Raw genomic sequence first — 119,453 nt, 5'->3', positions numbered from 1 at the left:
CTTGGATATTTTGTGCCATATAAAAGGTAGTGTAAAACATTACATATTTACTTGCAAAAGCTTAGTGATGCATCTTTGAAAAGAACTATATCACCTGTAAGTCAGAATGTTTATTCATATTTATAGAAAAACTTTTAAGCTTTTTTTGTGTGTCTGTGTGTGGTGCTTGGGATCAAACCCAGGACCTCACACATGCTAGACAAACACTGTACCACTGAGCTATAACTCTAGTTCTAAACCACACTTTGTCCCTAGTCTCTAATAAACAAGGTAGTGGGAGTATCATGTAACATAGGTATTTCAGTAAGACATTTTCTCCAATTAACACAATGATTTTTATATGTCATATCTGCTTAATAGAGTAAACAGATTATTAGTGAGCTAACATTTTTATCTCCTTTCCCTGGGTAACCAGGGCCCCACAAGACCAAACCTTCAATAGCAGTTACTACTTGTCTTTAATACCACAGGTGTCAACTGCAGACATCCCATCTTTTTGACATCCCTAGAAAAACATAAGAGTGTACCAGTTCTTTGTCCAAAATAACCAAAAGTACCAATTCTTTTGTCCAAAATACAGTTACTGTCAGTCTTTGTACTATCAATTCTCCATCCAAAATAATCTTGACATTTTTACCAATTCCTTGTCCGGTATAACCGAAAGTTTCCGCAATGAGTATAAAATTCAAAGCCAGAAGTCCCAGCAATCGTGAGTTGTTACTGAAGACAGTGATCTTCTGTTGTTCCCAAACAGCTGGATGAAGTATGGGATGATCTGAAACATAAGCCCATGTTTCAGTCATCAGCATTAATCCGAGAGTCTTCTATTTTTCTGTGATCCATCTGTCTCACCAGCCGCTCAGGTATCCACCGTGCATTATCTTCATCCTGTGAAAAAACACAAACATGCCCTCTTCCCCATATTAGTACGGGGTCAGGACCTTTCCAAATTCCTATACAAGGATCTTTCCATTTTACTAGAGCAAAATTGCTTTTGGAGGATGGATGCCAATATCTATCTGCTGCTCTGTGACCAGTTTTTTCAGCATTCAAGAAATTAAGAATAAAAAGAGCATGATTTAGGGCCGGGCGTGGTGGCACACGCTTGTAATCCCCGCGCTTGGGAGGCGGAGACAGGAGATCACGCAGGTTCAAAGCCAGCCACGCTGGCTTAAGAGACCCTGTTTCCAAAAATAAAATAGGTCTGGGAGTGTAGCCTGGAGGTAGAAGGGCTTCCAGGAACCCCAGTACCACCAAAAAAAAAAAAAAAAAAAAAAAAGCATGATTTAAAGAGTTCTGTGGTGAATGGGGATATAACTCCCCCTTTTTTATTTTCAAAAGGGTTATTTTCAGAGAATTATGGGCTCATTCTACAATGCCCTGTCCTTGAGGATTATAGGGTATGCCTGTAATATGTTGAATACTATATGTATTGCAAAATCGTTTAAAAGCCATACTAGTATATCCTGAATTATTATCAGTTTTAATGCAGGCAGGAAGACCTGAGAAAGAAAAACATTTCAAACAATGGGAAATCACGTTTAGCAGCCTCCCCAGTTTGGGCTGTAGCCATAATAAAACCTGAAAAAGTGTCAACAGACACATGAACATACTTTTGCTTACCAAAGGCAGAAATGTGCGTAACATCCATTTGCCATAGATTACTGGGAACCAATCCCCGTGGATTTATACCTAAATGAGAAACAGGTAAATACTCTGGACATATAGGACATTGTTTAACAATTTGTTGTGCTGCTTCTGGAGTAATTTGAAACTGTTTACGCAGACCAGCACTATTTTGATGATGTAAAGAATGTGATCATTGAGCTTATTCTGAGAGGGGCAGACAAATTTTGTAGCATTGTCAGCCATTTGATTACCTTCTGCCAAAGGCCCAGGTAAAGCAGAATGTGCTCTTACGTGTCCAATAAAACAAGGATGTTGGCGTGTTAAGATCTGAGTTTGAATTTGAAAAAATAAATTACCTATCAATTTATTATGTGTATCAATATATGGTACAGTTTCCAATGCTTGAAGGGCATTAGCTACATATAAACTATCATTATATAAATTAAAAAGCATATCAGATAGATGTTGAAAAACAGGCGCTACTGCATGCACTTCTACAACCTGAGCAGACGTAAAAGATGTTTGAATTATAGTACTATGTTTATTCAAATAAAGGTTTTAATTCCCCGGTAGTAATATTTAAAGATGGTCTTAGCCAATTAATATCTACTAAAAGTTTTTGAAAATCATTTAAGGTTTTTAAATTATCTTTACATAATTGAATTTTTTGTGGCTTACTAGTCTTGGGATAAAGAATGTTTTCCAAGTAAGTATACGGTGGTTCTCTTTGTACTTTTTCTGGAGCTATAATCAAGCCATTATTTTGTAATGCAATTTGTAAGCTAGCATAAGCTGACAACAAAATTCCTTCGTCTGTATGTGCTAATAAAATATCATCCATATAATGTATCATATATACAGATTTACAGGATCTTCTGACAGTAGCTATAGCCTTTGCAACAAATTTTTGACAGAGTTGGACTATTGGCCATTCCCTGAGGTAGCACTTTCCACTGATACCTTTGCATAGGAGCTCTATAATTTGTAGATGGAACACTAAAGGCAAATCTCTTACAACCTTGTTGTGCTAAAGGTATCGTATAAAAGCAGTCTTTTAAATCTAAAAATATTTTATAAGTCTTTGGGGATAGCTGATGGATTGGGTAGTCCAGGCTGTAAAGCTCCCATTAATTCCATAGTTTTATTAACTTGCCTTAAATCCTGTAACAGTCTCCACTTACCAGATTTTTTCTTAATGACAAATATGGGTGAATTCCAATGGGAGTTAGAACTTTCTATATGGCCGTAGTCAAGCTGTTCCTGTACTAACTGCTCTGCGGCTTTTTTTTTTTTTTTTTTTTTCTTCTAAGGTTAGGGCCCATTGATCAATCCAAACTGGTTCCTCGTTTTTCCAAGTAATAGGATCGGCATGGAGTACAGGCTGATCAACATCCTCTTCTAAAAATACCCTAGACCTGCTCGAGGGCGTTGTAAATGAAGCTTTTAAGGCTCTATAATACCCTGATTTTTATCCCTAGACCTTCCTCCGGTAAAAGTCCTTGATCTAACATTTGCGGTGTCACTATAGGGCTGGGGCTATAAAGATATACACCCACGTTCTGCATAACATCTCAGCCCCATAAGTTGACAGGAAGTCTGGTATGGCCTTCCTCATCTCTCCAAGTAAGCCAATCACTGCTTTGTTCAGGGTTTCGCATCTGTCCTATGTCTTTAAGGTGAGTGAGGGAAGAATGCTTAGGCCATTTGTTAGGCCATACATCAGCTGTTATGACAGAAACATCTGCTCCCATGTCTAATAACCCTGAAAATTCTTTCCCATTAATAAACAATTTTAATTCTGGTCTTTGAGTTCCAATCGCTTGGACCCAAAAAGCATCTGATGAGCCAAATTCCCTTTTACCCCGCTTAGGTCTCTGAGCAATATTATTTGTTTGCACCTGAGGTAGCAATACTAATTGTGCCAGTCGTTGACCTGCATTAATAACAGCTATCCCTTGAGGAGAATGTATCATGATTTTTATTTCTCCTTCATAGTCGGAATCAACTACTCCAGGGGCTACTATAATTCCCTTCATGGTGACACTACTTCGTCCTAACAACAAGCCTACTGTCCCTTTAGGTAACAGACCATAAACGCCAGTAGGAAGGGCTTGCATTCCCATTTCGGGAGTTAATACTGTGTAGGTGGAGGTACAGAGGTCCAATCCTGCGCTGCCTGGGATGCTCTGAATAAATCCTGAATAGACTGTTTTGTTGAGAGTTGTCCTGCTGTGGTACAAATGTCTGAAGTGCCCCATAACATTGTTGCTGCAGGGCCTGAGGCGGGCCCCTCCATCCGTTTCCTGACAGAACTGATTCCCTTGCTCATCAGTCCTTGATTTACATTCCTTAGCCCAATGCTTCCCTCTTCAACATCGAGGGCATAAGCCTGGCTCTTGTTTATTACTAGCACTCTGCCTCTGTGGACAGTTCTTAACTAAATGACCATTTTGTCCACACCCATAGCTTTAACCATATTATTCTTAGGTCCCAATTTTTTATGTTGTTGGAAAAGGATTTCTTGTACAGTTTTCCTTTGTAATGCCGCAGTCATAGCTAGTCCCTGTGTATATGCAGGTCCTATATCGGAACATAGCCGAATATAATCAGACAGGTCTCCTTTCTTTCTAAAAGGGCGTAAGGCAGCTTGACAAACAGCATTAGCATTCTCAAAGGCTAATTGCTTCACGAGCAACAGTCCTGCTTCACTGTCGCCTATCAATCGACTAGCAGTTTGTAATAACCTGGCTACAAACTCCTGATATGGCTCATCTGGTCCTTGTCTTATTTTTGAAAGATCTTCAGTTTGTTTTCCTGAAGAAGGCAGCTTGTTCCATGCTCGACGCGCAGCAGCATTGGTCTGAGCATAAGAAGCTAGACTGAATTTTAATCGCTGAGCAGTCTCCCTAAATTGTCCGTCTCCTGCTAACATGTCAAAATTTATGGGTATTCCCTGAGCTACATTTAAATCTGCTGTGGATTGGCACTGTTCTGCAAATTCAGACTTCTATAATAAAAAATCACCCCTGATAAACAAGCTCTGGCTATCTGTTTCCAATCAGGACACAAAGCCTCCATGGAGAGAGATTCTAACATGGCTTGAGTAAAAGGTGCCATTGGCCCATATTGAGCACAAGCCGTTTTTAATTCTTTTGTTTGAAAGGAAAGGGACTATGTCCTCTAATAACACCTCCGTGACCATCAGAATCTTCAGTAACTGGAAAAACTCTGAATCCTCTAGTATCTTCTCCGTTTTCTGCAGCCCGATTTATTGCTGCTTGAAGCGGTGATATTAAAGAAACAGGTCTGTGTTTTTCATTGCTTTGTTTAGCAAATGCTACAGTGGGAGAATTTGGAAGGCTCGCATTGCTGATAATAGGAGAATATTGTTGAGATCCTTCTTTTTCACTATTTGAAGGAGCTATCTGATCTACTCGTTTAATTAAAGTCTCTACGGCTACTTGTAATTGCTTTATACAAAAATCGGGCTCCGGTGATCCCGTTTTTGGAATGTCTGGATAAGCCCCTAACTCATTTCTATGGTACCAGCAGCAGTTTCCTCAAGCTGCTCCTCTTCTTCAGTATCTAAAGTATCATCTTCTTCAGGAAGTGAAGGCAAAGCGCCCTCATGTTCCCTCCTAGTTTCTCTAACAAAAAGCCTATGTAACAAAAACAAAAACTAACCTTCTGACCCATTGCATATTACTATTTACACATTAGGAACTAACCTTCTGACCCATTGTATGTTACTATTTACACTTTAGGAACTAATCTTCTGACCTATTGTATATTACTATTTACACGTTAGGCGCCTTCATTTTCTATCTTAGTTTCTTTCTTCATTTCTTTCTTAGTTTCTTTTGCACAAAGCTTCTTGTTTAATGACCTATTATATATTATACTTCCCACGTTTCACCACCACTACAAATCTTTGAGCGTGTTCCTTTTTTATTCAGCGGTGTCAGTGGTGTCCTCAGTTTCAGAGTTTCCCCATACGGGCCACCACCTGCTGGAGCCAGCTGGCAAAAGTACGGGTTCTGAAGAGAGGCGTGAGGATGAAGAATTTATCTCTAAGAATTTCATTCTCAGAATATTTAATTTATTTTAAGGTGGGGGAGCCACCAGCCTACTATCTCTACTGGTCGACCCCTGTTCTTGGGTCAATATTTCCTACTGGTTGATGACTACGCCTGGGTCCGCATTCTCTATTGCTGATGCTGGGTTTGGCTTTCCAGAGGTATTTATACAGTCACAGGTCAATCAACATCCTTGTGCTACCACCACCAGAATACAATAAAGACCAACACAAAACACATATTACAGATGGGTTAATCAGCACCCTCGTGCCATCACCATCTGATCTTCTCCCCAAACCTTGTTGACTCTGGGCAAAGGACAGTCAGCTGAGTCAGAGATATTAATTTAGGGGAAAGCCTTAATGGCTCCCCACAGTGGAGAGCCTCACTAAGTAGCTGAGGCTGTTCGCAAACCATGATCCTCCTGTCTCAGCCTCCCAAATTCTGGGATTACAAGTGTGCGCCACCATGCCCTGCTCTTTTGCCCATTTTTTTTTTTTTTTTTTGGTGGTACTGAGGGTGGAACCCAGGGGCTCCCAGACCTAGTTTATACTTCATTTGGAAACAGGGTCTCACTAAGTACTGAGAGCCTCACTAAGTAGCTGAGGCTGGCTTCAAACCTGTGTGATCCTCCTGTCTCAGCCTCCTAAGCGCTGAGATTACAAGCCACGCCCAGCTTACTTTCTTCTTTCTAATTCAAATGTCTTTCATTTCCCTCATTGTGGTTACTTTCATACACATTTAGGATTGTAATGTCTTCTTAGTGAATCAACCTTTATTACTACATAATTTCTGTCTTTATCCTTATAATTTTGCTTGCCTTGAGTTTACTTTGCCTCCTTCCTTCCTTCCTTTCCTTCTTTCCTGTGTGTGTTACTAGGGATTGAATCCAGGGGCATCCACCTCTGAGGTACACCCTCAGCCCTATTTTTATTTTTATTTTTATTTTTTTGGAACAGAATCTCACTAAGTTGCAGAGGAACTCACTAAGAAGCTGAGGCTGGCCTCAAACTGCGATCATCCTGTCTCAGCCTCCCAAGTACTGGAATTACAGGCGTGGCCCACCACGCCTGGCTTCCTTCCTTTTATTTACTTATTTATTTAATATGGTACTGAGGCTTGAACCCAGGGGCATTCTACCTTCAAGCCACACCACCAGCCCTTTTTATTTTTTTATTTTGAAGCAGAGTCTCACTAAATTGCAGAGGGCCTCACAAAGTTGCTGAACCTCGCTCTGAACCTGCAATCCAGGTGTCTCAGACACCCAAGTACTGGGATTATAGGCTTGAGCATCCCCAGCTTGGCAATTCTTTTAGAGCAGGGCACAGGCTATGAATTTTCTTTTCCTTCCTAGAGAATCTCTTTCTTTCATCTTCATCACCCAAAGACATTTTCACTGGATACAAAATTCTGTCTTGATACTTCTTTCTTCCAATACCTGAAAAATGTTGTGCCATCACCTTCTGGCTTTCGTTGTTTCTCTTGAATTCAACATTCACTTAAAATTATTGGTCTTAACTGGGAATACTGATGCACACCTGTCATCACAGCACTTGAGAGGCTGAACAAGAAGCTTGCAGGTTGGAACACAGCCGCAGCAACTTGGCAAGAGTCTTGGCAACCCAGTGAGACCGTGTTTCAACGAAAAAGGGCTGGGGAGTGCACAGATGGGAGACAGAATTCCCCTGGATCCAGCCCCCAGTACCAACACACACACACACACACACACACACACACACACACACACACACACACACACTTTTCTTCTGTCGGTGGTATGTTTTTATTTTTTTTTTAAGTTGCTTTGAAGATTTTCTTCTTTTCTATAGTTTTCTGGTTAGTGTGGGGGGGGAGAGGTAGATAAGTTAGCGTGGGGGGGGAGAGGTAGATAATGGGGACTGAATCTTGAGACATTCTATCTCTGAGTTATATCTCCAGCCCTATTTTTTTTTCTTTTTCTTTTTTTGGTGGTACTGGGGTTCCTGGAAACCCTTCTACCTCCAAGCTACACTCCCAGACCTATTTTATATTTTTGTTTGGAAACAGGGTCTCTTAAACCAGAGAGGCTGGCTTCAAACCTGCATGATCCTCCTGTCTCTGCCTCCCAAGCGCTGGGATTATAAGCATGTACCACCACACCCAGCTATTTCTTATTTTGGTGGTACTGGGGTTTCTGGAAACCCTTCTACCTCCGGGCTACACTCCCAGACCTATTTTTTATACATTTTTTTTATTATTTGGAAACATGGTCTCTTAAGCCAGTGCGGCTGGCTTCGAACCTGCGCAATCCTCCTGTCCCCACCTCCCAAGCACGGGGATTACAAGCGTGCGGCACCACGCTCGGCTTATTTTGAAATGGAGTCTCACTAAGTTGATGAGGCTGGCCACAAATCTGTGATCCTCCTATCCAAGCCTCTCAAGTGGTTTTCTGCAGATTTATTTATTTATTTTGTGGTACTAGGATGGGACCTAGGGGCATTCTACCTCCAAGCTATACCCCCAGCCCTATTTTTTATTTTTTCTTATTTTGAAACAGGGTCTCAGTGAGTTGCAGAGGGCCTCACCAAATAGCTGAGGCTGTCCATGAACCACGATTCTTCTGTCTCAGCCTCCCAAATGCTGGGATTACAAACATGAACCACCATGCCCAGCCATTTGTTTATTTATTTTTGGGGTGTGTGTGTGTGTGTGTGTGTGTGTGTGTGTGTAACCCAGGGGCTATTCTACCTCTGGGTTACATTCACAGACCTATTTTATATTTTACTTGGAAACAGGGTCTCACTAGGTTGCTGAGAACCTCACTAATTAGCTGAGGCTGAAGCCAGGCGTGGTGGCACACGCTTATAATCCCAGCATTTGGGAGGCGGAGACAGGAGGATAGCCTCAGCTACTACTTAGTGAGGCCCTTTGCAACTCAATGAGACCCTGTTTCAAAATAAAGAATAAAAAAATGAGCTGGGGGTGTAGCTCGGGAGTAGAAAACCTCTGGATTATATCCCCAGTACCGCAAAAAGAAAAGAAAAAAGTAGCTGAGGCTGGCTTCAAACCTGCAGGATCCTCCTGTCTCAGCCTCCCAAGTACTGGAATTACAAGTGCGAGCCACCACGCCCAGCTTAGTTTTATTTTTTAATTACAAATATATTTTATCTGGTACTAGCAATTGAACTCAGGGGCATTCTACCTCCGACTACACCCCCAGCCCTTTTTATTTTTCATTTTGAAACAGGGTCCTGCTAAGTTACCAAGACTGGCCTGGAACCTGTGACCTTTCCCCTCAGCCTTCCAAGTATTGAGATTACAGGTGTGCTTCGACAAGCATGGCTTCAGCAATTTTATTAATGATGTGTTTGGATGGAAATTTCTTTGTCTTATCCTGTTTGGCATTTACCGAGCTTTTTGAATCTGTAGGTTCATGTGAACGTTCTCAGCTGTCATGACTCCAAACGTTTTCAGTTCTCATCGTTCCCTGTTCTCAGGTCTACAGCTCCCTGGGTTCTTTTCACTTTTTTTTCCAATCTTTTTTCCTCGTTGTTGTTCAGACCAACTTCCACTGCTCTACCTTAAGGCTCTTTGATTCTGTTGACCACATTCTTTTATGTCTGTCCATGAACTCCGTGACTGTGGGTGGGGATGCTGGAGACTGAACCCAGAGGCACTCTACCTCTGAGATACACCTCCAGCCCTATTTTACTTTTCATATGGAAAAGGGGTCTTGTGAAGTTACTGAGGCTGACTTTGAACCTACAATCCTCCGTTTCAGCCTCCCATGTAGTGGGGCAATCCACGACTTTGAAAAAGGGTGTTTTTTGTTTTGTTTTGTTTTTAGTTCTAACATTTCCATTTTCTTTTTTTCCACTTTGTGTGTGTGTGGGGGGGTGGGGTGCAGAGGATTGGACCCAGTGTGCTCTAACTCTGAGCTATCTCCCCAGGCCTTCTTAAAATTTTATTTTGAGCCACGGTTGCCCAGGCTGGCCTTGAACTGGCAATCGTGCTGCCCCACGCCTCCCAAGTAACTGGGATTACAGACATGTACCTCCATACCTGGCCATTTTGTAATTCTTCATATTTTTCATTTCTTTAGTGAAACTTTCTGGTTTCCGTTTCAAGCGTGCTTGCCACTGTTTGTTAGCGTGTTTTATAATAGCTGCTTTAAAGTCTGCCGGATAACTCTGGCATCTGAGTCACCGCAGCAGTGATAGCACTCATTGTCTCACTTGTGAGCTGCAAGTTCCCTGGTCTCCATGTGCCAAGTAATTGTAGATTTGATCTTGGATACTTGTGTTATGAGGCTCTTGGTATTGTTTAAATTCTATGAAGAATGTAACTGTTTTCATATTGGTATGCAATTGACCTAGTGAGGTTTAGGCTGCAAGATTCCACCCCCCTTTTGTGGGCTGTCTTTAGAGTTACATTCAGGTTTAAACTTTGCAATAGAATAGTACCTGTTCCACGTGTGCGCCACCCAGTGGCCATTCTGGGACCTGGATGACCTTACATTCAGTTCTTTTTAATTTCAGAACTGGGGATAGAACTCAGGGGCATTCTACCTCCCAGCTATGCCCCAGACTTATTTATTATTCTTTGTTTTGAAACAGGATTTCACTAAGTGAAATCGGAGGCCTCACTAAGTAGCTGAGGCTGGCCTTGAACTTGCAATCCTCCTGTCTCAGCCTTCCAAAACCTGGGATTATAAGTGTGCACCACCACACCTGACTCAATTCTTTAGTTCGTTTGTTTTTGTTTTTATTTTTTGTGGTGCTGGGGATTGAAGGCAGAGGCATTCTACCTCTGAGCTATACCCCCAGCCCTATTTTCTATTCTTTATTTTGAAACAGGGTCTCACTGAGTTGCAAAGGGCCTCACTAAGTAGCTGAGGTTGTCCGTGAACTGTGATCCTCCTGTCTCAGCCTCTCAAATGCTGGGAATACAAGCGCGCACCACCACGTCCGGCTTAAATTCAGTTCTTAAAAGGCGTGTGTGTGTGTGTGTGTGTGCGCGCGCGCCTAAGGACTGAATCCAGGGACATTCTACCTCCAAGCTACCCTTTTTGTTTAGAAACAGGGTCTCGCTAAATTGTTCAGGCTGGCTTTGAACCTGCAATTCTGTCTCAGCCTTCCAAATACTGGGATTACAAGCATGCACCACCATGCCAGTTCCTTCAGGTATTTTTTTATAGGAGCACAATCATATAACTACAGGTTGGGATTGAGCCTAGGAGTTTGTGAAGTTTATGGGTCACTTTCCCTAACTTCCTCCCTCTCTACCATCTCTCTTGTACTGTTCAGTTCCCTGAAGTTCCTATTTTTGGTTCTCCAGCTAGAAGCAAGAGCTTCCCTCAAGCCACTGGGCCATAAACTTCCACGACCATGGGTGTGGCCATGTGGCAGGCTAGTGGATAGAAACACAGCAAACTCGCTGCTGGTTCAGAGCGTCAAAGTTTAGTCTTCTTCAATTTCCTCCCCACCGTTTTCTTTTCAGTCCTCAAATCTCTCTCCTTCGTTCATTCTGTGTAGGTTGTGTAGCTGAATTCAGTGAGAGACACCAGAGGAGTGTGCTTATGCTATCTGACCCCCTCAGGGTTTTTCCAACAATATCATGAGTCCGTACTTTTCCTTTTCTCTGGTCTTTGTTTTCTTTCATGATTATGCTAATCCTATAAAATGAACTAAGACAGGAGGATCGTGGTTCGAGGACAGCCTCAGCTACTTAGTGAGGCCCTCTGCAACTCAGTGAGACCCTGTTTCAAAATAAAGAATAAAAATCAGGGCTGGGGGTGTAGCTTGGAGAATGCCCAAGGGTTCCATCCCCAGTACTGCAATAAACCAAACCAAACCAAAACAAAACAAAAATAAATAAATAAAAATTAAAAAAACTGTCTGAAGAATTTGTTGAGGCTGGAATTCTCACTAATAAAGCCAAATGACATTTTCTTTGTGGGAAGGTTGTTAATTTATTAAATTGCTTCTATTGGTTATAGGAATATTCAATTCTATTTTTTCATGTGTATGTACATATATGTATTTGGCACTGGGGATTAAACCCACTGGCATCCTACCTCCAAGCTGCATCCAAGCAGCTTTTAAAAGTCCCTTTTAAAAAATTATTTATTTATTTATTTATTTGAGGTACTGGGGATGGAACCCAGGGGCTTTCTACCTCCAAGCTCCACCCTCAGCCCTATTTTTTTTTTCTTTATTTTGAAACAGGGTCTTACTGAGTTGTAAAGGGCCTAACTAAGTAGTAGCTGAGGCTATCTGTGAACCATGATCCTCCTGTCTCAGCCTCCTGAATGCTGGGATTACAAGTGTACGCCACCACACCCGGCTTTTATTCTCTATTTTGAAGCAGGATCATACTAAGTTGTGAAGGGCCTAAGTAGCTGAGGCTGACTACGAACCTGTGATCCTCCCGTATCAGCCTCCCAAGTACTGAAATTACATATGTGTGCCACCATGCCTGGCTAGAAAAGCAAATATATATGGTGTGGGTGTGGGTATGGGTGTGCGGCGCGCTACTGGGGGTAAAACCCAGGGGCTTTTCTATCTCCAGGTTATACTCCCAGACTTATTTTTTATACTTTATTTGGAAACAGGGTCTCACTAAGTTGCTGAGAGCCTCATTCAGTAGCTGAGGCTGACTTCAAATCTGTGTGATCCTCCTGTCTCAGCCTCCCAAGTGCTGGGATTACAAGTGTGTGCCACAACGCCTGGCTAGAAAAGCATATTTCTGACAAACACTTTTATTAGAATACATAAGATAGATTTATTTATTTACTTACTTACTTATTATACTTGGGATTGAACCCAGGGCCATTCTACTACCCTCTCTAGCCATTTTTAAACTTTTTTTTTTTTTTTTGTAGCTGGGCGTGGTGGTGCACACTTGTAATCCCAGCATTCAAGAGGCTGAGACCAGAGGATTGCAGTTCGCAGACAGCCTCAGTTACTTACTGAGGCCCTCCACAACTTAGTGAGACCCTTTTTCAAAATAAAGAATAAAAACAGGGCAGGGGATGTAGCTTGGAGGTCAAATGCCCCTGGGTTCCATCTTCTGACCAACTAAAAAAATTTTGGAAACAGGGTCTTGCTAGACTACTGAGAGACTCGCTACTTTCTGAGGCTGTCCTCAAACCTGTGACCTCCAGAGTGTCTCAGCCTCCCAAGTACTGGGATTACAGGCACGTGCCACCATCTCCAGCTAGAATATATAAAGAATTCTTACAATTCGTTTCTCCAAAAATATGCAAATGGTCAAGAAGCACAGGAAAAGATGCTCCACATCATTAGTCCTCAGGGAAATGCAAATCGGAATCATCCCCGCCACTTCACACGCGCTAAGCAGCTATAATAGGAAAGACAGGCGTTGGTGAGAAGGCAGGAAAACGAGCCTGCGTGCAGCGTTGGTGGGAACGTAAGATGGTGCAGCCACTTTGAAGAAACGGTCGGAAGATCCCCCCAGTGGCTAAACAGAAGACCCAGTAATTCTATATACAAAGAAACAACAACATGAGTCCGCACAAAACTTTGTACAAAAAATGTTGATAACAAGTCGGGCATGGTGGCACACGCTTGTAATCCCAGTACTTGGGAGGCTGAGACAGGAGGATCACACAGGTTCGAAGCCAGCCTCAGCTACTCAGTGAGGCTCTCAGCAACTTAGTGAGACCCTGTTTCCAAATAAAGGATAAAATAGGTCTAGGAATATAACCTGGAGGTAGAAAGCTCCTGGGTTCCATCTCCATTACCCCCGCCCACACACACACGTTGATAACAGCATTATCCCTAGCAGCCAAAAATGTAAGCAACACAAATATCCAGCATCTGATAAAGAGTATAAAGCATGGCAGATCTATATAAAATGAAATACCGATACTTGCTATAACATGGACGAGACTTGAAAACATTATGCTAAGTGAAAGAAGCCAGTCACAAAGGTCTACATATTATATAATTCCATTTATATGAAATGTCCACACAGGCACATCTATACAGAGAAAGTAGAACTGTGGCTTTAGAGCGCTGAGGGGTTTGAGGAGGTAATCACCAATGGGCATAGCCTTCTTTGGGGGTGATGATGTTTTATTTCTTTTTTCTTTTTTTTTTTTTGCAGGTCTGGGAATGGAACCCAGGGGCATTTGACCTCCGAGCTACACCCCCTGCCCTATTTTTATTCTTTATTTTGAAATCGGGTCTCACTGAGTTGTAGAGGACCTCACTAAGTAGCAGAGGCTGTCCATGAACCGCGATCCTCCAGGTCTTAGCCTCCCAAATGCTGGGATTACAAGCGTGCACCACCACGCCTGGCGGTGATGATGGTTTTTTTTGTTTTGTTTTTGTTTTGTTTTGTTTTGTTTTGTTTTGTTTGTGGTACTGGGGTTCCTGGAAGCCCTTCTACCTCCGGGCTACACTCCCAGACCTATTTTATATTTTTATTTGGAAACAGGGTCTCCTAAGCCAGCACACCGGCTGGCTTCGAACCTGTGCGATTCTCCTGTCTCTGCCTCCCAAGCGCGGGGATTACAAGCGTGCACCACCACGCCCGGCAGTGATGATGTTTTAAAACTGATTATGGTTGAACATAGCTGATGGAGACCCAACTCCATGAATATACTTGAATATGTAAACAGCAGGCTATGTGAATTATGCCTCAATAAAGTTGTTAAAAAGATACCATGGCTTCTGTGTCGGTCATTCTATTTTTTTTTTTTTTTTTTTTTGGATTGCCAAATTCTTTTTGGAGAGGGTCTGTAGCAAAGTACTGAGTCTGCCAGCTGCCGTGAGTGAGGGGGCAGCATACTGCCTGCCTCAGTCAGGCTTCCCATGGCTGGAGCTCTGACCACAACTGGACTGCAACCTCTGGAGAGATCACAGCCCCACCTGGCTAGGCAGCCCCAGACCCTGACCCTGAGAAACCACCTGAAATAACAAGTGGTTTGTTATTTTAAGGTGCTAAGCCCCTCACCCCATGGTACTAGGGATTGAACCCAGGGGCATTCTACCTCTGACCTACATTCCCAACCCTTTTCTATTTTTTGTTTTGAAATGGGCTCTCACTAGGTTGCTAAGAGTCTTTGAGGCTAGCCTTGAACTTGGGATCCGCCTGCCTCAGCCTCCCAAGTACTAGGATTACAAGCATGCACCACCATGCTCAGCTTGGTGCTAAGTTTTAAGATTATTTAACAGTAATAAGTAATATAAATCCACTTGTCTGTTTAAGTTGGGAATTTCTATTAAAATTTTATATTTAATATTTCTCATATTCTGGTATAAATAAATTCCTATTATAAATAAGTATAAGGGACATCAACCCAGAATTTTTTTTTTTTTTTTTTTTTTTTTTGCTGTGCTGGGGATCAAATCCAGGGCTTCATACATACTATGTAAGGGCTCTACCACTGAGCTGCATCCCTGGCCTCAAGAATAAAATTTTTAATATTAAGAGTCTTATGAATATGACAGTTTAAAAATTATTTTATTTTGTTTTTGTGGTACTGGGGATGAAAACAGGGTCTTGCTAAATTGGTAAGGGCCTCACCAACTTGCTCAGGCTGGCTTTGAGCCCCCAATTATCCTGTCTCAGCCTCCTAAATATTGGGATTACAGGACTGGACTACCGTGCCCAGCTGGAATACTCTTTTGTGTGTGTATGGTACTAAGGATTGATCCCAGGGGCATTCTACCTCCAGGTTACACCCCCAGCCCTATTTTTTCATTCTTTAGTTTGAAACAGGGTCTCACTGAGTTGCAAAGGACCTCACAAAGTAGCCGAGGCTGGCTGCAAACCTGTGATCCTCCTGTCTCAGCCTCCCAAGGATTGGGATTACAAAAATTCTCCACCACACCCAGCTCCCTGAAATATTTTTAAAAGTCCATTATCATACATAGTTTTGTTATAAAGAAGTATCAGTAAAAGTCTAACATACAAATATTCCAATAGGATAGACTTTAGAGGGCAAGTGTAAAGTAGCATGTATATCTACAACACAACTAAGACTCTGAAATGTGTATCGGTAAGCCTTGATGTGTGTGGTTCTGGAGATTGAACCCAGGGGCATTCCAACTCCTAGCTTCATCCCAGCCCTCTTTCCTTCTTTCTTTCTTTTTCTTTTCCTTCTTTCTTTTTTTTTTATTTGGGAACAGTGTTTTACTAAATTGCTGAGGCTGGCTTCAAACCTATGATCCTCCTGTCTCAGCCTCCCAAGTGCTGAGATTACAGGTCCACCACCTGGCTTCATGTCTTTGTTCAATGGATGATGGCATGTATCCATTGCTGTGTATTGAGATTTCATAGGGCACATACAAACAAGTGCTCTGACAACTGTGTGTGTGTGTGTGTGTGTGTGTGTGTGTGTGTGTGTGGTACTGGGGGTGGAACCCAGAGGCTTTCTACCTCCGGGCTACACTCCCAGACCTATTTTCCATTTTATTTGGAAACAGGGTCTTACTAAGTTGCTGAGAGCCTAAGTAGCTGAGGCTGGCTTGGAACCTGTGCAATCCTCCTGTCTCAGCCTCCCAAGCGCAGGGATTACAAGTGTGCGCCACCACGCCCGGTGTGACAACTTTAAATGGAGATTCTGAATACTTCATTTTGTGTGTGTGTGGTACTAGGGACTGAAGCCAGAGGCATTCTACCTCCAAGTTACACCCCCAGGCTGATTTTATTTCTTATTTGGAAACAGTATATTACTACACTGCCACCTCAAACTTGCGATCCTCCTATCTCAGCCTCCCAAATACTGGGATTACAAGTATGTGCCACTGTTCAGTTTGTTTGTTTGTTTATTGGTACTGGGGATCGAATCCAGGGGTATTCTACCTTTAAGCTACACCCCCAGTCCTATTTTTTATTCTTTTATTTTGAAACAGGGTCTCACTGAGTCGCAAAGAACCTAAGTAGCTGAGGCTGTTGGCAAACTGTGATCCCCCTGCCTCAGCCTCCTAAATGCTGGGATTACAAACATACGCCACCACCCAGCTTTTAATTATAGTTATTTTTAAAGTCCAGGTCTGATAAATCCACTACCTGAATCTCCTAAGACCTGTTCTGTCTTTGTACATTCAGTTATTTTTGTGCAAAAATTTTCTATCAATCAGAGAGTTTACTTTTCCTTTTGGCAGGCAGCTAGAAAGCCTGGGTCATGGTCGGGCGTGGTGGCACACGCTTGGGAGGTGGAGACGGGAGGATCGCACAGGTTCGAAGCCAGCCTCTCTGGCTTAAGAGACCCTGTTTCCAAATAAAATATAAAATAGGTCTGGGAGTGTAGCCTGGAGGTAGAAGGGTTCCATCTCCAGTACCACCAAAAAAAAAAAAAAAAAAAAAAAAAAGCCTGGGTCACTTTATTCTGTCAAGGATGTTTATGATCAGAAGCTCGGCCTTAGTCTATTTTCACCTTTACTCCTAGTGTGTAGCCCTTCGTAGTCCCAACACAGGGCTGAGCACTTCCTCAACAGGCCCCTTTCCTGGGAAGCCCTCAAATACTCCTCTTGTTGAAAGCTCCACTCAGCTTCGGAGACCTCACTTTTAGAACTGTCTCCTTGAGAGGAAAGGGGCTCCGAGAGTTAGCCTTTTTTGTTTGTTTCTCTCCTCTCCTAGAACTTGGGCTCATAATTCCTCACTGTCTTGGTGGTCCTCTGGTGCCTTCAAACATATTCAAAACCTTTGCCCTAAGCCAGGCATGATGGCACATGCTTAGAATCCCAGTACTTGGGAGGCTGAGACAGGAGGATTGCAGGTTCGCGGTCAGCCTCAACAATTTAGCTTTCAGCAACTTAGCTAGACCCTGATTGCAAGTAAAAAAAAAAAAAAAAAAAAAAAAAATTAGGGCTAGGGGGTGTAGCTACAGGATAGAAGGATCCTGGGTTTTACCTCTAGTACCACCAAAACAAAAAACAAAAAAACCTCTGCCCAGAAGTTAGTCCTGAAATCTTTCCCACTGTTCCTGTCATTGGAAGGAGATCTCCTGTCCCCTAGACTTAGATCTCCAGCATACTGTTGAACAGCTCCTGATGATCCACAGGTTCCTCGAGCTCCATGTGTTCAACTGAACTCTTTTTGTGGTACTGGGGATTGAACCCAGGGACATTCTACCTCTGAGCTACACCCTCAGCCCTACTTTGTATTCTTTATTCTAAATAGCTGAGGCTGGCTGTGAACCTGCAGTCCTCCTATCTCAGCCTCCCAAGTTCAGAGATTACAAGTGTGCGCCACCACACCCGGCTCTCAGTTGAACTCTTTATCCACTTCATCCTCTGCCCCAAATTACGTGACCTGCTTTTCCAGTTGTGGTTACTTTTGGCAATAGTGTTTCAAGCTATAAATCTTGGCTGTGAATATCTGATCTCTGCCTTCTACATGCTAACACTTTACCTCCATTTCTTTCCTACCACATGAGCCTACTCTGTCCCCCAAAATATCACCCTTGAGCACCCTCACCCTTGCAGCGCCATTTCCTAACCGTCCTCTCTGTCTCAGACCCCACCCCAAGGCTTATGCTACATGAGCTGCAGCTCAGGGCTCGAAGTCACTGCAGCTCAAAGGCCTGTGAAGGCTCCTCCCAGCTTCTGCAGGTGAAGGACAGCTCTTACCTGGGTACGCAGGCCCACGGGATTTGGCCAACACACTTTCTTCAGCTGCTCTCGTGATCCAGTCAAATTACTCCCAAGCACAGCAGCCTCTGCCTAGAGTGCCTCTGGAGCAGAATACTTGACACTGGGTAATGTATAAAGGAGATTTCTTTGGCTTATAAATCTGGTGGCTAGAAAGTCCAAACAGCACTGTTGTTAAGTGTCTGGTGAGGGCCTCCTGGCCGCCACAACATGGCAAATGACCTCGCACAGTGGGAGCAAATGCAGAGGTCACAGGGTGCAGGAGGAAACCAGGCAGCTGGGCGTGCGGCACACGCTTGTAATCCCAGCATTGGGGAGGCTGAGACAAGGAGGATCGTGGTTTGCAGACAGCCTCAGCTACTTAGTGAGGCCCTTTGCAACTCAGTGAGATCCTGTTTCAAAATAAGAAATAAAAAATAGGGCTAGGGGTGTAAGGTCTAAAAAATAAAAATAAAAGAGGACAACAGGCAGCAAGGAAAACAAGCTGCTCTCAAGGGTAACGGGTCCTGCAAGGCTTAACCCATTCATCAAGGCCAGCACTAATACTATCACATGGGTGGTCGTGACCCAGTCATTTCCCACCAAGCCCGTTGTGGTGGCCCACACCTGTAATCCCAGCACTGGGGAGGCTGAGACGGGAGGATCACAAGTTCAGGGCCAGCCTCAGCAACTTAGTGAAACTCTGTTTTAAAATAAAAAGTGTTGGGAGTGTAGCTCAGAGGTAGAATGCCCCTGGGTGCCCTTCAGTACCAACCCCTACACAAAACGTTCACTTACCTTTCAATCCCATCCGGAGCATGGGCCTCTGGGTCGTGAACTCTCTAAACGGCAGCACCCTCCGTCCCACCTTCCATACTCCTGCTCTGCGGAGATGTGCCTTGAATGCTACTCCATTCATTCCACCAGTAAATACCTACTGAGCACCTGCTATGTGCTGGGCATAATGCCAGAGCCTGAGAAAACGATGGCGACCGGGACAAATATGACTCCTGTCCCAGCCTAAAAGTCTAGTGGGAGCAGCAGACACTGAGAACACACTTGTCTCCTTTATGAAACCTTTTCTGGGCTTTTCACCAGAATAGGATTAGCCTTCCGTCCATCTTCTCAGTGCTCGTCTCCCTGCCCTCGGCACTCCTCCCTATTTCCCAACAGCACTATCATGTGACAGTGATTTATAATCATTTCTTACTACCTTACTCTTGGCTCAGATGCCTTTTTTTTTTGGGGGGGGGAGGCTTTAAGATAAAGGAACTGACACTCTCCCATTCAGATTCCTTCAGAAATAACTGTGTGCCCTTGCTCTGGCCCTGGGCAACTGCCGAGGAGGAGATGGAGCCTAGCGAGGTCTAACCTCTGCCTCCCCTCAGAATCCCAGGCTCTTCCCTGATAGGCCTCCCGGCACCTCCCTCTCCCTATGCCCCTGCGGGCCAAAGGCTCCCCTCACCATTATTCTCCCTCTCTCTTCTACGGTCCCAGAAGCCCTGGCTAGGCCTCTTTCCAGTCCTCAGTCCCAGACCTTTAGCCCTGTACTTTTTCTGTTCTCAGTCTTAGGACTGCTGGCTGGGCTCGTTTTGCATCCAGAAGGTCTAAAATGGATTATTTGTAATGGTTAACTTTATGTGTCAACCTGGCTAGGCCATATGGTTGATCAAACATTATTTTAGAAGGTATATTTTTAAGATAAGATTGACATCTAAACCAATACCAGGAGTAAAGCAGATTACCCTCCATAATGTGGGTGGGCTTCATCCAGTGAACCAAAAGCATTAACAGAAAACAGACTGACCTCTCCTGTGAAAGGAGTTCTGCCAGCAGACTGCCTTTGAACCTCAACGTCACCTCTTCCCTGGGTCTTTGCATTGCCAGCCCACACAGCATGTGTCAATCCTTAAAATACACTTTTCTGTCTGCTCCCCTCCGTCTGTAGACACATATGTATACACTGCCGTGGACAGAATACTTGTGTTCCCCATACATTTCCTATGCTGAATTCCACTGTGACTGCATTTGGAGATAAGACCCCCACTAACTGTTCCTACTAGCATTATCAAGCATTTTCCCACCTCTGAACTTTTATGCAATAACAACAATAGGATCTTATTACTGACTCTTCTCTCTCAAATGTTAGCTATATTTCAAAACTGAGCTGCAAGCTGGGTGCTATATAGTACATGCCTGTAATCCCAGCTATTCGCAACGCTGAGGCAGAAGGATGGCAAGTTTGAGGCCAGTCTGGGCAACTTAATAAGAACTTGCCTCAAAAAATAAAAAGGGGAGAAAATGGTGGAATTAGAGGCAAGGTGGCAGCATGGTGCCCGCCGCCGCAAGAAAAGTGATTTTTAGAAGAACATCCCAGAAGAGATCAGAAAGTAGACTGCTCCTGCTGCACATGCTCAGGAATTCTTGATACTCTGTAAGAAAAATGTTCAGGGCGCATCGAAGGGAGCCCAGCATGGCCGGCCGGGCTCCCCTTGCGGCGCGTCCTGGGGCCCTCGGCTTTCCTGGCTGCCAAGCTCCTCTACAATGTGCTAGGGGCCATGGTGCGCTCGGAGCAGCAGATCCTGCTCTCCGTGGTGAAGCTGTGGGCCTCCGCTCTCAGTAGGGAGATAAAATCCATTGCTGCTAAGTACTCAGGCTCCCAGCTTCTGCAAAAGACACGTACTGTTTTCTTTTATTTAAAAATATTGAAGAAAAAATGGGAACCTCTGTAGACATCCTGCTCACGATGTCGGGACCCACTGGGGCCTGCTCCACAGCGAGGCCAGGGAATGGAGCCTGCTCCGCAGCAAAGGGCCCGTGGGTCCTGCAACCGCAGTCAGGAAGCACCTGAAGCTGCTGCTGCTTCACCTCACCTCTCAGCAGATTCCCAGATCCAAGTGGCTTCTATTAAAAAAATTGGTGAGTGGTTCATCCAACCAAATTTACTCGCCTTCTGGCTTCCAGGATTACAGTAAATGGGAATCAGTGCTGAAAATAAAAGGAGGACTTCTAAGGCAGAAAGAAATTGTAAGTGATTGGATGTGGAGAAGTAGAAACTCGACTACATTGTTGGTGGGATTGCAAATTAGTGCAACCACTTTGGAAAACAGTATGGAGGATCCTCAGAAGAATGGAAATGAACTACCATATGATCCAGCAGTACCACTTCTGGGTATCTACCCAAAAGAATGAAAACCAAGCTACCAAACGAATGCATGAATATCTATATTCATAGCTGCACAATTCACCATTACAACACTATAGAACCAGCCAAGATGTCCATCAACAGATGAGTGGATTACAAAACTATGGGATAAATACACAATAGAATTTTACTCAGCCATAAAGTAGAACAAAATTTAAATGTCATTTATAGGGAAATGTATGGAACTGGAAAACATTATGCTAAGTGAGATTAGTTGGTCACAAAAGGAAAGAAATCGGATGCTCTTCCTATTACACGGAAGCAAGGGAGAAAATAGGTCATCGGAGAGACTCTAGATGAAGAAGGAGAAACTATAGATGAGCAAATAAGGCGACCTAACTGAGGGGGGGGGGGAATTCCCTAATGTACATGGTGTACATTAACAGGCATATCGAAGCTAATCACTAAGCCAAACTTGGAAGGAGGGCAGAGGGAGGGAGTAGGGTGGGAGGTGGGGAAGGGCTAAATGAGTGATGTGTGCATGTGTGCCTCTACCATTCATACTACATTAAGATGTATGACTACAATACACCAATAAAAATTTTAAAAAATACAGCTGAGGAGGTTAAAAAAAAAGTTAGGGATAGAGTTCAGGAGTAGAACACCTCTGGGATTCAGTCCTCAGTCCTCCAAGTCACCTCTGTGAAGTTGTCCCTAAACATATCAGTTAATTTCTACAGTTTGGTTTGTTTGTTCTGTGGTACTGGGCATTCTACCTCCGAGCTATACCCCAGCCCTGTTTTTTATTCTTTATTTTGAAACAGGGTCTCACTAAGTTGCAGAGGACTTCACTAAGTAGAGGAGGCTGTCTGTGAACGGAGATTCTTCTGTCTCAGCCTCCCAAATGCTGGGATTACAAGCGTGCACCACCACACCCAGCTTTTTCTTTATTTTGAAACAGGGTCTCACTGAGTTGCAAAGGGCCTCACTAAGTAGCTGAGGCTGTCTGTGAACCATGATCCTTCTGTCTCAGCCTCCCAAATGCTGTGATCACAAGCGTGCGCCACTATGCCTGGCTAGTTTTATTATGTAAGTATTTACTGATTGCAAGATGAGATGAATGAGAAAATTGCTTCATATATTGTTGCTAATTTATGTTAACAATGAGTCTAAAGAGATGAAACAAATGAATCAATGAAAACCCTATTTTTGTGTGTGTGGTACTGGGTATGGAACCCAGGGACCTTTTACCTCCCAGCTACACTCCAGACCTATTTTATTTTTTATTTGGAACCAGGGTCTCACTAAGTTGCCAAGAGCATCACTAAATTGCTAAGGCTGGTTCCAATCTGGGATCCTCTTGTCTCAGCCTCCCGAGTGCTGGGATTACAAATGTGTGCCACTGTGCCCAGTTCAAACTCAAAAATTAACTTAAATGTTTTTCTTCAAAAACTTCCTATATCTCATATATCTCATACTTAAAATGACTTAAATGTAAACAAATAATTACTATTTTTTGTCACCAAGATACATGTCTAACTGGGCATGTAAAATGCCCCGGGTTTATGTATGCGCGCTCTCTCTCTCTCTCTCTCTCTCTCTCACACACACACACACACACACACACACACACACACACACACACATTTTCATTCATGACCCTTGCTATCTCTAAATATATATTTGACCTTTGGTTTTATTTTATTATTATTATTATTATTATTATTATTATTTTGGTGGTACTGGGGTTCCTGGAAGCCCTTCTACCTCCGGGCTCCACTCCCAGACCTATTTTTACATTTTTATTTGGAAACAGGGTCTCCTAAGCCAGCATGTGCGGCTGGCTTCGAACCTGCGCGATCCTCCTGTCTCTGCCTCCCAAGCACAGAGATTACAAGCGTGCGCCACCATGCCCAGCGACCTTTGATTTTATTTTTGAGATAGGGATCAGACTATGTTGCCCAAGCTGGCCTGAAACTCCTGGGCTCAATAGATTCTCTCATCACAGCCGGGCATGGTGGTGCACGCTTGCAATCCCAGCATTCGGGAGGCTGAGACAGGAGGATTGCGGTTTGTAGACAGCCTCAGCTACTACTTAGTGAGGCCCTTTGCAACTCAGCGAGACCCTGTTTCAAAATAAAAGAATAAAAAATAGGGCTGGGGGTGTAGCTCAGAGGTAGAATGCCCCTGGGTTCAATCCCCAGTACCGCAAAAAAAAAAAAAAAAAAAAAAAAAGATTCTCTCATCTCAGCCTCCAAGTAAGTGGAACTACCAGTGTGAGTTACCATAATAGATGTTTTACTTTGGAAGTTGGTGGCCTTGAAGGAGAAATATCATTCTGTTATTCACTGCCTAAGTACCCTTCTTCAACATGAGCATGATTGCTGGGTGTGGTAGTGCACGCTTGTAATTACAAGCATTTGGGAGGCTGAGAAAGGAAGACCTTGGTTCCTGCACAGCCTTGGCTACTTAGTGAGGCCGTTTGCAACTCAGTGAGACCGTTTCAAAATAAAGAATAAAAAAATCGGGCTAGGGGTGTCACTCGGAGGTAGAATGCCCCTGGTTTCCATCCTCAGTACTGCGAAACAAAAACAAAAACAAAAGCAAACCCAAAACAAAACATGAGCATGATTAAGTGGGATTGCTCTATTCTAAGGTATACACTTTTAAAAGATGTCATTAATATGTCCCTTATTTAGTTATTTTTGTGATACTGGGGATTAAACTCGGGGCATTTCACCTCTGAGCTACAACCCCAGACCTTTAAATATATATATATATAGATAGATAGATAGATAGATAGATAGATAGATAGTTTGAGCTAGGGGTCTTGCTAAATTACCCCTGGCTGGCCTGAATGTGTGATCCTCCTGTCTGCCTTCCAAGTACTGGGATTATAGTGCCTGTCTAATTTGTCCCTGGCCTAAAAGAAATACTGAAGGAACTTTATATGTAAATAAAGTAGCCAGGTGCACACTTGTAATCCCAGTACTTGGGAGACTGAGACAGAAGGATCACAGGTTCGCAGCCAGCCTCAGCTACTTCTTGAGGCCCTTCATAACTTAGTGACTCTGTTTTAAAATACGGTTGGGGGTGTAGCTCAGAGGTAGAAAGCCTCTGGGTTCAATCCTTACTACCAACAAAATATAAAAATAAAAATAAAGTTCCTGCTGTCCTTAGCTGGGAAAGGAGTGTACAAATAAGATCCTGTAGCTAGAACCATCGTGGAAGTTCCTTGAAAGCTGTTTCTCCTCTTGGCCACTGACCCCGGTGTGACTGGCCTCCTGGAACGTCAGCCCAGTTTCCCTGGGAAGCAGGTGATCTCTATGGAGGTTTTCAGTTCTAGAAACTGATGTCTAGCTCTGAAAGGGCGTACTGACTGCAAAAGTGTTTTGTAAAACATATAGTCGCCCTCTTGTTAAAAGCACTTATAGGGGAGAAAAATGGGAGTGGTTTCTGCATCAATTACAACTAAGTCTGTTAGTTTAACGTGGGGAGCAAATAGTTCAGGCTGCTGAGTGAAATACTGTTTAAAAAAATGTCGAAAGGCAGTCAAAACACATTCATAAAAGAATCAGTCGTCCAATCATCTCAGGAGGGTGGCAGCACAGGTGCAAGGCTTTTGCCCCATTTTACAAATGAGGAAACTGACGATGAGGAAGCCCGAGTCCCTTGACTCCCTTCCGTAGTCGGCCAATTGTGGCCGCTCTAACTTCACCTGCACAACAGAGTCCCCCAGAGGTGGCCGTCCCGGGCCAGACCCGCTCCCGAAGGCGGGTGCTACCGCAGGTCTCCATCCGGCGCCACTTCCGCCTCCCGACCCGGCGGCTCGCCTCCAGCCTCTAGGAGTCACGAGTTGGCGTCGGGGACCCGCCCCTCCGCCCGCTGATTGGGCAGCGTCTGACCTCTGATTGGTTGTTCGCTCCCGGCTCTCCAGCACGGCGGAGACCAACCGGATATAGGGGCTGGGCTTCCGCTTCCACCTTCTCCCTCCTCCCGCTTGTCCTCGGATCGCATCGCCAGCACAGCGGCCGCTGCCCAGTGCGGTGTCGGTTGGTTTGCCTCTCGTCGTTGGTGTCTGTGCCGTGGAATTGCCCACCATGGCTGAGCTAGATCCGTTCGGCGCCCCCGCCGGCGGCCCGGCGCTGGGGAACGGGGTGGCCGGCGCCGGCGAGGAAGACCCGGCCGCGGCCTTTTTGGCGCAGCAGGAGAGCGAGATTGCGGGCATCGAGAACGACGAGGCCTTCGCCATCCTGGACGGCGGCGCCCCCGGGCCTCAGGCGCACGGCGAGCCGCCGGGGGGTCCGGGTGAGAGTGCCGACGCGTTTGCGGCGGGAGGACTTGGGCAACTCGGCCCCGAGTGGGTCCCAGAGCTTCCGTGTGACTCGCGCTCCTGGCCGAACCAGGAGGTTAGAGAAGAGTGCAAAGAGGAAGCGAGACCCCGGCCCAGTCATGCAGAAGCCTGTGCTCGAGAAGCCCGACGTTCTGAGTGTGTCTGAGTGCTGCTGGGCGCGGGCGAAGCGAGAAAGCAAAGAAAATAGGGTGACAGGCTCAGGAGCCCCAAGAAGTCCGTTCATTTCAACTTTTCATTGCATTAAGCCTGGTTTCTGAAGTGCCGCATTAGCGTAGTTGAGCCAGACTTGGAACTCTGAGCCCAGAAAGAACCAGTTTTTAGGAAAGGGGGACAGAAAAAAAAAAATAAGAATAGTATGGCTTTTGAGACATACAAGCAAAAATGGCAATGCCGTTCAGCAGTTAAGTACTTAAGATGTGTACAGAGTGTTGGGTTACTGGGAAGAACGAAAGAATGACTAAGAAGTAAGCACCAGAGAAAGAAACTGGTCAAGAGGGTTGGAGTTTACCGTTGTCGGGTGTATCACAGCTAGGACTTCTGGAGCTCTTTTCCCCTGGGAACAGTTTCAGTAGGCAAAATTACTAAGGTTAGCCTGGACCAAAGGGGAGGAAAGAAGAGGTGACTAGAGAATAGCCAAGCCTAGTAAAAGGGTGCTGGGTAGGAGGGCAATTGACACTTTTGAATTTGTGGTGTGGGAGGTAAGGTTGAGTGGGAAAAACCTGTTTGATAGTATAAGGAAGTAGGAAATTAGCTATAAGAAATGAGACGTGGCTTTTCATTTGCTTAAAAAAATTCCACTTAAAGAAGAATAGGGCATCTTTAGGGTAGATAGGAGTGTCTATTCTACCTTAAACTTGTTTGTTTTGGTTCTAGGGATTGAACCCAGGGGAATCCTACCACTGAGCTACACCCCCAGCCCTTTATACTTTTTTTTATTTTGAAACAAGGTCTCACTAAGTTGCTGAGGCTGGTCTCCAACCTGTGATCCTTCTCCTCTCAGCCTCCCAAGTACTGGGATTACAGGCCTGTGCTGCCACACTCGGCTCTACTCTAACCTTAATGAGAAAAACAGGATAGACATGAGACAGTAAGAATGTTGGAGACTTAGGCTTTAGTTCACTAGAGTAGTGTTCTGTGTATATTTGAGACTCAGAAATCTAAAATTACTATGCCAGCCAGGTAGAACCCTTTTTTTGGTGATGGGCTACTAGTTTGCTACCCTCTAAACAAATCAGTCCTCCAAACTTACATGAGAATATGTAGTAGGCCTGAATATGCAGCTCACAGCAATCAAGCTAGGCTGTGACTGGAAGATGAAGCTGGCTTTAAGTGATTGGGCACTACTGTTGTTGAGTGGTCTTTAACATTTGCCTCAGGAATTAAAAGTTGTCCTTTTTAGATCCTTAGCTTCCCTCCTTTTAATAGAAAACTTGAATCCTAGAGAAAGGTGATTTATAAGCAGAAAGGACAAGCTACTAGCTGAGCCCTCAGTCTCCCCGTCTCGAGACTGTACCACATTCGTTTGCAGTGTTAGCCTAGATGTGAGGAAATGAAAGAAAGACATGGCTGTTCTGGGTAGGACAGCACTGGGAGAAGCAGGACGGTGGCTAGAAGACTGTCATGACTCAAGGGCAGCGTTTTTCTTGCTCACTGTTTATCCGCATTACCTAGCAGGGTGCCTGGCGTCTAGTAGACGTTCACGTGTTTGACAAAGAAACAAGCAAAAATAATCCTGTATAGAACATGCAGATCCTTAGCCAGGCATGGTGGTGCATGCTTGTAATCCCAGCATTTGGGAGGCTGAGACGGAAGGATCACGGTTCACGGACAGCCTCAGCTATTTCAGCTACTTAGTGAGGCCCTTTGCAACTCAGTGAGACTCTGTTTCAAAATAAAGAATAAAAAATAGGGCTGGGGGTGTTGTAGCTCAGAGGTAGAACACCCCTGGGTTCCTCCTCAGTATGGTAAAAAAAAAAAAAAAAAAAAAAGATAAAGAAAAGAAGAACATGTTGCAGAACTTGATGGTAGGCAGTCTGGGAAGGTAAAAGGAAGAGTGACTGTTTGGGCCCTTTGTGCATTAAGCCTTCAGCAAAGGGAAGGAAAGGGATGATTGCTGACTTAGTTCCTGGGAAAGACATTCTTAGTGAAGTAAGCATTTAGTGACTTAACGCCAGATCCCTGACAGTGTAGTTGAGGTTGGCAGTAGTGCAGTGGTCAGCACTTCCTTTGGGGATTAGAGAACCCTAACCCTCTCTCTGAGACACTCTAATGGTTAGGATTCTGTGCTATCCTCTGCTGCTTGGGTGTGATTTTAGCTTTTTGGTCTTAGGCAATTTATATAGCTGTTACCACTGCCCAGCCTCAGTTTCTTCCCCATAAAAGATGCATAATATATACCACACAGTACATTTAGGATTACATTAGATTATCAGTTTGGTATTGGTAAGCATCCAGTGCGTTCTAGCTGTTGTTGTTTTAGGGGGGCAAAGGTAAAAAGGATTAAAGGCTGGTAGGCCTTGGGGCATACTGAGTGAACGGACAGATTTTAAGTAGTAGCTCTTTTCTGGTGTGTTATATGTAGTAGGCTACAACAATTGAGGACAGAGGAAACATTTAAACTCTAATGTCCATGGAGAAAATTCCCGTGGAGGATGGGCACTGGCAAAAACAGGGGCAAGCCTTGGTTTCCTCAGTTGTTAGGAGAGAGATCCATAGAGGCAGGAGGTAACCAGCTGGGTGAAGGTCTTGGAGGGCTGAGGAGGAATGAATGGTAAGAAGAAGGCAGTGCAGCTGAAAGTTGTTGAAATCCCTTCATCCCGAGGTGGGGGCAGCACAGAAGAAGCAAGTAAGGAGCTGAGGAGAAAGTTCAGCAACAAGGCACTGTTAGAAAAGAAGTAGATGAATTAAAGGAAAGTTTTCTGGAAAAAGAGTAACTTTATTGGTAACAGTGGTAGAGAGGAATTTAGGGAAATCTCACAGGTAATATTTAGGTATACTGAACATTTATGTATGCCAGGTACTCTGTATACTTTCAGATCCATGCAATAAGCCTGTAAGCTAAGTGGTAGTGCCATCATGTTCCAATGAGAGTTGATCACCATGTAAGTTAAGCAGTGTTCCTTAGGTAGCAGTGGTTCATTTGGGATTCACACCTAGGTCTACTTGACTTCAAACGTTCAGGGAACATGGCAAGCTGAAGGTGGATTTGGAACAGAATTTTCCTCCCCTGGAAATTTACTCTGGAATTTCAGGAATTCCTAAAATGCCCTTGAAAGTTTCCTTCTGGATCACTGGGTTGCTTGGCTTAGCTGTCCTAATAAGCCAAGGACCCTGGATGTCTATTTCTGCATGTTTCTTAGAGTGGGTTATCCTTTGACTTGGGTCAATTGTTGATTTATATAAAACCGCCAATACAGTACTACGATAACCAATGAAGAGACACGCATTCAGTGTGTCTGGCTGAATTCTCAGACCTAAAGGACAGAAAGCATGTGATTTAGGAGGCATGAGATGAGGGTTACTTCTAGCTTTGTGTATGGAGTAGTGATCAAAGTCTCCTTTTGGAAGCAGCCTTGGGCTGGAATATATTAACTGGATGTTTGGTATGTTCACTTTAATATGTTAACCATCATGTAGGCCTGGCTAGACTAACCATTGTAGTCTTTAGGATTTAAAACTATCTCATTCTTTTCTATCTCACGAAAAATAAATCCCAGATAGATTAAAGAGAGGCACTTAAAAAACTACAGGAAGAGAGTATTTATCTCAGAGTAGGGAAGGTTTTCAGCATAAAAGCAGATGTAGAAATCAAAAAGGAAAAAATAATAATGCCTACATTCAAATTAAGTAGTAGTTCTAGGCATTAAATATCAAAAACCAAATTAAAAAATAAAATGGGGGAAGCATTTGCAATATGAGAGGACTACTAATAGGGAAATGCTTAGATAATAAAAGATAGGCAAAACTTAGTTCAGTAAAGAAGAAAGTTAAATGTCAGATGTTATTATATTACCTCATAGGAAATAAGACTGGTACAACAAAGCCTCCAGCATGAGTTTTTCCCCCCTTTATCAATTTAGCAAAAATTTAAAAACATGATACAGCTCAGTTTCTAGTATCTGAAAGTTTGAGAAATGAGATGCTCGTGTGCTGCTGTTAGTAATATAAACTAGTAGGCTAACAGGAGCAAGGGGTTGGCATTTCGGGAAGTCTTCATACGCCCCGTGACTAAACAAATCTTCATCAGGAAATTTATTATAGAGGAACAACTGATGTGCCACCAAAATACTTTGTTCGCTTTTTGGTAAACTTTGTATTTCTAAAACTTGGTAGAATGATTTACAAATTACCTGGGTATAAATAGCAAAGTCTTTTGTAAAAGGCCACTGACCAGATCTATAAGATACCATATTTGTCTGTCACAAAGCACAGAAGTGCCTGGAGGTATAGCTCAGCATGTGATGAGCTTGCCCTGGGTTCCACCCCCAGCACCAGGAAAAGCAAAAGTAAAAATATAAAGCAGAGGAGTAAAACAACTAGAGAAATTAAGCTAAGAAAATATAAGAAGTATGGTGAAATCAAGATATGTGCAAACCAGCAGTTGAATAGACCAAAGCCTGAGGTGGGTTGCCACTTGCTTAAATCTCATGGTTTGTATTCATGTATCCAATTAGCTTGCTCACACTCGTGTGCAGTGTGTGTGTGTGTGTGTGTGTTTTGCTGGGGATCAAACGCAGGGCTTCACTTATAATAGGCAAAGCAAGTGTTCTGCCATTGAGCTATACCCCGGTCCTAGCTCTACATTTTAAAGGCTGGTTATCTCATGAATTTAGTGTTTTTCTTATCTTAAACATAAAAGTATCCTTAATTATCTGCTCTTTCATGATTACCTTTTTAGGGTCTCTGTGTGTCTTACTGGGGATGGAATCCAGGGTTATTCTATCTCTGAGCTATGTCCCCAGACCCCCCACCTTATTTCATTTGGAAACAGGGTCTCACTAAGTTGCTTTGTCCTAAGTTCCTGAGACTGGTTGCAAACCTGATCCTTCTGTCTCGGCCTCCCAACTACTGGGATTACAAGCATACGCCACCATGCCGGCTAGTTTAGGGTCTCTTAAGGAATCCTACACACACACACAGTTTGTAGTACTGGGATTGAACCTAGGGGTATTCTCCCTCTGGGCTACACCCCCAGCCCTATTTTGTTTTTTATTTTGAAATAGGGTCTAAGTTGCAGAAGGCCTCACTAAGTTCCTGAGGCTGGTCACCATCCTGCAAACCCTGTTTTAGCCACTCAGATACTGGGATTATAAGCATGCACCATCATGTCCAGCTTCTTGTATCTTTTGTGTTCATTTTTCTCTCATTTCCCTCTTCTTACGTATGCAATAAGACAGTCACTGAGGTTTGAAAATACTGGGACAGCTGGGCTCAGTGGTGCATACTTATAATCCCAGTACTTAGGAGACTAAGGTAGGAGGATCGCAGGTTCCAGGCCAGTGCACAGCAACTTAGTGAGACCCTGTTTCAAAATTAAAAAGTAAAAGCAAAAAAGGGCTGGAGAGTGTAGTTTAGGTAGAACACCTTGAGTTTAAAAACAACGGGACAAAGTAATATAGAAGTCCTACATGGTAGGTAGTAAGTTGACCAACCAGTAGATAAAATAGAGTAGGTTGGTGGTAGCTATAGTTTTATGGTGGCTACACTGAGGCTTTCAGAAGAAAGCAGGGCAGCTCCCCAGAGGGACAGTGCAGCCGTGTCCAGACTTGTCTAGAGTGATGTGTTGGCAGGGCTTAGAACTCATGCTCACTGGAACTAAATGGGTAATAGTTAGGGAGACACCAAAGGGTTTAAAATCAGATTAGGTCAGGTGGGTGGCATACACCTGTAATCCCAGTACTTGGAAGGTTAAAACAGGAGGATCATAGGTTTTTCAAATAAAAAAAAAATAAACTAGGCCCCAGCATTTGGGAGGCTGTAACAGGAGGATTGCGGTTTGCAGACAGCCTCAGCTGAGGCCCTTTGCAACTCAGTGAGACCCTGTTTAAAAAATAGAGAATAAAAAATAGGCCTGTAGGTATAGTTCAGAAGTAGAATGCCCCTGGGTTCCATCCCCAGTACTGCAAAATAAATAAATAAATAAATAAAAATAATAATAATAACAACATAGGGCTGCGGATACAGCTCAGTGGTAGAATATCTCTGGGTTCAGTCCGTAGCACCACAAGAAAAACAAATAAATAAAAACTAAAAACTAGTCAGTGGAACCAGGATGGGGGCTGCAGGCCTATAATCTCAGCTATTCAGGAAGCTGAGGCAGGAGGATTGCAAGTTTGAGGTCAGCTTGGGTAACTTGGCGAGATCCTGTCTCAAAATAAAAAATTAAAAAAGACTGGGGATGTATCTCACTGGCAGAGACCCTGGGGTTCAATCTCCAGTACTGCAAAACAAAACAAAAAAATCAGTGGGGCTAGTGAGACTGGCAGATTAACAGAGGGCGCTACCCTAAAAGGCTGCCTCAGTTCCAGAGTGCATGTCCAGTATTGCTGGATCTTCTGTCTGCTTGCCTCTCCCTTTACTCCTCTTTCCCATCCCCCAGTCCTGGAAATTTTTATTTAAAAATGTGTTTTAAATAAAATATGTCTGGCCTGTGGAACTCTTTTGTGCTAAATGGGTAAAAGGTTTATAGGTCTTACTTTTTAGATATTTTTTATGCTTTGAGTCACATTTAACTCACGAATTAGCTAACTGCTCCAAAAAGACTGGATTGCACATCATTCTTTCAATTTTTATAATTTACATCTTGAGGTCACTGATTTAATTTGGCATGCCCAGATCTTAATTGTTTAAGACTGATTCTGAGTAGGCTAGAGGAATTAACAAGAAAGGTCAGCTGTAGACCATTAAGTACCAAACCTATTCCATTCCTGAGCCTGGAGAAAGCACCTTGGTTTGAAGTGAAGCTGCACGTCTCTGCTCACCACTGAACCAGGCCCCAGACTTTCCCTTTGCCCTTCTCTAGATTTTTCACAGAGAAACACTTGCTTTATGTAGCTCTTCTGGGCTTCCATTAGTCATGTCTGTAAGCCAGAAAATAGAATCATAAAAGGTTTTAGACTTGGGAGTTGGAGATAGATGTGATTTTTGATGAAGTTGTTTATATATAAGTACATTAAAAATTGTTATGACTAGTACTTACCTCAGGGATAGCTTACAGTACCTACAGTATATAGCGTACAGTGCTGTATTCCACCATATAATCCTTTGGCCCAGCATTTGACCAGCCTTGATTGACAGACTGAAATCTCATGTCTTACAGATGCCGTTGATGGAGTGATGAATGGTGAATACTACCAGGTACAAAGTACTCTATGTCAGATGATAATGGCCAAGAGTCTTCCTTTCCTTCTGATTTGAATCCACTCACCTGGAGAGAGACCCTAGTCTTTTAGCTTTCCTGGATATAATTAGTATCTGGTATATTATCTACCAAAGAGAAAGGACCTAGAAAGTGGTGGCATTGTAGAAAGAACGTCCTTTGAAGATGTATTCACCTGGCCCTAGCATATCACCTGTACTCTCAGGAGGTGACCCCTCATGGTGACCAAGAGGGCCAGTTTAAATACAGTGCCAAGCACTGTGATAAGTGAGTTACTATACCTTAAATAACTCTCTCTCTCTCTCTCTTTTCTTCTCACTGGGAATGGAACCCAGGGGCATTCTACTTCCGAGCTACACCCCCAGCCCTATTTTTTATTCTTTATATTGAAATAGGGTCTCACTGAGTTGCAAAGGGCCTCACTAAGTAGCTGAGGCTGTCTACAAACCTGGGATCCTCCTGTCTCAGCCTCCCAAATATTAGGATTACAAGTGTGCATCACCACGCCCAGCTCTTTTTGTATTTTTTATTTATTTTTTGTGGTACTGGGGATGGAACCCAGGGGCATTCTGCCTCTAAGCTACACCCCCAGCCCTATTTATTCTTGATTTTGAAATGGTCTCACTAAGTTGCAGAGGGCCTCACTAAGTAGATGAGGCTGCCTGCAAACCCAGGATCCTCCTGTATCAGCCTCCCGAATTCTGGGATTACAAGTAAATAATTCTCTTTTCATCTTTGTTTATAATCTGGTAAGGTTAAGCTGGTAAAATCCCCTAGTTGAACAAGTGGAATAAGTCTCTAAAGATTAACCTATTTGAGTGTATCAATTTATTTATCAGCTCTCAGATCTTGCCCCCTGTAAAGGAGAGCTGCCATGCCCCTCCACCCTCTGTGACTCACATTTGCCTGCCTTTTTATTCATTTCTCTAGTGTTACTGTGGTAACTCACACTTTCTTTTAGACTTTCTTTTCTAAGATTTACTACATTTGATTATATGGTATTAAATAACCCTTTTCTGTGTGTTAAGTAGCATTAGACTTCTTAGGTTTTAGCCCTTGCTTTGCTATGTACTTACCTTTGTTACTTTGAAGATATCACATAAGCTGTGTCAAGTGAATAATAAACGGATAACATGGTTTATCAATACTTCCATTATCCACCACCCCCAACTTTACTATTACCCATTCGTGTTTCTCTTATTAGCAGGTAAATAATGATTACTCTGCTTCCTTGAGATAAGGATTCATTGTAGTAAAACTGAAAGCTCCTTATTGGCATGTAAGGTTTAAGGTAATTCTTTAACATTTTAAAACAGCCACCAATGCTGTACGTAACCAGAGCTTCTAATTTTAATGAAGCACATTTTAGGGAGTTCTTTGTACTGACAGAGCACGATTATGTTTCATACTAGGAGAGTAATGGCCCGACAGACAGTTATGCAGCGATTTCACAAGTGGATCGATTACAGTCAGAGCCTGAAAGTATCCGCAAATGGAGAGAAGAACAAATGGAGCGCTTGGAAGCCCTTGGTAAGGAACCCCTGGCTATCTCTGAGTTGACCTGGACTCTACTTTTATCTCTTTTTTACTAGAATTAGTCAGTGGCCTTGTCTGGTCTTTTTTATTGGTGGTGCTGAGAATCAAACCCACTTACTTGGTCTTTAGAAAGATATTTTTCTCAGCCCAAAGGTCACAGGACCACTCACATGGAGATGCTTAATTATAGACTGTTTATGAGGGTTACCGTAACCCAGAGAGCCACTTCTCCCAGCAAGAGTGGAGTAATGCTGTGGATAAAGCCCTGGACTTATTGACTCTCAGCTTAGCTTACTAGTTGAGGGTACTTATAGGATCTGCTTTAAGATACTGCTCAAACCCTTCAGGGTCTCTGTCATCATTGATGAAGGAAGATCAGTGTTACTGACCTCAGGGTATTCTTGAGCTGGTATTTATGAGCATAATTGGTAAACTTCAGGGTGTTATATTCACATGAATGACATTCACAGTCCATTTATCATTTGAGGGCTCAACTTAAGGTAATGCTTACAAGGAAAATGTGAGATGTGTTAAGAAACATGTACAATTTTTTTTACCTTAGTCTCCCTATAAGAAAAATTCATATTTTTATGGGTGAAAAAAGTAGATATCATTGGTACAGTTAAGTATTTCAAGCATACAATTAAGTAACAAAGCCAGGCATGGTGGCACATGCCTATAATCCCAGTACTTAGGAGGCTGAGGCAAGAGGATCGTAGGTTCTCAGCCTCAGCAATTGTGAGACTCAGCAACCTAGCAAGACCCTGTTTCAAAACAAAAAATGAAAATGTCTGGGGGTATAGCTCAAAGTAAAAATGCCCCTAGGTTCAGTCACCAGTACTACATACACATACAAAAAAAGAACTGGCAGAGCATAATTTTAAGTCTGCCTTGCTTCCAGGGCCTTACTCCCTTCAGCCATGTTGCTTTCAAAGTGAATTTTGTGTATATGATTTCTAGCCCAAGATCAACACAACCAGCCTCCAGTAAAGATGTCTTTACCAGCCTTTGGGTAAAGACGTGTATGGAGATTCAGGTACCAGTTGGTTCAAGAACAGGAGACACCTGGTGGCTATACTTGGTGGGTTGGAGAGCTTTGGCAGGATGCAAGGATGTAATCTATGGTGTATTCTTAACTTTTCATGAAATTTTTAAATACAAGCCAGGTGTGGTGGTGCATGGTTATAATCCCCATGTTTGGGAGGCGGAGACAGGAGAATCACATGGGTTCGAAGCAAGCTGTGCTGGTTTAAGAGACCCTGTTTCCAATAAAAATATACAAAATAGGTCTGGGAGTATAGCCCGGAGGTAGAAGGGTTTCCAGGAACCCCAGTACCACAAAAAAAAAAAAAAAAAAAAAAGAAAGAAAGATTGATTTAGATACAGAGCCAGGCATGGTGGTTCACAGTTGTAATCCCAGCTTTTGGGAGGCTGAGACTAGAGGATCGGAGTTCGCGGACAGCCTCAGCTAGTTAGTGAGGCCCTCTGCAACTCAGTGAGACTTGTTTCAAAACAAAGAATAAAAAATAGAGCAGGGGGTGTAGCTTGGAGGTTGAATGCCCCTGGCTTCCATCCCTAGACCCGCAAAAAAAAATTTAAATACAATTTTAACAGTTGAAAGAAGAGAAAAATGAACATGTGTATACCTTATAGATTCAGTAGTTTTCATTTTGTCCTCTTTATTATAAATGAGGCATGTGCATGTTTATGTTTCATACATACATACATACATACATTCTTTTTATGGTTGACCTGCTCTAAGATACAGATATACTTCATGTCTGAATATTCCATTGTACATTTCCTAGAAGCAGCTGCATTCTCCTAAGTAACCACAATGTCCACATTATCATTCCTTCTTGACAACCATTGACCTAGTGAAAACATGACTCCTGGCTTTCCACATGGGGTAACTGGCACCTGGAAATAGGAAAGGACTTGACCCAGATAGCAGCCAAGTAGTGCCAAATCATTTAGTAAAATTTATGTGGCTTTCAGAACAAAGATGCACTTAGGTTTGAACCTGTACACCAGCACTATCTAATAATAATTCTTCGGTGAAAATATTTGCTATCCTTTCCAAGAGGGAAGCCACTGACCACATGTGGCTGTTGCATACTTGAAATGCGACTGAGAAACTGAATTCTAAACTTTCGTGTGTGTGTGTGTGTTTATGTTACTTGGGATTGAACCCCAGGGGCATTCATTCTACTTCTGAGCTACACCTCCAGCCCTATTTTTTATTATTTATTTTGAAACAGGGTCTCACTAACTTATGGAGGGCCTAAGTACCTGAAGCTGGCTGCGAATCTGCAATCCTCCTGTCTCAGCTTTCCAAGTACTGGGATTACAAGCATGCACCACCATGCCCGGCCCTAGCCCTTTTTATGTTTTTGTTTTGAAACAGTCAAGCTGAGAGTCTTGCTACATTGCTGAGGCTGTCCTCAAACCTGCGATCCTTCTGTCTCAGCTCCCCAAGTACTTGGATTAAAGTTCAGCCCCACTATGCTGAACTTTAAACTCTCTCAAGACTTTGATAACTTAAATGAAAGAAAGTATTCCTGCGTGGCAAGTAGCTGGCGTGTTGGATAGTGCAGTTTGATGAATATAGATCTTGGTCCTTGCTTGTTCTTTGGGGATCTTTTGGTTAGGTTAGAGACAAGATTTAGCTTTTAGTACTGCTGAAGTATTTTGCATGTTGTAGAACCTAACTTTATCTTTCCTTAAAGCTTAGCCAAGTAGTTTGTCTTCTCCACAGAGAGTATACATTGGTTGTGGAAATTTTACATTTTCATTTATTCCTTTTTTTGTATATGTGGTACTGGGGATTGAATCCAGGGACAGGCATTATTTTTATTTTTAAACAAGGCCTTGCCAAGTCACCATTTGCTGGCCTCAAACCTGTGACTCTTCCATCTTAGTCTCCCAAATACAGGGGTCACAGGCATGTGTCACTGCACCCAGCTTCAAAAGTTTTTATTTTCCTTTTCATTTATCTATATGGGTACCTTGAGAATTCTCCATGAAGAGTTTTCTTCATTTGCCTTCTTGAGGGCAGTCAGAATTTGGCCTTGCCTTCCAGTTGAACTGAATTTATCCGCAAATAAAGTGTTTCTTCAGTTTCACCTTTTTCCCTGTGAGAACTGTGAGGAAGCAGAGGATGCTAAAAATAGAGCTGGTGTCAGTGGTTTTCAGCTTAGCTGCCAGCTGCAATCTCAGATCATTTTTTTTCTTTTGTTCCAGGGATTGAACCCAGGGGCCTTCTACCTCTACATTCCCAGCCCTCTTTAATTTTTATTTTGAAAGAGGGTCTAAGTTGCTGAATCTGGCCTCTAACCTGTCTTAGCCTCCCAAATGCATCCAGCTTCAAATAATTTTTCTTTCTGTGGACAATAATGAGGGTGGCCAGAGAATAAGATGCCTGTTAGTGTGCTTTGCTCTAAAAGGACTCGTCTTCCTTTCTTCCTCCTCCCTCCCTCCCTCCCTCCCTCCCAGTCTCAGATGAATTCAGACGTGGCTTTCCTTGTCCCACAAAGCTGAGCATTGAAGAATTCTAATTCTTACTGCCAGTTGTACTTCCTGGATCTGTAAATGCCAGAAGACAATTTATTATTATTATTGAGTTTTGGTATGTGTGGTGATGAGTATAGAACCCAGAGGCATTCAACCTCCAAGCTACACCCCCAGACCAATTTCATTTTTTATTTAGAAGCAGGGTCTAAGTTGCTGAGAGCCTCGCTAAGTTACTGAGGCTGGCTTCGAACCTGCTATCTTGCCTTCCAAGTACTGGGATTATAGGTATGTGCCACTATACCTAGCTCAGAGAGACAGTTATTATTTTTTCATTTTGCAGTACTGGGGATGGAACCCAGGGACATTCTACCTCCGAGCTGTACCTCCAAGCCCTGTTTTTTATTCTTTATTTTGAAATAGGGTCTCACTAAGTTGCAGAGGGCCTCACGAAGTAGCTGAGGCTGTCCACGAACTGCAGTCTTCCTGTCTCAGCCTACCGAATGCTGGGATTACAAGTGTCTGCCACTAGGCCTGGCCAATTTATTATTTTTTTTGTGTGTAGCAGTATGGATTGAACCCAGAGGCATTCTGCCTCTGAGCTACACCCCCAGCCCTATTTTATTATTTTGTTTTGAAACAGGGTCTCACCAGGTTAATGAGAATCTCAGAATTTGCCATGGCTGCTTTAAAACCTATAATCGTCCTATCTCAGCCTCCCAAGTACTGGGATTACAAGCAGACATCACCACTCCTGGCTTCAGAAAGACAATTTAAGTGTACTGTGTTTTGGTGATTACCATCTGTTATAGGTGGTCACAGTTTTTATTTAGATTAGTTTTTATCAGATAAATTTTCATGGTCTTTGGCCTTGATATATAATAAAAAATAATGATCATTAGAATATATTAAAAAGAAATACTTTCCCCAAAGTACTTTTTAGAAGTATTTTTCAGTACTGTAAAGGGAGACTTTACCCCCCACACACACACATCCTGGGCTGTGTGCATGCATGCTAGGCAAGCGCTCTACCACTGAGACAGGGTCCCACTAAATTTTCCAGGCGGGCCTCACACTACCATCCTCCTGCTTGATCTCCTGAGTAGCTGGGGTTAGGAGTGTGTGCCGTCGCACCTGGCTGAGACCTTACATTTAAATTTGTTCTTTTCAGTTCCTTGCTCACATGGCAGTGTCAGTCCGCAGCATCTGTAATTGTAGCAAAGCCCCCTCCATTGCACACATAATAGGCAACGTCACAGACATATCAGAAGTTTCCTGGATATTACTGGATATACTTTATCAGTGGAAAGTCTGAGTAAAACGATTCTCCTATTGAATGATAGATCACTTCTGATACATTAGAAAACAAGGTGAAAAGATCTTTGTGTTTTGAAACTAGGGGATGTCAAGCAACTATTTCTTGCAGTTACACAGTCTGCTCCAGTTTGTTACTATAAGACATTTCTGACAAAGGCCCTAGAATGGTTCATTTCCTCTTTTCCTCACTGCTTTCTACTCTTCTTTTCAAAGATACTAGTTAAAGTTTTGCTCTCCTTCTTCACGTTGAAAACTGGGTCACAGGTGGCCATGATGGTCAGTCAAATCAAGTGATTATTTCAAGGTTCCTTCTTTTCCTTCCCTTCCTTGGAAGTAGTGTAATTAAGTAAGTAAAGTGTTGAGTTTTAGAATCAGATGTAGGTTTGTATTGTAGCTTTCCACTTAATATAACCCTAGGGAATTCACTGAAATTTTCTCAGCTTTGGTTTTTCTCACTGCTAAAAATGGACTGAGAATTTTTTTTTAAGTTACTGTAAAGAAGTGAGATCTCTATAAAATACCCGGCAGAGAGAATGTCCTTAAGAATGTACTTATAAGTGTATGAAGAGCCACATGTGGTGGTGTACACCTGTAATCCCAGTACTTGAGAGGCTGAGACAGGATGATTGTAGGTTCGAGGACAGCCTCAGCAAGTAGTGAGACTCTCATCAGCCTAGTGAGATTTCCAAATAAGAAATAAAATTGGGCTGGGGATGTAGCCTGAAGATAGAATGCTCCTAGTTTAATCCTTAGTACCACAAACAAAAAAGTGTTTGAGGTTTGAGTAACTTTAAATGTCAACTACACAGGTGACTGTGACAGCTATCTCTTTTTTCCACTGTTCTAACATATGTCTCTTCAGCTAAATGTCTTAGGGGACATCATGTTTAGTTTTAGGAACTTGTGTGTTTGAGAATTCAGTCTCACCAGCCTCGGTGTGCATTTTCTTCCCTTGTCTCTAGAACCTTTCCCTGTTAATAATGACCCCACACCTGAGCCTCTGCCATCCTCGCCGTCGGAGTATGTGCAGTAGCTCTGCCCTGGCTCTGCCACGAGCGCACACTGCGGTCTGAATAGGCATAGACACTGTGTGGTTGTCTCTAGCTTTAACATTCATAGTCAGCCCTTCTCCGGCAATTTCCCCTCTAGCTCTCCACCTACTTTATAGAAGTGCTTCCGTCACATTTAGCTATGAAGAAGCCACCCTGCGTTTTACAGTAACTGGCAGATGTGGGAGGTGGACTGTAGTTTGTGAGAAGAGTGAAAGGAATCTAGTGTCACCGCTCCACCCTGGGCTTATACTGACAGCATTATTAAAGACTCATCTATACTTGCTCTTTCCTGCTGGTGCACCACCAGGCATTCATTCATTTTTACTTACTTATTGTGGTACTGGGGGTTGAACCCAGAAACATTCTACCTCAGAGTCACACCCCCAGCCCTATTTCTTATTCTTAACTTTGAAACAGTGTGTCACTAAGTTGCAGAGGGCCTCACTAAGTAGCTGAGGCTGGCCAGAACTTGGATCCTCCTGTCTCTTCCTCTGCCTCTCAACTGGGATTACAAGTGTGCACCACCACACGCGGTTCAGGCTTTTTCTTTTTTTCTTTTGTAATACTGGAGATTGAACCCAGGGACATTCTGTCTCTGAGCTACAATCCTAGCCGTGTGTGTGTGTGTGTGCGCGTGCGTGTGCGCGCGTGTGTGTAGGTAGCAGGACTGGGAATTGAACCTAGGGGCATTCTACCTCTGATCTACACCCCAGCCTGATTTTATTTTTTGTTTGGAAACAGTGTCTTATTAAGTTGCAGAGGGCCTTGCTAAGTGTCCTAGGCTGGACTTAAACCTGCCATCCTCCTGTCTCAGCCTCCCAAGTACTGGGATTAAAAGCATGTGACACCACTACTGACTTATGTTTTTATTTGAAATAGGGTCTCACTAAATTAATGAGAGTCTCATTACTACTTGTGGAGGATGGTCTCAAACCTGTGGTCTTCCTGTCTCAGCCTCCCAAGTACTAAGATTACAGGCGTGCACCACTGTGCCTGGCTGGCTTCTTTTTTTTTTTTTTGTGGTACTGGGGTTCTTGGAAACCCTTCTACCTCCAGGCTACACTCCCAGACACCTATTTTTTATATTTTTATTTGGAAACAGGGTCTCTTAAGCCAGCAAGGCTGGCTTCGAACCTGAGCCATCCTCCTGTCTCCGCCTCCCAAGCACGGGGATTACAAGCGTGCGCCACCACGCCCAGCCTGGCTGGCTTCTTTTTAAAGTCAGTGTCTCCATGCTCTTTATCTCTCCTGGCCCTGAATTTAAATCAAGTCCAGTTAGTGACCCACCAGCTTGTCAATGGACTGGGATAAGATGCAGAATAGGATTGCTGAGATCCAGAGTAAGCTGTTATGTGCTCACTTGAGGAGCACATATATTAAAATTGGAACAGTACAGAGAGATTCGCATGGCCCCTGCATAAGGATGATATTCATTAAGTGCTCCGTCTTTTTTCCAGTTTAGAGATGGATTTGGTTATGAACATGGTCAGTTACCACAGTAAAGTTGGAGAGGATTATTTTGTTGAATGAACTTGTAATAAGAAAAGCTTTTAAATAAAAAAAAGTTGGCTGAGCCAGGCATGGTGGCGCACTCTTGTAATCCCAGTACTTGGGAGGCTGTGACAGGAAAATTGCAGGTTTACAGCCACCCTTAGCTACTTAGTGAGGCCCTTGGCAACTCAGTGAGACCTTGTTTCAAAATAAAGAATAAAAAATAGGGTTGGGGCATAGCTGGGAGGTAGAATGCCCCTGGGTTCCATCCCCAGTGCTGAAGGAAAAAAAAGAGTTGGCTGTACAGATTTATCCCCCCCCCCCAGCATTCTCCCCACTACACACACACACACCTGCCCACACACACCATAAATGCAGTGGAAACTGAATGAAAAGTAAACTCATATTTTCACAGTAAACTGATGAAAAGAACTTAAATTTTTGCGTTGCCTCATTTCTGTTGTCTCTTTTTCCCTTCTTTCAAAGATGCCAATTCTCGGAAGCAAGAAGCAGAGTGGAAAGAAAAGGCGATAAAGGAGCTAGAAGAGTGGTATGCCCGGCAGGATGAGCAGCTACAGAAAACAAAAGCCAACAACAGGTGAGTGCACGGTGCCCATCGTGGCCTGTGCTCCGAGACGGAGCCGTTCACGTTCCAGCATCCAGTCTAGGTTCTTGGCTGCTGCCTCCTTAGTGCTAAATGTCTGCAGGTTTTCAAGAAAGTGCTTGAAACATAAGAGTTGCAAGTCTGGGTCTTGTGCACATAATTCAGCCTGTCCTTCAGCCATCCCAACTGTTGTGAATTTAGCCCATTAAGAGCTTGGTTTGCTTTGGCTGTAATGGTTTAATTCAGGAAAGGGAAGGATATTCCACGTAGAAAAGGTAGAACTCTGAAATGAAAGGTCGGTCTCATTACTTAGGAAATGATTATAGGCGCGTGTATGTTGCAGCCCCTAAATACAGCCCTGCTCTCTGAAAGGTGCTTAGCAAAGAGGTTCGTGCAAATGTGCTCTCTAATTAGGGAGCCAAGGATGTTTCAACACTGACTTCAGATTTAGGATTCCTGGGGTACTCAGCCTGTGCCTAAGAAAATCTTGACTTCTTAAACATGCTTTTTTTCCCCTGAAGGTTAAGTAGTAATGGGGAGAAAACACATTCATTCTCATATCACTAGCGAGCGGCAGCTGTGGTCTTAACGTCCTTCGCTTCTTGGAAGTTCTTCCTTCCTGGAAGTAGCTCAGAGTTCTATGCAGCCTGGCTTCCCTCAGGGTAGGTTGACTTCTTTTTCAGCTGGATTCAGTCCCTCCATTCACTTCGGTGTAAAAACAGGCCAGACTGGGCCTGCGATATTTTAATTTCAAGATAGAGCTTTAAGAGCCAGCATTCAGGCAGGAAGCAGGCTGGGGTAAGTGCCCTGCTGCTGGGGAGGGGAGCCATCCACCTCGCCGCCTGCTGATGTGATCATGGGACCGCATTTTTGGGGGCGTCTTCCATCGTAGATGGCCACTATCATGTAGCAGCCCTTCCTTTCTCCTTGAGTCCCTCTGATCATCCTGGTTCTCAGCTGCACCTCAGATGCCAGTTCTCAGACCTCCATCCTGCTCACTCTTGGAGTGCCTGTCAGATTCCATGTGAAATTTGAGGGCCACCCCCCGTGGGCTGTTTAACTGCTGGAGGTGGTAGCTGCCATCCAGCCACTTAGGGCTCCTCTTGAGTCTGTAGTCAGCGTGAAGTGCTGATATCTCTGGGCCCCTACACCCTGTGCTTACCCAAGATGGCTTCCCCAGGTGCAAGTCCAGGTCAGTAAAAGGTGAGTGGGCGCAGCGATGGTCCCAGCAGGTCGCTGCAGCACTCAGATCTGCCCGGGAGTACTGGGCAGAACGTGCCAACCCTCCTTGTACAGGGTCTCTTGAGGCTTCACCAGCACCCACGTAGATGGAAATTTTCAGACTTGAATAATGAATGATAATGAAGGATTCCTGTTGTAGAAATTTCCTCACGCCAGTTTTGCTGAACTCCTGTCAAGAAAGGTCCCTTTCGGTGTACAGAATCAGGTGTCCTTGAAGAAAATAAGCACACCTGTTGTGGGCGCTCAAGTCTCTCCAGTGAGGAGTTAGGGCTGTGGTGCCTTCTTTACTTGGAATTATAGAATGTTAGGTTGGCTGGTCTCAGGCGAGCCTCTCAAGTTCCAGAGAGAGGGCCTTACCCACTGAGAGCGTACCACTGTTTAGAAACCAGGTCATCAGCCTTGTGGAAACTGCAGCACATGTCTGAACCTGCATATGTAAAGCTGTGGTATGTTAGCCACTGTCACCAGAGCCCTAGGACAGAAGGAATTGTTTCACACTTTATTCCAATGATTTGTCAGAGGAACTTTATTCCAGTGATTCGTCAGCAACTTAAAAACATCTTGGAGAGCCAGGCGTGGTGGCACACACTTGTAATCCCTGCGCTTGGGAGGCAGAGACAGGAGGATCGCGCAGGTTCGAAGGCTGGCTTAAGAGATCCTGTTTCCAAATAAAAAAATATATATATATAAATAGGTCTGGGAGTGTAGCCTGGAGGTAGAAGGGTTCCATCCCCAGTACCACCAAAAAACAAAAACAAAAAAACATCTTGGAGCAAGGTGTGGTGGTGCATTCTTATAATCCCAGTACTTGGGCGGCTGAGACAAGAGGTTGACGGGTTCGCAGCCAGCCTCAGCTACTTAGTGAGACCCTCAGCAACTTAATGAGACCCTGTTTCAAAATAAAAGAATTAAAAAATAGAGCTGAGGGCATAGCTCAGAGGTAAAATGCCCCTGGGTTCAATCCCCAGTACTGCAAAAACAAAAAACCATTTTGGAGGACTTCTTTGATCAGTAGATGACCCTGAAGATACCAAGATTGCTCACTACTCCTCTCCCACGGTGGAGTCTGAAGGACTGGGTCTCAATAATGTACACACAGTGCCCCATCTTCCCTGTTGTCTGTCTCTAGGCAAAGTGAATATTTTTAGAAAAGAAAATGGGATGTTTTTAGATACTGAGGTAATTCCACATATAAGGTAGGGAAGCAGAGAAGCTGGAAAGAGGAGCCCCAGGGATGGAAAGGACACCCAGTGAATCGTGACCTGCCCTCAGGTCTCCTGCCGTTGGTGCCCTCTCCCAGTCAGTCCCCAAGGCGCCGGAGCACATCAGGGCCGAGCCATGCTGGGTGTACACTGTCAGCAGGGGTCCTTGCCCCGCACGCACAGTCTGGAATCTTTGTCAGTGCCCAGACTGCACCTGCCTTCTTTTATACCAAGTCAGGGCCTAAGTGTCACTGCTCATGAGCTTGAATTATTCAGTGAAAGCCCATGGAAAATCCTGTCCGGAGGAGTCAAAGCAGTGCCTGGCTCCTGCAGCACGCTCACAGAGGACAGCCGGGACATGCTCCTTCCCAAGCTGGCAGAGAAACTCCCCCTGTGGCAGGTGGCTTTTGCACTCAGGCTTTTCAGCTCTTCCAAGGTTTGACAAAGTTTGGGGAATCCGTAGTTCTCAGTAATGGGTTTCCATCGACATTTTTTTCCAAGCCCATTTTGGGGCTATTTATAGAATGAAGTTCTGCGTTGAATCTGGGCCTCAAGAGCTTGTCCTGTGGTCAGGCATTCCTCCCCTCCCCCTCTCCCAGGCCTCCCTGTGCCCCATCCTGCTGAGGCTGACAATTGCCGCTTTCAGGTCCCTTTCTGCTGGGTGAAGAGCAAGCAGGTGGGGCTGCCTGCATTTGGTTTGGATAATTTTCTGTTTGTTCTTCAAGGCTGTGCTTGTCACTGGCTGGCTCTTTAAGTCTAGGGGGGATAGCTGCAAAGAAGCAGGGCCTGACACAGCGTCTTTGTTGTTGGGAAAGATGCCTGACAGGAGTCATTAAACCTTTATTCTCCTCTACTAGCAGCAAGTTCCAGTTGAAATTGATTAGGCCTACCCCTTTGTGTGAACTAAAAGGATTACGGGTTTACAAGCTGGCCTGCCTTTCCTCTCCCTCCCACTCACCCTGCCCACAAATAACTCTGTTTCCCTGCTGAGTCACTTGAGTTACAATCAGGCTGCTCTTTTGCTTTCTCTAAATTTCCACAAAACACCTCCTGTGTATAAACCAAAATGGGAAAGAAAGAAGGGTACTCTGTGTTTAAAAATAAACTGAAATTTAAATTACTAGAATTTGTCTTCAAATACACATGTATGCTTAAGTTAATGACTAGGTATAATTATCCTTAAAAAGTGCCCCTTCTGCTTGCCCACCTGAGACTCCTTAGGTTCCATGCCCTCACAATGGATGAGGTAGCTGGGCCCAGGGTTCAGCTGGGGCCGCAGACTTAAAGCCAGCTAGTCCCTTGCAGTATAAATTTCTCTACCCAGTAAGCCTCCTCCCTCTTGTCCCAGAGTTCTGCCATGTTGGCCCACTCCCCCCTCGGAATGGGAGTTAAGGAGGGTTGGTGAGGTTCTAGATTCTGGTCAAGTCTGGCGTAAAGATGTTCAGAAGCTGCCCCAGCTTCCTGAGCAGACAGCCTTCCTCGGGGACAGCTTAGCTAGGGCCAGAGCTCCTCCCACCAGACTGCCTGCCTCTAGCTGTTGTTTCCTCTAAGGTGGAGATTTTGAAATGACACTGTGTCTTATCAGGATACTGAACATTTATCCCACTCAGCCAGTGTGACAAAGCAGTGGTTGGAGACTCCAACATTTGGGATTAAATCTTTGGGACCAGGTACGTCTTGTCCTTGGTCTTGTTCATGCAGCAAAAAGAACCCTGCGCTCGAGGTGGGCTTCTTTGGTTGTGAGTTCTGAACACTACCACTGTGCTCTAGCCAAGCAAGTTGCTTCTTTTCTAAACATAAGTCCTCCGTAACCCAGCGGCATAGGTTATGGCATAGGTTAAGAATTGAATCAACATGATTATAAGAAAGGGCTTAGCCCATACCTGGGTGTGTAATGAATGTCGCTGAGTAAACCCCAGAGCTGAAGCTGCCGAGGCCACTCTCGAGCCTCACGACCAGGCCAGGCCAGCGGGAGGCCTGAGCCTGCTGCAGTGTCCAGCGTGGGAAGCCGCCTGGGGGTTAAGATGGAGCTGGGGAGCAACCTTGAGCCCAGTTGCACCTCTGCTGTGGATTTTAGATGTTTCTGCTTCTCAATGTTCTCTTCTTTTTTCCTGCCTGCTTGCCTGCCTTTTGGACTTCTTGCTGTCTAGGGTGGCAGATGAAGCTTTCTACAAACAACCCTTCGCTGACGTGATTGGTTATGTGTATGTTGCAAAACTAATTCCTTTTCTTTTGATCCTTTTTACTTTTTAAGAGTTAATACTCCTTTTATGTCACAAGTTGCTTTGTTTTTAAAAATATTTCAAATTGGCACTGTGGGGGCTGCCTAAGAATTGATAAACCAGGGTATGACCCATTAGATATTCTTGCAGTTGCGACTCCCTGCACCCTCTAGTGGTCATTTTTTACATTTGGAGTTTGGAAGGGAAGCAAGTGAATTCCCTTTGAAAATGTGGGTCCTTTGTAATCTTGTCTGGGGAGGGTTTGGGACTTGGGTGGACTTGGACCTCTCACTGCTGCTGTAGCTGCTACCATGCTGCTTCCAGACCCCTACTGCCTACCTGTCCCCAGGTGGAAAGACAAATGTCCCCACCTGGGAGCAGGCTCAAGTCTGAGGAGGTTAGGAGCCAGTGAGCAGCAGCACTTTGCATTGTTAGCCAGAGCCCCTCCTTCAGAGAACACGGGGCTAGTCATCTCTCCCTTGGCAGAGGGGTTCAGAACAGAGGGGGTTGTCCACGACGCTGTCTGTCATTGTTTCTCTATGGTCTTATCTGTCAGAAATTGCCATTTAGTGGCCAGCTTCTGGTGCCCTGTCCCCACCCTGGCACAAGAGGCCCCGCTGTGAAGTCAAGATAGCCGAAGCTATGTGATATGGGCTACCTCAGCCTTCCCCCCAAGACTGGGTCTTCTCTGGAAAAGTGTTTTTGTTTTAAATTATTCCTGTTGTCAAAGCAGTATTGCTGAAGACTTGGAAACAGTCCTTTGTTTCCTCCTCAAAAATTAGGGCCAGCTTTTAATATAAGGGAGCTGAGCGTGGAGGGGAGGAGATCCTGTGGAGGCCAGGCGGGCAGGCTGAGGTCTGGAACTGCTTAGAGCCCGTGACCTGAGATGTTCACCTGTTAGAAGAACAACTAGGTTTCCTGGGCCCCTGGATGCATTTGCAATGATACTTGTGAAATGCTGGACTTACAGGTGGTGTTTGATTTGACTTGCACATTCTCTCTGGAGTAGAAATGGAGACTGGAAAGGTCGAGTCTGGTTTTGCTGGGCAGCAGGGTGGCCCAGCAAAGCCAGCTGCACGTTCCCAAGCATAGATAGAGTGGCAAGGGCATGTCTAGCTTACTGACCATCTGCATTGAGCTCATTCTCATTTTCTATATCTGACCTAAAGTTTCTCTCCTTGTTTCTTCTCTTCACCTTTAAGCACAAACATAAACCATCCTTGCTACAGCCTAGAACAGTTAAGTAAACCTTTCTCACTGCCCCTAACTGTGTGTGCCATGAAGTCGCAGTGTTGTAGTGGCTCTGGGCTTCAGCGGTGTCTGCCACGGCCATCCCTGTGATAGTGCCACCCTCTGTCCCCACAGGCCAGTCATCTCCATTGCTTTCGCTTTGCCCGTGATGCTTGTTGGAGTAGATGAATATATTGTGTCTTCCTGCCTCTTCCCACTGTCCTTTTGGGCTGTAGCTCTCACCAGTTAGTTCCCAACTGGGGATGGGCTGACCTTGACGTGAAAGAACGTTGGAACGGCATCTTGCCAAAAAGCTAATGCGGGCTCTCCTGCCAGAGTGGACCCTGAACAGCCCCAGGCGCCTGGCTGGAGAGAAAATGGCAACATTTTGGCTGAACTGGAGAGTGTCCTAACAAACCCCCTTCCAGAATGGCTTTAGTCTCTAGTGCCTGCCAGCATGGGAGCTTTGTCTTGAATTCCTTTTATCTGCCTTGTTTCTCTCCAGCCTTAGGATTAACTCTAGAGGCTATTGTGCAATGACCTGTGGGCTTTTAAGAAGTCTCAAAATTTCCTTGAAAGTCAGTATTGCCCAGCATAAGCTACTCTTAAGTTCTTGACCAGCCTACTGCTTGCTCATTTATTAATGAAAGCAGTGCTTAGCTGGCCAAAGACTTGCTTTTATAATGCTCTTGATGAGCATAGACAGAGAGAGACAGTGAGCCCTGAACCAAACACCTGTATTCCACCATTTTACACAGCAGCCCAGGCACCCTGTGCCTAGGAGTGCTCACCATGTTTCTGCCCCTCAGTTTAACCTGGTCCAGGGCAGATACCCTTGGGAAAATCAAAATGCCATCGAGTCAGGGATGAAGAGGCAGCCACTTTTCTGTATCCAGACAGCCAATAGGTTGCCCACGGGAGTTCTACATTAAACCAACATATTTTGTTGTTGATTCCAGGGCAGCAGAAGAAGCCTTTGTAAATGACATTGATGAGTCGTCCCCAGGCACTGAGTGGGAACGGGTGGCCCGGCTGTGTGACTTTAATCCCAAGTCCAGCAAGCAGGCCAAAGATGTCTCCCGCATGCGCTCAGTCCTCATCTCTCTCAAGCAGGCTCCCCTGGTGCACTGAAGAGCCACGTGTGAAAACACTACATCTGCAATATCTTAATCCTACTCAGTGAAGCTGTTCACAGTAATTGGATTAATTATGTTGAGTTTTTTTGGACCAAACCTCTTTGTCTTTAGCGTTGATCATTGTTTGTGATTGCATGTTTCCTTCAACTGTGTTCTCCCTGGCATTCAGAGAGGAGGGGGAGGAGGAAGAGGACGGGAGGAAGCTCCCAACAGTAGCCTCAACCCATGCTTTTGTGCATTATTCTGAGAATAAATTTCTGTTCAAACAATACACATGAAGCTTCTTTATTGATCTCAAGATGTGCTGCAGCTTGGAGTGAAGCCTTAAGGGACGAGGAATTCCCTTTTCCATTTCTAGGGCCGAGGCGGCACAGTCACTAGACACCCACCCCTGTGTTAAACTAAAATAGCCCCAAGGTTTTTTCCTGTAGAATTCTGTGGAAATTTTCATTTAAAAGGGAGCTTCATGGGTAAGTGTTAACTCCGTTGCCTAAGACACAGCTGTGAATCCTCTCACAGCGTAGACATTTTATCCCACATGGGCTCTTGTCACCGTCCCATAGTTTAGAATCTTGCGTAGCATTATTTTGCAGTCTTTACTAATCCTTTGGATCAGCTAGTAAACACCTACATCAAGATGGTGTCAGTCCTGTAGTACATGTTAGGGTCTGGCCACCCTATGCACTTAGTTCATATTTCTATTATCAAATCCTTTGTCTGAACCTGGGCTGTACAGTACAGTACTCACTAGGCACATGTAGCTGTTAAACTAAAAAATGCATTTCTAGCCTTACACGTCTTTCGTATGTTCATGAGTCACATGTAGATAGGTGGTATCTGACCAGGAGAGTGCAGATTATGGAACATTTCCATCATCCCACAATGCTCTGTTGAATTGAGCCAATCTGTATACAACAGGTGCTTCCAGGAGATGGTGCTCCAACACATCCATTGTCTGCTCTCAGAGCCTGATGTCACATGAGGCACTGTTTTGCTGATGTACCAAGCAATCAGTAGAGCCACCTTTCAGTAACCTTTTCCTTAATAGTCACCTGAAGTTATTTCCAAATGGAAGTTGAGGGAAAGTCCTATTAATATCACACTCGAGCAGGAGATAAGTCTTGCCATTGCCAAGAAAGTCCACCATCTCCAACGCTGATTACATATAGATGAGAAAAGAGCACTCATTTCTTCCCTCCTTCCTCCTTTTCCAATTTCTCAGGCTTTCCTTGGTCTGGCACCATTTCAAGATGTCAGAATCCAATTTAAGCAGCAGCTCAAAGGCCATCTCCATGGTGCCGCCTTCGCTCCCTACCCTGTCTCCATGGCCCCTTCCCTGTACAGCTTACTTTCCACTATTGTCCAGATGCCATCACTGGACCAATCTTCCCATACCAGATGGGCTTAAGAGATGTGGCAGTTGTAAAATGTAAACAATCCATTACAGTGTCCAGATCAAGAGGTAATTGGATGACAAAAATGATCCTGTGTCTTTTCCAAGGCTAGGTCTAAACGCCTATGTAGCTTGTGGCTCATTTGGAACATTCTATCAGGTAGTCCTGGGCCGCCAAAGACCAGTTGAGAGACACTACAGCTATTTGCAGAGAGGAATGCCTGGCTAGTCTTCAGTATCCCAACCACCTGCCATTCCAGCTCCAGCCACTGTCTGACTACAGGACAAGGCACTGAGTCTACTTGCCAAGTGCAGCCTTCCCCAAATTCCTGACCCACAGAAACTGAGAAAGGGAGAAAGGGAAAACAAGTACTGTTGTTTTAAGATTTTTTTTTAATGTGGTTACACAGCAGCCATAATTTGAGATTGTTTCTGATGACTGTTTTACCCACATGGGGCTTTATTAGAGGAAGGAACTTCATTGGTCCAGGAATTCAGTGGGTGCTCAATATTAGTTTCAAACTTCTTGGTGCAGCATTGCTTTTCTATGTCAACTTTTAAATTTTATGTATCAATAGGCTTTTTCTTTGGGGAGTGTTAAGAAAGCAATGACATTAGATGCCTTGATGGTATATAACCTTCAAAAAGAAAATAATCTGAGTCTCACAGCAGTATGAGTCTCTCCTGGGAAGGGAAATGCTTTTTAGTAAGTTAAAAACAAAACAATACAACGGTGTTAACGTTTCAACAAGGAAATGTATTTTTCTTTAGCTTTTGGCTCAGAACAGTAACATAAAATATTTACATTAAAATAAATTAAGATGTGATTATTTAAACATGTAATAATTTATGTCAGAATATATTAGTTTTTCCATGAATTTAATAAAAGCTAAGATTTGGTTTTCGATTCAGTACCATCCTTTCAAATATTTGGCATGAAACCTGGTAACAACGTACTTTAGTCTGTATGTACTGTGGGTTTAACCTAGGAGCGACTGATGCCCTCTTCCCGGTGCACCATCTCGCCCTGGACACTGACGCCAGGCCACTATGGGATGCCTGAACAGCCCTCCAGACTTAAGAGCTGGTCGAGGTCCAGGAATTAGCCAACCTTTCCCATTAACCCACCAGTAAGGAAGTCATTCAAATGTGATACTGATTTTTTCAGTTTAATTTATGCCAACACGGAAGCAATACACCATTGAACCTTTTAGGTTCTCCTAAAATAAAAACAATCTGAAAAATATATGCATATGCTTTTTTTTGTAGATCACCTACAAGTACTCATAAAAACCTGTCACTAGACCAAATAATATACTGGCAACATTTCCTATTCAGAAAGGAATATTTGATTAAGTTCACAGCTAAGAGATAAGGTAAAAAATAATAAGGTAAAAAAAACTGCAAATCAGTTTTTTGGGGGACTAGGGATTGAACCCAGGGGCATACTACCTCTGAGCTATGCCCCAGCCCTATTTTACTTTTTACTTTGAAACATGGTCTCACTAAGTTGAGAGCCTTGCTAAATTGCTGAGGCTGGCCTTGAACCTATGAGCCTCCTATCTCAGCCTCCCAAGTACTGGGATTACAGGCATGGGCCACCATGCCCAGCACAAATCAGATACTGATGCTTTTGGTAGCTGGGAGTAAATTAAAATATATTAGCATTTTGAAAGTAGTTTTCAAATGAGAGGTTGTATGGCTTAGCAGAAAAAAACAGAGGGACCTGGTATCAAATCCTCTCCTAAGAGTAGCTTTGGGTAAGTTTTGAGTTCTACAAAATGGGGATTCAAATACTTACTGGTTGTGAGAATTCAGGATAATGTGTATGATGCACCTAGTTCAAAGCCCTGCAGAGAAGGCACTTGGTAAGTGGTGACTGTCAGAATTTCTTCCAGGTTGCAATGAACAGACAAAAACTTTGACTTCTAAAAGTATAGATTCTTACTGAATCACAGATCTGGGCTCCAGGATAACACATGCAAACACGGCCTTCACGGAAACTCAGGGGTCATGTGCAACACAGCTACCAACAAAGTCTGCAGCAAAGACCCTGCTGGGACAGTCAGTCCCCTTTCAGAAGCTCTAAGTGTTAATGGCTTCCAAGAAGATAAGGACATGGTCACTAAGGCCACTGCAGTTCAGATTTCTGGTCAAAAGTCTTACAAAGTCAGCTAGCATAACAATTATACACACACACACACACACACACACACACTGTGTGTGTGTGTGTGTGTGTTTTACTGGGGATCGAATCCAGGGACATTCTACCCAGAGCCACACCCCTATTTTGAAAAAGAAATGCTCACTAAGTTGCTAAGTCTATCCTTAAACCTATGATCCTCCTGTCTTAACCTCCCAAGTACTGGAATTACAGGGGTGCACCACTTTGCCCAGCTAACGTCTTTTAACAAAGACATTAAGGAGTGACAGATGTGTCCAATGTTTTTTTTTTAATGATGGGGCTTGAACACAGGGCCTCCTGCATGCTAGGCAAGCACTCTTTACCACTGAGCTACATTCCCAGCCCTTTTTAGTCTGGGTCTGGAATAGATGGGATTACAGGTGTGTGCAACCACACTGGTTATGTCCACTGTCTTGACTGCAGTGACGGTTTCGCAGGACTATACATTAGTCAAAGCTTAACAAATTGTACACTTTACCAAACATGTTCATAAAGCTGCTTAAAAAAAGTTATCACAAGCCTTTTCTGGTAAGATTTTTCTATTCCCTGACTGGACCTCCTGTGCTTTGGATAGAGGAGGAAGGTTTATTTATTTTTTGGTACTGGAGGTTGAACCCAGGGGTGTTCTACCTCTGAGCTACACCCCCCCCCCCGCCCTAATTTTATTTTTTCTTTTGAAACAGAGTCTCACTAGGTTGCTGAGAGTCTCACTACTTGCTGAGACTGTCCTCCAACCTGTGATCCTCCCAAGTACTAGGTTACAGGTATATGCAACCATACCTGGCTAGAGGAAGAAGGTTATTAACCCAAACTCCTTAATGAAGCTCACCTCCCACAGCAGGCCTGCAGGTCTGAGTGGTAAGTTAGTGAACAGAGTTCTACCATTTCCTGTTCTATCTTTATGGCTCCTCTTGGCACAGGAAGTTGTGACTGGAACTTACAGGATTTTGTGCTAAAATGGTCCTTATTAGGAAAACATTAGAAAGAGCAGCATCTACAGAAATGGGCAAGGGGAAAGGTGAATTTAGAAGAGGAGACAAAAAGCAAAAACACTCTGCCAACATTGCCTGTAGTAAAATACTAAATCTGCTTTTTAAGAAATGCTCATCTAAAAGAGACCTTGATTCTACGAGGCGCGCTCACATCATGGTCCATCCACTCCTGGAGGCCTAGTGGATCCTGCGAGTTGTGTAGTCCAGAACCATGCTGGCAGCACCAAGCAGGGCAGGGTCAACCAAATCTGAAACCACCACATCCACATCCTGCACAGAGGACAGGGCTTGCTGGCGGATGACGTCTTTGATGATGTGGATATAGTGACTGGCCAGCACTCCAGAGAGGATCACCAGGGAAGGGTTCATGGTGTGGAGGATGTTCACAACCCCAAGGCCCAGAGCCGTTCCAGCTACCAGAAAACAAAAGTTGCCAGGAGAGAATGAATCAAATACACCAAGCAAGAAGGGAGAAAAGAGCTAGTAGCTAGTAATGGTAAATATGTTCAGATGATGGAGTGGAAGGCACTATTTTTTTTTTTATTTTTTATTTTTGGTGGTACTGGGGTTCCTGGAAACCCTTCTACCTTCGGGCTACACTCCCAAACCTATTTTTATACTGTTTTTATTTGGAAACAGGGTCTCCTAAGCCAGCGCACACGGCTGGCTTCGAACCTGCATGATCCTCCTGTCTCTGCCTCCCAAGCGCGGGGATTACAAGCATGTGCCACCATGCCCGGCGGGAGGCAGTATTTAAAAGCTATTTGTGAGTTCTTTTCCTTTTCAAGAAACAAGGTCTAGCCAGGTGTAGTGGCACACACCTATAATCCCAGAACTTAGGAGGCTGAGACTGGAGGATCACAGGTCATGGCCAGCCTCAGCAACCTAGTGAGGCCTCCGAAACTTAGTGAGACTGTTCAAAAATAATAAGACTAGGGCTTAGACACACACATGCGTGCGCAGTGCTACCAAATACCTGAGTGCATTTCCCTTTGCACTCTCAGTAGGTAGAAGAACCACCTCAGAACAGACCATGCAGAGGGAAACAGGGCTCTCTGCAGGAGCACTGGGCTGTTGGAGGCTGCTCCTGTGCCTGCAGCAGGGCTGCTCAGAACCATATACTCACCTGTTCTTAAGATACTCTGGGCCTTTGCATTGCCCAGCTTTGCAGCTTGGATGAGATGAAGCGCACCCACAGCTTCGTCTTTTGGCACTGACATCCCTTCAACCAAGAGCAGGTCCTCTGAGAGGAGAGACAGACATTACTGAGCTGCTTGCAGCCCCAGGGGAAGAGAAGCTGAGACTGGTGTCTATGGGTGGCATGCCCCCAAGTGAGAAGATGTGTTCTGTTCACACTGCAAAGCCATCATTCACAAATGTCCCTAAAGCTTCTGTTGCCCTCTTGCTACCTGTTTAGATTGTACATAACCCAGAACTTCCCTAGCTGGAAGATTAAGTGTGACCAGAGCCTTCTGCCCTCCTGGCTCCTGCGCATCTTACTTCCAGTATTAGGCAGTCTTTGGCCCCCAAAGTTATCAGATGACTCCTGCATTCGGTGCCTTTCTCATCCACCCTAACGCAATGCTACACCGCTTGCCAGGGTCCTCGGGGTTCTACGGCAGTAAGCCACAGTGGCTGAGGAACAGACAGGCCGGGATGCGGGTCCAGCGCTGCCACTATTAGCTGCACGGACCTGTCCATGTCACTTTACCTCTATCCCACAGGTTCATGGCCAGCCCCAGCAATTTGTGAGGCCCTTGCAACTTAGTGAGAACCTGTTTCAAAATATACCCAAAGACTGGGGCATTAACACCAAAGATTATTTTAGGGATTAAACAAGATAATAGACAAAGTACGTATAGTGGGGCTGGAGTAAGTGCTAAGTAACAATAGGTATTTCTACTATTTCTAGTCCTTGTCTTTCTGCCCATCACCAATCCAAACCAAGCTATAGCCTGACCCATTGCTCCTCTAGTGCTGTGAAGGAAGAAAATCTCCTACCGTGTGGACTGCTACCCACACACCAAATGATGTCCCCCCAACTATCCCGGGCCTGGCAGCTACCAGATCCTGTTTTGCCCCTACCTATAAATCCATCAGTATTTGCCTGCCTTTGTTCTTGCCCACCTGGCTTTGCTGCTCTTCTCCCCACCTCTTCAGGTCCCTTACTGCAAGGCCTGCTCCTTCTTTCCTGTATTTTCATTCCAACCAGTAGTCCCACCACTATCTCCTCATAAATTTGTGTTGGAAAAAAAACTCATTTTTACATGTAAAACACACACACACACACACACACACACACACACACACACACACACGACAAAATATACCTGTGGTGTGAAAGTTCTGTGGGGGAGAAACAATTAGGAAAAAAGACATCTAACAGGTTCCTTAGGGGAGTGATAGTGAAACCAAGGTTCAAAAAGGAACTGTTTTAAGGGCACCAGATGATGTATTTGTATTTCCTGATGCACAAAAAAGCATGGCTTAAGCTGGGTGTGGTGATGCACCGCTGTAATCCCCAGTACTTGGGAGGCTGATACAGAAGGATCACAGGTTCAAGGCCAGTCTCAGCAGCTTAGTGAGATTCTGATTTGAAATAAAAAGGCCAGCCACACATAGTGGTGCAATGCTTGTAATCCCAGTACTTGGGAGGCTGAGACAAGAGGATCTCAGGTCCACGCCAGCCTCAGCAACTTGTGAGGTCCCCCACAACTTACTGAGACCCTGTTTCAAAATAAAGAATAAAAAATAGGATGGGGGGTATAACTCAGAGGTAGAATGCCCCTGGGTTCCATCCCCAGTACCACAAAAAATAAAAAATAAATAAAAGTAAAAAGGGCCAAGGCAGAGGTAGAACGTACCTGGGCTCAATCCCCACTACACTCACAAGAAAGGCAGCACTTGCCAGTACGCACTACTCTCTCTTGGAAGCACCCTCCCTGCTTTGGTGGTGTGAAGCTCCCCTTTTCTGGCTTTCCTGCCATCTTGCTCCCTGCCCTCACATACTGATGCCTCTCAGGATTCCATCCTGAGTCTACCTTTTGCCTCACTCCTGGTCTCGCTCACAGGCTTAACCACCACCTCCATGCCAGTGATGCCCTCCTTCTCTCTAGCTCAGTCATTCTCTTGAGCCTTGGGCCTGTGTCTAGCTGCCTCCCAGTCATTTCCAAGGGATGCCCCACAATCACCCAACAATCATCTTCCACTTGTTGTTCCTCCTACAGGCTGCATTCTCAGCCTTGAGTTGTCCAACTAAAAAATGAAGTCACTCTAGAACTGTCTAACTTACAGCCACTCTCCATTCAGCTGCCATTTCCCTGCCACAAAACAAAGTTACACTTTACAGAAGTATCTAAAATTCAGATCTAGCCAGGCTTGGTGGTGCATGTTCATAATCCCAGTACTTGGGAGGCTGAGGATCTCAGGTTCATGGCCAGCCCCAGCAATTTGTGAGGCCCTCTGCAACTTAGTGAGAACCTGTTTCAAAATAAAGAATAAGCTGGGCATGGTGGCGCACACTTGTAATATCCACGCTTCAGAGGCTGACACAGGAGGATCACATAGGTTTGAAGCCAGCCTCAGCTACTTAGTGAGGCTCTCAGCAACTTAGTGAGACCCTGTTTCCAAATAAAGTATAAAATAGGTCTGGGAGTATAGCCCGGAGGTAGAAAAGTCCCTGGGTTCCACCCCCAGTACCACCAAAAAATAATAATAATAATAATAAAAAAATTGAGCCGGGTTTGGTGGCACGCATTTGTAATCCCAGTATTTGGGAGGCTAAGACAGGAGGATCCAGGTCCTTGGTCAGCCTCAGCTACTTAGTAAGGCCCTCCACAACTTAGTGAGACCCTGTTTCCAAATAAAGAATAAAAATAGGGCCAGGGGTGTAGCTCGAAGGTAGAATGCCCCTGGGTTCCATCCCCAATACTGCAAAAACAACAAAAAAATTTTTTTAAAGAATAAAAAATTGGGCCGGGCGTGGTGGCGCACGCTTGTAATCCCCGCGCTTGGGAGGCGGAGACAGGAGGATCGCGCAGGTTCGAAGCCAGCCACGCTGGCGTAAGAGACCCTGTTTCAAAAATATAAAATAGGTCTGGGAGTGTAGCCCGGAGGTAGAAGGGCTTCCAGGAACCCCAGTACCACAAAAAAAAAAAAAAAAAAAAAAAAAAAAGAATAAAAAATTGTACTGGCAGTAGAGCTCAGAGGTAGAATGAGCCTGGGTTCAATCCCCAGTGCCAACAACAATAATAAATTCAGATCTAGGTCTTTTCCCTAATTTTCTTTTTTTTGTGTGTGGTGGTGGTGGTGATGGTGGTAGGGATGGAACCTAATAGGCCTTCTACCCAGGCTACATCCCTATTTTACTTTTTATTTGCAAACATGGACTTGATAAATTGCTGAGAGCCTCACTAAGTTGCTGAGGCTGGTTTCAAAACTGCGCTCTTCCTGCCTCAGCCTCCTACATACTGGAGTTACAAGTGTGTGCCCTAGTACTTTTACACTTGGCTTCCCTAATATATTTAATGGCTTCTCTGACCTCTTGGTCCTGGCAATCCCTCTGCTATACTATGCCATATCTTGTCCTTTATGCACCACTCCACTGTTTCTGTGCCTGCAAGAGCTCTTGGTTATCCAAACCTGCTTAATTCCCTGGATCTGATGACCCTCAGCTACCAGGAAGGCATGGCGGCATTCCCTCCCCATGCTGGAGGGCGAGGAAGGAAACTCCGTGTGCTGCGTACGTAAACCTGTGCTCCTTGCCCATCATTCTCGATGCATCTGGCATGCTACCTAGTCATGAGAGTAAGCCAATCTGTCTTGCATTAGATTAGAAACCATCCTGACTTTCAAACATGCCTTTAATTCAAATGGCTTTAATTCAAATGGCTGTCTTAAGAGTTAAAAAACTGTAGCATGTTCATCTATTTATTTCTTCATTACAGTGTGTAGTAAGCACCCATCCTGTACTGATGGCTGAGAAAACAAAAGTGGAAAAACCTTCCCGGCTGGCCTGGAGCTCTAGACTCTGTCTCTACCCCTGTGGAAAAAGGGTGTTAATCTGGGCCAGGGCCAAGGGCACTATGGACAGCAACTGGAGGAAGCCTGCTCTTTCTCTGGAAGTGGAAAGGTTGAGTTCTGACCTCAGTGTTCAGTTTTCTCTGTGTCTTTATTTGTGTGTGTGTGGTACTGGGGATTGAATCCAGGGGCATTCTACCTCTGAGCCACGTCCCAAGCCTATTTTATTCTTTATTCTGAAACAGGGTCTCAATAAGTTGCTGAGAGTCTTGCTAAGCTGCTGAAGCTGGCCACAAACCTATGATCCTCCCGTCTCTGCCTCCAAAGTACTGGGATTACAAACCTGCGCCACCATGCCTGGATCTCAGATCTCTTCAGACACTTGTCTACTCTTTGGTCACTTAACTCTTAAAAAAAAAAAGCACCAACCATCATGCAGCTTTTTTGCCTCCCTCTGCAAGGCCATCCCAGAGGCATATGCCTCAATACACCCATGGCTCCCACAGGAACAGTCAGGCCCGTCCAGAGACACAACCAGGTGGCCGAGTTCTGCAGCACAGAAGGAGCTTCCATGGATCAGCTCATGCTGATGAATGATTCCACCACCAATTCCTGCAGGGAGAGAAAAAAACAGAAAGCTATGGTATGGCACTGCCTCATCTGCGGGGGGTGGGGGGGGGAGCGAAAGTGTGTGTGTGTGTGTGTGTGTGTGTGCATGTGTGTGTATTGAAACACCCAGGGGCATTCTACCTCTGAGCTACACACCTGACCCTATTTTTTAATTTTTTATTTTGAAACAAGGCCTCCCTAAGTTGCTGAGGCTAGCCATGAACCTGTGAGCCTCCCATCTCGGCCTTTCAAGTACTGGAGTTAAATGCATGCACCACCATGCTCAGCTGGAAGAAAATATTTTTAGCAGATTTTTTGTGTGTGTGTGGTACTGGGGTTCCTGGAAGCCCTTCTACCTCCAGGCTACACTCCCAGACCTATTTTATATATTTTATTTGGAAACGGGGTCTCTTAAGCCAGCGCAGCTGGCTTCGAACCTGCGCGATCCTCCTGTCTCCGCCTCCTAAGCGCGGGGATTACAAGCGTGCGCCACCACGCCCGGCGCTTAGTAGATCTTTTTATCCCTGTTCACATTTGCTTAGCTTACTATGATTTCAAATATAGCTGCTGCAGACAGTTCAGGGCATCTGACTCAGACGATACACCCACTTGATGTGTCTGTCTGTCCACCACGGCCTCTACACCACAGTGAGGGCACGCAGGTAGTGCTGACAGGCAACCCTAACCAGGTGAGGCAGGAGCCAGCAGATCTGAGTGGATGACTGTGGACAGTGCTATGTCAGCTTCTTGAGGTCCTGGGAGATTTCAGCCCCACTGCCTTTGAGGAGGATTGATAAAGCCAGCGTTTAATGGCTTCCCCAGTTTCACTCTCCCTCCCCAGGATCACCTCCAGCTGGGTACAGTGGTGCACACCTGGAATCCCAACTACTGGGGAGACTGAGGCAGGAGGACTGCAAGTCCAAGGCTAGCTTTGGCAATTTAACAAGACTATCTCAAAAAAAAAAAGGCTGGGAATATAACTCAGTTGTAAAGTTACCCTGGGCTCAATCCCTAGTACCAGGGGAGAAAAAAATCACTTCCTAAAAAAAATTCCTACCCGGGCATGGTGGCACATGCTTGTAATCCCAGGATTTGGGAGGCTGAAATGGGAGGATCATGGTTCGAGGACAGCCTCAGCTACTACTTAGTGAGGCCCTTTGGAACTCAGTGAGACCCTATTTCAAAATAAAGAATTAAAAACCGGGCTGGGAGTGTACAAAAAAAAAAAAAAAAAAAAAAAGTCTTTCTTGTGCTTCCTGAAGCAGAGAATATAAAAATTATATTGCCTCTTCTTGGTGCTACCATAACGAAAAATCTATGATTCAATTCAAATGTTACAAATATAAATGGCTGTCTCTTATAATGCAGTTTAGGAGTTACTAAGGAGTAAAAGGCATCTTGCTTTAGAAGGCTCTTTAAGAGCTGTCCTGTCTGCTGGGCGTGGTGGCACACACGTGTAATCCCTGCGCTTGGGCGGCTAAGACAGGAGGAATGTACAGGTTCAAAGCCAGCCTCAGCTACTTCATGAGGCTCTCAGCAACTTAGTGAGACCCTGTTTCCAAATAAAGTATAAGGTCTGGGAGTGTAGCCCGGAGGGTTCCACCCTCAACACACACACACACACACACACACGCACACACGCTGTCCTGTCTTTCATACCCACCCCTAAGATGTGCAGCTTTTAACAGCCCTCAGCTAGGAAATGGTATCAAAGCTGGCTAAAACCATGTCCAGCTGCAACAAGGAGAGGAAGAAGTACATGGGCTAAAGGACGTGAGCTTAAAGCAGAGGTTATATTGTGGAGAGCTCAAGCACACGCAAGTTGTAAGGTTAGGCACAGATAAGACCAAATGTTGCCACATTTAAAATGTTGCCTCATTTAAAAAATAAATTCTAAGCCGGGCGTGGTGGCGCATGCCTGTAATCCCCATGCTTGGGAGGCTGAGACAGGAGGATCGCACAGGTTCAAAGCCAGCCACAGCTACTTAGTGAGGCTCTCGGCAACTTAGTGAGACTCTGTTTCTAATAAAAGATAAATGGGTCTGGGAGTATAGCCCGGAGGTAGAAAGCCCCTGGGTTCCACCCCCAGTACCACCAAAAAAATAAAAAATTAAAAAATAAATAAAAAATAAAAAATAAATTCTAGGCACAGGCAGGGTGGGGGAGGAGCACAAGCGTATGCCTCTCCTTTGTCCTCTGCTGTTGCCTCCTGCTGCTGCTCTTTTGTGAATCAGTAGCTGAGAAAAGCCCAAGGAAAGTCAAGACTGAAAACAACTATCATATTAATTTGAAGGTGGTCAGGTAGGATGGTTCTGTGGTGCAGTTTAAGATATTTTTTTTTGGGTACTGGGGTTCCTGGAAGCCCTTCTACCTCCGGGCTACACTCCCAGACCTATTTTTTTATATTTTTATTTTGAAACAGGGTCTCCTAAGCCAGCACAGCTGGCTTCGAACCTGTGTGCGAGATCCTCCTGTCTCCACCTCCCAAGCACGGGGATTTCAAGAGTGTACCACCACGCCCGGCCAGTTTAAGATTTTAAAGAGGCATACACCAAGCTGGCTGTGGTGGTGCACACTTGTAATCCCAGTACTTGGAAGGCTGAGACAGGAGGATCAGAGTTTGCAGACAGCTTTGGACACTTAGTGAGGCCCTTTGCAACTTAAGTGAGATCTTGTTTCAAAATAAAGAATAAAAAATAGGGCTAGGGGTATAGCTCTAAGGTAGACTGCCCCTCGGTTCTGTTCCAAGTACCAAAAGGAAAAAAAAAAGAGGCATTCACTACTCAGTAAACTAATGAAAGCCTATTATAAATGATACAGTTTGTCAAAGAGGCAGATCAGATTCTGATTTGGTGGGCAGCCAATCAATGAAACAGGCACACCTCGTTCCATTACCCACACCCAGGCTAGCAGTGACCTTGAACATGGCCACATTCCCAGTACTGGTGTAGAGATAATAGTACCTGTACTCAAAAATTGTGTCTGTCAGTTGATAGCTCCCTGGAAGGCCAGTTCAAAGGGCTTGATTTATCTCATCTAACTGGGAACCATCGCAGTGAGGAGGGGAGTTACATAGGGGATATTTGTAAAAAACAAAGGTAAAACTTATTAGTCTCTGCTGACTAGAATGCAGTTGGGACATGTAAAAGAGAACCAAGAAGACTGGGAGGAAAATCGGAGGATTGAGAAGCTGTGAGGAATAGAAACTGAATAGCTCTGACAAGCTCCCAGAATTTAGAAGGCCACATGCATACCAAGAAGAAACTTGAGAAGGCCCTAGGCGCCCACCGGTGGCTCACCTACAGAACCTACAAGCTGAAAATGCAGGTCAAGACAGGTGTCCCAACATGCAACCCAGCTCCTGAGGCAGCCTTCCTCCCTCTTACCTGTGCCTGTGATGAGAGTAACAAAGTTTTCCAGCCCCTTTCCTTGGCCAAATTTCCTTTCTGCCATGGCAGCACAGTTGCCATCATTGTCTACCCACACAGGGAGATGCAGAGTGTCAGAGAGTGGGGTCCTGAGATCCACAGAGTTCCATTCTTGTATTAGTTTGGTTGAATGCAGCACAATTCCTTCCTGAGGATTTACACGACCACCTGTGGAAATGCCTGAGCTCCACCACAAACACAGGAAAATAATTCCAATTAGCAGTCCTGGAAACCACACCAACTTACTTAGCTCTAACACAAGTTAGGGCTGGGGGTGTTAGCTCAGTGGTACAGCTGTTTGATGAGCACATGGAAGGCCTGGGTTCAATCCTCAATACTGCAAACATACACAAATAATTAATTCACCCAAGATCTCAACACAAACATCATCAATATCACAAGGAAGTATCAGGCAGTTGAGCTAAATATATAGCCCCCACAGATCTGTAGATCCTTCAGTGCTTCTCCCATAATGCTTATTGGTATACCAGGAAATCCCTCTGCCTGGGGTCTAGACAGGACCCAGAGCTCTCTGTACCATGATGTGATGTTCAGTCAAGCATCAGAACTTAGTAGATTATATACATTTAATATACATTTTTTTTTTTTTTGGGCGGGTCTGGGGATGGAACCCAGAGGCATTCGACCTCCGAGCTACACCCCCTGCCCTATTTTTTATTCTTTATTTTGAAACTGGGTTTCACTGAGTTGCAGAGGGCCTCACTACATAGCTGAGGCTGTCTGCGAACCTTGATCCTCTGGTCTCAGCCTCCCAAATGCTGGGATTACAAGCGTGCCCCCCCCCCTGGCTTAATAGACATTTAAATGAATGTTTCTTGGATTTGTAATTTACATTCTTACCTACTCCCAAAATTCTGCAGTTCAGTTTTACAGCTTCTGCTGCAGCTTCCACACACATCTGTAGGATTAAATTAATCCTCTCTTCATAGGTTTTAGGATTGAACTGAGTATACTTCTTAACTATTTCACCCTACACGAGAAAAAAAAAAATAAACAGTAAGATCTATGCTTGATAAGCTGTGACTCTTTTAAGCTTTTTCTCGGTCAATCAGACATGGCTATGGTGCAGGCACTGCAGATTGAGGTGACTGCCTGGGGAGGGAGCCACGCGTCCTGTTACAAGCCAAGCAATTTCCTGGGAATCCACCTTGACACAGGGCTGTTGTTGCAATGACAACTACACAGCCAAGAAGATGAGTCTCTCTCAAGGCTTAAGTGAATGCTGGCAAATCTCAATCTAGGGCATTATAAGGCATATTTTACTTTCAAAATTTTACAAAATTTTGTTTAAATACTGAGGAAACTAAGTAGTTATCCTAACTAGTTGAGTTTTAATCTCCTATAACTGAAGCCAAAAATGGTAAGAATACTCAATTTACTAAGGATAAATTTCCATGCTGGCTGGCACTAATGCCACACTGTTTAAATCACTGTGCTTAGCCAGGCATGGTAGCTCATGCTTGTAATCTCAGTACCTGGGAGGCTGAGACAGGAAAATCACAAGTTCAAGGACAGCCTCAGCAAGTAGAGAGACTCTTATCAATCTAACAAGATTCTATTTCAAAATAAAATAAAATAGGGCTATAGCTCAGAGGTAGAACACCCCTGGATTGAATCCCCAGTACTGCATAAACACAAAAAACAAATAGATCACTATGCTTGATGATGTTTTAATACCAAACAGGGGTAATTCTTCCTAATTCTTCTTGTTTTTACATTTTTCTTTGCTCATCTCACTTGTATATTATAATAAAATAATTATAATTATTATTATTATTTTCTTTCTGATATTGGAGACAAACTCAGCGTCTCTCTCATGCTAGATAAGCACTCTGCCACTGAGCTACATCCTCAGACCTTTTTATTTTATTCTGGGATAGAGACTTACTCAGTTGCCCAAGTTGGCCTTAATAAAGCTGCAGTCTTCCTGCTCCAGCCTACAGAGTAGCTAGGATTACTTGTGTGACACCACTCCAAGATCATTTAAGTATTAAGTATGTTTCAGAAGAAAGTTAAACTTTTAAAATTACCACTATTTTAAATGCTGACTAAAATTTAATTTATTTTATTTATTTATTTTTTGGTGGTACTGGAGATGGAACCCTTCTACCTACAAGCTACACTCCCAGACCTATTTTTTATATTTTTTAAATTTGGAAACAGGGTCTCTTAAGCCAACGCAGCTGGCTTCGAACCTGTGTAATCCTACTGTCTCCGCCTCCCAAGCGTGGGGATTACAAGCGTGCCCCACCACACCCGGCCTAATATTTTATTTAAATATTGACTAAAATTATGTTAAATTTGTGATCTATTTTGAGAAATGCTGACATTTTAAAAATATTTAGTACTTTCACCAAGAATACTTTTTCAAGCCTTTATATTTTATAGTAAAGTTTTATAATTTTCTTTGTAGCTGGGTGTGGTGGCAAAGAACTCCAAATACTAGTACTTGAGAGTCTGAGACAGGAGGATAAGAGGTTCCAGGTCAGCCTGAGCAAAAGCCAGTGGTGATTCCTCACACTTGGAATCTTAGTACTTGGGAGGGTGAGACAGGAGAACCACAGGTTCATGGCCAGCCTTAGCAACTTAGACCATCCACAACTTAGTGAGTGAAAATAAAATAGAGCTGGGGGTGTAGCACAGAGGTAGAATGCCACTGGGTTCAATTCCTAACACTATTAAAAAATATGGCAACACCCCCACCACCCTCCTTTTTATTCTTTTTTTTTTTTTTTCAGCACTGAGGATGGAACCCAGGGGCATTCTACCTCCAAGCTACACCCCCAGCCCTATTTTTTATTCTTTATTTTGAAACAGAGTCTCACGGAGTTGCAAAGGGCCTAAGTAGCTGAGGCTGTCTGCGAACCGCGTTCCTCCTATCTCAGCCTCCCAAATGCTGGGATTACAAGGGTGCGCCACCATGGCCGGCTTCGATTATTCTTGAAAGTTACTGTACTGAACAAGATATTATCCCAGCAGATGGGAGGCTGAAACAGGAAGTTTGAGGCCAGTCTCAGAAAACTCATGAGGCTCTGTCTCAAAATAAAAATGAAAGGGCTGGGATATAGCTTGGCAGTTCAATGACCCTGGGTTCAATCCCCAGTGCCAAAAAAAAGAAAAATGAACTAGGGGAGCACTTCTCAACCTCCATTGTGGGTCAGAATCGGCTCTTAACAATTATTTTTATGTACTTCTATTGGTGCATTGTAGTCTCACATCATCTTAACAAATACTGATGCCTACTGCTCATCTCCAGAGATTCCCACTGATTGGCTGGGGTAGGATCCAGGTATCTATATTTTCTAAAAGCTTCCAGGTAATACTAATACACAAGCAGAGTTGAAAAACATTCACCTAAAGGAAAACTCAAATCTTTGTCTACAAGTTCACATACAGAAAATTACTAGCTGGAGCCGGACGTGGTGGCGCAAGCTTATAATTCCAGTGCTTGGGAGGCTGAGACAGGAGGATCACACAGGTTCGAAGCCAGCCTCAGCTACTTAGTGAGGCTCTCAGCAACTTAGTGAGACCCTGTTTCCAAATAAAGGATAAAAAATAGGTCTGGGAGTATAGCCCAGAGGTAGAAAGCCTCTGGGTTCCACCCCAGTACCACAAAAAAAAAAAAAAAGAAAAAAAGAAAAGAAAAGAAAAGAAAATTACTAGCTGGGCATGGTGGCACACACCTGTAATCCCAGTACTTTGAAGGCAGAGACAGGAAGATTGTAGGTTCAAGGACAGCTTCAGCAAGTAGTGAGACTCATCAGCCTAGCAAGACCTTGTTTCAAAATAAAAATAAAAATAAAATAGGCGCCGGGCATGGTGGCGCACGCTTGTAATCCCTGCACTAGGGAGGCGGAAGCAGGAGGATCCACACACTCCACTTGCTGTTACCACATACTGACTTTCAGGTTTCCCAGGTGGCAAAAGGCCTCTGATGCCTAAAGGGGTTTCCCCATTGTCAACTCACATCTACTACTATGGAGACTCCGAGAATTTACAGAAATGTTAATAGTTGATAACATAAAGAGACAAACATTATAATAAATCAAAAAGTCAATACTATGGGTAAATGGTTACAAGCATTCTACCTCCAGGCTACAGCCAGGGTGTTGCTAGGTTTCTAAGAGCCTCACTACAATGTTGAGGCTGTCCTCAAACCTGCGATTCTCCTGTCTTAGCCTCCCAAGTACTGGGATCACAGGCATGTGCCACCACACTGGGCTCCAAGTACATATTTTAAAAATCAAGCACTCATATCCAACACACAGTTCAGTGCTGTACTGTGACGTACCTTCATGCTGACTATTGCAACTCGAAGGTTTGTTCCTCCAAGATCGACAGCCAAGGCACTTAGAGTTTCAAGAATATGGTCAATATCTTGAGAGATATTCTCCTTCACAGGAGGAAAGCAGAATTTCTTTTGCAGTGGCTCCTGAAGATCAATAGATTTGAGAAACTTCAAAATCCTTGGGACAGCATTTCCATCTCCATATATCTTTGAACTGCGATAGCAAAATAGATAATTAAATTACATACTTCTCCTATACATTTAAGTGATTTTGTGAAGCATGGCTTAATTAAACCTTATACGTCAAGTAAAAATAGTTTATACTTTTTAAAATAAATAGGGCTTGCCAAGCCTCATGGCACACACTTGTAATTCCAGTACTTGGGTGGCTAAAACAGGTGGATCGCAGGTTCACAGCCAGCTTCAGCTATTTAGTGAACCCTCTGCAAACTTCATGAGACCCTGTTTCAAAGAAAAAGCAGAAAAAATAGGGCTGGGGGTATAGCTCAGAGGCAGAATGCCCCTGGGTTCAATTCCGAGTACCGCCAAAAAAAAAGGTAAAATAAAAAAAGGTGGAGTGCTTGCTTAGCATGTGCAAAGCCCTAGGTTCAATCCTTAGCAGTGCCAAAAAAAAAAAAAAAAAAATCCTGATAAAATAGTATCTTCACAACATACATTTCAAAATATCACGTACATGATAAGTCATGATGCAAAAGATTATCAACTAAAAACCTAGAAAATATAATTATTTAGAATTAAGCAAAATAACATCTGGATGTCTTTAGTAACATAGTAACTGAATACTTGCATTGTTTTTGTTACTTTTTATAAGTTTTATCTTTATTTGTATGTGTGTGATACTGGAGATTGAACTCAGGACATTCTACCTCTAAACTATACCCCCAGCCCTAGTTTTATTTGTATTATCATTATTATCATTGTTATTTTTAGCGGTACTAAGAATGGAACCCAGAGGCATTCTACCCCCAAGCTACACTCCCAGCCCTGTATTTTATTCTTTATTTTTAAACAGGGTCTCACTGAGTTGCAAAGAGCCTCACTAAGTAGCTGAGACTGTCTGCAAACTGTGATCCTCCTATCTCAGCCTCCCAAATGCTGGGATTAAAAGCATGTGCCACCAGCTCCTACATTTTTTTTTTTAAACAGAGTCTCACTAAGTTAAAAAAGACCTCACTAAGTTGTTGAGGCTGGCTGAGACCTGTGATCCTCCTGTCTTGGCCTTCCAAGTATGGAGATTACAGTAATATATCACCACACCCAGTTCATCCCAGTACTTGGGAGGCTGACACAGGAGGATCACAGGTTTGGGATCAGTCTTGGCAACAGAGCAACACCTTCAGCAACTCAGCAAAACCCTATTTCAAAATAAAAAAATTAAATACAGCTGAGGGTCTAACTCAGAGGTAGAATGCCCCTGGGTTCAATCCCTTGTACCAAAAAAAAAAAAAAAAAAAAAGTTTTATTCAGTTGGAAATAGAAAGGAGGGTAGCAAAAATTAGTTAGAATAGCCGGGCGTGGTGGCGCACACTTGTAATCCCCGCACTTGGCAGGCAGAGACAGAAGGATCGCGCAGGTTCGAAGCCAGCCACACGTGGTGGCTTAGGAGACCCTGTTTCCAAATAAAAATGTAAAAGTACGTCTGGGAGTGTAACCCGGATGTAGAAGGGCTTCCAGGAACCCCAGTACCACCAAAAAAAAAAAAAAAAAAAAAAAAAAAAAAGTTAGTTAGAATGCTGAACTATTTTTATAAAGAAAATCAGTTACACTGTTTTCTAATACTTCTAGAAAGTTAAACTAGGCTAAAGAAGTATTTCCTAGCAGTACTATATTAACTATACTTGATACCAGTAAGAAGAAAATCGACATTGACTCCACTGGCAGATTACTGTTGCCATCCCTGTCCTACCAGCAGTTAAGGATCCCTGAGCATTAGAAGGAAAGTTCTGTTAAGATAACTAGACTGCAGCTTTAAAATGGTGCCTGAGGTAGATGCCTTTTTTTTACTTATTTATTTTTGGTGGTACTGGGGTTCCTGGAAACCCTTCTACCTCCGGGCTACACTCCAAGACCTATTTTATATTTTTATTTGGAAACAGGGTCTCTTAAGCCAGCAAGGCTGGCTTCAAACCTGTGTAATCCTCCTGTCTCCGCCTCCCAAGTGCAGGGATTATAAGCGTGTACCACCAAACCTGGCTGTAGATGCCTTTTTAAATGACTGTAAAAAAGAGACTATACTCACCAAGGGTATTGTTTACCAAACTGAAGGTGCAGCGCTTGCAAGATTTTGTCTTGGGTATCAGCATCCCGAACATGAAGGACATTCTCCCCTAAGTAAATGCAGTGACACATGACAATCATTTGGAAGTGAGAATGTCGAACAAATAAAGAAGTTAGCAGCATGTGATATTCTTGAATTAGTCCTGAAACCCAGCAGACTACAAGCACTTTTGGCAAGATTCCCACATATCCGGCACTTATGGGCACCAGAGTCCTTTATTCCCAAAGATAATAATCATGGTTGTGTCTATTGACATAACTAAAGTAGATTAACCTAGCCTCCATGTGCAACTTGCCTAGTCATGCTTGAGCCCATGCTCTCCACCTCCCCTGCCTTCCATCTCCTCATTCAATCAGCTGGTCAGGTAGGACTAACCAGTCTCTCTCCATACATTTCCTGAACAATGTGAGAGAGTGAATGCAGTGAGAACAGCCATGTTTTTCAACAGGCTTGGCTAGGAAGAGTGGAAGAGTAGAGGCAGAAGAAAGTGTGGGGATAGGTTGCTTTGTATTGTTTTTAAGATATGGGAGGCCTAAGCACATTTATTAAATGATGAGGAGGACCGGGCATGGTGATGCTCGCTTGTAATCCCAGTAGTTGGGAGGGTGAGACAGGAGGATGAGACCCTGATCCAAAAATAAAGAACACAAAATAGGACTAGGGATGTAGCTTGGAGGTAGAATGCCCCTGGGGTTCAATCCCCAGTACTACAAAAAATAAAAATAAAATGAATGATGAGGAAGTTAAACACACTGGAAAAGACTGATGACGCAGAGAGCAGCAGGTAGGACTGGGAGGGCAGGTAAAAATGAGCAGTGGACAGGCGGGAGAGATGCCCACACACCCACTAGTGAAGAAGGCGCGAGGGAAAGGAGTCCTGCATGGGCAGGCACACTATGGACTGGAGTGGCAGGAAGTGCACAGCCATGGTGCCTACCCAGCGTTCAGCGCACCTCCCACATCTTACTGAATGCTCAGCATCAATCAGTACCACCTCCTCAAAACTATTTTCTGAGCTTTAATGATATCACACTCTCCAACCATACTGGCAGTTCCTTGAAATTTTTCTTGCTAGTCTTCCCTCACAAGAACTCAATGTTGGAGCTACAAATGGGTCCTAGATTCCATTCTCTGCCCTATCTACACTCCCTGGGTAATTTCCTTGAGTGCTTGGTTTTATTTATTTATTTATTTATTTATTTATTTATTTATTTATTTAGCAGTACTGGGGATTGAACTCAGGGGCATTCTACCTCTGAGCTACACTCCCAGGCCTATTTTTTATTCTTTATTTTGAAACAGGATCTCACTAAGTTGCAAGGAGCCTCACTACTTGCAGAGGCCATTCTTGAACCTGCGATCCTTCCTGTCTCAGCCTTCCAAGTACTGAGATTACAAGCATGTGCCACAATGCCTGGCTGAGTACTTGGTTTTATAATTATTTTATTTTTTTATTTTTTTTTTTGCGGGTCTGGGGATGGAACTCGGGCATTTGACCTCCGAGCTACACCCCCTGCCCTATTTTTTATTCTTTATTTTGAAACCGGGTCTCACTGAGTTGCAGAGGACCTCACTAAGTAGCTGAGGCTGTCCACGAACCGCGATCCTCAGGTCTCAGCCTCCCAAATGCTGGGATTACAAGCGTGCGCCACCACGCCAGGCTAATTATTTTATTTTATATTATTTATTTATTTATTTATTGGTGGTACTGGGGGTGGAACCCAGGGGCTTTCTACCTCCGGGCTATACTCCCAGACCTATTTTATATTTTATTTGGAAACAGGGCCTCACTAAGTTGCTGAGAGCCTCACTAAGTAGCTGAGGCTGGCTTCGAACCTGTGCGATCCTCCTGTCTCAGCCTCCCAAGCGCAGGGATTACAAGTGTGCGCCACCATGCCCAGCTAAGCGAATACTTTGGCTTACAGAAATCTGCCCCTTTTGCCCAAGACCTTACAGCCACACTGGCCCACATGGCTGTTCCCTCAGTGTCTCCCTGACCCTCACAAGGCTGGCTGACTGCCATTCAGATCTCAGCTGAATGCCATCTCCTTTACCCAAGCTAATGCAGCCCATCACATTAACCTTATGTAACAGTCTTCAGGGCACACAAAAATCCTGATATTTTTCTGTTTATCATCTATTTTCCTTCCTGCTAGATGTTAGTCCAGTATACTACCAAATTCCAGTGGCAGGTGCTTATTAAACATTTTAATCAACTTGAAAGAATTTCCATCTCATAGCTTCTATATTCTCTGTGAATTGGGGAGCAAAGCAACATGCTGGGAAAATTAGGGTGGCAATAATAGGTTAGGGTGGCAATTATGAAGAATGGAAGAAGCTCAGCACAGTGACTTTTGCCTATAATCCTATACTTGGGAGGCTGAGACAGGAGGAATGCAGGTTTACAGCCAGTCTCAGCTACTTAGTGAGACCCTGTTTCAAAATAAAATAGGGCTGAGGGTAAAGTTTAGGAGTAGGATGTCCTTGGTTCAATACCCAGTACCACCAAAAAAAAAAAAAAGGAACAAAGAGTGAAGCTGGAACTAGTCTCCTTGTGTCTAGCCCAGTTCTTTTTCCATGAACATATATTTTCCATTAGCTACAGATATGTACTTGCAAGTAGACAGTATTAGAACTTGGAATGTTAATAATAGGATCTAGCTTAGCACATTAACAGTAGACACAGTGATACTTTAGTTATCAGGAAGTACTTACTTAGAATCGCCATACTTTTAAGTACTGACTGAAAGGATTCTATACTAGGCCCAGGAGAGAAAGTACCATTCATACACTGACACATTCCACCAAATTCTCTCTTAAGCAAAGCCATCAAAAATCATAATTAATTTAGAACTACTTAGCTCTAACTGATGTAATATTGGTCATTCACCTCATTTGTTCACTTGTTCACAAAATATATGCCCAGCATTGATACCTGCATATCTTATAAAAACTCACACAAATATAGAAAACCTAGAACCAGGCATGGTGGCACACACTTGTAAATCCAGTACTTGGGAGGCTGAGACAGGAGGATCACAGATTTGCAGCCAGACTCAGCTATTTAGTGAGGCCCTTTGCAACTTAATGAGATCCTGTTTCAAAATAAAGAATAAAAAATAGGGCTGGAGATGTAGCTAGGAGGTGGAATCCTCCTGGATTCAATCCCCAATACCACAAAAAACTAAAAACAAACACAGAAAGCCTGGACAGTTGAGATATAAACAAAGGTAACTACCTGTTTCTCTTCCAATCTGACGTGTTCCCAGGTTGATCACAGGTGTTCCAAAAGCTCCAACCTCCCGCACTCCACAGCTGCTATTCCCAATCATACAACCAGCATGGGCAACTAGCTGTATAAACTGGTCAAATGGAACGTGTTTTACAGCACGAAAATTGGGATGATGTTCGATGCCCTTCTTCCTCATCACTCGAACCATCTCTTTGCTCCCTGTGAAAAGAAAAAGAATCAATTGTTAAGTTGTTCCTGAGGTAAAGAAATCCTTTTCATTGAATTATATGCTTCCCCCTTAAGGAAATCTCCCTAAGAAATCATGCCAGTTATTAGGGAAATAATAGCGTGTGTGTGTGTGTGTGTGTGTGTGTGTGTGTGTGTGTCCAAGTATTGGGATTAAAAGCATGTGCCACCACGCCCAGCACCTTAAAATAACTTAAAGATATCTGAGCAGGAAATAATAGTTGATGCCTGTCCTTGCTTCTCTATTTACCCTCTCCTAGCAAAGGGAAGAAAAGATGCTTATCTGATTATATGGTTAGAAGGCAGGAGAGTGAGGACACCGGCCTAACAGTGGGCAGGAGCCACCTATACAACAGAAGCTGAACATACATCTATGCTCCCCTTTTAACTCTGTGGAAAGCCAGGTACATAGCCTAGAGCATACCAGCCCTCCTCTATAATTACTGTAGGACATGATGCACCAGATATACTACTATTCCAAAAATCAGATCTGGATTTGGTTAAAGACCCATCTTTGGCCTCAGGCCTAAACACATGTACTAATTTGTTCTTCCAGAGAATCCGACATGAGGGAACTGAGCACTAAGCCATATAATAAAGTGATGATTTCATACTTATTATTGTTCCCTGTGTACACCTTATCAAAAACCCCATGGAGCTGGGTGTGGTGGCGCATGCTTGTAATCCCCATGCTTGGGAGGCAGAGACAGGAGGATCGCACAGGTTCGAAGCCAAAAAAAGCATGGAGAAGAGAGGCAAGTGCCACACATGATTTGAATATTCACCTTTAAATCATGGGGTCCTTTACTTTTTTGGTTAAGAGGGGTTCTGGGGATTGAATTCAAAGGCATTCTACATCCAAGTTATATCCCCTGTCTTATTTTTATTTTATTTTGAAACAGGTTCTTGCTAGGTTGATGAGAGTCTCACTACTTGCTGAAGCTGTCTTTGAACCTGCAATCCTCCTGTCTCAACCTCCCAAGTACTGGGATTACAGGTGTGCACCACCATGCTGGGCTCCTTTACTTTTTTTTTTTTTTTTTCAGGTTTGGGGATGGAACCCAGGGGCATCTGACCTCCGAGCTACACCCTGTGCCCTATTTTTTACTCTTTATTTTGAAACAGGGTCTCACTAAGCTGCAGAGGGCCTCACTAAGTAGCTGAGGCTGTCCGCGAACCGCGATCCTCCAGTCTCAGCCTCCCAAATGCTGGGATTACAAGTGTGTGCCACCACACCCGGCTTCCCTTTACTTCTATAAAGAAAAAATACCTCTAATTCTAAAGTAAAAATCATCAGGAAAGTATGTTACAAATACTGAGATATATACTACAAATACTTATATAAAATTCAAAGGATTAGAGAATATTATATTTATATTAAGATGCTATATTTAACTTGTTATACTTATATTAAATATAGTTAATTTGAAGGATTATAAACACACACACGCCGGGCGTGGTGGCGCACGCTTGTAATCCCCGCACTTGGGAGGCGGAGACAGGAGGATGGCGCAGGTTCGTAGCCAGCCGCACTGGCTTAAGAGACCCTGTTTCCAAAAATAAAAAATAGGTCTGGGAGTGTAGCCCGGAGGTAGAAGGGCTTCCAGGAACCCCAGTACCACCAAAAAATAAATAAATAAATAAAAAATAAAATAAATAAACACACACACACAGGTCTTTTGTGTGTGTGTGTGTGTGTGTGTGTGGTATTGGGGATTGAACTCATGGTATTCTACCTCTGAGCTACATCCTCAGTCCCATTTGTTTGTTTGTTTGTTTGTTTGTGGTACTGGGGTTCCTGGAAGCCCTTCTACCTCCAGGCTACACTCCCAGACCTATTTTATATTTTTTAATTTGGAAACAGGGTCTCTTAAGCCAGCGAGGCTGGCTCTGAACCAGCGCTATCCTCCTGTCTCTGCCTCCCAAGCACGGGGATTACAAGCGTGCGCCACCACGCCCGGCTTATTTTTTTATTTTAAAACAAGGTCTCATTAAAAGTTGCTGAGGCTAGCTCTGAACCTGTCATCCTCCTATCTTAGCCTTCCAAATACTGGGAGTATAGGCATGCACTGTCATGCCTGGCAAGTTTTCTGAAATACTTTTACATTAACTGAACAAAATCTGGACTTGGCATTCTTAATTTTATTTTTCATCTAACACCTTATTTTGTTTTTGTTTTTTACTGGTACTGGAGATTGAATCTGGGGCCTTGAATTGTTAAATGGGCGCTCTACCACTGAGATACATCCCCTAATAGAAAAGATTATTCAAGGGAAACTGAGGGAGGGGTTTTGGAGTAAGAAATTACTAAGAGCTTAGCAATGAGTAGTGTCAGCTAGCAAGAATCAGTACTTGAAACTTCCCGAGTGTCAGGCCCTGCTCTGATGTATCTCATATATATCTCCTATTCCCACTAACTTGCCTAGTGTCTCACTAGCACAGTACCATCCACCAGTAGATGGATTAGCCAGGGCAGGCTTGAGGATCAACTAGTTGGGGACTCCAGTTCCAAACGCTAAAGCTCAAGATTTCTTTAAGTACATAAGTAAGAAAGAAAACAAGAAGTAATAATAATGGCCACTTTATTATAAGTAGTAGAATCATACTTTCCTAGACTTCTAAGTTTTATGTCTCATGACTCTTGAAGTTTCCTGATGAGAACTAGAGGAGAGAGACTAAACATGAGAGTAAAATGGAGATCAGAGAGATATTTCTTTAGCATTTATTTCTTATTATACTTCTACTAGACCCTTTTTTTTTTTTTTTGTGTGTGTGTGTGTGTGTGTGTGTGTGTGTGTGTGTGGTACTGGGGGTGGAACCCAGAGGCTTTCTACTTCCAGGCTATACTCCCAGACCTATTTTATACTTTACTTGGAAACAGGGTCTAAGTTGCTGAGAGCCTCACTAAGTAGCTGAGGCTGGCTTCGAACCTGGCGATCCTCCTGTCTCAGCCTCCCAAGCGCGGGGATTACAAGCCACACCCGGCTCTACTAGACAATTTAACAAATCACAATTCTTTGATCTATGGTAAATAGGTAACTTTTTGAAAATTGGAATATATTTCAGAATAGAGATGGGTAAGATAGGATGGCAGTTAAGAGAAGAGGTAATAGAAAGATGAAATTTGAAAAGTTAGGTGGCATGATTTCATTTTCAAGTTCATTACCTGCATCAATATTTGGAAATAGAACTAGGGTCCGCTTGTTAAATGAGATGAGTGCATCCAATGTCAACTCAAACATTTTTATGGAATGCTTAATGTCTGTGGTCACAGGATGCTGTAGTGCAACAATATAATCTTTACATTTTACATCATCACCTGTTTAAAGAAAATCAAACCACAATGCTCCATTAGTTAAGAATCTTAAAAGAAGCAAACTGTATAAGCAAGCCTCCAACTAGCTTTTAAAAACCCCTTCTAAGCAGAGCATCCAACTTAGGATCAAATGATAAGAACTTAATAGCAACAAATTCAAGGAATCAGAAACCCTAACCTTTTAAAATTCATGCTACTACAAACATAAAATAGATCCTTAAATAGCAGGAACTAGAAATTCTTTGTTTGAAATTCAAATATTCCAAAGTACTAAAAAACATTCTCAGTTCCTAGCTAATGCTTTTAATGAATTAGCATTAATAATAAAGTTATCATTAACTATATTTCACCTAATGCATAAATGCTTCCCGATACCATCACATACCAGATTCACCAAGTGCTTCTAACTCTACTGAAGAGATTAGAAAGGCATCATTCATTGTTAGGCTACGATACCAGACATTACTCAGCAAATACTTAAAATGTAAATGGGTTTAGACAGCGCCATGCCAAACAACACAAGACATTTATCACAGTGCCTATAATTATCAAGTAAAACTAAATACAAGCTTTTCTTTTCTTTTTTCTTTTTGTGGGTCTGGAGATGGAACCCAGAGGCATTTAACCTCTGAGCTACACCCCCTGCCCTATTTTTTATTCTTTATTTTGAAACAGGGTCTCACTAAGTTGCAGAGGGCCTCACTAAGTAGCTGAGGCTGTCCGCGAACTGCAATCCTCTGGTCTCAGCCTCCCAAATACTGGGATTACAAGCATGCGCCACCACGCCCAGCTTGGCATTTTACTTCTGAATTACATCCCCAGCCCTATTTTTTTATCTTTTATTTCAAAATAGGATCTCACTAAGTTACAGAGGGCCTAAATAGCTGAGGCTGTCCAGGAACCTGTGATCCTCCTGTTACAGGCTCCCAAATACTGGGATTACAAGTGTGTACCACCACGCCCAGCTTCCACTCACTTATTTTTAATGAAAGAATATCTTTCTCTGTGGTGCTAATTTTGCTTATCAGTTTTATGAACATACAATTTATCATTGATTTCCAAATCCATCCAGCAGCAGTTATTTTTTATGATTTAATTGTAACAGAAGATTTTTACTAGATTCAAATCTTAGATAGTATCTGATGTACAATATCCTATTTCACCGTAAAGAATATGGAAATACTACAGATCTGATGCCAGGTATAAGTTTGTCCTATAGTGTGTGTTTCCACAATGTGAATTAGCACATCTGTAACTAGCAAATAGAGGGATGATGTCAGCCTTTAATGTAGCAGTTGAGCTATTCATACATGATTCTTCACAGCAGAATGCAAAGAAAAGTAACAAACACAAGCAAGAAGATATGGAGAAGTACAGTCATGTCAGAGGGCCTCTCGCCCCACAATCTTCATCTTGGTTCTCTCTGCCCATGTATTCTATCTTGAAAACACACAGAGAACAAGTCTCTCTGATTTTGGGCCTTGGGGGGCAATTTTTCTAATATTATGGCACACCTATACTCCCATGCAGGATCCTTTTATACAACTTATACAATTTTCTGCCAAGGAATAAGATTAAAAGGAAGAAAAATGCCAGCAATTTATTTACCCAAAAAAGCTTTCCTCTTTCTTTCTCCCTCTCCCTTTCTTTCTCCCTCTCCCTCTCCCTCTTTCTCTCTGTCTCTATCTCATTTATTGATTGATGGACTGATCTCTGTGAGGCTAGAGATTGAACCCAGTGGCATTCTAACTCTAAGCTACACCCCCAGCCCTTATTTTATTCTTTGTTTGGAAACAGGTTCTCCCTAAATTGATAAGTGCCTCACTAAATTGCAGAGGCTAGCTTTGAACCTGCGATCTTCCGATTTCAGCCTCCCAAGTACTAGGATTACAAGTGTGCGCCATGCCCAGCTCCCAGTCCTTTTTTATTTTTATTCTAAGACAGTGTCTTACTAAATTGCCCAAGCTAACCTCCAACATAAGATCCTCCTGCTTTATCCTTCCCAGTAGCTGGGATTACAGGCATGTGCCACTGTACCTGACATCTACTCCTTATTTATCTTCTACTTTAAGTGTAAGAAATATTTGCAGTGCACAGAAAATACCATACAATGCAGATACACTAAGACTGCACTTTGTGTCTTAAGGTTCTATACAGAACCATTTAAGCAAATTGTTTATGAAAGGTTGACAAAAGAGAAGAAACTAATTGTCTTTTAAAAACTGGTGAGGGCAGCACCAGGCTCCGGAGAGGAAGGGAACTCATAACGGAGCTCAGAAACCAGAGAGGAGATACGCCGGCCTCACACCCGAGAACACGGCAGCAGCGCCTTACTGCTAGCAGCAGCGGCGAGTTCACCAGACGGCACCAGACCAACACACTCAACAACCCACCAAGCTCCATAGAGGAGCGGTGGACAGCAAGCCGAGGTGAGCCACTACGGAACAGCCGGGCGGGATTCCGCAGATTTCTCGGCGCAGGGAGCATCTAAAGCTCCCAGGTGCTGGGCTCAGCGCACCCTGCAGGGACTCAGAGCAGAGCTCAAAAACAGAAAAGAAATACGCCAGCCTCACGGCTGAGGGCGCAGCAGCGGCGCCATATTGCTACCGGCGGCAGCAGCAGTGAATTCACCGAGTCCACGACATCTCCATCTGCGCACTCAACAGTGAGTCAAATTGGGGCCCCTAGAGGAGAAATCCCAGTACTGTACTCCCAGTGACTTGACCCAGTGGGGGAGTGGTGGTGGCAGAGATATTACACCATAGGAGAACGCCCAACCTGGCACCCCCCATGGTCTAAAGCAGCCTCGATTGACTTCCAGGGTCTGAGACTCTGCAATACAACCCAGTAAAGGAGTAGTGGGAACTGAGATACCATAGACTCGAGATCCACAGCACCTTAAGTGAAGTCGTAGTGACCCAGGGAAGAACCCAGAGAAGGCACAAACTTTCAAAATCATGGGAAAGAGGAATAACAATGGAGCAATGAATGCCCACAACCCCACAACATCAGAACCTGATAAAACAGAAATTCAGAGATTTATAGAAGATCAAATCAAGAAAGTAACTGTAGAAATAATAGAAGTGTTTCGAAAAGAATTCAGAGAGAGAGACAGAGATAAAGGATGCAATTAATGAAGTAAAGGCCTCAATTCAAAGTACAAACAACCGATTAGACCACATGGAGAATAGAATCTCGCTCCTAGAAGATGATCATTCAAAAAATGAACGCATAGTTTCTAATTTAGAAAAAAAAACCCGACAGCAGGAATCTGACATTGAAGAAATATGGGCCCATTTTAAGAGAGCTAACCTAAGAATAATTGGAATAGAGGAGAGAAAAGAAGGTGAAACCAAAGGGATTAACAATCTTTTCAGGGAAATAATAGCAGAAAATTTTCCAAACATAGAGCAAGAGGTCGATACACAGGTCCAGGAAACGTATAGAACTCCTGTTAGAGAGGATCAGAGAAGAAGATCCCCACGCCACATAATTGTCAAAATGACCAATGTGGAAGCCAAGCAGAGAATCTTAAAGGCAACAAAAACAAAGGGCCAAGTGACATTCAGAGGCAAACCAATTAGAATCACTCCAGACTTCCCAAACCAAGTCATGAGAGCCAGAAGGGCTTGGAGTAACATATTCCAAACTCTGAAAGAAAACAACTTCCAGCCAAAAATTTCCTACCCAGCAAAACTTTCTATCAAATTAGATGGGGAAATAAGAAGCTTCCACGACAAACAGAAACTGAAGGAATTTATGTCTTCAAAACCAGCGCTAGAGAAAATACTCAAAGAGATTAACTACAAAGAAGAAATAGGTAATACACACCAGAACCAGAGAAACAAGATTTTCCATCCAACAGACAACTAAGATTGGTTATCTGTGGAGATTCATTATTTATGTTAGTCTTTTACCTATCTCTAAATTGTATTGTTTGCTTTTATTGTTGCTAATTTTTAGGATTTCTAGTTGGAATATTAATATACCTTCAGATATAACATTTGGAAATATTTTAACTCTGTTTACATTGTCTTTGGATATACAATTTTTTTTTTAGGGTGTTTATTTACCCTTTTCTTGCCTGTGCCATTTAAATCATATCCAAGAAATCACTGCCAATTTCAATGTTGTGAGGTTTTATGACCCAGATTTTCTTCTAAAAGTTTATAGTATTAAGATTTATACTTAGGTCTTTTATCTATTTTGAGTTAATATTTGTATATGTGTTAGGTAAGGGTCCAATTTTATTCTTTTTCATGTAATTATTATTTTTCAACAATATTTAGTTAAAAGATTAGTATTTCCTCCACCAAATGTTCGTGGAAACCTTGTCAAAAATAACTTGACAATATATGGAAGAATTTATCTCTAGGCTTTTATTTAACTCCAATGGTTTATATATCTGCCTCTAGAACAGTTCTACACTGTTTCAATTATTGTAGCTTTATATGGTTTGAAATCAGAAAATATAGATTTTCTAGCTTTGTTCTTCTTCGAAAAAAAAATGATGTTATTTGAGAAAGGTGAAATATATAACAATGTGTATATTCGTGTAGATATTTTTTAAATTTCACATATGCATGTGTTTGTAAGCAAGTCAAATTTCTGCATGGTATATTATATAACAAGCAGAATAATGGTAACTATGGAATCTGATATTATTGCATCATTTTCTGGGGTAGGAGATTACATGATCTTTATACTGCTTATGGTTTTTGTCATGCATATATATGTTCTTTTAATTATTAGAAAACTAAGAAGGAATTTAAAACAAAAGAATGTAATGCCTAAAAAAATAAAATAAAATAAAAAATAAAAGCTGGTGAGAAGAAAACACAAGACAATGAGTCAGAACTATTCCTAGCAATGCTGCTTTTCATTTCAATTTTTCTTTTTTTTTTTTTTTGCAATACTGGGACTGGAACTCAGGGCATTCTACCTCCAAGCTGCTATACCCCCAGTCTTATTTTGTATTCTTCATTTTGAAACAGGGTTTCACTGAATTGCAAAGGGCCTCACTAAGTAGCTAAGGCTGTCCATGAAACGTGATCCTCCTGTCTCAGTCTCCCAAATGCTGGGATTACAAGCATGTACCACCACGCTCAGCTTCATTTTAAGCTTTTCATAACATAAGGATTTCCAGAAAAGATAGTCAGCAAACAGTATGATCAGAATAGAATACAAGATTTGCGGGCAGCCTCAGCTACTTAGTGAGGCCTTTTGTAACTCAGTGAAACCCTGTTTCAAAATAAAGAATAGAAAAAAAATAAGGCTGAGGGTGTGGATCAGAGGTAGAATGCCTCTGGGTTCCATCTCCAGCATGGCAAAAAAAAAAAAAAAAAAAAAAAAAAAAAAAAAAAGAATAGAGTAAAAGAGTGTTTACTTAGAAGCATATGAAAAGTACAGATTGAAATTGAAAAACAGTTTGTTCCAGCATCATTATCTACACAGGTTCCTTGTTGACTATAATTTTTTTTTTTTTTTTTTTTTTTTGCAGTACTGGGGATGAAACCCAGGAATATTCTACCTCTGAACTACACCCCCAGCCAAAATTTTTATTCTTTATTTTGAAACAGTCTCTCTAAGTTGTGGAGGGTCTTACTAAGTAGCTGAGGCTGTCCACAAACCTCGATCTTGTCTCACCCTCCCATGTACTGGGATCACAGGTGTGCACCACCACGCCTGGCTCCTTGGTGACTATAAATTTGTAAAGAATTAACTTATCTAGTGGGAAAGTCTAATTACTTTCCTGTTCCAATGTGATCTAGATTAAAACATACCCAATTTATTTGATTAAAAATCACCAGATCACATTAAGATATATGACAAGCACCAATAAGAAAAATTTTTAAAAATCGCCAGATCAATTTTTAATTCATTAATTTCATTACTCGAGAGATTAACATTTTAGAAAAGGAAGATCCTGGGAGGCTGAGACAGGAGGATCGAGGTTGGCCGACAGCCTCAGCTACTTAGTGAGGCCCTTTGCAACTCAGTGAGACTGTGTTTCCAAATAAAAAATAAAAAATAGGGCTGGGGGTGTAGCTAGGAGGTAGAATGCCTCTGGGGTTCCATCTCCAGTATTACAAAAATCATTTTTTTGGATGATATAACTATGATTTACTTTTTAATGATAATTATCAAAATCCTTGCTAACTGCTTTCAACATTCATCTTATCTTCTGAGTATTCCTACAATATTATTAGAAAAGCATTAAAAGTCAGGTGTGGTGGTGAACACCTGTAATTCAAGTACTTGGGAGGCTGAGACAGAAAGATTGCAGGTTTAAGACCAACCTCAGGCAGGTATGGTGGCACATGCTTATAATCCCAGCATTTAGGAGGCTGAGAGAGGAGGATCGCAGTTTGAGGCTCTTTGCAACTCAATCAGACCTTGTTTCAAAAATAAAAAGACTAAAAATATAGGGCTGGGTGTAGCTCAGCTTTACAGTGCACCTAGGTTCTATCCGTAGTACTGCAAAAAAAAAAAAAAACCATAATCCACAGGCATATAATTAATGAGTATACATTATATACATTATATATTATATAAAAATATACATTCCATTGTTATAGCTTTTATAAAAATGGCATTATACATATTATACATAGTTTTATAGCATTGGGGGGGGGGTTCTGCGGTACTGGGGATTGAACTCAGGGGCATTCTACCACCAAGCTACACCCACAGCCCTATTTTTTATTCTTTTACTTGAAACAGGGTCTCACCAAGTTGCAGAGGGCCTCACAAGTAGCTCAGGCTGGCCAAGAACCTGTGATCCTCCTGTCTCAGTTTCCCAAGTACTGGGATTACAACCATGTGCCACCACACCCAGCTGTGGCATGTTTTATTCACCTTTTTGATATAGTGGGAACTTTCCTTTTAACACTCACCCCCACATTATATTTAATGGAAAAGCATTTCACTGTGTAAATATACCACAGATTTTTTTTAAAAGATTAATCCAGAAAACTCACAGTACATTAAGGTGAGTCTAAGAGGTAAAATCCTATCATGAAGCAAGATATAGGAACTAAAACCTTAGCTTTCTACTGTTCATGGAATATTCTATCCATGAGTTTCCAGAAGAACTGAAATATACCCAACATTTTCTAACAAAGCAGCCATTAGCCTGAATAAAGTCTGATATACATACCTAGCCACATCCGAATGATGCTCATGTAGTCTTTGTTCTTGGCTGAGAGAAGCTTGTCATAGGAAGGGCAGCCTGCTAGAAGGATACGATCATGGTCCTCGCACATGGATATCAGGTGCTGTTCTGCACTTCGGGTACAGCACACATGATAGTGAGCCAGTTTCGTTATAGCATGTCTGATGGAGTCATCAATAGTCCCACTCACTTCCCCTCCTTCAATGTGAAGGATTCGAATATTCATCAAGGCAGCAGATGTAGCCAGAGCCAGGGCATCAAACCTGTCTCCATGAACAATCATGATATCAGGCTTCAGGCGATTAAGGACATCTGGTAGCTTCACGAGGGCCAGGCCTACTGACTCCACCATAGCTGCTTCATCTTCCCCCCTAACAATTGTGTGTAGTCTGGTGTTAATGTCAAAATCATCTTGTTCAATCATACGGTAAGTGTTCCTAAAGCAAGAGAAAAATGAATGTGAGGGCATGTTCATAACATATAAGAAAAGAAATCTAACTCAAACCCTGAAGAAACAAGTTCAAATTATTTTTTTTGCAGGTCTGGAGATGAAACCCAGGGGCATTCGGCCTCCGAGCTACACTCCCGCCCTATTTTTTATTCTTTATTTTGAAACAGGGTCTCATTAAGTTTCTGAGGGCCTAAGTAGCTGAGGCTAGCCACAAACCTGCAATCCTTCTATCTCAGCCTCCCGCCTCCCAAGTACTGGGATTACAGGCGTGCGCCACCACGTCCAGCTTATTTTGTGCTTTTAACTCTTAATGCCTTTTTATTAAGCATAAGGAGGCTCCCAGCATTAGGGAGGCATGGACAGCCTTAGCTACTTAGTAAGGCTCTCTGCAACTTAGTGAAACCCTGTTTCAAAATAAAGAATAAAAAATAGAACTGGGGATATAGCTCGGAGGCCAAATACCCCTGGGTTCCATCCCCAGACCCACAAAAAAAAAAAAAAAAAAAAAAAAACCTCTTAATGCCTCAATGTTTCATGACTAAATTTTAAAAGAAATGAACCTACCAGGCATGATGGCGCATGCTTGTAATCTCCGCACTTGGGAGGCCGAGACAGTAGGATGGCGCAGGTTCAAAGCCAGCCATGCTGGCTTAAGAGACCCTGTTTCCAAAAATAAAAAAGTATAAAATAGGTCTGATGTCTGATAGTATAGCCCAGAGGTAGAAGGGGTTCCAGAACCCCTGGGATTACAGGTATATGCAACCACACCCGGCTTCTTTTCATACATCTTTTTGGAGTAATTGAGGTTTTTGTTAAATTTTTTTGTGTGTATGTGGTACTGGAGATGGAACCTGGGGCATCCTACCTCTGAGCTACACGCCCAACCCTATTTTTTATTCTTTATTTTGAAACGGGGTCACTGAGTTGCAAAGCACCTAAGTAGCTGAGGCTGTCCGCAAACCATGATCCTCCTGCCTCCGCCTCCCAAATGCTGGGATGACACAGTTGTGCCACCATGCCCAGCTGTTTCTTGTTTATTTGTTTTGTTTTTGTGGTACTGGGGATGGAACCAGGGGCCTCCTCCGGGCTACACCCCCAGACCTGTTTTATTTGGAAAAAGGGTCTCGCTAAGCTGCTGAGAACCTCACTAAGCTGCTGAGGGTGGCTTCAAGCCTGCGTGACCCTCCTGACTCAGCCTCCCAAGTACTAGGATTACAAGCGTGCGCCACCACGCCCAGCTTTTTGTTTTGTTTTGTTTGTTTGTTTGTTTTGTTTTTGAGACAGGGTCTCGCTATGTTGCCCAGACTGGCCTCTTCTCCCTAATTACTGGAATCACAGTCATGTATAACCGTGTCTCTCCAGAGATCACAGTCGCGTATGACCGTGTCTCTCCAGAGATCACAGTCGCGGATGACCGTGTCTCTCCAGAGATCACAGTCGCGTATGACCGTGTCTCTCCAGAGATCACAGTCGCGTATGACCGTGTCTCTCCATAGATCACAGTCATGTATGACCGTGTCTCTCCATAGATCTCAGTCGCGTATGACCGTGTCTCTCCATAGATCACAGTCGTGTATGACTGTGTCTCTCCATAGATCTCAGTCGTGTATGACCGTGTCTCTCCATAGATCACAGTCGCGTATGACCGTGTCTCTCCATAGATCATCTCCTAGTAATCCATCTAAACCCCTCAATTGGACTTTGATCTATAATCTACGTATTATTTTTATTGTTTAGAGAAATGAACACTTACCAGTTTACTCTGAATTACCATCTCATCACTTTATGTATATGAAGATCCTACAATAGTGAACATCCCTTCCTATCCTTTGTGCTATTGTTGGAACACACTTTCACTTTACCTACGTAATAAAATTCTCAATACAAATGTTCTGATTTTTGCATAGTTTTGCAATAAATTAGAAATTTGAGAGACTAAAACAGGTATTCTTTCAGATTTACCCATATATGCACCATTTCTAGTCACTCTTTGTTTTTTGTGTGTGTGGTACTGGGGATTGAACCCAGAGGCTTTCTACTTCTAAGCTGCACCCCAGCCCTATTTTATTTTTATTTTGAAACAAGGGCTTGCTGGTTGATGAGAGTCTCACTACTTGTTGAGGCTGTCCTTAAACCTGCAATCTTCCAGTCTCAGCCTCCCAAGTACTAGGATTATAGGCCTGTACCACCACACCCAGCTTTCAGTAGCTCTTTCTTACAAATCTAAGTTTATAATGGATATCATCTTTCTTCAGTCTTCACTTATCTTAGCATTTTTTTTATAGTGCATACTTCTTGGTGATAATTTGTTCAGCTTTTATCTGAAAATATCCTAAATTCATTTTATTTTTAAATGATATTTTCATTGACAAAATTTCTGTCATCTTCTAGTCTCCACCGTTTCAGATAAAGAATCAGTTGTCATCATACCACTGTTCCCCTAGAGGAAGGTCATTTTTCTCTTGCTATTTTCAAGATTTTCTTACTTTTCAAAAATGTCACTATGCTGTGCCTAGATATCATTTTCTTTGTATTCCTTAGAGGATTTGTTTTTTCTTTTAGGATTTTTTCCCTCTTAGACCTGTATATTAATTTTTTAAATCAACTTTGGGAAGCTCTGGCTACTTTTTCTTCTAAGATTTTTTGGCCCCACTACCCCCTTCATTTTTTGTGCTACCGAGGACTGAATCCAGTGTTTCATGTGTGCCAGACAAGCACTCTACCACTCATCTACATCCCTGGTCCTTTTTTTGAGACAGGGTATCCTTAAATTGTCTAGGATGACGTTGAATTTGTGATTATCCTGCCTCAGCCTCTCAAGTAGTTGAAATTACAGGTATGCGCTACCATGCCTAGATCTACCAGTTTACAGCCAGACCCAACAATTTAGAGAGGCCCTCCACAACTTAGTGGAACCCTTTCAAAATTTAAAAATATATATAGTTGGAAATGTAGTTCAGAAGCAGAATGATCCAGGGTTCAATTCTCAGCATTACCAAAATTATTATTACTTTTTTTTTTTTTGGTGGTACTAGGGGTAGAACCCAGAGGGGCTTTCTACCTCCGGACTATACTCCCAGATCTATTTTATATTTTATTTGGAAATAGAGTCCCACTAAGTTGCTGACAGTCTCACTAAAGTAGTTGAGGCTGGCTTTGAACCTGTGCGATCCTCCTGTCTCAGCCGAGCGCCACCACACCTGGCAGATTAATTATTTTTTAAAATGCTGGTTTAAAAAGAAATCCAAGCTGGGCGTGGTGGCACACGCTTGTAATCCCCACACTTGGGAGGCTGAGACAGGAGGATCACACAGGTTCGAAGCCAGCCTCAGTTACTTAGTGAGGCTCTCAGCATCTCAGTGAGACCCTGTTTCCAAATAAAATATAAAAAAGGTCTGGGAGTATAGCCCGGAGGTAGAAAGCCTCTGGGTTCCACCCCCAGTACCACCAAAAAATAAATAATTAATTAATTTAATTTAATTAAAATAAAAAGAAATCCAAGGTAGCCAGGCATGGTGGTGCAGCTTGTAATCCCAGAGCTTGGGAGGCTGAGACAGGAGGATCACACAGGTTCAAAGCCAGTCTCAGCTACTTAGTGAGACTCCCAGCAACTTAGTGAGACCGTTTCCAAATAAAGTGTAAAATAGGTCTGGGAGTATAGCCCGGAGGTAGAAAAGCCCCTGGGTTCCACCCCCAGTACCACACACACACACACACACACACACACACACAAAAGAAATCCAAGTACAGATGCTTCTTAACTTAGAATGGGTTAAGTCCCAATAACCTCATTGTACATGGAAAATATTGCACACAATGAAAATGCATTTACTATACCTAACCTACCACATATCACAGCTTAGAAACACAATATAGTATATAATTGTTTAGTCTTCTTTTTTTTTTTTTTGCAGTACTGGGGATGGAACCCAGGGGCATTCTAACTTTTGAGCTATACCTCAGCCCTGTATTTTTATTTTTATTCTTTATTTTGAAACAGGTTCTCAATGAGTTACAAAGGGCCTCACTAACCTGAGGCTGTCCTCAAACCTCAATCCTCCTGTCTCACCCTCCAAATACTGGGATTACAAGCAGGTGCCACCACGCTCGGCTTAATCTCATGGCTAACTGGGAACTGGAACTTCCTCTTGCTGCCCGGATACCCAAAAGATTATTATATTACATATTCCTATCCTAGGAAAAGACCAAAATTCAAAACTAAAGTATAATTTCTACTGATGTCTATTGCTTCAAACTCAACCCATAAAGTTGAAAAACTGTAAGTCAAACCATTATACATCTGGGACTGTCTATAGTTAAAATAGAAGACACCTTATTTCTCCTGTTTTAATGTCTGTCTGTGTGAGTGTGTGTGTGTGTGTGTGTGTGTGTGTGTGTGTGTGTTACTAGGGATTGAGTCCAGGGGTATTTTACCTCTGAGCTATACTCCTAGCATTTATTTACTTATTTATTTATATTTTTTGCAGTACTGAGGAGGGAACCCAGGGGCATTCTACTTCTGAGCTACACCCCCAGCCCTATTTTTTCCCTTTATTTTGAAACAGGGTCTCACTGAGTTGCAAAGGGCCTCACTAAGCAATAGCTGAGGCTGTTCGTGAACCGCGATCCTCCTGTCTCAGCCTCCCAAATGCTGGGATTACAAGCCACCACACCCGGCTTTTTTTTTTTTTTTTTTTTTTTTTTTTTTTTTTTTGAAACAAGGTCTCATAAATTGCTGAATCTTACTACACTGCTGAGGCTGTCCTCGAATCTGCCATTCTCCCATCTCAAGTACTGGGATTACAGGTGTGCATCACCACACCTGGATTTAATGTCTTTTTAAAAGAAAGAATATCAAGCCAGGCATGGTGGTGCAAGCTTGTAATCCCAGCATTTGGGAGGCTGAGACAAGAGGATTACAATTGGCGGACAGCCTCAGTTATATAGTGAGGCCCTCTGAAACTCAGTGAGACCCTGTTTCAAAATAAAGAATACAAAATTGGGCAGGGGGTGTAGCTCGGAGGTCGAATGCCTCTAGGTTCCATACCCAGACCCACAAAAAAATAAAAAATAAAAATAAATAAGCCAGGTACAGTGGTATCCATAAATCTCTCCTCTACTCTTTAAGTGTTTTCTAAGAGAAAACTCCAAGATTGGTTTGTTTTGCCATTTTTGCCTTGTTTTTAAATAGTCAAAAAGAACAATTTTTCTTTAACACAAGCTACTTTTATGTACATACATTTTATCATCTTTTGAGACTACATGAACATTTCATATCACAAGAGTGCACTAAATGCCACTTTACAGCAAAATGAATACTCAGTTTTGGTTTATATATTCTGCTCCCTCAAAATATACCTAACCTTCATTTTGAAAATATATCCTGTAATCATTACAAATCTAATGTCACAAATGAATATCAATAGTCACAGTAATATAACATTTTACTTTACCTCAAAGATCAACTCAATTTCTAAAATCTTGTGTCATATATAGTATTTCACACTGTTGACCTATCAGTGACCTATCAGTGACCTATCAGTGACCTATCAGTTTTGAAGAACTGCCATTAGAACTCACAAAACAGGCTAGAGATATACCTCAGTAATAGTGTGTGCTTTAGCATGTGTGAGGCCCTGGGTTCAATCCCCAGCACCCCCCCAAAAAACCTTACCAAACAGATTACATGCAATTGTTATTAAGAGTCACACAATATATATTTACAAGTAGCATTTCTCCTGAATATAACAAACAGTAATAACATTTTATAATGATCATTTATCATGTATCTACTATTGTTTGTTTGTTTATTTATTTATTTTTGGTGGTGCTGGGGTTCCTGGAAACCCTTCTGCCTCCGGGGTACATTCCCAGACCTATTTTTTTATATTTTTATTTGGAAACAGGGTCTCTTAAGCCAGTGCAGCTGGCTCCGAACCTATGCGATCCTCTTGTCTCTGCCTCCCAAGTGCGGGGATTACAAGCGTGCGCCACCACGCCCAGCCAAGTATCTACTATTGTAATGGTGCTTTAAATCACCATCTCTATTGCTCACAATATCTTACAGCAGAGGTTTTCACTCTTTTATAATTGAAGAAACTGAGGCTCAGAGATGGGAAGCAATTTTCAAAGGTCCCATAGAAACAGAGCAGTAGAACTAGGATTTGAAGCTCAGTCCACATAGCTACAAAATTAAAGCTCTCTCCAATATACTTTCACAACGAAGAATAAGAAAACACTTTCAACTTACCCATAGTCATCTATCAGGTGAGAGCCAAGTACCACCACGTCAAGTTCAAAGAACTCGGGTTCTGTTTTAATGCCAAACATAATTGGGGCAAGTTTAGAATAATCAGCACGGTTGCAAGTAGCAACACAAACTCGAAGCTTTCGGTTATTCCCATTCTTCTCCATGATTTGCTTTCTTCGTTTTGAGAGTTTCTTAAAATACAATTCCTGAAGTTACAAAAACAAAAATAGTGTTTGTAATCAGAATAAATCCTAGATGTAAAAATAAAAAATATCAGTTGTAAATCCTACCATTTTGAAAAGGAGGACTGGGGATTGAACCCAGTGGCATTCTACCTCTAACCTATACCCCCAGCTCTATTTTATTTTATTATTTTTTGAAACAGGGTCTCAATAGGCTACTGAGCAACTCGCTACTTGCTAAGGCTGTCCTCAAACCTTTGATCCTCCTGACTCAGCAGTCCAAGTACTAGGATTACAGGCATACACCACCATGACTGGCTCCGGCTCTTTAATTATAATTACTTTAAAATTTGTTTGCTATAAGGGGAATGGAATGGGGTAGGAACTGGGTAAGGGCTAAATGAGTGATGTGTGCATGTATGCCTCTACCACCTTGTACCCCATTAAGAGGTATGACTACAAAAATGTGCAAAAAATTGTCAATGTATCCAATAAAAAATTCTTTAAAAAGAAAAAAACTTAGTTGTTATACTTTCAGTTGAGCCCAACATACCAAACTGTTGCAAAACTGCTAGATCAGGAAACCACTGATCTTAACTCCCTCACTGCATAAAACATAGATCTTGAGAGGTAAATCATTTCCCTAAGACTCAAGATCAATTGAGGAACATAATCTACTCAACCTCACACTACACACCTCCTTGTATATGAGCACTGTGATTAGTACTGGGGAAGGGAAAGAGAAAACACTACCTTTAATAGGTCATTAGCAAAGCCGGGCATGGTGGCACACACTTGTAATATCTCAGCATACGGGAGGCTAAGACAGAAGGATCGTGCTTCACAGACAGCTTCAGCTACTTAGGCCCTTTGCAATTCAATGAAACCCTGTTTCAAAATCAAGAATTAAAAATATGGCTGGGGGTGTAGCTCAGAGGTAGAATGACCCTACGTTCCATCCCCAGTACCACACACACAAAAAGTCATTAGCATCTACACACTCATCCCTACAAAACGACAATTAACTCCAAAGGCCTACAGACATTTCCTGCTATATGTCCCATAAAGTCAATGTACTGGGCTGGGGTATAGCTCAGTGGTAGAGCACTGGCTTAGCATGGGTGAGGCCGGGGTTCAATCTCCAGCACCACACAAAAAAGTTAAAAAATAAAACCCAAAATTGAACTCATTTTCTTCTGCCAACATAGTTCTCCTTTTCTCAGTTATGTACTTTGATTCATCAAATGTCTTGACATCTTTGTCTTTTCTCTTCCTTACCATTACCTCCTAAGCCCTGTCAATTCACCTACCTAACAGCTTTCAAGTCTGTCTCCCTTTCTTAATCCCCACGAGGATGTCCCCAGACCAACTGCTCATCTTGGGTGGAGTTTTGTTGGGGGGATATTGGGGTTTGAACCTAGAGGTATTCTACCTCTCTATTTTATTATTTATTTATTTATTTGGTGGTACTGGGGTTCCTGGAAACCCTTCTACCTCCGGGCTACACTCCCAGACCTATTTTTATACCTTTTTATTTGGAAACAGGGTCTGTTAAGCCAGTGCGGCTGGCTCCGAACCTGCGCCATCCTCCTGTCTCCGCCTCCCAAGCGTGGGGATTATAAGCGTGTGCCACCACACCTGGCTCCATTTTATATTTTTAATTGGAAACAGGGTCTCTTAAGCCAGCAAGGCTGGCTTCGAACCATCGTGATCCTCCTGTCTCTGCCTCCCAAGCATGGGGATTACAAGCATGCGCCACCACGCCTGGCTCTATTTTATTTTTAAAAAGGGTCTAAGTTGCAGAGAGCCTTAATAAATTGCTAAGGCTGGCCAAGAACCTATGATTCTCTGGTCTCAGCCTCCAACATGTACTGGGATTACAAGCATGCACCACCATGACCAACCCAACTGGATGTGAGCTATTAAAACAGATGTCAACTTGGTTTGCTTGTCTCTAGTCCCATTTCAAAATGATCCTTCTAAAGTTCATAAATCTGATTACACTAAATAGGATATATAGCTATAAGGTAAAGTCCAAATTGCTGATTTGGACTTAACTTTTTTTCTTTTTCTTTTTCTTTTTTTGTACTGGGGATTCAACCCAGAGGCATTTTAGCTCTGAACTATACAACTAGTCCCTCCTCCCTTTTTTATTTTTGTTTTGAAACAGGGTCTCACTACTAACCCATCATTTTAACCATATCTCTCCTACCTCTTTATCCTTACTCTGTGTCAAAACACCAATCATACCAAACTGCCTACAGCTCTACCTAAAATCTCCTTTCCTTCTTGCCTGGACTCTTCTTCTTCCCTCAAAACTTAAGTGCCACCTCTTCTGGAAAGGCTTCACGTAAACCTCAGGCCCTCCTCATCCTGCCTCTTGGTTGCTACCTCCCTGAGCACTGTGGTTCTATCAAATACATATACTGTACTGTTCAACTTCCATGCCCACTTATTCCCCCCATTCCATCTCACCCTCCAGTCAAAGAGTAAATATCAGAACAAGTTCAATTTCCATGCCCACCTATTCCCATCTTATCTCACCCTCCATTCAAAAAGTAAAAATCAGATGAAGGGATAAGAGATTTGTTTTATGGAACTTTTGTGTGTGTGTGGTACTGAGGACTGAACCCAGAAGCATTCTACCTTTAAGCTATATCCCAAGGTCTTGCTAGGTTGATCTGGGCCTCATTACTTGCTGAAGCTGTCCTTGAACCTATGATCCTCCTATCCCAGTCTCTCAGGTACTGGGATTACAGGTGTGCACCATCATGCCCAGCTATGGACTCTGATCTAAATGCTAGTGCCAAGACATCCTGCTGCCTCGGCATCTATGTGTTGAGACCCCACTCCACATAGTAAAAATCGGCAAAAAGCCCCGAGAAGGAGGTATCGTCTCTGGCTAAAGTACCCCCCATTTTAGATACCTTTCAATATTACTCCTTTTAACTCTCTACACAAATTGCTCTGATGATGTGAGATCAGGACTATGAAAAAGAAATTGAGTCCGTGGATATAAATTTTCTAATAATTTGTCTAAACGTCCTTGGCCTTGCTCAATAGTAATGAAAAAACTGGCCAGAACTCAGATGCTGTAATAAGCATTCCAGCTCACTCAGGATTAAGCCATTAACTAGCTCAGTTCAAGGTAACCCTGTTTACCCTTGAGACCCTGCCTAGAAACTTTGGGTGTGACTTCAAAGCAATTTGACTGAAGGACAGCTTAATTGCCAAAATACAATAGAGCCAAGGAGAAAGATTGTTGACCGTTATGCCCAGTAGGAGTGTCCCCGAGACAGGGAGAATGCCGCATGGCTAGAAATGAAAGTGACAAAATAAAGGACAGACATTTTAAGTATATATGTAAGAAGGAAAGGAAATACCGTAAGAGTAAGAAAAGCATTTTTGCATGAAGAAGAGCTTATCATAAGAATGTCCCAACTGGGAAAGAAAGGAATTAGAAAGTTAGAAGCAGGTTGCAGAGGGTTTGTGATAAGGAAATGGATTATTAGAGACCAATAGGCCTTTAATAGGCTTTTTGTCTAAAAAAGAGTGCTCAGCAGTTAAGGAAATACATCTCACAACTAAATCCAAGAACTTCATGGTGTTGTTTGTGGTGTCTTATTTGCCAAGCTGTGTTGTGAGTTTTTGTAAGCTTTCAGACTTCAGAAGGCAAGGCGGATGAGATCTGAGAGACGCCCATTGCATCTCCCTGGACGCCATATCTCCCCATGCTTGTCATATGGATATAGATGGAAACCTCAAAAAAGAAAGCAAAAGAAGATTCCATGAGAAGGCGTATTCTCCAAGCCCTGGGCCTTGGGCGTGCCTGTATTGCCTTTGGAATTTGCCCTTGGACCTGCCCTGCTGCAATATTGGAAGAAAGATCCAGGAGTTAATCTCTTAAATGCTGGACTAATCATTTACTTTGTTTATATGTAATTCACTATTGTTTTGCTGTGATTGCCCCCCTTCCCTTTCTTTTTTCTCCTATTATTAATCTCACTGGTGAAGGGTATAAATTTTTCCGGGTTTTTGTAATAAAGTGTCATTGGCTCAAGAAGCCTTTGTCCACCTCAGGTTCTTTCCAAAGCGTCGTACCTAAAAACTTAAGGAATTCATAGAGGGGAAAGAATCGCTGCAGATAAGTTTCTGCAGAACTCCACCTGCCTTTTGCCCCATCTTTCTGAGGATTTGACCGGGAGCTGACAATAATGACCCAACTGAGTTTAGTCGGCAACATGCTAGGTTTCAGGAAGTACATGGATATTTTGAATTTGTAACCAGGAATCCAGAGAACTTGAGTAAGGACATCAATACTTGGGGTGCTGCCTCCTAAAATTCACTGGAAATCCTGTCAGCAGCCCTCCAATATTGATACCTCGAGGGTCTCTTTTAGAGTAAAATTCTGTGGCCATGCAAACTGTCTCATCATTAGGCCCATTCTGAATTTACTATCCCCAGTAAAAGCTGATTCCACCCACAAGAAAGCACTTATAATGAGCCAGGCATCATGACGCACGCTTGTAATCCCAGCATTTGGGAGGCTGAGGCAGGAGGATAGCAGTTCGCAGACAGCCTCAGCTACTTAGTAAGGCCCTTTGCAACTCAGTGAGGCCCTGTTTCAAATAAAGAATTTAAAAAAATAGAGCTGGGGTGTTGCTGGGAGGTAGAATGCCCCTGAGTTCCAACCCCAGTACCACCAAAAAAAAAAAAAAAAGATAAAATAATGAGCATTCTGCCAAGAGAGTATTCAGTAGACCTAAGCACTGCCTAAACATTAAAGAGACAAAAAGGGCTGGGTTGAGTGTCCTTGTACGTAATTCTTCTTTCACTGATCAAATTGGGCTGAATAAATTGTGTGTAATATTCAACTAACAGGGTGAAGCAATACAAATCATTCACGGCCAGTACATTTCTATTTACACTACAAAGAACAGTAAACTTTCCATCTGGCTTAGTATTTACCAGGTTACTAAATGGTTATTCTACACAAACTGAGTAAACTAACCATACAAAAAGAAAAACTGTAAAATAAACCATAGTGTGATTTTTAGAAACAAAGCTCTCTTAGAGAAAGAAGTTAAATCTTAGAAAATAATAGTAAAATGCCTTTTTTCTGAGGTGATACTGAAGATTGAATTCAGAGGTATTCCAATTCTGAGCTACATGCCCAGCCCCATTTTTGTTTTTCATTTTGAACATGGTCCTGCTAGGATACTGTTCAGAGCCTCATTATTTGCTGAGGCTGTCCTTGAACCTGTGATCCTCTGATCAAAGTCTCTCAAGCATGGGATTACAGGCATGTGCCACCATGCCCAACTACAGACTCTGATCTAAATGCTTAGCTTTAGGAAATACATCAGTTATTTGTTTCTTGTTTGTTTGTTTTTTGAGGGTCTGGGGATGGAATCCAGGGGCATGCTACCTCCGAGCTACACCCCCGCCCTATTTTTTACTCTTTATTTTGAACCAGGGCCTAAGTTGCAGAGGGCCTCACTAAAAAGCTGAGGCTGTCCATGAACTGCAATCTTCCAGTCTCAACCTACCAAATGCTGGGATTACAAGTGTGGGCCACCACCTAAATTGCTGAAGCTGGTCTCAAACCTGCAATCCTCCTGTCTCAGCCTCGCAAGTACTAGGATTGCAGGAAAATGCCACCATGTCTGGCTGGGAAAAAAACTCTCTTAAGGAGAAGATTTTTTTTTTAAATGATTTCAACTTAACCTACTTCTTGATTTAAAGTTACAAAGTCACAGGCAGGCATGATGGCACACACCTGTAATCCCAGTACTTGGGAGGCTGAGACACGAGGATTGCAAGTTCAAGGACAACTTCAGCAAGTAGTGAGACTCATTAACCCAGCGAGACCCTGTTTCAAAATAAAAAAATAATAATAAAAATAGGGCTGAAAGCCGGGCGTGGTGGCGCACGCTTGTAATCCCCGCGCTTGGGAGGCAGAGACAGGAGGATCGCGCAGGTTCGAAGCCAGCCGTGCGCGCTGGCTTAGGAGACCCTGTTTCCAAACAAAAATGTAAAAATGTAAAAACAGGTCTGGGAGTGTAGCCCGGAGGTAGAAGGGCTTCCAGGAACCCCAGTACCACCAAAAAAAAAAAAAAAAAAAAAAAATAGGGCTGGAGATGTAGCTCAGAGGTAAAATGCCCCTAGGTTCAAACCCCATTACCACACACACAACACACAAAAAAAATTTATAAAGAACAGGAGGCTAAATAGTAAAAAGTCTTCTCATTTGTTTTCCTCAGCCATATGGTTCTCCCTAGAGACTAACAGTAAGTACTTTCTTATCTATCCTTTTATAAAAACATATTTATTTACAAATACATATAATAAGCCAGGCATGGTCACTCATGTTTATAATCTCAGTACTTGGGAGGTTGAGACAGGAAAATCACAGGTTCTAGGCCAGCCTGAGCTACTTGGTGAGGCCCTCTGAAACTTAGTGAAACCCTGTTTCAAAATAAAAAATAGGGCTGGGAGTGCAACTCAGAGGTAGAAAGCTCCTGGATTCAATCTCCAGTACTGCAAAAAAAAAAAAAACAAGCAAAACATATAATGTATATTATTGCAATTGGTAACATATTTACAAATTAATGTTACATACCTTTTAAAATACTTTCAATTATGTTTCTGAATTAAATGGGAAAATTTCAAGGCATCAGAAATATCAAACCTAAAAGCGCAAAGTTTTGAAAATTGCTGGCCATCAGTTCTTCAAATAATAAAGGGTTATGAGAGCCCTGAAAGGGTCAACACTCGACATCACAAATGTTTACTGAGTATCTACTCTGTGCAAAGTACTGTAAAAACTTAGGCTCTGAGATGAAACAAGATCATACTAAATTGAACTTTTCAATCCTTTAGATTATAGCTGCTAGACTGCCTTTATATTTATTCATTTATTTATTCATTTACTTTTGTGGTGGTGCTAGGGATTGAACCCAGGGACATTCTACCTCTGAGCTACACCTCCATCCTTTTTTATTTTTTGTTTTGAAATAGGGTCATAGCTGGGCGTGGTGGCGCACACTCGTAATCCCAGCATTTGGGAGGCTGAGACAAGAAGATCACGGTTCACGGACAGCCTCAGCTACTTAGTGAGGCCCTCCGCAACTCAGTGAGACCCTGTTTCAAAATAAAGAATAGAAAATTGGGCAGGGGGTGTAGCTTAGAGGACAAATGCCCCTGGATTCCATCCCCAGACACCCCCCCCCCAAAAAAAAGAAATAGGATCTAAGTTACTGAGGCTAGCTTTGAACCTGTGATCTTCCAATCTTGGCCTCCTAAGTATTGGAATCACAAGTGTGCACAACCAAGCCCAGCTACATCTTATTCTTTTAATTCACTGATTGTAAACAGAGCCATGGATGGATGGATGAATGGATGGATGGACGGATGGAGACAGATTACAGAAAAATATGCCTTCATCTTGAGCTTGCTGGCATTTCTTTTTTTTTTTTTTCTTTTTGCTACTGGGGATTGAAACCTGGGCTAAGCTTCTACCTCTCAACTACACCCCCAGCCCTTTTTACTTTTTGTTTTGAAACAGGGTCTCCCTAAGTTGCTGAGTCTCCCCGTGTAGCTGAGGCTGTCCTTATACCTATGCCACCTTAAAAATAATTGTCTTATCCAGGTGTGGTGGTGCATGCTTGTAATCCCAGCATTCTGAAGGCTGAAACTGGAGGATCGCGGTTCGTGGACAGCCTCAGCTAGTTAGTGAGGCCCTCTGCAACTCAGTGAGACCCGGTTTCAAAATAAAGAATAAAAAATAGGGCAGGGGGTGTAGCTCGGAGGTCGAATGCCCCTGGGTTCCATCCCCAACCCCCCCCCAAAAAAATTGTCTTCACATAAAACACAGCTGAGTGGGACATTTTAAATTTTTCTGAAAACGGTTGATTACTTTTTGTCAGTATGTATAAAAAACAGTATTGGGTTGAAGGTAGTCTTTAAGAACTGAGCTTTTCAGAAATTGCCAGTGATACAGGAATGGTGATGCATGCCTGTGATCCCAGTACTTTAGGGAGGCTGAGACAAGAGGATCACAGGTTCAACAACAGCCTCCACAAGTAGTGAGACTCTCATCAACCTAGCAAGAAGTTATTTCAAAATTAAAATTAAATTGGGCTGGAAGTGTAGCTCAGAAGTAGAATGGGTTCAATCCACAGTACAAGACAGAAAGAGAAAAGAAAAAAAAAAGAGAAAAATATCAAACCCAGATGTGGATGACCCTTCAGTGATCTGGACACTGCCCCACACCAAAAGCTTGTCCCCGGTCTGTTCATTCCATAAACATGCGTGAGTGCAAACCCTCCCTGAATAGAACACCCCAGGGCAGCTACTCCAACCGGCTCTCCACCTTTCCTCTCACGCCTAAGGCTGGAGCGCGCAGCGTGCCGGCGGGCTGGAGTCTGGCGGAGTTCCCCCCGCACCCCGCCCCTCCGCCTGGCCGCACGGCCTGGGTGCCCCGGCGCCCACCTGCCCGAGCCGGCCGAGTGGTGCGGGCCCGCGGGACGCAGGGCGAGGCCGGGAAGGGCGGCGAGCCGGGGGGAGCTGGGCCTCGGGGTAAGGCGGGAGGAGGCCCGGGTCTGGCAGGACACGCTCCCGAGTCCCGGCGGACGCGCGGCTCTCACCAGATGCGGTCACAGGCTCCCTCCCGCGCCGCCGCCGCCGCCGAACCGAGCGCCGGAAAACTAGCCGCGCAGACGCCCGCGCCGCAGCCCGATCCGAACGCCGCGGGCCGCGACCCCGAGCGGCGAGCCGGCGGCGGCGTGACGTCACGCGCGGGCCCGCGATTGGGCGCCTCCGCTCGCCCCGCCCCCAGCCCCGCCCCTCCTGGGGCGCGTGCGCGCGGCGGGGCGCCCCCGGGCGGCGTGGCGGCGTGGCGTGGGGCTTTCCCTCCGCTGGCCGCAAACTCGCCGGGGCTGGAGTCCTTCCACGGGATGGTTGTCTGGGCCTTGCTCCCAAAGTGGGATTTTTTTTTTTTTACGCCTTTCATTCCTTCAGTCATTTCACGGACCCGCCCCAAAACAAAACTGCCTTGCAGCCGGCCTGCCCCCGACTGTCCCTAGAGTTCAGCCTCGCCACTCCTTGCCCAGTGGGCTGGAGGGCTCCGCTGGAGAGTCAGGCACAACAAGGCAAGGCTGGCACGATAAGACTGGCACCAGCTGATCGCTAGCTAGTTCCAAGGCCCTGGGGCGTGGTGAGAGACACCTGCCAGAAAGGGCGCGTCCTCCTTCAGTTGAGGAACTTTAATATGCTTGTCAAACTTCTGAGTCACTATTAATGAGACAGTGAATGAGTTGATGATACAAAACATTAAAAATGTTATGCAGTCATTACAAAAGGTACGGCAAATGCCTCTATTTAAACAATCTAACAGCTCGTTGAGATTTTTCGGCTATAAAGCTAATTTTTATTTATTTATCCATTTATTTTTGTGTGCTGGGACTTGAACCTGGGGACATTCTACCTGTGAGCTACATCCCCAGCCCTATTTCTTTTATTTATTTGTTCATTTTTTTCTTTTTTGCGGTACTGGGAATGGAACCCAGGGGCATTCTACCTCCGAGCTACACCCCCCTAGCCCTGTTTTTTATTTTTTATTTTGAAACAGGATCTCACTAAGTTGCAGAGGGCCTCACTAAGTAGCTGAGGCTGGCCTAGAACCTATAATCCTCCTGTCTCAGCCTCCCAAATACTGATATTACATGTGTGCGCCACCACACCCGACCCTATTTTATTTTATTTTTGCGGGTCTGAGGATGGAACCCAGAAGTATTCAACCTCCAAGCTACACCCCCTGCCCTATTTTTTATTCTTTATTTTGAAACCGGGTCTCAGTGAGTTGCAGAGGGCCTCACTAAGTAGCTGCGGCTGTCCGCGAACCACTATCCTCCGGTCTCAGCCTCTCGAATGCTGGGATTACAAACATGCGTCACCACGCCCTGCATCCCTAGCCTTTTTTTTATATTTTATCTTGAAACAGGGTCTTACTAAGTTGCAGAGAGCATCACTAAGTAGCTGAGGCTGTCTGCGAACCACGAACCTCCCTTCTCAGCCTCCAGAATGCTGGGATTACAAGCATGGGCCACGATGCCCGGCTATTTTTTTTTTTTTTTTTTGAACCAGTCTCACTAAGTTTAGAAGGGCCTCACCCAAATTGCTGAGATTGGCCACAAACCTGCAATCCTCCTGTCTCAGTCTCCCAAGTACTAGGATTACAGGACTGCGCCACAATGCCTGGCTCCAGCCACAGCACTTTCAAGTGCTGGAGTGTCTGATGTATTGAGGTATAACCTTACAAACCAGATATCACAGCCGGGCATGATGGTGCATGCTTGTAATCCCAACACTTGGGAGGCTGAGACAGGAGGATCACACAGGTTCAAAGCTAGCCTCGGCTACTTAGTGAGGCTCTCAGCAAATTAGTGAGACCCTGTTTCAAGATAAAATATAAAATAGGTCTGAGAGTATAGCCCAGAGGTAGAAAAGCCCCTGGGTTCCAGTTTGTTTATAGCCTCCCCGGAACAAAGAATTGCTCCTATTATAGTGAGTCGGTATATGAGACTATGCTACATAGGGAAAGGAATTATTTTCCCCGAAGACAATAATTTAAGTATTAAGATTATATCAGTAAACTAGGCATGGTGGTGCACACCTGTAATCCTAGTACTTGGGAGGGTGACACAGGACGATAACAGGTTAAAGGCCAGCCTCAGCAATTTGGGTGAGGCAATTTATCAAGACCCTGCTTCAAAATTAAAAGGGCTGAGGGGTGTAGCAATTCACAATACCAAAAAGAAAAAAAAAAGAAAAAGATTACATTGGCATAAAGTAACTCCGTAACGTCCTAAACTATGAATCAATTTAAGGTTTAAAAGACCATGAGATGAAAAGGTATGAGAATAGCCGGGCGTGGTGGCGCATGCCTATAATCCCCGCACTTGGGAGGCGGAGACAGGAGGATCGTGCAGTCTTAAGCGACCCTGTTTCCAAATAAAAATATAAAATAGGTCTGGGAGTGTAGCCCGGAGGTAGAAGGCCTTCCAGGAACCCCAGTACCACCAAAAAAAAAAATAATAATAATAATAATAATAAAAATAAATAAATAAATAAAAGGTATGAGAATAAAATGTACTAAGATACTCATGACTAGAGGAAAGGGTGTGTGTGTGTGTGTGTGTGTGTGTTGTATGGAATTGAACTCAGGGGTATTCTACCTCTGAGCTGCACCCCAGGCTTTTTTATTTTCTATTTTGAAACAAGTTCTAAGTTACAGTCGCTGGCCTCCAATTTCCACTCTACTGACCTATCTCAGCTTCCAAGTACTGAAATTACAGGTATGTGCTACCTTGCCTGGCTAAAAGAGGCCTTTTGAAATTCAGATTTCAAGACCATTTAGTCATTGGTCACTGCTCCAAATACTAATCATTTTATCATGGCAGCCTATCAACTTTTTCCAGTACCCATGGTGGTCAGCTATTTTCACCATAGCTTTTGCAATTCCAGAAAATAAAGACAAAGAATTTTGTTAGAAATACTGTTCTTTATTGGAATATTTAAATGTACTTTTCTTTCTGTTTTTTTTTTGTACTGAACCCAGAGGTATTCTACCTCCAAATTATACCCCCCAATTGATTTTATTTCTTACTTCTTATTTGGAAACAGGGTCTCATTAGGTTGCTGAGAGCCTCACTAAATTGCTGAGATTGTCCTCAAACCTGCTATCCTCCTGTCTCAGCCTCCTAAATATGCCCGCTTAAATGTACTTTTCTTTATGGGTTATGAAGATAAATTACTTTATTATCTGGCTATTAGAAAATTATATAAGCCAGAGAGCACACAGTCACACCTGACTACAGAAGTTAACAAAGTTTCATTGGCATGATTCCAGAAGGACTGGAACAGTGTTAAAAACTAGATTGTTTTTTTAACTTTGACTCTTTTATAAAAAGTTGGATCAGTATAATTTATGTTGTAAAATAACTGCCTAAAGCCGGGAGTGGTGGTACATGCTTGTAAGCCCAGCACTTGGGAGGCTGAGACAGGAGGATCGCACAGGTTCAAAGCCAGCCTCAGCTACTTAGTGAGGCTCTCAGCAACTTAGTGAGACCCTGTTTCCAAATAAAGTATAAAATAGGGCTGGGAATATAGCTTGGAGGTAGAAAAGCCCCTGAGTTCCACCCCCAGTACCACCAAAAATAAATTAATTAATTAATTTAATTAAATTAAATAACTGCTTATTTGCTAGGCATGGTTGTACACACCTGTAATCCTAGTGACTTGGGAGCCTGAGCAATTTAGCAAGACTATATCAAAATAAATTTAAATCAGATATGTTGGTGTATGCCTGTAATTCCAGGACTTGGGAAGCTGAGACAAGAGGATTGCAGGATCACAGCCATCCTCAGCAACTTAGTGAGGCCTTCGCAATTTAGTGAAACCCTGTATCAAAATAAAAAACAAAGCCTGGCATGGTAATGCATGTTTGTAATCCCAGTATTTGGGAGGCTGAGACAGGAGGATCATCCAGGTTTGAAGCCAGCCTCAGCTACTTAGTAAGGCTCTCAGCAAATTAGTGAGACCCTGTTTCCAAATAAAATATAAAATAGATCTGGGAGTGTAGCCCAGAGGTAGAAAGCCTCTGGGTTCCATCCACAGCACCACAAAAAATTTAAAAAAATAATAAAATAGGGCTGGGGGTGTAGTTCAGAGGTAGAATACTCCTGGGTTCAATCCCTAGTAATACACACACACACACACACACACACACACACACACACACACACAGGCTGGGATAGAGCTTGGACGTAGAATGCCCCTGGGTTCAATTCCCTTGTTCAAATAAAAGTAAATAAAATTTGAAATATAACCTGGACCTCGGCATGGTGGCACATGCCTGTAATCCAGTATTTAGGAAACTGAAAAAGGAGGATCACAGGTTTGAAACCAGCCTGGCAACTTAGTGAGGCTCTCTGCTACCTAGAAAGACACTGTTTCCAAATAAGAAAATTGGGCTGGGGGTGTAACTCAGAGGTAGAACACCTCTGGGTTTCATCCCCAGTGCCACAAAAGGAAGGAAAAAAAAGAAAAAGGACAGAGGGTATAGCTCCTTGGTAGATCATCCCTGGGTTCAATTCCTATTACCACAAAAAAATAAAAGATAGGAAGGACTGTTACAGCTCAGTGGTAAAGCTCTTGGCAAGTTTGCACAAGGATTCAGTCCTTAGTATTGTAAAAAAATAAAGTAACTCCTCATTATAAGTTGTGCTAAGGATGAAGGCATGGTCCCACGTGAACATTCCTTTGGAGAATTCAGGTGTTTTTTTTTTCTTTTTTCTTTTTCAGTACTGAGGATGGAACCCAGGGGCATTCTACCTCGAAGTTACACCCCCAGCCCTGTTTTTTATTCTTTATTTTGACACAGGGTCTCACTGAGTTGCAAAGGACCTAAGTAGCTGAGGCTGCCTGCAAACCATGATCCTCCTGTCTCAGCCTCCCAAATGCTCAGATTGCAAGCGTGCACCATCACGCCTGACTTCAGGTATGTTTTTTAATAGCTGCATGAGCTGGACGTGGAGGAGCACACTTGAAATCCCAGGGATTGGGAAGATGAGACAGTAGGATTGCTTGTTCACAGCCAGCCTCAGCTACTTAGTGAGGCCCTCTGCAACTTAGTGAGACCCTATTTCACACACACACACAAAAAAAAATAGGGCTGTAGGTATAGCTAGGAGGTAGATGTCCCTGAGTTCAACCCCCAGTACTGCAAATTAATAATAATAATAATAATAATAATAATAACAACAACAACAACAACAACAACAACAATATCTGCACAAAGCTAGGCGCCGGGGTATGCACTCGCACTCTCGGCTAATCACCTGAGCCCTGGAGTTGGAGACTAGCCTGGGTATCAAGACACTGCCTTGAAACAAAACAAAATCCACATGGATGCTTAAGACATAACCAAATATGACTAGCTAACCTCATGGAGCCTCAGCGTAACACGGGCCTCAGTCCCCTATTCTCATGTCTTTATTGCCTCTACTCTGGAATGAAGCTAATTCTGCTTTTTAAATCTTTTGTTTTTCTTCCTCACACCTTGCTTATGATTATGCTCTGCCCTTGGCCCTCTATATATTCTCTTTTTCAGAAACTCATTCACTCCTAAGCCTCCATCTTGAGTTCCATGTAGATAATTCCTTGGAGTCCTACTCCGTCCTGACCTTCCTCCCAGTTCTAGGTTCATGCCTTCAATTGCCTGCTTCATGTCTCACCTCCAACCCAGAGCATGTGGAAATGTAGTTCAGTCTCTTGTCTCTTTCTTCTTGACTCCTAATTATTTTTCTTCTTCGTCTTTTTTTTTTTCCCCCACTACCAGGGATGAAACCCAGGGGCATTCTCCCTCCAAGCTACAAGCTATTTTTCATTCTTCATTTTGTAACAAGGTCTCACTGAGTTGCAAAGAGCCTCACTAAGTAACTGATCCTCCTGTCTCCGCTTCCCAAATGCTGGGATTATAAGGGTGCGCCACTGTGCCCGGCTTCCTTATTTCTTTAATGGTCCTAACTTGCCACTTTCACCCAAACTCAGAATCATGGAGTCATAACTTAATCTTCAGTCTGATTTCTAACACCCAGCCTCAAATTCTTCAAAATGTTTCTTGCGTCTGTTCTTCATTTCCTGTTCCTGCTGTCTTAATTAAGTTCTTTATCATTTAATTACTTTAATTCTGAGATGCCTATTTTTTCATTATTTTACATACCTAAAATCAAGATTTATTTTATGATCAGTTAGATGTGGTGGTGCATACCTTTGATCCCAGTACCTGGGATGCTGAGACAGGAGGATTGCAGGTTCAAGGACAGCCGTAGCAACTTAGTGAGGCCCTCAGCAACTTAGTAGGAACATGTTTCAAAATATAACACAAAAGGGCCGAGGGTATAAATTAGAGGTAGAATACCCCGGGGGTCAATCCTCTGTTCCCACCCCCAGTCTGTTAATAGGGCCTCCAAAAGATTTTCTTTTTTGGTATTGGGAATTGAAGCCAGGACAGCAGTCTACTTCTGAGCTATATCCCCAACTCTCTGTAGTGGGGGTGGTACTAGGGATTGAACCCAGAGGCATTCTACCTCTATACCCCCAGCCCTATTTTATTTTTTATTTTGTTTTGTTTTTTGGGTTTTTTTTTGTTTTTTTTTTTGTTTTTTTTTTTTTTTTGGTGGTGGTACTGGGGTTCCTGGAAGCCCTTCTACCTCCGGGCTACACTCCCAGACACCTATTTTATACTTTTTTATTTGGAAACAGGGTCTCTTAAGCCAGCTTGGCTGGCTTCGAACCTGTGTGACCCTCCTGTCTCCGCCTCCCAAGCTCGGGGATTACAAGCGTGCGCCACCATGGCCGGCTTACTTTTTATTTTGAAACAGGTTATCACTAAATTGTAGAGGGCCTCATGAGGTTGCTGAGACTGGCCATGAAACCACTATCCTTCTGTCTCAGCCTCCCAAGTGTTAGGATTACAGGCACATGACACTGCACCTGGCTTCAAGAAAAAATTCTGAATGGCACCGAATACCTAAATTACTGTGTTTCCACTGGCTCTTCCTGCCCAAATTCTTTTGTGCTTTGACCTGTCCTGTGCACTACTACCTTCTAAATCTCCTTAAAAGACTGTTCTCACCAAGTATTTCCTTGTGTAAGAGAAACCAGTAGCCTCCCATTCCCTGTGGATGAAGTATCCCTAGAGGTCAAGTTCGGCATTGATGGTCTCTGACCTCTTCTGATCTCACCACAGCCTCTGTCTTAAATACTTCCTTCTCTACGATCACGTCATCCACTTTCTGCCCCAGTTAGAAAGCTATGCCTTGTCTCTGCTACTTACACCTTAGTAAGATTTCAAATCCACTCTCTTGAGAAGTCAAACTGAATACTCCTATCCCAAAATAATCCTTCCTTCTCTGAATTTCTGTAGCACTTGGCATGACTACTTGTATTACTACTGCCCATTTTATACTTACTATTAATTATCTGGTGTCTTTGGAAATATTTGTGACTTTAAAGATAATGCATTTGCTATATAATGAGAAACCTGAGAAAACCAGTAATATCAGTCACCTCTACATCGTTGACCTGTTTCTTTAATCAGATCCTAAATTCCTTGAAGTTAGCCCTGTTAGGTGTGTTTGTCGCTCTGAAATTCCTTGAATCATATCTTATGTAAATAGCAGTCAACAAACACTGAGTCAATGGAGCATCACGTCATTTGCCAAAGATTTGCTGTCATCTCTGTTCTTTTCTCCGTCTCTAGCCCCCTCACTTGTACTCAACTTTCCCCATCAACAGTCCTCCACCATCTGGGCTTATGCTCTTAACAGTATAATACTGTTGCTCAAGTTTTATAATGAATTTTATAATGAAAAAGAGCATGGTGACACACGCCTATAATTTCAGTACTTGGGAGGCTGAGACAGGAGGATTGCAGATTCATGGCCAGCCTCACTCATTTAGTGATATCCTCCACAACTTAGCGAGACCCTGCTTCAAACTAAACAATGAGGGCTGGGGTGTAGCTCAGTGGTAAAGTGCTTGCCCTGCAAATGCAATGTCCTGGTTTGACCCCCAGTGCCCACCCCCCCAAAAAAGACAAAAGGAGCCAGGCAGTCGGGAGGCTGAGACCGGAGGATGGCAGTTCACAGACAGCCTCAGCTACTTAGTGAGGCCCTCTGCAACTCAGGGAGACCCTGTTTCAAAATAAAGAATACAAAATAGGGCTGGGGGTATAGCTCAGGGGTCAAATGCCCCTGGGTTCCATCCCCAGACCCACACAAAAAAAGACAAAAATAAAAAATAAAATAGTGCTGAGGTTGTAGCTCCTAGGTGAAATGCACCTAGGTTCAATCTCTAGGGTGCGCGTACACACACACACACACACACACACACACACACACACACACAGAATGAATTCCAGTATTGGGAACCTGAGACAGGGGGACTGAAGCTTTGAGGAAAACCTCAACAACCTAGGAAGACTCTCAGCAACCTATGAAGAGCCTGTTTCAAAAAAGAAAAAACTAGGACCAGAGTGTGGCTCAGTAGCAAAGTGCTCACTTTGCAAGCACAGCAGCCTGGGTTCAATCCCCAGTGCCAAAAAGACCCCCCCAAAAAAAAATAGACTGGTGTGGTGGCGCACACTTGTAGTCAGAGTACTTGGGAGGCTGAGACAGGAGGATCTCGATTCTCGGACAGCCTCAGCTACTTAGTGAGGCCCTTTGCAACTCAGTGAGACCCTGTTTCAAAATAAAGAATAAAAAAATAGGGCTGGGGGTGTAGCTCAGAGGTAGAATGCCCATGGGTTCCATCCCTAGTGCCACAATAAATTAATTAATTAATTAATTAAAGGGGCTAAGTGTGTAGCTCAGAGGTGGAATGCTCGTTGGTTCAATCTCTGTATCAAAAAAAGAAAGAAGCCAAGCGTGGTGGTGCACGCTTGTAGTCCCCGTGCTTGGGAGGTAGAGACAGGAGGATCGCTCAGTTTCGAAGCCAGCCTCACTGGCTTAGGAGACCCTGTTTCCAAATTTAAAAAAAAAAAAAAAAAAATATATATATATATATATATATATATATATATATATATTACGTCTGGGAGTGTAGCCCGGAGGCAGAAGGGTTTCCAGGAACCCCAGTATCACCAAAAAAAAAAAAAAAAAGAAAGAAAAAGAAAAAGAAGGAAGGAAGGAAGGAAGAAAGAAAGAAAGAAAGAAAGAAAGAAAAGAAGAACATGGTGAGCTGAAGAGCAGGGAGAAATCCATCATGTTATAGGGTAGATGTGTGAAGGCAGGAAGTGGCCACGCTGTGGCTAAGGCGTGGAGTGGGCCAGGTCGGCCAGTGCCCTGCAGAATGTGAAGGAGACCAGGCTCTAGCCTCACAAATTGAGAGGGGTGTTATCAGGGAAGTGACATAGTCAAGTCTGCTTAATTGGAATTATGGACGACAGGTTGGAAAGAGGAAGAAGAACTAGACAAAGGGATACTCATTACGGAATATTTCAGGACCCTGAGTGGGAATTAATAAAAGAGGACAGAATCAAAAGAATGTGAAGAAAGTATGACTAGACCCCGCTGACAGAGATGGTAGGACGGGAACCACCAGGAAAGCAAACCCAAGCCTCTCCTTCATGCTACAGGCGATGCTGTTAACTGAAATAGGAGTACGTGGCTTGTTTTTTTTTGTTTTTTTTCTCTTTTTTTTTTTTTTTCTTTTTGGTGGTACTGGGGGTGGAATCTAGGGGCTTTTCTACCTCTGGGCTACACTCCCAGACCTATTTTATATTTTATTTGGGAACAGGGTCTCACTAAGTTGCTGAGAGCCTCACTAAGTAGCTGAGGCTGGCTTCGAACCTGTGCGATCCTCCTGTCTCAGCCTCCCAAGCGCAGGGATTACAAGCGTGCGCCACCACACTCCTGACATCTCATTTTCAATATCCCTCTAGTCTCTTCCACTTGTGTGTGGCTTAATAAAGCCTTATTATTAATTATTCCTAAATCTCAGTCTCTAGCCCAATCTTCTCTGCCCAAACCCAGTAACTGACCACTTATAGGACAACTTTATTGGATAGGTGCCACAGGCATGTCACATCACAGCTTGTTCAAAAGGCTTTCTCTTCCCCACCGGCCTGGGTTTTCTCCTCCGTTCTAATTCTCCATGGTCTTATCATCCACCCAGCAGCCTGGGAGGCCACTTTCCTTTTCCCTGATCTTTATCCCACACTCAGTGTGCCAGGTATCCTATCAGCTTCACATTGTAAGAGAAAACTTTTCTGGAAGAGAACATGGTGTGATGGAAGACAATAACATGAGGAGAGCACGCAGGAGACATCGGCCTGAGGGGAGAGATGTTCTGTGGCGGAAAGTGGGAAAATATAATTTGGTTAAGTGGAAATTGTCCTTGAAGATAACCTGGAGGTCACATAGAAGATTTCAGAGTTGCTGTGGTCACAAAAATCACAAGACACTGTGAAGGTGAACGAAATGATCATTTCAAGCCGCGATAACAAAAAGAAGTGAATCATATGAAAAATAGGTGAAGAGAAAATTTAGAGCAACTATTTCCTTAGTAACCAGAGATGACTGTTTCTTAGTAGATTTCATTAAAGACCTGAAGAAAAATTAGCTGTTTCAGCTAGAAGCTCAGAAAATCTAATTTTGAATTTGAATGTAAATATAATGCTAAAAAATAAATGAGAGCCAGGAGTGGTGGCACACACTTGTAATCTCAGCATTCGGGAGGCTGAGACGGGAGGATCTCAGTTCTCAGACAGCCTCAGTTACTTAGCGAGGCCCTTTGCAACTCAGTGAGACCCCGTTTCAAAATAAAGAATAAAAAATAGGGCTGGGGCTGTAGCTTGGAGGTAGAATGCCCCTGGGTTTCATCCCCAGTACTGCAAAAAATAAAATAAAATAAAATAAAATAAATGAGAGTAAAAATTCTCATTGAAGAAGGTAAACTGAAATTAGGTTTTTTACTACATTAGTCAAAAATCCATTACTAGAGATAAACTGTGTTGAAAATAAGTCAGGAAGAACATCATCATCTGATTGCAAGTTCCTTTCCTTAACTATAGATGATCTTAACACTGAAATGTTAGCCTGGCATGGTGGTGCACACTCGTAATCCCCATACTTGGGAGGCTGAGACAGAAGGATTACAGGTTCATGGCCAGCCTCAGCTACTTAATGAGGCCCTCTGCAACTTAGGGAGACCTTGTTTCAGAAAAAAGAATAAAGCCAGATGTGGTGTCACACACTTGTAATTTCAATATTTGAGAGGCTGAGACAGGAGGATCACAGGTTCACAGCCAGCCTTAGCTATTTAGTGAGGCCCTCTACAGTTTAGTGAGACCCTGTTTCAAAATAAAAAATGAAAAAGGGCTGGGGAGTGTAGCCTCTAGTTCTAGAGGTAGAACACTCATGGGTTCAGTCCCCAGCATAAAAAAAAAAGAAAAAGAAAAAAGAAATAGGGTTGGAGGTATATCCTGGAGGTAGAATGCCCCTGGGTTCAATCCCTAATACCACAAAAAGAAAAAAACCTGAAATGTAAAATTGAAATGTAATAATGATTTCCTAATACATCTGGCTATCCATGTGCCCAACAAAAAGGAAAAAGTTAAGGTGGGCACACACCTATAATCTCAGCACCTGGGAGGCTGAGTCAGGAGGATGAATCACAGGTTCGAGACCAGCCTCAGCATAGTGAGACCCTGTTTCAATGTAAAAAGTAAAAAGGACTGGGAGTGTAGCCTAGAGGTAGAATACCCCTGAGTTCAATCCATACTATCATTTTTTTAAATAACTGGAGCAAACATTGCACTTTAATAAACTATATTTATGAAGCAGAACATTCAAAAAGTAAAAGCAAGCCCCAAAGCCCATTGTATCTGATGATCTGGTGAAAGAGTCAAGAATATGGAAGAGTTTACTTTCAGCTTTCAGTCTGGAACTGCAGAGACTATGAGTTTTAGCACAAGAACTGAGAAACAAATAGCAACCATAGAATGATGAACCTGAGTTCACAGTAGAAAAGAAAAAAAGATGTTTAAAAATAATGGATGTGACAGGCATAGAGTCAAAGCCTCTCCCTGCACTTTTAAATTCCCCCCCCCTCCCCGCTCACTTCTCATAGCAATGCCAATAGCAAAGCTCTGTGGAAGTGCCGGCACTTACGTGAGGTCCTAGACAGCACAGCTCCCGGCGGAGGTCTTTGCTGGTCTCCATCCTGCAGCGCGAGCCTTGGGCCCTTGTGTGGTTTGGATCAGAGCAGAGCAGCTGTGTGTTCCTTGGTTTCGCTGCCACAGAAGAGTCATTAAGAAGCATCTGAATTCCAGACTGAAGCCCCGCCTCTCTGAAAAGGAAGGGGAAAAAAAAGTGACTGTGAATACTTCCTGTATTCCTGGACAGTGGCTTGAAAGCAGGAGGACAGTTGGCAACTGAGTGTTACTTTCCTGTGGTTTGTTTTTGTTTTTTGTGGTGCTGGGGATTGAACCCAAGGGCATTCTCCCTCTGAGCTACACCCCCAGCCCTATTTCATTTTTCTATTTGGAAACAGGGTCTCACTAGGTTGATGTAAGCTTCACTGAGTTGCTGAGGCTGGCTTCAAACCTGCGGTCCTCCTGTCTCAGCTTCCCAAGTACTGGGATTACAAGCATATGCCACTATACCCAGCTATAGTGGGTATATATGGGAATGCTTTGAATGTGACTTATATTTAAATTGAAGGACTGTGAGTAGACTGCCCTCTGTAATGTGGGTTGATGGGCCTCATCTTGAATAGATCAAAGGCTGACCTCTTTTAAGCGTCAGGGAATTCTGCCAGCAGATTACCTTCTGACTTCATCTGTAGTATTAGTGCTTAGTTACTCTACTATTGATCCATGGACCACGTTTTGAGTAGGAAGGAGCTACAAATCACTGTGGGATGTGAAAATTTGGGGCTTCCTCAAGTGTGAGAAAAATGGAGTTGAGCCTGTTCTGTGGGTCTGGCCATTGTGCATGCGTGTGCGCGCATGTGTGTGTGTGTGCCTGTGTGTGCATGCGTGTGTGTTTCTCTTTCTCTCCCCCATCAAGTTATCTTTCCCAGCAGCTACATGAGTACATAGACTCAGAAGCCTAGGGCACTGTCTCTTTCACCTGTCTCTCTATGCCTGCAGGCCTCCATCTTTTTCATAACGTTGCTCTGGGGCCCAGGGTCATGCATCCCAAGATGCAGATTTGGGGTTCGTTTAAGGAGCTGCCACCTCTAGCCTAGACTGAAATCTGGGGCCCAGCATTAGCAGGCTCCTCGCCTCCATTGGCCGTCCATTATTTCCTTTGCCCTTTGCATTTCCAGCCTCTCCCTTTCTCTGGGCCTTCCCGTGTGTGCCAACGTGTTCCTCTATTGCAAAAACAAAAACAGCCAACAAAAACCCTTCTTTCTACCATCCTACCCTTTACATGTCCGTGGGCCTCTTTCCTTCCTTTTACAATGCTGAAATTGTGAAATAGGCTCCCCCAGGGTCTCCATTTACCAGCTACCCATTCATTCCTGAATTTTTCCAGTCTCTGTCCAGCCCCCAGCCCCCTGAAACCGCTATCCTGAAAGTCAGCAGTGACCTCCTGTGACCCTCATCCCTTTGCAGCCTGTGACCCGCCGACACTCTGTTGATGGTGGCACCAAATGGCTGTGTATGCTCCTTTTCAAGATGTTTCCTGACTCAGCTCCTCCCCCTGCCCACTGAGGGTACCGGGACTTCGGGGCCATGTCCTCCAGCCTCTTTTCTCTCTCTCTGGGTTTGAAGCACCTGTGTCTGTGACACCACGTGCATCCAGCACACCGTCAGCCTTCACCAGACTGAAAGGCCACAGCATGCTGCCTGCTCCCACGCCTGATCAGAGCCCAGAAATAAAAACAGGAAAGAGGGAAGCCCCATGACAAGGATTCTGGGAAGCTCGGTGGGAGCAGCTCGGGGTTTCAGAAAGAAGCATGACCAGAAAGTCAGTTGTTTGGAAACAAGAGATTTGCAAAGAATGGAACCTACCAGCCAGCTGCAGTGCTTTCTATGGACAGCAAGCACTTAAGTGAGCTCGGCCAGGGACTGTGCAGACCTGGACAGCCAGGTTTCAGAGTGCTGTCAATCAAAGGCTGTCATGGTGGCCCTATGGAAGAAGGAGGCCTGGTCTGGGCACCCTGCTGCCTGCAATCCCAGTCCTCCGGAGGCTGAGACAGGAAGATGGCAGGTTTGCAGCCAGCCTCAGCAACTTAGGCCCTGCTCAACTTATGAAACCCTGTTTCAAAGTAAAAAAAATGAAATAGGGTTGGTGGTATAGCTCAGAGGTAGAATGCCCCTGGGTTCAATCCCCAATATAAAAAAAAAAGTTGCAGAACCATAAGGGACTGGTCTACCCAATATGTGTGTGTGAAAGTGGGGGGAAGTATTTTTATGATAATATAAAATAAGGTGTGCACACACAGAGAGGGCTTCATTTCTCTTAGCTTCTGGTCATTGGCACTGCTTTCTGGCTGTGGAGTGGAACTCCCTTGAAGACTCATGGTATTTCACACCATAATCCCAGGACTAGGGACACAGAGACAGCAGGATCACAGGCTGGAGGCCAAGCTCAGCAACTTAGCAAGCCCCTGTACTAAAATAAAAAGGTTGGGGATATAACTTGGGAGGTAGGACGTCCTCTTTTTTCTTCTTTTCTTTTCTATTTATTTATTTATTTATTTTGGTGGGTCTGGGGATGGGACCCAGAGGCATTCTACCTCCAAGCTGCACACCTAGCCCTACTTTTTTTTTTTTTTTTTTTGGTGGTACTGGGGATAGAACCCAGGGGCCTTCTACCTCCGGGCTACACTCCCAGACCTATTTTTATATTTTATTTGGAAACAGGGTCTCTTAAACCAGCTAAGGCTGGCTTCGAACCTGTGTGATCCTCCTGTCTCAGCCTCCCAAACGCGGGGATTACAAGCGTGCGCCACCACGCCCGGCTTCACCCAGCCCTATTTTTTTTTTTTTTTTTTTTTTTTTTTTTTTTTTGGTGGTACTGGGGTTCCTGGAAGCCCTTCTACCTCTGGGCCACACTCCCAGACCTATTTTATATTTTTTGAAACAGGGTCTCTTAAACCAGCGGGGCTGGCTACGAACCTACGCGAACCTCCTGTCTCCGCCTCCCAAGTGCGGGGGATTACAAGCATGCGCCACCACGCCGGGCCACCCAGCCCTGTTTTTTATTCTTGATTTTGAAACCGGGTCTCACTGAATTGCAAAGTGCCTCATTAAGTAGCTGAGGCTGTCCTCAAACTGCGATCCTCTTGTTTTAGCCTCCCAAATGCTGAGATTACAAGCGTGTGCCTCCATGCCTGACTAGGACATCCTCTTGGTTCTGTCCCAAGTATCAAAGATATAAAATAAAATAAAATAAAAATTAGCCGGGCGTGGTGGCGCACGCTTGTAATCCCCGCCCTTGGGAGGCGGAGACAGGAGGATCGTGCAGGTTCGAAGCCAGCCGGGCTGATTTAGGAGACCCTGTTTCCAAATAAAAATATAAAAAAAAGTAGGTCTGGAAGTGTAGCCTGGAAGTAGAAGGGTTTCCAGGAACCCCAGTACCACCAAAAATAAATAAATAAGTAAATAAATAAATAAATAAATAAATAAATAAATAAAATAAAAATTAAAAGGGCTGGGGGTACACCTCAGAGATAGAATGCCTTGGGCTCAATCTCCAGTGCCACAAACAAACGCACACAAAGAAAAAGAATCAGGGTTCTCGGTCTCTATATAGGAACAGAGGCCCGGCCGTGGACTAAACTTCCTCTTACTCAGGAAGGGAGGCAGCCAGCGGAGGTGGGTGTGTGGGAAGGTCTATTATTAACTGAGGGCTAAAGAAACCGGCTTCTACGGAAGCCCTCTGTTCTACCCAGGTCATTAAGAGCACCCGCCCAAGCGTGGCACCAGTTTTTCTGGTTTATGACTCTAATCCTGCTGTCTTTTCTCTCGTCTGTTTATTGAATTTTATAGCCTATGTATGGTGTGTCCTTTTAACTACGGAATTCATGAGCCATTGCTGTAATTTTCCACTTATATGACTTGATCTACAAATGGATGTTAACATACCTACTCAAATATTTCCTTATTTACCTGCAAAATTAGGAAATGATATCTGTTTGAAAGATTTCCTTAAGGTTAGGTGAGATGATGTATGTAGTCATCTAGCATAGTAATGTCAATATACATGATACATGTTCTTACCCTTCTTTTCTAGTTTTTCATAAGGCATCTGTTTAAGGCTTCATTTAAAATTCTCCAAGTTGCGGCTGGGTATGGTGGCGCATGCTGGTAATCCCAGTACTTGGGAGGCTGAGACAGGAGGTTCACGGGTTCAAGGACAGACTCAGCAAATAGTGAGACTCTCATCAATCTAGCAAGACCTTGTTTCAAAATAAAAATAAGAGCCAGGCGTGGTGGCTCACGCTTGTAATCCCAGCATTTGGGAGGCTGAGACAGCCTCAGCTACTTAGTGAGGCCCTTTGCAACTCAGTGAGACCCTGTTTCAAAATAAAGAATAAACCGGGCGTGATGGCGCACGCTTGTAATCCCCGCGCTTGGGAGGTTGAGACAGGAGGATCGCGCAGGTTCAAAGCCAGCCTCAGCTACTTAGTTAGTGAGGCTCTCAGCAACTTAGTGAGACCCTGTTTCCAAATAAAATATAAAATAGGCCTGGGAGTATAGCCCAGAGGTAGAAAGGCCCTGGGTTCCACCCCCAGTACCAAAAAAAAAAAAAAAAAAAAGAATAAAAAAAGCGCTGCGGATGTAGCTCCAAGGTACAATGCAAGGTATGATGCTCCTGAGTTCCATCCCCAGTACCGCAAAAATAAATAAATAAACTAAAAATAAAATAGAGCGGTAGCACGCCAGACCCCTGGAGAAACCGGACCCAGTAAGACGCTGGGTTCTGGGCGGGGGTCGTGGGCGGGGCACGCCAGATGGGGCCCGGGTCGCGGGACTCTGGGCCCCAGGCCGAACTGCGAGTAGCACGCCAGACCCCTGGAGAAACCAGGCCCAGTAAGACGCTGGGTTCTGGGCGGGGGTCACGGGCTGGGCACGCCAGATGGGGCCCGGGTCGCGGGACTCTGGGCCCCAGGCCGAACTGCGAGTAGCACGCCAGGCCCCTGGAGAAACCAGGCCCAGTAAGACGCTGGGTTCTGGGCGGGGGTCACGGGCTGGGCACGCCAGATGGGGCCCGGGTCGCGGGACTCTGGGCCCCGGGCCGAACTGCGAGTAGCACGCCAGACCCCTGGAGAAACCGGGCCCAGAACAGAAAAAGATAAAGAAAAATATCGGAGAGGTGGTAAGAAAGCCGTTATGGATGCCAGGACACTGGAGATGCAGACAAAACTTATCTAAATGCACTGGAACTTATGGAAAAATTTGCCGTGAAAGAGGACTGCTATTTCTCTATATTGTTAAGAATCTCAGACATCACATATAAGGAGAGAGTTTAGCGGAGACCAAGGAGAAATGCGGTGTTGAAAGAGTTCTCCACGATGGTGGTGGAGACTTGTATTCAGGAGAAGCAGAAACCGGATCTTACCAACTTTATTTTTTTGGAGAAATTACACCAAATGTCTAATGCTACCATCACGCATGCTTAGGAACACTGGACAACATTCAGAGTGGAAAAAGAGCCTGGGAAGGATTTGAAAGGGTGGAGGCAGTGGCAATGCCAGTGGCCAATATTCGGGGGAGGCAGAGATCTGATACATTACAACTGGAACCTTTGAAATAATAACCACAGAGAGAGTGATCGGAACCTGCTGAGGGGTTAGGCGGGCGCCGGGGCCAGTGGCCGACATCGGAGCTTGCTGTGAGGCAAGGCCACTACTGAGGCCTCCATGGCCGGGATTGGAACCTGCAGAGGGGTTAGACCGATGCTGGGGCCAGCGAGGCCGGCATTGGAGCCTGCCATGATGCAAGGCTTGTGCTAGGGCCTCCGAGGTTGGGTCCGGAACTTGCTGAGGGGTTAGGCCGGTGCTGGGGTCAGCGAGGCCAGCATCGGAGCCTGCCGTGAGGCAAGGCCAGTGTTGGGGCCCCCGAGGACGAGACCGGAGCCTGCTGAGGGGTTAGGCCGGTGCTGGGGCCAGCGAGGCTGGCATCAGAGCCTGCCATGAGGCAAGGCCGGTACTTGGGCCTCCGAGGCCAGGATAAGAGCCTGCTGAGGGGTTAGGCCGGTGCTGGGGCCGGTGAGGCCGGCATCGGAGCCTGCCTTGAGTCATGACCAGTGCTGGGGCCTCCGAGGCCGGGATCAAAGCCTGCCGAGGGCTTAGGCCGGTGCTGGGGCCAGTGAGGCCGGCATCGGAGCCTGCCTTGAGGCAAGGCCGGTACTGGGGCCTCCGAGGCCAGGATAAGAGCCTGCCGAGGGGTTAGGCCGGTGCTGGGGCCAGTGAGGCCGGCATCGGAGCCTGCCGTGAGGCAAGGCCGGTACTGGGGCCTCCGAGGCCAGGATAAGAGCCTGTCGGGGGGGTTAGGCCGGTGCTGGGGCCAGCGAGGCCGGCATCGGAGCCTGCCTTGAGGCATGACCAGTGCTGGGGCCTCCGAGGCTGGGATCGGAGCCTACCGAGGGGTTAGGCCGGTGCTGGGGCCAGCGAGGCCGGCATCGGAGCCTGCCATGAGGCAAGGCCGGTACTGGGGCCTCCGAGGCCAGGACAAGAGCCTGCCGAGGGGTTAGGCCGGTGCTGGGGCCAGCGAGGCCGGCATCGGAGCCTGCCATGAGGCAAGGCTGGTACTGGGGACTCCGAGGCCAGGATAAGAGCCTGCCGAGGGGTTAGGCCGGTGCTGGGGCCAGCGAGGCCGGTATCGGAGCCTGCCTTGAGGCATGACCAGTGCTGGGGCCTCCGAGGCCGGGATCGGAACCTGCCGAGGGGTTAGGCCGGTGCTGGGGCCAGCGAGGCCGGCATCGGAGCCTGCCTTGAGGCAAGGCCGGTACTGGGGCCTCCGAGGCCAGGACAAGAGCCTGCCGAGGGGTTAGGCCGGTGCTGGGGCCAGCGAGGCAGGCATCGGAGCCTGCCTTGAGGCAAGGCCGGTACTGGGGCCTCCAAGGCCGGGATCGGAGCCTGCCGAGGGGTTAGGCCGCTGCTGGGGCCAGTGAGGCCGGCATCGGAGCCTGCCGTGAGGCAAGGCCGGTACTGGGGCCTCCGAGGCCAGGATAAGAGCCTGCCGAGGGGTTAGGCCGGTGCTGGGGCCAGCGAGGCCAGCATCGGAGCCTGCCTTGAGGCAAGGCCGGTACTGGGGCCTTGAGGCCAGGATAAGAGCCTGCCGAGGGGTAGGCTGGTGCTGGGGCCAGCGAGGCCGGCATCGGAGCCTGCCATGAGGCAAGGCTGGTACTGGGGCCTCCGAGGCCAGGATAAGAGCCTGCCGAGTGGTTAGGCCGGTTCTGGGGCCAACGAGGCCGGCAGCGGAGCCTGCCGTGAGGCATGACCAGTGTTGGGGCCTCCGAGGCCGGGATCGGAGCCTGCCGAGGGTTTAGGCCGGTGCTGGGGCCAGTGAGGCCGGCATCGGTGCCTGCCGTGAGGCATTACCAGTGTTGGGGCCTCCGAGGCCGGGATCGGAGCCTGCTGAGGGGTTAGGCTGGTGCTGGGGCCAGTGAGGCCGGCATCGGTGCCTGCCGTGAGGCATTACCAGTGTTGGGGCCTCCGAGGCCGGGATCGGAGCCTGCTGAGGGGTTAGGCTGGTGCTGGGGCCAGTGAGGCCAGCATTGGAGCCTGCCTTGAGGCAAGGCCGGTACTGGGGCCTCCACATCCGTGATCGGAGCCTACCAAGGGGTTAGGCTGGTTCTGGGGCCAGCGAGGCCGGCATCGGAGCCTGCCTTGAGGCAAGGCCGGTACTGGGGCCTCCAAATCCGTGATGGGAGCCTGCCAAGGGGTTAGGCCGGTGCTGGGGCCAGCGAGGCCGGCATCGGAGCCTGCCTTGAGGCAAGGCCGGTACTGGGGCCTCTGAGGCCGGGATCGGAGCCTACCGAGGGGTTAGGCCGCTGCTAGGGCCAGTGAGGCCGGCATCGGAGCCTGCCGTGAGGCAAGGCCGGTACTGGGGCCTCTGAGGCCAGGATAAGAG

The 119,453-nt window shown here is 44.0% G+C and overlaps 2 protein-coding genes across 13 annotated transcripts; one reads left to right on the top strand and one right to left on the bottom strand.

The window, feature by feature from the left end:
* Positions 1-25,534: 25,534 nt before the first annotated feature.
* On the top strand, positions 25,535-49,703 carry CLTA (clathrin light chain A; the record flags this gene model as incomplete). 12 transcript variants are annotated; one of them, XM_080708812.1, is made up of 7 exons in its annotated part: positions 25,535-25,736; positions 33,107-33,144; positions 34,579-34,696; positions 42,559-42,670; positions 47,271-47,324; positions 48,545-48,585; positions 49,537-49,703. In XM_080708812.1, the coding sequence occupies 7 exons, from the start codon at positions 25,535-25,537 to the stop codon at positions 49,701-49,703; spliced, it is 732 nt and encodes a 243-aa protein (XP_080564938.1). The 12 variants fall into 12 exon arrangements, with proteins under 12 accessions (XP_080564938.1, XP_080564934.1, XP_080564942.1 ...); XM_080708808.1 differs by having other exon boundaries at positions 25,535-25,742; XM_080708816.1 differs by lacking the exon at positions 47,271-47,324.
* A 4,752-nt stretch (positions 49,704-54,455) lies between these two features.
* GNE (glucosamine (UDP-N-acetyl)-2-epimerase/N-acetylmannosamine kinase) lies at positions 54,456-90,811 on the bottom strand (the record flags this gene model as incomplete). Its single annotated transcript, XM_080708655.1, has 11 exons — positions 90,612-90,811; positions 83,896-84,347; positions 76,587-76,739; positions 73,181-73,393; positions 69,904-69,991; positions 67,647-67,857; positions 64,196-64,325; positions 63,293-63,514; positions 59,727-59,909; positions 55,405-55,521; positions 54,456-54,691 (listed from the first exon to the last, which is right to left on the bottom strand). Exons 1-11 carry the CDS (start codon positions 90,773-90,775, stop codon positions 54,456-54,458), a joined length of 2,169 nt encoding a protein of 722 aa, XP_080564781.1. The 5' UTR covers positions 90,776-90,811.
* Positions 90,812-119,453: the final 28,642 nt, after the last annotated feature.

This window comes from Muscardinus avellanarius (genome assembly GCF_963383645.1).
Source record: "Muscardinus avellanarius genome assembly, chromosome: 13".
NCBI lineage: Eukaryota > Metazoa > Chordata > Mammalia > Rodentia > Gliridae > Muscardinus > Muscardinus avellanarius.
Note: the sequence above shows the minus strand (reverse complement) of the source record. Positions and strands in the feature narration are given on the sequence as shown.